Raw genomic sequence first — 144179 nt, 5'->3', positions numbered from 1 at the left:
GGCTTTGATTTTGATCACTTTGATAATCAACGTATTGTAAAACCGACTAGAAATAGAATTCGGTTTCAATGTGCGGTTTAGGTACTGAATTTTCACCGTTCGTCATGCATTCAAATTTTATTAGAATTACGAAAGATTAATCCGTCAATATTTGAATAGGTTTGATTGTTCTAAAAATAGTCCTTTGAACAAATTAGGAGAATTCTCGTGAATTAAGATTAAATCTGAGTCTTGAATCAACTACTTGTTACATAATTTGTCTGGTACCTACGTGAGTTCTTGATCGAGCTTTTTCCCTATCGAATTTAATCCAAAAATCTCTGCTGTGTTTTGAGTTGAATTTATTTTCAATTTGATTTTTTTTGTTTAAAATCTGAAATCACTCTTTTTGATTAGTCTAGATTAAGTAGAAATAATTATATTCTGGTAGTCATATTTATACAGTCCCTGTGGGTTCGACATCTGGACCTTTGTCCACTTTACTATTACTTGACCTGGTACGCTTGCCAGTAGATTTTTAATCACACCAATTTAAGAGGTCAGTATCCATATATTATGTGTTTGCATGTATTATGTGATTGCATGTTTTATATGATACATCATGTCATGATTGTATGTTTCATACATGAGTATATTGATCCTTTATCCTAGAGATATACTGTAGTAGGGCATTCACCCTACGAATTTGTGGATGGTTGGATACGTAAATTTTGTGTCAGATCACCGTTATGGTTAGACACTTGTTGTGACTCCCGGGGCTTAAGAGGGCGAGAAGTGATCACCGGTGCCAATAGGTTGCATGGACAATGAGCGGCTCCTGGCAAGCTTCTAGGCAGAGGGAGACATGAATGAACCGAGCCCATGCCGGAATGAGAGGGATTCTAAGACTGTGTAGGTATGGGACTGCATAGTTGAGGAGAGTCTAAAAGATTTGATAGGTACTAATCATATCAAGAAAGTGCATCTTTTTTTTTTTCAGGATCTCATCATATAAGAACTCCTAAGTCAAGCGTGCTTGACTTGGGGTAATTATAGGATGGGTGACACCCTGGGAAGTTTCTCAGGGTGCGTGTGAGTGAGAACATAAACATGCAGAAAATACCCGTCTTGATATAGTGGGGATGGTCGTCAAATCTGGGACGTTACACTTGTACTAGTATTAGGTCACCATTATCCACTAGGTATAGGAGCCACCTCTTGAGGCGACGGCGCAACGTGCTATATACCCTAAGCCTGGTATATGAGATTGTTTCTTGACCTGAGTGTCTTGATACCTAGTTCACTTGCATACATGCATATATAATATCGTATACTCATACTCTCGTACTAAGCGTTTTATGCTCACGTCCTCGTATTCTATGTTTGGACACCCTATACTATGGATGGTTTCAGGAGAACATAGGCTTCAGATGGCCAGCAGAGATGTGTAAGCTTTCAGTTGTTATGTATTTGAATTAATACATTTTATTAGGGATGGAAACGGACGAGTTTGGGGAGGGTTTTGCCGAACCCGAGACACGCCCCGCCAAGGAAATATTGGAACCGGACCCGCCACGCTCTTTTTGTAGACCCGCGTCGCCCCGCATAAAAAACCTGGGTTGGACCCACAACTTGCAAATATTTAGTTTTTTCAAAAAATTAATTAATTATTATTTTTGATATATATTTTATCTAAATACATAAATATTTATTATATGTAATATATAATATATGTATAAATACATATTTAATTATATATTATGTGTATATATATACAATATATATTTTATATAATATATAAAATAAGTATTATATATATAATTACCGTGTATGTATTTAAATATATTATATATGTATATAATATATTATATATGTATCTACACAGTATACAATATAATATAAATTACACAATATACATTATATTAGAAATTTTCAGCAGTTCAACCAATGATTCTCAACTCGTCCCCGACCACTAAAACCAGGTACCGTGTTTTAGTTATGCGGAAAAAAAACTAAAATCCGGTATCGTGTTTTAGTGGTCGGGGATGAGGTGGGGAAATATTGTTGGGCAGCTGAAAAGTTCTCTACATTATATTATATATATATATAAATAATATACATATTTAAATTTATATATATATATATATACTTATATATATATATATATGCGGGGCTGGTCTACCCAAACCCGGGACCCACCTCGGACCCATTTACCTAGAACTGCCCCGCCCCGTAACCCATTGTCATCTCTTCATTTGTTTTCGATATGGTTGTATAATAATTATGTTTCTTGAGGATTTTCATGGTTTTCGTTGTTATATTCTGATTATCTGATTAATTAAATTAAATGCATGGTTAAGGTTCTAATTAGTAGGTGATCACGGTGCGGGTGACCACACAAATTATAACGCAAAAGGTATTGACGAAGAAGAAAACATTTGTTGTCGTCCCCTTCTCACGCGAACAACTGATTTTTCATCAAAATAAGACGTGCCAAAGATCCCTCATCTTGAAACCGAAGGTTTGCCTTATTTGATATTTACTAGTAAGTTTAACGTGCGTTGCACGTGATATACGATATTTTAAGATAGAGTTTATAAGAAGTTAAAGAACATAAAATTATTTTTTTTCAAATATATATATATATATATATGTATATGTATATGTATATGGGAACCAAAAGATATTTTAACTTTGAAAATCTGAATATTAAAATCTAAGTACCAGGATCCCTGATTTATAGACCATTTTGATGTAATCTCTATCAAAAGCTGTTAAAAAAAAAAGATACAAGTATAAAAACACATAATATAAATGAGAATATCAACCATAGACACGAAAAGCAAAACAAAAACTTAATTTAACACAAAAAGAAAATTATTATATATAACACATAATATTGAAAATAAAAGATTAATCATAACAAATACGTCGATGTTTTACTGTCCAACAAATTCTCCATTCTTGAACTTCGAAATATGTTGATGTCATCCATTTTTATCATTTAAATTTAACATACACAATAAATCAAATGCAAAATGAAAACTAATTTAAAGAAATAAATTAAACTCAATGACAATATAAACAATACACAATTAAACTTTTTCTTTTTAAGATATATTTTAAAATTATTATATATAACACATAATATTGAGAATAAAATATTAGTAATAACAAATACGTCGACGTTTTCCTGTCGAACAAAATCTCCATTCTTGAACCTCGAAATATGTTGATGTCATCCATTTTCGCCATGTGAAGAAAACAAATTAAACACTTAAATAAAAATTTAACACACATGTTAAGGAAATAAATTAAACCCAAGGACAATATCGACTATACACAATTAAACTCTTCTTTTTTAAGATATATATTAGAAAATTATTAAATATAACACATTTATTGAGAATAAAAGATAATTTATAACAAATACGTCGACATTTTATTGTCCAAAAAATTCTCCATTCTTGAACCTCGAAATATTTTGATGTCATCCATTTTCGTCATTTGGAGAAAAAAAAATAAACACTTAAATAAAAATTTAACACACACAATAAATCAAATGCAAATCGAAGACTAATTTAAAGCAATAAAATAAACCAAGGAGAATATAGACAATAGTAACAATACACAATTAAACTATCTCATTTTAAGATATATTAGAAGTCTAATTTAAGGCAATAAATTAAACTTAATGAAAATATAAAAATACACAATTAAACTCTTAATTTGTAAGATATATTAGAAAATTATTATATATAACACATAATATTGAAAATATAAGATTAGTCATAACAAATACATCGATGTTTTACTATCCAACAAATTCTCCATTCTTGAACCTCAAAATATGTTGATGTCATACATTTTCATCATTTGGAGAAAACAAATTAAACACTTCAATAAAAATATAACACACACAATAAATCAAATGCAAATTGAAGACTAATTTAAAGAAATAAAATAAACCCAAGGACATTATATACAATACAAAATTAAACTCTTTCTTTTTAAGACATATTAGATTAGATAAAAAAAAATTTAACATACACAATAAATCAAAGGAGTGTTTTATTATACTCCAAAAAATGTCAATAACACTGGCATTCCTTACTTAACTTAATATTAGACAAAATTGATTTTATAATATCATTTCTTAAATAATAAAATATTGCCTTTAAGAAATTTCAGTTACAAAAATTTTGTTTTATATTTCAATTTTCAACAACTAAACTTTTCAAAAATTTTAATATTTTAAAATATTGTCACAATATTTTACTATATAATATATATATATATATATAATATTAGAATTTTAAAATATTTTATTACCAAAATTTAATAAAATTTTGGAATATAAAAGAAAAAATTTCTTAAAATTTAGTATTAAAAAAGATTTTTATAATTTTATATTTTATGATATATCTTCCTGTGATTAATAAAATAATTTTTAATGTAATAAATATTAAAATTATTTTTATCTTATTTATTTTTTTATTTTGAGAAATATTAACACACGGCAAACTAACTTTGATTTGATAACAATATTTTAAAATTAATTTTTTTGTAGCAACTACCTATGTTATAAGATATATTATAATTAATTTATAATTTTAATTTTATAAGTAATAAGAAGAAAAGAAATTAAGAAGAGAAAACTAAAATAATAGATACAAAGAAAAACATAACTATTTCAAAAAGGTGAAACATAAAAACTAAATGGAAAAAAAAAAGTAACGATTTTTTGTGTGTGCCTTTTAAATTTTATGAAAAATTGAAACATAAAAACTAAGTTGAAAATAAAAGTAACGATTTCTTGTGTGTGCCTTTTAAATTTTATGAACTAAGTTAACAATATTTTTGGACAATTAATTAATTTTTAAGATCATTTAAAATTGAAAAAATGAGTTTGCCAAAAATATTTTTGGACAATTAATTTTTAAGATCATTTAAAATTGAAACAATGAGTTTGTCAAAAATAAAAATAATCAATTAAAGGACATCATTGTCAATATAACACACAATAAATGAAAACTAATTTAAAGCAATAAATAAACATAATGACAATATAGACAATACACAATTAAACTCTTCCTTTTTAAGATAAGATAGATCATTTAAAATTGAAAAAATGAGTTTGCCAAAAATATTTTTGGACAATTAATTTTTAAGATCATTTAAAATTGAAACAATGAGTTTGCCAAAAATAAAAATAATCAATTAAAGGACATCATTGTCAATATAACACACAATAAATGAAAACTAATTTAAAGCAATAAATAAACATAAGGACAATATAGACAATACACAATTAAACTCCTCCTTTTTAAGATAAGATAGATAGATAAGATAAATAGATTAGATATGAATGAACTGCATGTGTTCACTTTGGTAATATTTTTCCTTATTCATTGAAACCATGTTCCTTTTTTATCACCCGATTTATTCTTATATCAATTTATATCCTATCGGGTGTGAGTGAGTCGAGTTGTTACATCTTTTTACCGATTTGTAAAGGACTAGGATTAACAAGTACTTCATTCTGCAGATCCTCATTTTCCTCGAATGCCACCACATATTTTTCATCAAGAACCACCCATGCTTCAATCCCATCACCAGATCTTGTATCCACTAAAGTCACAAAATTAGGCAACGTGGATTCCGAACGGCTAGAGGCGAATGGCGATAACCAAATAGGCTTCCCCCAACCAAAATCAACAACATACAAGTCGAACTTATGCCAACTGGTAAACATCAAGTCATTAGCTTTATCCGGAAGCCCTTTTCTTGTCTCTTTAAGATTCTCATAATATCCATTATTCTGCAGAACTTTAACGAACCCGCTGTCGATTTTCATGATGGACCTTTTCACTTCGCTAGCAAGATCTTCGAAAGTTGTATCGTTTGGGTTGATGCATTGTGCGACTGCTAGCCATAAGAAGTTGCCGAAACTCTCGTCTGGTACAGCTGGATCAGCAGCCCTTCTTCTCAAGTTAACAAAATGTGTTAGTGTAAAGGGTCTTTGGAGATTGGATTTATCAGTAAAAACATTCATGTAACATTGCCAAATGAAAGCTGATAGGACCTCAACGCTGGTGGGAAGAGCTGTAAGGGATGCTCTTTTTTTAAGTTTTGCTATAACCGATGCATCGAACAAATATCTCCTTGTCACAAACTTTCCTAAATAGAAATACTTGGAAAAATCATGAGAAAGCAGCTTTGATTGTCTATCCATTGCATGATGTATTGGTGGAAAAAGAGTGTGGCCTGTAAATTTCGGGCATATAATTTCTTCACCAGTAGAACGAGCAGCTGCGGCCCAACCTCGGAGAAAAGTAGAGAGAGTCACTCCATCAGAGACAATGTGTGCAACTACTATACTTATAGCCAATCCACCACATTCAAAACAGTTCACTTGGATGTGAGAAACATGATTCCCGGGCTTTGCCAGAACATGACTTTCAATGGGCAGAAACTTGATAGTCATAAGCAAATCTGGTTGGGTCAGAAAATCTTCAAGATTCCCTCTAACTTTGGCGATGAAAAATGGAACCCCTTCATCATTGCACTCCACAGAGAAATCACAGTTGATTATCCCGGTGAACGGGTGAAAACGAGTTAAGTTTAAAGAAAGCGATTCCTTTAGGACTTGGATTTTTTGGGAAGTATTCGACTCCGGCTCAGGAAGATAATACAGAACTGCATGAAAGAAAATTGGTTCCATGATCTGATCGAAGATCGAAAATTTGTAGAATTTGAGGTGATCAGGTATAGGTGAAGATGGCTTCACCTTTTCTTTTGAAATTATTTCTACTTCCATCGCTTTGGTTTTTTTATGACAAACAAATTAAAGCAGATGAAAATTTGTTATGAAGCTGAAGGTAATTGAATGAACAATTTACTTCCTAAATAAATATATATAGAGTTTTGATCACATGGACAAGCATCATGGTCAACTACGTGAGCAACAACTGACATTAATTTTATATAGAGTTATTTGCATCAAAAACCCCTGTGAAAAATTGAAAATGCACACTTCTCCCCTGTGAAATTTTAATAGGCATCTTCAACCCTAATCTTTTAAAAAATTAGCACACTCGCCCCATCAGAGGAGTGACTGTTATGCACGCGCCCCTCATGCGACTGGGCAAAGATTTTGATATTTTTTTTTTGCACCAAATACCCCTGTGAAATATTAAAAATGCATATTTGACCTATGTGAAAATAATTTTTAAATCTATTCAACCCATAATACACAATATTTATTAAAATCTAATTATATAATATTTAGCAAACACTTTTCGTTTATTAATATTATTTTTAATTTTAAATTTTTTATGATTATATAATTATTTTCAAAAATATATTAATTTTTTTGAGAGATTTAAAAAGTACCAAAATATTAAATCAAAATAATAATTTCATGCATATTACTTTTCAATTTAGGATTATAGATTTTTTAACCAAAATCTAAATTTTTTAAAATTCGTTGCAGAATTTTCATTAAATAATAATGCACAATATTTATTAAGATCTAATTATAAAATATTTTTCAAACATTTTTAATTTTATTTATTTTTATTTTAAATTTATAATTTATAATTAATTTATTTTTAAAAAAATTATTACTTTATCTCGTTATCATTATTTTTATCAAATCACTTCGTGTTTTCAACTTCTCCATTAAACATGATTCATAAATAAGGATTTAAATATCTAAAAATACAAAAATATTGAACCAAATGATAAGTTCATGAATGTTACTTTTTCAAATTAGAATTATATAAGCATGTTAATTTTTTATTATTTATTACAAATTGTGCAATACATATTCTCGAAAAATTTTAATTTTGTTTCAATAATATATAATCCTAAATTAAAAAGAAATATGTTTGAACTTATCGATTTAGTTCAATATTTTGGTACTTGAAATTATTTAAATACTTATTTATGAATGCATGTTTAATGGAAAAGTTAGAAATACGAAGTGAGTTTAATAAAATAATGATAACATTATAAAGTAATAATATTTTTTAGAAAATAATTAATTAATGATAATATATTTAAAATAAAAAATAAAAATTAATAAAACAAAAAATGTTTGCTAAATATTTATAATTGGATTTTATTAAAAATTGTGTATTATGGGTTGAATAGATTTAAAATTTATTTTCACAGGGGTCAAAAATGCATTTTTAATATTTCACAAGGATATTTGGTTGCAAAAAAAATATATCAAAATATTGGCCTAGTCGCAGGAGGGGCGCGTGCGCAACAATCAATCATCTAATGAGGCGAATATGCTAATTTTTTAAAAGGTTAGGGTTCAAGATGCCTATTAAAATTTCACAGGAGAGAAGTGTGCATTTTCAATATTTCACAGGGGTGTTTGGTGCAAATAACTCATTTTATATATATGTATGTATTATATATATATATATATATATATATATATACATATATAGAAGTGATATTTACACTCCAATTTTAGTTAAATAAATTACTTAAAACATTAAATACGTAAAAATATTATAAAACATTAAATACGTAAAAATTTAGAAAACAATATTACAAATATAATTCATTACCTTAATTTATCGTTACTTTTTTTTCGGTTTCTTTTTACCGATTTGTTATTTTTTTTTAACTTTAATATTTTTTTTAGTTTAAATTTTTTTCAACCAAGTGATATTTCATTCTCATATTTTAATATCTTATTCCATGATGATATTTTATAATATATATAAAAAATTAAATTTTAAAGTAAAAGATATTTACATTTTAAAACATAAATAAAAAATTATAAAAATGGTTAATATAATTTTCAGCATATTTTTTTAAAATAAAAAATGGCTATGTCAAATGAATAATGTTCACAATATATTTTATTTAAATTATACAATTTACCTTTAGAAATTTTGTAAAAAACAATAAAAATAATATAAAATTAAAATTTTAATTTTAATTTTTATTTAAATTTGTATTTTATTCAAAAATTTTACAACCTATTAGTTTAAAGTATTTCTGAAAATAATTATTAATAATTTGTAAAACCTGTTAGAGATTTGGGACAAAATATGAAAAATATTATGTAATATTAAAATTGTTTAATTTAAATTTATGTTTTCATGTATACATGATAGAAAATTATGGTAAATGATTGAAAATTTTAAATTGTTAAACGTGAAACATATATTGTATTTACCTTTCCGAAATTAATCAGTTGCATCATTAATATATGGGAAGTGTCATTTACACTCCAATTTTTGTTAAGCACACTCCATTCATTATTTTTGTACTACAAGTTGACTGTATTACCCTTTAATAATTTTAATAAATTCCTCAATATACTCTTATAAATTCCTAAAATAACTTTTCAAAACTTTTAACAACTCAAAATATTATAGTTATATTTGTCAATACTTTTAAATATAGAATACATACAAATTTTAAAAAATTATTGATCAAAATAACGTTCAGCATTATGTTGTATTTCAAATTTTTGAAAAATAAAAAGATAATGTTTCATTCTTATTTTTTAAAAATATTATAATTTTTATTTTAACTTTAAAAATAAAACTTTAGTTGAATCACAATATCTAATGAAAGATATATGGCTACCAATAAAAATGTTCATTTGAAGTTAATATATTTGTATAAAAAACATTCTTGTAACAAAAAAAACGAGTATAAATTGATATGAAATGAGTTATGTCATTGTAGTGTTGCTTTTAATCACTAAAACTAAAATATGTATTACATGTTTCAAATAAATATTCTAAAATAATAAAATATCTTCTTATTTTTTTATCTTAATGTAAATATATGTAAATTTAAATATTATATCAAACACTTTAACTTAGGTAAATCAAATTTTTTTTAACCCGTTAGGTTCATGTATTTTATAAAAAAATATCTAATAACATTTTGTATATGATTCAAAATACTGAGATATAATATAAATAATAGTAACTTTTTAAGACTAAGAAAAGATTTTTTTGTTGTTTTATAATTTTTTTGCGTGTGAAAAAGAACCGATACAGTTTTTTGAGATATTAAAATTTTTGTTGTAACAAATATAAGGATTGGATTTGGTTTTTTAAGGTAAATAGAAATTTTATTGTATAGGAAAGTAATTAATTAGAGGGTAATATTGTCTATAAAATAATTATATTGATAAGTTGGAGTATTATTAACAATTTTTGAAGTGTAAATAACACACCCCTTAAACATATATACTTGAAATAGAATAATGAAGAAAAGGATATCATTATCAATTTATGTCAAAAAACATAAAATTGAAGTGCATTTAAAAAAATATGGAGTGTAAATATCAATGTCATTTATATATATATATATATACATATATATATATATATTTAATATATATATATATAAATATATATATATGTATATATATACACATATATATATATATATTATCTATTGTATATCTATATCTATATCTATAAATATTATTATTATTTCTTTATTTTTTATATTTACAATTTCTGTTTTACTAAAATGAAATTTGAGGTCATATATCAAATAATTTTTCAAAAATTTATATCTCGTGGAAAATTTCCATAATATTTATCCATTAAACGAGTCAATCTGATTCATATCTATAGTAGAAACTAATACTTTTAGCATAAAGTTAATATTTTCTTCAGTTGGATCAGATAGTAGATCCGTCTATCAGATATAGGGGTACGGTGTCAATTCAGGTGATTTGGGTCGGGTTTGGCGAAAATATTATTTTAAAATTTCTCAACCCAAACTCGACTAACCCGACCAATTGAATAAAAATTAAAAACACACAATAATAATAGTAATATTTAATTTAAATATATAGTTACAAAATCTAAACTTAAATATAATTTAAATTGAAAGTATATTTGTAGAAAATTTAAAGTATACGTACAATAAAAAGTAAAAAAAATATATTTTAAAAATAAAAAAAGTAAAAATATATTTTAAAAAATCAAAATTGTACAAAATAAGCATTAAAAAATATCTATTATATCATCATACAATAATTTTTTTCTTCAAATACACAATATATAAAAATAAAGAAAAATATTTCTTAATTTTATATTTTAAAAAAATAAAAAAAACATTTATAGTCATTTCGGGTCAACCCGGGTTGAATCGAACCCGATTAATTTTTTGAGTTAGCTTTCCGGTCAAACCGATTCGACCCGAACCAAAAAACACACAACCCTAACCCATTAATTTTTGCGTTGGCTCATGTCGGGTTGGCGGATTTGTTCTGTATAATTTTGGTTTTTTCAAAATAATTTTTAATTTTTTGTGTTAAGTATAATTTAAATTTTCTACAACTAGACTTTCAAATTTAAATTATAAATAAGCTTAGATTTTTGTTATTATATATTTAAATTAAATATTACAATTATTATTTTATGTTTTAAATATTTATTTAATTATTTTTTAAAAAATAAAAAATAAAATCTGCTTTGTTTAGTCGGGTTCGGTTAATTGATTCGGTTCGGGTTGAGAAATGTTTGAATAAAATTTTCTCTAACCCGATTCGAATTCACACGACTCATCCGAATTAGCACTCCTAAAAAATATTACTTTTTATGTTAGAAATATTAGTTTTCATGGTAGATATGAATTGAATTGACTCGTTTTATGGATAAGATAATGAAACTTTTCACAACAAATCCATTCTTTGAAAAAATTATTTGTCTTTCGAATTAGTGAAACTTAACTGATTGATATGTTTGATGCGTGAGCTCAAATATCATTTTAATAAAATAGGAAATAATTATAAAATAAAAAATCAACAAAAAAATTTAGAAAAAAAAACAGAAAAATGCTGCAGCATGTGCTGTTTGTGCTGGAGTTTTGCAGTACTTTTACAAAACTCAATCACTCAAAATATTATAATTTTTTTTATTTTTCAAATTAGTTTCGGAAAAAATCCAAATTTCTTACTCATGTTTTCAATGATTAATTACTCACGTGCAACGCACGTGCATTTTTCTAGTACGTAAATATGTGTGTGTGTGTGTGTGTGTGTGTATTACTATATTATTATAGTAGAAAATATTTAATCAACTAAATTTCAATTAATTGGTAAAACTTGAGATTCAATTACGATCATATCCTAATTTAATTCCCATAAAAACCAAAATTATTAGAAAAATTAGTCATTTTATATGGTCTCCTATTTTTTTAGTCATTAGATTTTATCTTATTTACGAAAATGACATTTCACTATCTTTGTTTGTATTTTAAATTTTCAGATTAGATAGTTATCATTTTTAAACTTTTCAATATCTAATTCATCATGTAACTTCTAAAAATAACATGATGTAGGACCAAACGCTTGTCGCTTTACAAAAAACTATACTTGGTGGTATCGGTGCAACTCAAATATTTTTAAACTGCACAGTAGCCCAAGCGTCATGTTTCGATCGCTCTAACTAGCAGGGATAATTATTGCATCCCAACAATCTCCCTCCCAGTAACTGCACTCTTTGCAATCAATAAAAATCGAATCCATGACCTTGGCTCTGATACCAATTATAAAACCGAACGTTTGCCGCTTTAACAAAAATTATAGCTGGTGGTAATAGTACAACTCAAATCTTTTTAAACCGCACAGTATTTCAAGCGCCATGGTTCGATCGTTCTACCCAGCAGGGACAATTATTGCACCCCAACACATGAAAATCAATTAACATAAAAATTTTTATGTATATGTATGCATCGCGTGGAAGAGACGTTAGTATTATATGAGTTTTGATACCACGTAACCTAGTGCAGAATTTTCGTGATCATTTTAGTGTTTCATTTTTTATTTGGAAATCACTAAAACTCACTGATGGGTTTTAACGGTAGCTCACGAAAATTTTGCATACTAGAGTGTGTGGTATATATATATATATATATATATATATATATATATATATATATATATATATATATATATATATATTGAAACGACCCTAACTCTATAATTAATAAATAAATATGCGGAATTTTTTTTTATACTTACTAAATAAAATATGTACATATATGCCCATGCATATATGCACAGAATAAAAAGATTTAACAATAAATAAATAAATAAATAACTCAAATAAAAATGCATTCTTTAATAAAATAAATATCTGAGTCAAATATTGAATTAAAATACTGCATAAATAAAATGATTAAAGTTTGCATGCACTGAAAATATTTAAATAAAATATTCCAAACCACAACCACTGAAAATAATTAAAATGTATAACATGCTGAAGTATTCAAAACATGCAATGTGACTCAGACATCTATCACGGTCACGGGGATCACTGCCAGTCTGCTCATACGTCCTCGCCTCCGGTGGGTACTACATCCTCTACGTACTCACCTGCACCATACCAGTGTAGTGAGCCTAGAAGCCCAACATGCTAACATAACAAGGATTTAAAATAATTTAAATCACTTTAATACTAATACATAACATATACATGAATGAGCATGCTTAAAATAACAACATGACATAACATAACTTAAATTAACTTAAATATCATAATCATACATAATACATAAACATTGTTGAGCAAATTATTTTCTAACATCGCATGGTTGTATTCATAGTGTAACCTTAAATCATACATCAAATACTGATCAGCGTGAAAACCAACGTACGTGGCGGTGACGAATCACCTCTTAAATTGGCAGTAAACTGCCCTTCAATAGTTCACATATGGGGACGAATCCCCCTCAAATTGTCACACTACTTCAACTTCCAACATAAAATATTTTCTTTTGCTCAACCTTAAACATTAAATCATGCATAAAATTATTTCATGAATGCATGTACTTAAATAAAATGTGTGTCCTTCATATATATTTAATTTAATTTCATACTATCATATAAATATAAAAATAACTTCCATGCATAAAAATAATTAAATATATATTCAGGACACATGCAATTTCTCATGGGTTGTACTGGACTGCTGGTCCTAACACTCAAGCCCATTTACTTAAATCTGGCCCATTAACACTGAGACTGGCCCAATAACATACTTAAGCCCAATAAAAATTATTCTAAGCCCAATTAAATAATTAAAGCCCATTAAAACATTCAAGGCCCAATAATAACTTAATCTGGCCCAATGGGCCCAAAAGCCCAAAGACTGGCACGCTAATTTTCATGGGCCCTAAAGCCCATAAAAATTAGTGGACTAACTTAATTAAATTAATTAAGCCCAAAAAATAACTTAAGTGAAGCCCATTAATTAAATTAATCTAATTAGCCCAATTAAACTCTTAAATTCATTAATTAACTTAAAATAAAATACTCGAGCCCAACTAACTTAACCCGGACCTGGACCCAACTAACTTAACCCACTTACTACCAGACCCGACTCGGGCCCAAGACCCGACCCGGAACCACCCTGAAACCCTAAACCCGAACCCCCCCTCTTCCCTGCAGCCCGCGGCCGTGAGCAGCAGCCCTCCTAGGGCTGCTGCCGCCATGCTCCGGCCGCCCCTGGCCGGAGCCCCGCCGCCCAGACGTAGCCCACGTCTGGGCGGTTCGAACCATCCCATGGCCCCAGCCCCATGCAGCCTAGACCTCATCACCGAGCCCCCCCTTCTCAAAACCCTAATCTGCACACCAAGGGAGCCCGATCGAACCAGCTCCAATTCTAGGCACTTTTGGCTTGAAACATCCGAGCCAATCGAGCCTAGACTCACCTTATACCTTCTAGGGACCTTGACCAGCAGCCTAGATGCAACCATGGCTAAGAAACATGAGCATGACAATCAAAATCACACTACAAGTCACAAACTTCATGAAAGCCGAAATTTTTTTCTGAAAATTCTTGAAATTTTTTGATGTATACACAATACACACACTATAATATCTGATAGGCACGAAAATAGGGAAAGAATCATGCCTTGCATCGTAGTTTGAAGAGAAAGGAGTGCGTAGAACGATTTCGGGACGACGGGGCGATGACAACCGACTTGGAAGCTTCAAAATCGAGCTATGGAGGCTGAAGAACTCGAAGAACACGATGGAGATGGGGGTGAGAAACTGATGGAGGCGGCTGAGTGATCGGTTGAAGGGTTTGGGTAGGATAGGTTTAGGTTTAAGTTTTTAATTAAAATAGGTTTTAGGATAATTAAAATATATTAATAACGGTTTTTAAATTTAAAATATATAACTTAAAAACTCTAACTAACAATTAAAATCTGATAATAAATTTAAAAATCCCGAAATACATAATTAAGGAAATTTTAAAAATAATTAAAAGTCACTATTTTGGCTTATTTTGAATAAAAACGGACTCCTAAAATTATATAAAATTAAATACTAAAAATATTGAGGAAATAAAACTCAAAATAATATTTTTGGGCTCTAAAAAGACTCATAAAATAATTTGGATAGAAAGTTGTCATCTCGTCCGTCCACGGTCCCGTCAACGCGATAAAATAATTCAAATATCAATAATTCATGAAAAATCACTAATTATGGGTTAAATACTTAAAATAACTTAAATCATGCATAAATAATTTCACATAGTTATTTAACCCATAATCTAAAATTCTAAATAAATAAAATCCCTAATTATGCATGCGAATTTACGTATTTAAAGTACCGGGTGTTACAATTCTCCCCCCCTTAAATTGAATTTCGTCCTCGAAATTAAAGTACTTACCCGAACAACTCCGGGTAGCGAGTCCTCATATCTGCCTCGGTCTTCCAAGTAGCTTCCTCCTCCGAGTGATTCAGCCACTGGACTCTGACCATCAGTATGACACGCGTCCTAAGCCTCCGCTCTTCCCTAGCCAAGATCCGTATAGGCCTCTCCTCAAATGCTAACTCCGGTGTCAACTGAAGAGGCTCAAAATCCAACACATGCGACGGTTTGGAGACATACCTCCGAAGCATGGATACATGGAAAACGTTGTGCACTGCCGCTAGCCCTGGTGGTAGAGCTAAACGGTAGGCCAACGTGCCAACTCTCTCCAAGATCTCGAATGGCCCTATATACCTCGGATTAAGCTTGCCTCTCCGGCCAAATCGCACTACTCCCTTCATAGGTGACACCTTCAGGAATACGTGATCACCTACAGCGAACTCCAAATCTCGTCGTCTGGTATCTGCATAACTCTTCTGACGACTCTGAGCAGTTCTCATCCGATCTCGAATCTGAGTCACAATGTCAGCTGTCTGCTGCACAATCTCAGGACCAAGTAAAATCCTCTCACCAACCTCATCCCAATGCATAGGAGATCTGTATCTCCTCCCATACAATGCTGCATAAGGAGCCATACCTATAGACGACTGAAAACTGTTGTTATAGGTAAACTCCACTAATGGCAGTCTAGTCTCCCACGAGCCCTGAAAATCGATGACACAAGATCTCAGAAGATCCTCGAGAACCTGAATCACTCTCTCAGACTGACCATCTGTCTGGGGATGGAATGCTGTGCTGAACAAAAGTCTAGTCCCCATAGCTGTGTGCAGACTCTTCCAAAACGCGGATGTGAATCTCGGATCTCTGTCTGACACAATTGACACTGGTATGCCATGCAACCTAACAATATCCTTGATGTAAAGCTCTGCATACTGTGTCAATGAGTAAGTAGTCCTCACCGGCAAGAAATGAGCTGACTTGGTGAGTCTATCCACAATCACCCAAATCGCTGTGCAACCTCTGGCACTCCTCGGTAAGCCAACCACAAAGTCCATCGTAATATTCTCCCATTTCCATTCCGGAATAAGAAGAGGTCTAAGAAGTCCTGCTGGACGCTGATGCTCTGCCTTGACTTGCTGACAAGTCAAGCACTCTGACACCACTCTCCCGATGTCTCTCTTCATCCCGGGCCACCAATACACTAGCTGCAAATCTCTGTACATCTTCGTACTTCCGGGGTGAATGGAGTACGGAGATGTGTGAGCCTCTGCTAAAATCTCAGCTCTCAACTGATCGACGTTCGGTACCCACATCCTACCACGGTACTGAACAATACCATCCACCACTGTATACAAGAGGTTACCCCTAGCCTCATCTCTCTGTCTCCATCGCTGCAACTCCTCATCAGTAGACTATCCATCCCTGATCCGATCTCGCAGAACTGGCTGCACCGTCAACACTGACAAGCTCGGTGCATGACCACTCGGATAACACTCCAAGTCAAATCTCTGAATCTCGCTCTGTAGTGGTAACTGTACGGTCAAACATGATACCACTGACGACTTCCGACTCAAAGCATCTGCTACTACATTAGCTTTACCCGGATGGTAGCTAATGTCACAGTCATAATCCTTCACCAACTCCAACCATCTCCGTTGCCTCATGTTCAACTCCTTATGGGTGAAGAAGTACTTGAGGCTCTTGTGATCAGTGAAAATCTTGCACTTCTCGCCATACAGATAGTGCCTCTAGATTTTCAAAGCGAAAACCACTGCTGCTAACTCCAAGTCATGCGTCGGGTAATTCTGCTCATGAACCTTCAGCTGCCTCGACGCATACGCAATAACCTTGCCACACTGCATAAGTACTGTGCCTAAACCCAGCTTAGATGCGTCGATGTACACCACTAACTCCTCGTGAGGTACTGTCACTGCTAACACCGGTGCAGTAGTGAGTGCTTCCTTCAGCTGATCGAAGCTACTCTGACAGTCTGAACTCCAGATAAACTTCGCATTCTTCTTGGTTAAGGAAGTCAAGGGTACTGCAATAGAGGAAAAACCCTTGATGAACTTCCTATAATATCCTGCCAAACCCAAGAAACTGCGAATCTCCGAAGCATTCTTCGGAATACCCCAATTCTGCACTGCCTCAACCTTCGACTTGTCAACTGCAATCCCATCTCTCGAAATAATGTGGCCAAGAAATGCCACCTGCTCGATCCAAAACTCGCACTTGCTGAACTTGGCATACAATCGATGCTCCCTCAAGGTCTGCAAGGCTGTCTGTAGATGCTGTCTATGCTCCTCAATGCTTCTAGAGTAGATCAAGATATCATCAATGAAGACTATGATGAACTGATCTAGATACGGCTGAAAAACTCGGTTCATGAGATCCATGAAAACCGCTGGAGCATTGGTCATCCCAAATGGCATCACTAGGAACTCGTAATGCCCATACCGTGTCCGGAAAGCAGTCTTGGACACATCTGCATCTCTAACACGCAGCTGATGATAACCAGATCGCAGGTCGATCTTGGAGAACACTGAAGCTCCCTGCAACTGAACAAATAAATCCTCTATCCTCGGTAGTGGATACTTGTTCTTCACTGTGACCCTGTTGAGCTCTCGGTAATCGATGCACAATCTCATACTGCCATCCTTCTTCTTCACAAATAACACCGGAGCTCCCCATGGAGAAAAGCTAGGACGAACAAAGCCTTTCTCTAATAACTCCTGAATCTGCTCCTTCAACTCTTTCATCTCGGTAGGAGCAAGTCTGTACGGTGCCTTATAGATAGGCACGGTGTCTGGCACTAAGTCGATGCTGAACTCCACATCTCTCACTGGTGGAATTCCTGCAACATCCTCCGGAAAGACATCCGGAAAGTCACGAACCACCTCTATCTCTGATAATGATCTGCTAGATGGTTCTGAGGTCGTGACAATACTCGCTAGAAACCCCTGGCAACCCCGTCTCAACAACTTCCTCGCCTGAATAAGAGATATCACCCGAGGAAAATCACTGCTCTGAGATGCATGGAAAGTAAACGGGTCGCCTCCTGACGGTTTCACTGACACTGACCTCCGACGAAAATCAATCGAAGCTCCATTGACTGTCAACCAGTCCATACCCAAAATCAAATCAAAACCACTCAATGGAAAAACCACCACATCTGCTCGAATGGCGTGTCCCTGAAGCTCCAACTCCAGTTCTCGAATAACCTTCGAGGTAGAAATAATCTGCCCTGACGGCATAGTAACATCATACCCACTGTCAATAATCTCAGGTGTGATGCCTATCCGCCTGATAAACTCCAGGGAGATAAACGAATGCGTAGCCCCTGAATCTAGCAACGCAAACGTGGAGTTGCCTCAAACTAGAATTCTCCCTGCACGCAGAAAATTCCCAACAATTTCATACCACTACTAAACTTTTCCCCAACAAGTGACTACTAACCCTTAATTCTAATCACAAGTAAACATGCTTCTTATTCTAACATGCAGATAGATAACCCAAAGAACAACAATTCCATAAAGAAAACGAAATTCTTAACTAAAGGAAAAATTATAAAATACTAGGGATAAGATATATCGGTGATCAAGGAGGTGTCTGGGTCTGCCTCCTCTGCCTGCATGACGAACACTCTACCAGCAGTGTTCTTTTTCCTTGGGCAGTTATCTATCTGATGCCCTGGCTCTCTGCAGTGGTAACAAACTCCTGCTCCCAACAGAAAAGGTCCCGAATGCATCTTCTGACACTTCGGGCAAGTAGGAAAACCTATAGCATTAGGGGCCCCGCCCCTCTGCTGCTGCGGCCTCTGCTGCTGCAGCCTTTGCTGCGGATTCGGGCCCTTAGCCGGCCCAGTAAACTGCTTCTTTGCAGGAGGCTGCAAAGATGGTCGCTGATACCCCGACTGAAACTGTCTCTTTCCCTGCTGCTCTCGCTGCATCTCTCTCCTACCCTCCTCTGACCTCAGTTCTCTACTAACTGCCGCCTCATATGTAGCAACGTCCATCATACGTACGTCGTGCTTAATATCCGCTCTCAGTCCCTCCACAAACTGCCTCATCTTCTCCGGTGGACTGTCTGCAATCAGAGGCACAAAATGACAGCCCCTCTCGAACTGGCTCACGTACTCCACCACTGACCTGTCCCCCTGCCGGAGACTCATAAACTCCCGGATCATGCGACTCCTCACATCCTCCGTGAAATACTTGGCGTAGAAGACACGCCTGAACTCCACCCAAGACAGTGTAGGGAGTTGTACTCCCCTGGCAGCACCCTCCCACCAAAGAGCTGCGTCTCCCCTCAACATATACGTCGCACAGTTCACCCTGTCCGCATCTGTGATCCCCATATAAGCAAAGATGGACTCCAAAGAACGAATCCACCCCTCAGCCACCAATGGATCGGTGGTACCAAGGAACTCCTTCGGCCCCTTCTTCTGGAACCGCTCAGCTACGTCCTCCTCATGGGACATTCTGGGACGTGAAGCCTGCTGCTCTAACAGAGCAGTAACTCCGCCATCAAGGTAGCATTGGCCTGCTCCAATGTTGCAAGTGGGTTCTGCGGAGGTGGAGGTGGAGGTGGAGGTGTAGGTGGAGATCCCCCACGTCTGTTCATCGGTCTGGGAGGCATTCTGCACCACCACATATTTCTTTACGTAAATCGCCATGCATAACTAAGTGGTTTAAAAGTAATGCTAACTTAAATCCTTAAAAAAAATAAATCATACTATAAACACTTAAAACTTACAGACCGGTAGCGTGGATTTCTGAGCTCGCATAGCAGTAATGACCCCTCCAAGGACCGTGCTCTGATACCAACTGAAACGACCCTAACTCTATAATTAATAAATAAATATGCGGATTTTTTTTTTTATACTTACTAAATAAAATATGTAGATATATGCCCATACATATATGCACAGAATAAAAAGATTTAACAATAAATAAATAAATAAATAACTCAAATAAAAATGCATTCTTTAATAAAATAAATATCTGAGTCAAATATTGAATTAAAATACTGCATAAATAAAATGATTAAAGTTTGCATGCACTGAAAATATTTAAATAAAATATTCCAAACCACAACCACTGAAAATAATTAAAATGTATAACATGCTGAAGTATTCAAAACATGCAATGTGATCAGACATTTATCACGGTCACGGGGATCACTGCCAGTCTGCTCATACGTCCTCGCCTCCGGTGGGTACTACATCCTCTACGTACTCACCTGCACCATACCAGTGTAGTGAGTCTAGAAGCCCAACATGCTAACATAACAAGGATTTAAAATAATTTAAATCACTTTAATACTAATACATAACATATACATGAATGAGCATGCTTAAAATAACAACATGACATAACATAACTTAAATTAATTTAAATATCATAATCATACATAATACATAAACATTGTTGAGCAAATTATTTTCTAACATCGCATGGTTGTATCCATAGTGTAACCTTAAATCATACATCAAATACTGATCAGCGTGGAAACCAACGTACGTGGCGGTGACGAATCACCTCTTAAATTGGCAATAAACTGCCCTTCAATAGTTCACATATGGGGACGAATCCCCCTCAAATTGTCACACTACTTCAACTTCCAACATAAAATATTTTCTTTTGCTCAACCTTAAACATTAAATCATGCATAAAATTATTTCATGAATGCATGTACTTAAATAAAATGTGTGTCCTTCATATATATTTAATTTAATTTCATACTATCATATAAATATAAAAATAAATTTCATGCATAAAAATAATTAAATATATATTCAGGACACATGCAATTTCTCATGGGTTGTACTGGACTGCTGGTCCTAACACTCAAGCCCATTTACTTAAATCTGGCCCATTAACACTGAGACTGGCCCAATAACATACTTAAGCCCAATAAAAATTATTCTAAGCCCAATTAAATAATTAAAGCCCATTAAAACATTCAAGGCCCAATAATAACTTAATCTGGCCCAATGGGCCCAAAAGCCCAAAGACTGGCCCGCTAATTTTCATGGGCCCTAAAGCCCATAAAAATTAGTGGACTAACTTAATTAAATTAATTAAGCCCAAATAATAACTTAAGTGAAGCCCATTAATTAAATTAATCTAATTAGCCCAATTAAACTCTTAAATTCATTAATTAACTTAAAAATAAAATACCCGAGCCCAACTAACTTAACCCAGACCCAGACCCAACTAACTTAACCCACTTACTACCAGACCCGACTCGAACCCAAGACCCGACCCGGAACCACCCTGAAACCCTAAACCCGAACCCCCCCTCTTCCCTGCAGCCCGCGGCCGTGAGCAGCAGCCCTTCTAGGGCTGCTGCCGCCCTGCTCCGGCCGCCCCTGGCTGGAGCCCCGCCGCCCAGACGTAGCCCACGTTTGGGCGGTTCGAACCATCCCATGGTCCCAGCCCCATGCAGCCTAGAACTCATCATCGAGCCCCCCCTTCTCAAAACCCTAATCTGCACACCAAGGGAGCCCGATCGAACCAGCTCCAATTCTAGGCACTTTTGGCTTGAACCATCCAAGCCAATCGAGCCTAGACTCACCTTATACCTTCTAGGGACCTTGACCAGCATCCTAGACGCAACCATGGCTAAGAAACATGAGCATGACAATCAAAATCACACTACAAGTCACAAACTTCATGAAAGCCAAAATTTTTTTCTGAAAATTCTTGAAAGTTTTTGATGCATACACAATACACACACTATAATATCTGATAGGCACGAAAATAGGGAAAGAATCATGCCTTGCACCGTAGTTTGAAGAGAAAGGAGTGCGTAGAACGATTCCGGGACGACGGGGCCATGACAACCGACTTGGAAGCTTCAAAATCGAGCTATGGAGGCTGAAGAACTCGAAGAACACGATGGAGATGGGGGTGAGAAACTGATGGAGGCGGCTGAGTGATCGGTTGAAGGGTTTGGGTAGGATAGGTTTAGGTTTATGTTTTTAATTAAAATAGGTTTTAGGATAATTAAAATATATTAATAAGGGTTTTTAAATTTAAAATATATAACTTAAAAACTCTAACTAACAATTAAAATCTGATAATAAATTTAAAAATCCCGAAATACATAATTAAGGGAATTTTAAAAATAATTAAAAGTCACTATTTTGGCTTATTTTGAATAAAAATGGACTCCTAAAATTATATAAAATTAAATACTAAAAATATTGAGGAAATAAAACTCAAAATAATATTTTTGGGCTCTAAAAAGACTCATAAAATAATTTGGATAGAAAGTTGTCATCTCGTCCGTCCACGGTCCCGTCAACGCGATAAAATAATTCAAATATCAATAATTCATGAAAAATCACTAATTATGGGTTAAATACTTAAAATAACTTAAATCATGCATAAATAATTTCACATAGTTATTTAACCCATAATCTAAAATTCTAAATAAATAAAATCCCTAATTATGCATGCGAATTTACGTATTAAAAGTACCGGGTGTTGCATATATATATATATATATATATATATATATATATATATATATATACAATTTCGCTATCCTGCCCACTCACCGTGCCTACCTAATGTGCCCACCATGAGGTGGCACTCAACTATTGGATGTGATGAATTGTGCGTCCAATAGTTGAGTGCCACCTCATGGTGGGCACATTAGGTGGACACGGTGGGTGGGCAGAATAGCAAAACTCTATATATATATATATATATATATGTGTGTGTGTGTGTGTGTGTGTGTGTGTGCGCGCGTGTGTTTGTGTAAGTTGGACACTCACCGTGTGGTTAGGTTGCGGTCCTATTCAATGCCGAACAAAGTTAATTATATAATAATAAAACACTAGACATGGCAAATCTCAAACCTACTAATGCATCTTACATACTAATGCATCTACGAATTATACTAATTTACTAATGCATCTACTAATTATACTAATGCATCTACTAATTATACTATTTTACTAATGCATCTACTAATTATACTAATGCATCTACTAATTATACTAATTTACTAATGCATCTACTTATTAGTAGATGCATTAGTATGTAAGATGCATTAGTAGGTTTGAGATTTGCCATGTCTAGTGTTTTATTATTACTAGTGACTGGCGTGTGCAATATAATATATATCAGTGACCGTGACACATGATCTTTACATGCTTGATAATTTGATACATAAATTAGAGAAAAGTTGTAAAAAAATTTTGTAAATAATTTAATATGAATTGATAAATGATGAAATTTAAAAAAAGAGATAAAGATAAAAGGAGATAAGGTTGTTAGAGAAAAACGAGGATAATTTAGTAATTTAAAATCTAACATAAAAGATGTGTGTTAAATTTAGGGGTAAAATGGAAAGAATTTTTGGTGTGTCAAAATCGGTTAGTCTAAGAGGTTGAACTATTATAATATAGTATAGATATATAACTTTGTTCGGCATTGAATTTCTGAAGAAAATTAACAAAGGGATTGAAACAAAGAAATGTGATATGATTTTGCCCCACGGCTATTTTTTAAATGGATTATTACCTCCGTCTTAATTATATAAGTTTATTTATTTTAATACATAAATTAAGAAAAAATAGTGAAAAATAAAATTTACATACATCATTCTATTTAATCCTTAATTAATTCTTTAACATGATGATTGCAGGTTTTTCAAAACTTAATTAATAAAAATAAAATCAAGATTGGTTTGTAAATTATATTTCAACACCTTATCACTTCCAATTTATGATCAACCAACTACATACTCAAGTAAATATATTAGAAACATGGCAAAAAATTTCGTCATCATCAAAATCAAGATTGGTTTGTAAAAACAGACACAACAATAATTGGAAAAAATAACTTGGCCTTTTCTTGACCATGGTTTACCACGGTCAAGTGATTTGGTCAGTTTTGATATCAACTTCTTGGGTATAATCTTATTAATGGATGTGGTATTAATATTGAGATATCATTTAGGGTATCTTTTTCTACAAATTTGTATATGCTAGCATAAATTAAAAAAAAAAACTTATATGAGACCGTCTCACGAGTGAAGTTTGTGATACAGATCTCCTACATGATCGACCCATGAAATATTTTTTTTTACATTTATTATATTAAATTTTAATCAAATTATAGACCAGATCGATTTTTTGTAGCACAAATAAGTTATATGATAATGTTGTTGGAGTTCAGAGCAAAGGTATTAACTCTTGGAGACAGTAAAGCATGCTTACTTTCGATATACTCGTATTTAATTAAATAGTGAGTCATTAAATTTTATGTTAATTTTTTATTTTTTGTTTTATATGATAATTATTTGTTAAATTCTTTTATAAAAGCCTGGTGTTTATAGGATTTGGGAGTTCAACAAAGTTGGTGAAATTTTACACAAGTCGTTTTTTTAGTAAAGAGGAAACATTAAGAGCTTTTGAAGCATCTATAGAGAAGCAATGCCCAACTTCTCATTTCAAGGCTACTGGTGAAAAAAGTTCGTGTGTAACTTCCAGAGCAATTCTTTTTTATTTGCATCATTTGTTTGTTCTTTTGTTCTTAAATGTCTACTGGATTGCCGTAAACCACTCCCGGCCTCATATGGGTGGGGGAGAGGCGTATGTTCAAAGCACACGATAAACAAAATTAGAAATCCCCACCCCACCACCCTAAGTTGTACTAAAAAAAGATATTAAATGGATACAAAGTGTAGTAACCCGAATCTCATTTTACGAGCTTAAATTGTTAAACTTGATTAAGAGATTTTAATATGATTAATCAGACCAAAAAATCAAATACAGGATGTCCAAAAATGGTCCAAGAGTCAGAGTTAACTCGGATAATTTGGAAGGTCCGAACATGAACCATAGAAAGATTAGAAGGTTCGAAGTATTCGGACCAAGAGTTGCAGTTCGGAAGCTGAGGGTAAGATCGGAACCACCGAACCAGCAATCAGAACATCCAAAGAGTTAGGCCATGCGTACTAGTAACGTGTCGCCAGCGTTTTGACACGCAATTGCATTCATGAGATCGGAACTTCCAAAGTGTAGTAGCCCGTATCCAAATGGTAGTGTAAGGGAATGAGGGTTGCACATAAGCAATTTGAGGTGTTGTCCAAAGGTGTTGACAACACCTACAATAACATCTTGAATAATTTTCAGCGAAATATAATTTGAACGTGAATAAAATAAACAAGCAACCAAATAAACAGACTCAAATGAATAAAGAAAGAGTATAAAATACTCTTGCAGCGCCTCAGGGCAAAACTTCACCAGAAACGAATCAAAGAGTTTACAAAACCCTAAAACTAGTGATCATTGTAAAAATCAATTTCTCAAAACAAGTGAGAAATTAAAGACTAAAAGTTCTCCTAAAAATTCTATATGAAATAGAATAAAGAAAACGAAGTAAGGAGAAAAACTCTTGATGTCAAAACTTGTAGAGACGAAACACTCTTTGATCTTCGATCTTCGAGTGCTCTTCAATTCTACAAGGTAACAAGTAAGAACACGACCTCAACTAAGCTTAAGAGAAATCTTCAGCTTTCTCACAATATACGAACGTGAAGCTCTCAGAAAATAGCACGGTCTCTCTCTATTTCGGTCGGTATCTTTTCTTTGTGCACGCCTATCTCAATATATAGGCAAGAATCCTTCTCAAGATTTGATCATATAAAATCTACACAATAAGAAAACGATACCCATTAGATATGATATGATAAACTTAATAATATCACAAATCAAGTTATTCAAGGAAATAAATAACTTATATAAAATTACTTCATGTCCAAGAAATGCAAAAGATATTAAATCAAATCTTTTTAGAATTAAGAGATTTTAAGGAATAAAATATTTCTTTCAATCTCCCCCTTTTTGCCTTTCTGGACAAAACACAGTTAATTAAAAAAATTCAACTTAACTCCCCCTAATCAAAACTCCCCCTAAGTGTAAGAAGAGGTGTTGCAAGACAGTGTAGAGAGGTGTACTCCCCTGGAAGCACCCTCCCACCAAAGAGCTGCGTCTACCCTCAACATATACGTCGCACAGTTCACCCTGTCCGCATCTGTGATCCCCATATAAGCAAATATGGACTCCAAAGAACGAATCCACCCCTCAGCCACCAATGGATCGGTGGTACCAAGGAACTCCTTCGGCCCCTTCTTCTGGAACCGCTCAGCTACGTCCTCCTCATGGGACATTCTGGGATGTGAAGCCTGCTGCTCTAACAGAGCAGTAACTCCTGCCATCAAGGTAGCATTGGCCTGCTCCAATGTTGCAAGTGGGTTCTGCGGAGGTGGAGGTGGAGGTGGAGATCCCCCACGTCTGTTCATCGGTCTGGGAGGCATTCTGCACCACCACATACTTCTTTACGTAAATCGCCATGCATAACTAAGTGGTTTAAAAGTAATGCTAACTTAAATCCTTAAAAAAAATAAATCATACTATAAACACTTAAAACTTACAGACCGGTAGCGTGGATTTCTGAGCTCGCATAGCAGTAATGACCCCTCCAAGGACCGTGCTCTGATACCAACTGAAACGACACTAACTTTATAATTAATAAATAAATATGCGGAAATTTTTTTTTTTATACTTACTAAATAAAATATGTACATATATGCCCATACATATATGCACAGAATAAAAAGATTTAACAATAAATAAATAAATAAATAACTCAAATAAAAATGCATTCTTTAATAAAATAAATATCTGAGTCAAATATTGAATTAAAATACTGCATAAATAAAATGATTAAAGTTTGCATGCACTGAAAATATTTAAATAAAATATTCCAAACCACAACCACTGAAAATAATTAAAATGTATAGCATGCTGAAGTATTCAAAACATGCAATGTGACTCAGACATCTATCACGGTCACGGGGATCACTGCCAGTCTGCTCATACGTCCTCGCCTCCGGTGGGTACTACATCCTCTACGTACTCACCTGCACCATACCAGTGTAGTGAGTCTAGAAGCCCAACATGCTAACATAACAAGGATTTAAAATAATTTAAATCACTTTAATACTAATACATAACATATACATGAATGAGCATGCTTAAAATAACAACATGACATAACATAACTTAAATTAACTAAAATATCATAATCATACATAATACATAAACATTGTTGAGCAAATTATTTTCTAACATCGCATGGTTGTATCCATAGTGTAACCTTAAATCATACTTTAAATACTGATCAGCGTGGAAACCAACGTACGTGGCGGTGACGAATCACCTCTTAAATTGGCAGTAAACTGCCCTTCAATAGTTCACATATGGGGACGAATCCCCCTCAAATTGTCACACTACTTCAACTTCCAACATAAAATATTTTCTTTTGCTCAACCTTAAACATTAAATCATGCATAAAATTATTTCATGAATGCATGTACTTAAATAAAATGTGTGTCCTTCATATATATTTAATTTAATTTCATACTATCATATAAATATAAAAATAACTTCCATGCATAAAAATAATTAAATATATATTCAGGACACATGCAATTTCTCATGGGTTGTACTGGACTGCTGGTCCTAACACTCAAGCCCATTTACTTAAATCTGGCCCATTAACACTGAGACTGGCCCAATAACATACTTAAGCCCAATAAAAATTATTCTAAGACCAATTAAATAATTAAAGCCCATTAAAACATTCAAGGCCCAATAATAACTTAATCTGGCCCAATGGGCCCAAATGCCCAAAGACTGGCCCGCTAATTTTCATGGGCCCTAAAGCCCATAAAAATTAGTGGACTAACTTAATTAAATTAATTAAGCCCAAATAATAACTTAAGTGAAGCCCATTAATTAAATTAATCTAATTAGCCCAATTAAACTCTTAAATTCATTAATTAACTTAAAAATAAAATACCCGAGCCCAACTAACTTAACCCAGACCCGGACCCAACTAACTTAACCCACTTACTACCAGACCCGACTCGGACCCAAGACCCGACCCGGAACCACCCTGAAACCCTAAACCCGAACCCCCCCTCTTCCCTGCAGCCCGCGGTCGTGAGCAGCAGCCCTTCTAGGGCTGCTACCGCCCTGTTCCGGCCGCCCCTGGCTGGAGCCCAGCCGCCCTAACGTAGCCCACGTCTGGGCGGTTCGAACCATCCCATGGTCCCAGCCCCATGCAGCCTAGACCTCATCACCGAGCCCCCCCTTCTCAAAACCCTAATCTGCACACCAAGGGAGCCCGATCGAACTAGCTCCAATTCTAGGCACTTTTGGCTTGAACCATCCGAGCCAATCGAGCCTAGACTCACCTTATACCTTCTAGGGACCTTGACCAGCAGCCTAGACGCAACCATGGCTAAGAAACATGAGCATGACAATCAAAATCACACTACAAGTCACAAACTTCATGAAAGCCGAAATTTTTTTCTGAAAATTCTTGAAAGTTTTTTATGCATACACAATACACACACTATAATATCTGATAGGCACGAAAATAGGGAAAGAATCATGCCTTGCACCGTAGTTTGAAGAGAAAGGAGTGCGTAGAACGATTCCGGGACGACGGGACGATGACAACCGACTTGGAAGCTTCAAAATCGAGCTATGGAGGCTGAAGAACTCGAAGAACACGATGGATATGGGGGTGAGAAACTGATGGAGGCGGCTGAGTGATCGGTTGAAGGGTTTGGGTAGGATAGGTTTAGGTTTAAGTTTTTTATTAAAATAGGTTTTAGGATAATTAAAATATATTAATAAGGGTTTTTAAATTTAAAATATATAACTTAAAAACTCTAACTAACAATTAAAATCTGATAATAAATTTAAAAATCCCGAAATACATAATTAAGGGAATTTTAAAAATAATTAAAAGTCACTATTTTGGCTTATTTTGAATAAAAATGGACTCCTAAAATTATATAAAATTAAATACTAAAAATATTGAGGAAATAAAACTCAAAATAATATTTTTGGGCTCTAAAAAAACTCATAAAATAATTTGGATAGAAAGTTGTCATCTCGTCCGTCCACGGTCCCGTCAACGCGATAAAATAATTCAAATATCAATAATTCATGAAAAATCACTAATTATGGGTTAAATACTTAAAATAACTTAAATCATGCATAAATATTTTCACATAGTTATTTAACCCATAATCTAAAATTCTAAATAAATAAAATCCCTAATTATGCATGCGAATTTACGTATTAAAAGTACCGGGTGTTACATATATATATATATATATATATATATATATACAATTTCACTATCCTGCCCACTCATCGTGCCCACCTAATGTGCCCACCATGAGGTGACACTCAACTATTGGATGTGATGAATTGTGCGTCCAATAGTTGAGTGCCACCTCATGGTGGGCACGGTGGGTGGGCAGGATAGCAAAACTCTATATATATATATATATATATGTGTGTGTGTGTGTGTGTGTGTGCGCGTGTGTGTGTGTGTAAGTTGGATACTCACCGTGTGGTTAGGTTGCGGTCCTATTCAATGCCGAACAAAGTTAATTATATAATAATAAAACACTAGACATGGCAAATCTCAAACCTACTAATGCATCTTACATACTAATGCATCTACGAATTATACTAATTTACTAATGCATCTACTAATTATACTAATGCATCTACTAATTATACTATTTTACTAATGCATCTACTAATTATACTAATGCATCTACTAATTATACTAATTTACTAATGCATCTACTTATTAGTAGATGCATTAGTATGTAAGATGCATTAGTAGGTTTGAGATTTTCCATGTCTAGTGTTTTATTATTACTAGTGACTGGCGTGTGCAATAAATATATATCAGTGACCGTGACACATGATCTTTACATGCTTGATAATTTGATACATAAATTAGAGAAAATTTGTAAAAAAATTTTGTAAATAATTTAATATGAATTGATAAATGATGAAATTTAAAAAAAGAGATAAAGATAAAAGGAGATAAGGTTGTTAGAGAAAAATGAGGATAATTTAGTAATTTAAAATCTAACATAAAAGATATGTGTGTTAAATTTAGGGGTAAAATGGAAAGAACTTTTGGTGTGATTTCACACACCAAAATCGGTTAGTCTAAGAGGTTGAACTATTATAATATAGTATAGATATATAACTTTGTTCGGCATTGAATTTCTGAAGAAAATTAACAAAGGGATTGAAACAAAGAAATGTGATATGATTTTGCCCCACGGCTATTTTTTAAATGGATTATTACCTCCGTCTTAATTATATAAGTTTATTTATTTTAATACATAAATTAAGAAAAAATAGTGAAAAATAAAATTTACATACATCATTCTATTTAATCCTTTATTAATTCTTTAACATGATGATTGCAGGTTTTTCAAAACTTAATTAATAAAAATAAAATCAAGATTGGTCTGTAAATTATATTTCAACACATTATCACTTCCAATTTATGATCAACCAACTACATACTCAAGTAAATATATTAGAAACATAGCAAAAAATTTCGTCATCATCAAAATCAAGATTGGTTTGTAAAAACAGACACAACAATAATTGGAAAAAATAACTTGGCCTTTTCTTGACCATGGTTTACCACGGTCAAGTGATTTGGTCAGTTTTGATATCAACTTCTTGGGTATAATCTTATTAATGGATGTGGTATTAATATTGAGATATCATTTAGGGTATCTTTTTCTACAAATTTGTATATGCTAGCATAAATTAAAAAAAAAAAAACTTATATGAGACCGTCTCACGAGTGAAGTTTGTGATACAGATCTCCTACATGATCGACCCATGAAATATTTTTTTTACATTTATTATATTAAATTTTAATCAAATTATAGACCAGATCGATTTTTTGTAGCACAAATAAGTTATATGATAATGTTGTTGGAGTTCAGAGCAAAGGTATTAACTCTTGGAGACAGTAAAGCATGCTTACTTTCGATATACTCGTATTTAATTAAATAGTGAGTCATTAAATTTTATGTTAATTTTTTATTTTTTGTTTTATATGATAATTATTTGTTAAATTCTTTTATAAAAGCCTGGTGTTTATAGGATTTGGGAGTTCAACAAAGTTGGTGAAATTTTACACAAGTCGTTTTTTTAGTAAAGAGGAAACATTAAGAGCTTTTGAAGCATATATAGAGAAGCAATGCCCAACTTCTCATTTCAAGGCTACTGGTGAAAAAAGTTCGTGTGTAACTTCCAGCGCAATTCTTTTTTATTTGCATCATTTGTTTGTTCTTTTGTTCTTAAATGTCTACTGGATTGCCGTAAACCACTCCCGGCCTCATATGGGTTGGGGAGAGGCGTATGTTCAAAGCACACGATAAACAAAATTAGAAATCCCCACCCCACCACCCTAAGTTGTACTAAAAAAAGATATTAAATGGATACAAAGTGTAGTAACCCGAATCTCATTTTACGAGCTTAAATTATTAAACTTGATTAAGAGATTTTAATATGATTAATCAGACCAAAAAATCAAATACAGGATGTCCAAAAATGGTCCAAGAGTCAGAGTTAACTCGGATAATTTGGAAGGTCCGAACATGAACCATAGAAAGATTAGAAGGTTCGAAGTATTCGGACCAAGAGTTGCAGTTCGGAAGCTGAGGGTAAGATCGGAACCACCGAACCAGCAATCAGAACATCCAAAGAGTTAGGCCATGCGTACTAGTAACGTGTCGCCAGCGTTTTGACACGCAATTGCATTCATGAGATCGGAACTTCCAAAGTGTAGTAGCCCATATCCAAATGGTAGTGTAAGGGAATGAGGGTTGCACATAAGCAATTTGAGGTGTTCTCCAAAGGTGTTGACAACACCTACAATAACATCTTGAATAATTTTCAGCGAAATATAATTTGAACGTGAGTAAAATAAACAAGCAACCAAATAAACAGACTCAAATGAATAAAGAAAGAGTATAAAATACTCTTGCAGCGCCTCAGGGCAAAACTTCACCAGAAACGAATCAAAGAGTTTACAAAACCCTAAAACTAGTGATCATTGTAAAAATCAATTTCTCAAAACAAGTGAGAAATTAAAGACTAAAAGTTCTCCTAAAAATTCTATATGAAATAGAATAAAGAAAACGAAGTAAGGAGAAAAACTCTTGATGTCAAAACTTGTAGAGACGAAACACTCTTTGATCTTCGATCTTCGAGTGCTCTTCAATTCTACAAGGTAACAAGTAAGAACACGACCTCAACTAAGCTTAAGAGAAATCTTCAGCTTTCTCACAATATACGAACGTGAAGCTCTCAGAAAATAGCACGGTCTCTCTCTATTTCGGTCGATATCTTTTCTTTGTGCACGCCTATCTCAATATATAGGCAAGAATCCTTCTCTTCATGGTTTTCTTGTATGCATAGGATTCTCAAGATTTGATCATATCAAATCTACACAATAAGAAAACGATACCCATTAGATATGATATGATAAACTTAATAATATCACAAATCAAGTTATTCAAGGAAATAAATAACTTATATAAAATTACTTCATGTCCAAGAAATGCAAAAGATATTAAATCAAATCTTTTTAGAATTAAGAGATTTTAAGGAATAAAATATTTCTTTCAATCTCACCCTTTTTGCCTTCCTGGACAAAACACAGTTAATTAAAAAAATTCAACTTAACTCCCCCTTAATCAAAACTCCCCCTAAGTGTAAGAAGAGGTGTTGCAAGACAGTGTAGGGAGGTGTACTCCCCTGGCAGCACCCTCCCACCAAAGAGCTGCGTCTCCCCTCAACATATACGTCGCACAGTTCACCCTGTCCGCATCTGTGATCCCCATATAAGCAAAGATGGACTCCAAAGAACGAATACACCCCTCAGCCACCAATGGATCGGTGGTACCAAGGAACTCCTTCGGCCCCTTCTTCTGGAACCGCTCAGCTACGTCCTCCTCATGGGACATTCTGGGACGTGAATCCTGCTGCTCTAACAGAGCAGTAAGTCCTGCCATCAAGGTAGCATTGGCCTGCTCCAATGCTGCATGTGGGTTCTGCGGAGGTGGAGGTGGAGGTGGAGATCCCCCACGTCTGTTCATCGGTCTGGGAGGCATTCTGCACCACCAAATATTTCTTTACGTAAATCGCCATGCATAACTAAGTGGTTTAAAAGTAATGCTAACTTAAATCCTTAAAAAAAATAAATCATACTATAAACACTTAAAACTTACAGACCGGTAGCGTGGATTTCTGAGCTCGCATAGCAGTAATGACCCCTCCAAGGACCGTGCTCTGATACCAACTGAAACGACCCTAACTCTATAATTAATCAATAAATATGCGGAAATTTTTTTTTTATACTTACTAAATAAAATATGTACATATATGCCCATACATATATGCACAGAATAAAAAGATTTAACAATAAATAAATAAATAAATAACTCAAATAAAAATGCATTCTTTAAAAAAATAAATATCTGAGTCAAATATTGAATTAAAATACTGCATAAATAAAATGATTAAAGTTTGCATGCACTGAAAATATTTAAATAAAATATTCCAAACCACAACCACTGAAAATAATTAAAATGTATAACATGCTGAAGTATTCAAAACATGCAATGTGACTCAGACATCTATCACGGTCACGGGGATCACTGTCAGTCTGCTCATACGTCCTCGCCTCCGGTGGGTACTACATCCTCTACGTACTCACCTGCACCATACCAGTGTAGTGAGTCTAGAAGCCCAACATGCTAACATAACAAGGATTTAAAATAATTTAAATCACTTTAATACTAATACATAGCATATACATGAATGAGCGTGCTTAAAATAACATGACATAACATAACTTAAATTAACTTAAATATCATAATCATACATAATACATAAACATTGTTGAGCAAATTATTTTCTAACATCGCATGGTTGTATCCATAGTGTAACCTTAAATCATACATCAAATACTGATCAGCGTGGAAACCAACGTACGTGGCGGTGACGAATCACCTCTTAATTTGGCAGTAAACTGCCCTTCAATAGTTCACATATGGGGACGAATTCCCCTCAAATTGTCACACTACTTCAACTTCCAACATAAAATATTTTTTTTTGCTCAACCTTAAACATTAAATCATGCATAAAATTATTTCATGAATGCATGTACTTAAATAAAATGTGTGTCCTTCATATATATTTAATTTAATTTCATACTATCATATAAATATAAAAATAACTTCCATGCATAAAAATAATTAAATATATATTCAGGACACATGCAATTTCTCATGGGTTGTACTGGACTGCTGGTCCTAACACTCAAGCCCATTTACTTAAATCTGGCCCATTAACACTGAGACTGGCCCAATAACATACTTAAGCCCAATAAAAATTATTCTAAGCCCAATTAAATAATTAAAGCCCATTAAAACATTCAAGGCCCAATAATAACTTAATCTGGCCCAATGGGCCCAAATGCCCAAAGACTGGCCCTCTAATTTTCATGGACCCTAAAGCCCATAAAAATTAGTGGACTAACTTAATTAAATTAATTAAGCCCAAATAATAACTTAAGTGAAGCCCATTAATTAAATTAATCTAATTAGCCCAATTAAACTCTTAAATTCATTAATTAACTTAAAAATAAAATACCCGAGCCCAACTAACTTAACCCGGACCCGGACCCAACTAACTTAACCCACTTACTACCAGACCCGACTCGGACCCAAGACCCGACCCGGAACCACCCTGAAACCCTAAACCCGAACCCCCCCTCTTCCCTGCAGCCCGCGGCCGTGAGCAGCAGCCCTTCTAGGGCTGCTGCCGCCCTGCTCCGACCGACCCTGGCTAGAGCCCCGCCGCCCAGACGTAGCCCACGTCTGGGCGGTTCGAACCATCCCATGGTCCCAGCCCCATGCAGCCTAGACCTCATCACTAAGCCCCCCCTTCTCAAAACCCTAATTTGCACACCAAGGGAGCCCGATCGAACCAGCTCCAATTCTAGGCACTTTTGGCTTGAACCATCCGAGCCAATCGAGCCTAGACTCACCTTATACCTTCTAGGGACCTTGACCAGCAGCCTAGATGCAACCATGGCTAAGAAACATGAGCATGACAATCAAAATCACACTACAGGTCACAAACTTTTTGAAAGCCGAATTTTTTTTATGAAAATTCTTGAAAGTTTTTGATGCATACACAATACACACATTATAATATCTGATAGGCATGAAAATAGGGAAAGAATCATGCCTTGCACCGTAGTTTGAAGAGAAAGGAGTGCGTAGAACGATTCCAGGACGACGGGGCGATGACAACCGACTTGGAAGCTTCAAAATCGAGCTATGGAGGCTGAAGAACTCGAAGAACACGATGGAGATGGGGGTGAGAAACTGATGGAGGCGGCTGAGTGATCGGTTGAAGGGTTTGGGTAGGATAGGTTTAGGTTTAAGTTTTTAATTAAAATAGGTTTTAGGATAATTAAAATATATTAATAAGGGTTTTTAAATTTAAAATATATAACTTAAAAACTCTAACTAACAATTAAAATCTGATAATAAATTTAAAAATCCCGAAATACATAATTAAGGGAATTTTAAAAATATTTAAAAGTCACTATTTTGGCTTATTTTGAATAAAAATGGACTTCTAAAATTATATAAAATTAAATACTAAAAATATTGAGGAAATAAAACTCAAAATAATATTTTTGGGCTCTAAAAAGACTCATAAAATAATTTGGATAGAAAGTTGTCATCTCGTCCGTCCACAGTCCCGTCAACGCGATAAAATAATTCAAATATCAATAATTCATGAAAAATCACTAATTATGGGTTAAATACTTAAAATAACTTAAATCATGCATAAATAATTTCACATAGTTATTTAACCCATAATCTAAAATTCTAAATAAATAAAATCCCTAATTATGCATGCGAATTTACGTATTAAAAGTACCGGGTGTTATATATATATATATATATATATATATATATATATATATATACAATTTCGCTATCCTGCCCACTCACCGTGCCCTCCTAATGTGCCCACCATGAGGTGGCACTCAACTATTGGATGTGATGAATTGTGCGTCCAATAGTTGAGTGTCACCTCATGGTGGGCACATTAGGTGGGCACGGTGGGTGGGCAGGATAGCAAAACTCTATATATATATATATATATATATGTGTGTGTGTGTGTGTGTGTGTGTAAGTTGGACACTCACCGTGTGGTTAGGTTGCGGTCCTATTCAATGCCGAACAAAGTTAATTATATAATAATAAAACACTAGACATGGCAAATCTCAAACCTACTAATGCATCTTACATACTAATGCATCTACTAATAAGTAGATGCATTAGTAAATTAGTATAATTAGTAGATGCATTAGTATAATTAGTAGATGCATTAGTAAAATAGTATAATTAGTAGATGTATTAGTATAATTAGTAGATGCATTAGTAAATTAAATTAGTATAATTAGTAGATGCATTAGTATAATTAGTAGATGCATTAGTAAAATAGTATAATTAGTAGATGTATTAGTATAATTAGTAGATGCATTAGTAAATTAGTATAATTCGTAGATGCATTAGTATGTAAGATGCATTAGTAGGTTTGAGATTTGCCATGTCTAGTGTTTTATTATTACTAGTGACTGGCGTGTGCAATATAATATATATCAGTGACCGTGACACATGATCTTTACATGCTTGATAATTTGATACATAAATTAGAGAAAAGTTGTAAAAAAATTTTGTAAATAATTTAATATGAATTGATAAATGATGAAATTTAAAAAAAGAGATAAAGATAAAAGGAGATAAGGTTGTTAGAGAAAAACGAGGATAATTTAGTAATTTAAAATCTAACATAAAAGATGTGTGTTAAATTTAGGGGTAAAATGGAAAGAATTTTTGGTGTGTCAAAATCGGTTAGTCTAAGAGGTTGAACTATTATAATATAGTATAGATATATAACTTTGTTCGGCATTGAATTTCTGAAGAAAATTAACAAAGGGATTGAAACAAAGAAATGTGATATGATTTTGCCCCACGGCTATTTTTTAAATGGATTATTACCTCCGTCTTAATTATATAAGTTTATTTATTTTAATACATAAATTAAGAAAAAATAGTGAAAAATAAAATTTACATACATCATTCTATTTAATCCTTAATTAATTCTTTAACATGATGATTGCAGGTTTTTCAAAACTTAATTAATAAAAATAAAATCAAGATTGGTTTGTAAATTATATTTCAACACCTTATCACTTCCAATTTATGATCAACCAACTACATACTCAAGTAAATATATTAGAAACATGGCAAAAAATTTCGTCATCATCAAAATCAAGATTGGTTTGTAAAAACAGACACAACAATAATTGGAAAAAATAACTTGGCCTTTTCTTGACCATGGTTTACCACGGTCAAGTGATTTGGTCAGTTTTGATATCAACTTCTTGGGTATAATCTTATTAATGGATGTGGTATTAATATTGAGATATCATTTAGGGTATCTTTTTCTACAAATTTGTATATGCTAGCATAAATTAAAAAAAAAAACTTATATGAGACCGTCTCACGAGTGAAGTTTGTGATACAGATCTCCTACATGATCGACCCATGAAATATTTTTTTTACATTTATTATATTAAATTTTAATCAAATTATAGACCAGATCGATTTTTTGTAGCACAAATAAGTTATATGATAATGTTGTTGGAGTTCAGAGCAAAGGTATTAACTCTTGGAGACAGTAAAGCATGCTTACTTTCGATATACTCGTATTTAATTAAATAGTGAGTCATTAAATTTTATGTTAATTTTTTATTTTTTGTTTTATATGATAATTATTTGTTAAATTCTTTTATAAAAGCCTGGTGTTTATAGGATTTGGGAGTTCAACAAAGTTGGTGAAATTTTACACAAGTCGTTTTTTTAGTAAAGAGGAAACATTAAGAGCTTTTGAAGCATCTATAGAGAAGCAATGCCCAACTTCTCATTTCAAGGCTACTGGTGAAAAAAGTTCGTGTGTAACTTCCAGAGCAATTCTTTTTTATTTGCATCATTTGTTTGTTCTTTTGTTCTTAAATGTCTACTGGATTGCCGTAAACCACTCCCGGCCTCATATGGGTGGGGGAGAGGCGTATGTTCAAAGCACACGATAAACAAAATTAGAAATCCCCACCCCACCACCCTAAGTTGTACTAAAAAAAGATATTAAATGGATACAAAGTGTAGTAACCCGAATCTCATTTTACGAGCTTAAATTGTTAAACTTGATTAAGAGATTTTAATATGATTAATCAGACCAAAAAATCAAATACAGGATGTCCAAAAATGGTCCAAGAGTCAGAGTTAACTCGGATAATTTGGAAGGTCCGAACATGAACCATAGAAAGATTAGAAGGTTCGAAGTATTCGGACCAAGAGTTGCAGTTCGGAAGCTGAGGGTAAGATCGGAACCACCGAACCAGCAATCAGAACATCCAAAGAGTTAGGCCATGCGTACTAGTAACGTGTCGCCAGCGTTTTGACACGCAATTGCATTCATGAGATCGGAACTTCCAAAGTGTAGTAGCCCGTATCCAAATGGTAGTGTAAGGGAATGAGGGTTGCACATAAGCAATTTGAGGTGTTGTCCAAAGGTGTTGACAACACCTACAATAACATCTTGAATAATTTTCAGCGAAATATAATTTGAACGTGAATAAAATAAACAAGCAACCAAATAAACAGACTCAAATGAATAAAGAAAGAGTATAAAATACTCTTGCAGCGCCTCAGGGCAAAACTTCACCAGAAACGAATCAAAGAGTTTACAAAACCCTAAAACTAGTGATCATTGTAAAAATCAATTTCTCAAAACAAGTGAGAAATTAAAGACTAAAAGTTCTCCTAAAAATTCTATATGAAATAGAATAAAGAAAACGAAGTAAGGAGAAAAACTCTTGATGTCAAAACTTGTAGAGACGAAACACTCTTTGATCTTCGATCTTCGAGTGCTCTTCAATTCTACAAGGTAACAAGTAAGAACACGACCTCAACTAAGCTTAAGAGAAATCTTCAGCTTTCTCACAATATACGAACGTGAAGCTCTCAGAAAATAGCACGGTCTCTCTCTATTTCGGTCGGTATCTTTTCTTTGTGCACGCCTATCTCAATATATAGGCAAGAATCCTTCTCTTCTTGGTTTTCTTGTATGCATAGGATTCTCAAGATTTGATCATATCAAATCTACACAATAAGAAAACGATACCCATTAGATATGATATGATAAACTTAATAATATCACAAATCCAGTTATTCAAGGAAATAAATAACTTATATAAAATTACTTCATGTCCAAGAAATGCAAAAGATATTAAATCAAATCTTTTTAGAATTAAGAGATTTTAAGGAATAAAATATTTCTTTCAATCTCCCCCTTTTTGCCTTTCTGGACAAAACACAGTTAATTAAAAAAATTTAACTTAACTCCCCCTTAATCAAAACTCCCCCTAAGTATTCAACTTAACTCCCCCTTAATCAAAACTCCCACTAGTCGGCCATAGTTGAAACTGACTCCTGTTCCAATGGCATACAGGACTGGAGCTTGGTGCTTTGTAACAACAGTGGAGTTCCCGGAAGGAGTCCAAGTCTTCACCGCATTCTTTTGCAGAACAGAGTATAAAGATGTGATCTTGGCAGCCTGCAGTTTTTTAGGGTGAGCTGGAAACTCTGAAACCTGACCACGTGTAATGAAAGATGTCATCTCATTCATGGAAGGCAGTGCAACATCATCACTGGCAGGAGTATGGAGAAATCTATTGATCACACCAGGACTGAAGGAGAAAATTTGTCCACGCACATACACTTTCCCATACTTCAAGTACCTTGGATCCTTCACAGCTTCAGTGAGGTTGCAGTAGAAATCTCTAACAATTTCCCTACAATACGGACCGACAGTAGTGACAGTGGCCAGTAGGTTCCTTACCTCAAAAAAATTGATCATATTTTGAGCTTCATAGCTTTCCAAATCAATGTTATGTTCCTCAAGGAATTCTCTATCAGCATATTTATCCCAGCAATCAGCAACATCTTTTGAATAAAAAGCAGAGGAGTAGACGGTATCAGGATGCAAATTTCTTTTCATTTGCGTGTTTCTAATGTGGCTATTCCCAGTTCTTGAATATGGCTTCAACAAAAGATCTGTTGCGGAAAAAAACATTGCACCGATGTCTTGTTTGGAGAGGATGTTTGTGTTTTGTTGTTGGGACCAATGGCTGGAGGATTTTGATGAGTATATTGAGAGTTTTAATATGTTGGGAGATGTCCCTTAGATCGTATGAGAATCAAGGTCTAAGAATATTTGTTTTCTTGATTTTTAGGGCACCGGGATTGACATTATTTCCGATAATAGGTGCTTATGTTTCTAAGTATTTTACTGAAATGAGTGGGATTTGTGTTCTATGTACGTTAGCTGGATTTACCTATTTCATTTAGCTAACGCACACGTGTGAGAGAGATTTAAGATCTATTGATATGTTCAAGAGTATTCACATACCGATGTTGCCACAGCTCGTGCTAAATTTTCTAGAGGTTGCATTGGCATCATGTGGATACTATCTCCGAAAATTTGCATTGCTAAGGGTTGAAGAAATGGTTAAATGAGTGAAAGAGGGATAGCCTAAACAACAACAAGTTGAAGGGAGACAACCTGAACAACAGCTGGTTGTACAATTGGGGAATATACTTGTTGATGATCGGAAACACCTAGAAGAACTTGCCCGACTGACAACAGAGTTTTTGAAAATCGCGGAGACTAATGGTGTATTGTTTGTAGTTCGGAAGGTTGAAGACATTCCGGCTACTTCTGAACAACTTTCTTGAATCATAGTTCCTAAAAAGCAAGTACAACCTGTGTCATGGTAATCATATCCTGTAACAAATATACCAAATAAGTTTTCAATTTTTTGCGCCAAAAGTTAATTATTTAGGAACGATATACGTTGATCATTTGGGTATGGTTCAAATCTTGATTTGAGTTCATTGGTTTGACACTTCAAGAGGCTATACAACAGTTTTTTTTTTCGCGTTGAACATGTTTCAATTTGAGTTCATTGGTAAGAAACTTCAGGAGGCTACACAACAGTTTCTTTTTTCGCGTGGATTAGATCGAAGTGATGGTCAGATGAGTCTTCGGATGAGTTCATGAAGATAGATTGCTCGAGTATTGTGACTTGGTTAGAAGTCAGATGAAGTTTTCGTAAAGCTGGAAGCTTGAAGGCAGATCGATGCAGATCGAAGTACAAGAGCAGATCAGACTGATAAATGAAGTCTTATCGGGTTGTGCCATGTTGACTTTATAATTGGGCCGTAAGTTAATGTTGACCTAAAGCCCAAGATGAAAGTCGATTTAATTCTCTATATAAGCAGATGAAAGATGGCCGCAACGAAATAACAGAAAATAAAATTCTTCAGAATATATTGAGAGAGAAGAAGGAGAGATTTTGGAGTAGAAAACTAAGCGTAGATTGTGACGGGAAGATTCAAGTATCAATAGCTTCAATCGTGTCTGTATCTAGCTTGAGAGTTTGTCTTAGTCCATCTCTGTAATAAGCTCTGTTGATTGAGCTTGGTTGTTTCTGTTGGTGATTAATAAAAGTGACTGAAATGACCCTGACTCAACTTTTAAAATTAACTAAATAAAATACGGATTTCCAAAAAATATTTCGGCATGACCTCTCTGTTTATATTACAACCCACCTGTCACAGACATCATTCAAAAATAAAAGACCAAAAATGCTAAATAATTCAGACCGAGAAACGAACGAAGACCTGAGAAGAAGATACGACAATTCATATCTTCATATTCTGTCCATTTCCTACAGCCATTTGATGCAAAAAAGACGTCAGATCAATCAGTTGTTGTTCAAGGGAAGAGACATTTACCTCATTGTTTATTCTTGGTGCCAGATCGCTTCTGCTGGTACCAAATTGCTGAGAATTGGCTGCCATATTTTAAATTAAGTTCCTTGCCTCCTGCGGTGTTTTGTCTACAAAAACTCATCCACTGGCCGCATCCACCATGCTCCTATCATGAGGTAAAAAACCTTCATAACAATATTGAATCAAGAGATTTTTACTTATCTGATGTTGCGAACAGCTAACACAAAGCTTATTGAACCGCTCCCAATATTCTTGAAGTGACTCTCCCATATGCTGTTTGATGCAAACACGCGATTTCACAGGGGTGATATATGCAATTTCCCCAAAAACAAATATTTTGGGAATTTTACAATTACATTATTTTATCAAATCCAAACCCCTAAAATGCAATCTCCGTATCATATTTATTTTAGGATTTTTAAGAAACTATTAAATTCAAACCTCCTTTTGTCATTATCTTCAATTTAAATCCATAAAAATGCAAAAGAAATGAGATGAGTGAGAGGAGAGATATGAAATTACCTAGTTCAGAAAAGAAGAAAATCTTCACGTCTCGCTCTTCTCTTTGGCCGTTCAAGCGTGTGCAGAAAAGTCTGAAGAAGAAACTGAAATCTTTACTGAGCGTAGGAAAGAAGAAAGAAAAGATAAAGTCTAGAAAAAGATAAAATCTATCTACAAGATAATCTAGAGAGTTTTTATGGAATAAAAATATCCACAGTATTTCTTTATCAATAATAATCAGGATGAGAGTGAAGACGAAGTTTCACCACCTACAAGAACACTTTAATCTCCTGAACCGGAACTAGTGGACCCAGTAGTTGAGGATTGTAACATTGCTCAACCAGTTGATGATCATCAAACCCACACAGTTGAGAATATTGAAGAGCAGCATCATGAGACTCAAGAACATTACCCTCACTTTGAAGAAACAGAAATTAATCAAGACAACACGATTAATCAAGATTCAGAAGCACAAGTGATCAGTGGACATCATCCTAATACTAGACTTAAATGGTCCAAAAAGCATCCATTCAGATTGGTGATAGGTAATCCTACGGCACCACTAAGGACTCGAGGGCAAATGATTAAAGAACTTCTTCATGCAGCCTTTATATCCCAAGAAGAGCCAAAGAAAATTGAAGATGCGTTGGCTGACAGTTGTTGGATAGAGGCCATGCAAGAAGTGTTAAATCAGTTTACTAGAAACGCAGTCTGGGATCTTGTTCCTAGACCAACACATCAATCAGTTATTGGCACTCGATGGGTCTTTAGAAACAAGCTTAATGAAGAAGTAACTATGGTTAGAAATAAGGCAAGACTAGTAGCTCAAGGATACAGGCAAGAAGAAGGAATTGACTATGACAAAACTTATGCACCAGTAGCTAGACTGGAAGCCATAAGAATATTCCTTACGTATGCATCATTCAAAAACTTCAAAATTTATCAAATGGATGTTAAAATTTCCTTCTTGAATGGAAAACTTCAAGAAGAAGTGTTTGTTGAACAACCACCAGGGTTCACAAATCATCAATTCCCAGATCATGTGTATCATTTAAACAAAGCTCTTTATGGACTAAAAAAGGCTCCTCGAGCTTGGTATGACACCTTAACTAAATTTCTTCTTGAACACGAATTTGCAATATGCACAGTTGATAAGACTTTATTCAAATTCACTAAAGGTGACCATACCTTATTAGTTCAAATATATGTTGATGACATTATCTTTGGGTCAACTAACCCCAAACTGTGCACTAGATTTTCAAAGTTAATGCAGGAAAAATTCGAGATGAGCATGATGAGCGAACTGAATTTCTTTCTTGGATTACAAGTTCGTCAAATGGAAAATGGGACATTTATAAGTCAAACCAAGTATACCAAAGAACTGATCAAAAAGATTGGTATTGAAAACTGCACAGTTGCCACAACTCCCATGGGTGCATCAATTAAGCTTGACAAAGATGAAGAGGGAATATCAGTTGATGCAACAATGTATCGAGGTCTAATAGGGTCATTACTTTATTTAACAGCCAGTAGACCTGACATTGTTTTTGCAGTTTGCTTATGTGCCAGATTTCAGTCAAATCCCAAGCAGTCTCACTTCATAGCTGGTAAAAGGATACTAAGGTATCTTAAAGGGACTCAAGATGTTGGTCTATGGTATGCTAAGCATAACTCCTTCAATCTAGTTGGCTACTCGGATGCTGATTATGCTGGATGTAAACTGGACAGAAAAAGTACAAGTGGATCATGTCAATTCCTTGGGGATAGACTGATATCATGGTGTAGTAAGAAGCAAACATCTATTGCAACCTCTACAACTGAAGCTGAATACTTAGCTGCAGGAAGTTGTTGTGCTCAACTGCTTTGGATTCAACAATAGTTGATGGATTATGGAATTGAAGAACAGGAGTCACCAATTTTTTGTGATAACACCAGCACAATTGCAATTACTTACAACCCCATTCTTCATTCAAGGACAAAACATATCAAAGTTAGACATCATTACATTCGAGATCACGCACTTAAGAAGAATATCTGACTGGAGCACATTTCAATAGAGCAACAAACTGCAGAAATCTTCACCAAACCACTCCCAGAGTCTATGTTTTCTTACTTTCGAAATATTTTAGGACTTATTGAATTAAATTAGAATTAGTTTATCCATTGCAAAAAGTCCAAACAGTTTAGCATGACCTAAACTGAATTCTTCGCAAAAACATTAAACTGACTCTCTATTGATATTTTATTATAATTGTTTAAAGATACGATAAGTCTCCTCCCTTCTACTTAAGAAGATATAAGCATACATTAAGGGGGAATGATAAATAATTCTTTTGTAAGTTATACTTTGGTTTTGTAACAAACATAAAAAATATAAACATAAAACACATTAAAATAAAATAGCATATTTCATTAATAAACCCCATTTACAAGATCTATTTCGATTTCCATAGCCATTTTCCAAAGACGAAGATGCTCCTCCAGTGGGCCATCTTCCACTTCTTCCAGGACATGAAAAAGGGTCACTACCCTTAACTCCTTCTTCAAGAGCAGGAGTTGTATGCCCTCATGACCAAGGACATACGCACGGTCGTTTATTCGAAGCACTTGTTTATATTTCTCCAAACGACGCACCTCCTTAGGATCAAGTGCCTCTGGACCCCTAAAGTGCATCTGGATCAGCTTGACTCGTAAACAAGCAATCTTCCCCTCGATGAAATCTTCATGAGCAGCTCTCCAACTCTCCATTTCTTTTACTTAACTTAGTGTTTACTTGCACCTCTTGAGTATTTTTTTATATATAGACTAACAGCCCAGATATCGAAGAGTTTCTAGCTTTTATTACATTTAAAATATGAAGAATATCAAAAGTCTCTTACGTATAACTTTCACAAAATAAGGCACTGTTTATGACAAAAAATCTTTGAAATTTGATTGCATGTAATCATTATCTGATAACATGGATTTTTGTGCTTACTATCTTAGTTTACTTTTGTTTACTTAGTAGTTGCATCGACACAGTTTAGGTAAAATAATTTATGCACAAAACTCAGTTTAAATAAAAACTTCGTTCATTAATACTTGAAATTGATAGGATACAATCATACACCTTTTATTTCCCTCATCTTAAGGAATATCTCATAACTCCAGTCAGTCACCCATGCTCGAAGAGGAGCAACTGAAGGGTCCATTAGCTCATCAGTTGCAATACGAACCAATGTGATGTATTCCTTACTAAGCATCATATAGAGAACATTTTTCTCCTTAAAAATGTCTCTGGGCTCAAATGTATCCAGTGCTATCATGTAGTACATCGCCCTCTGAGCTATCTCCTGTGCATCCTCATACTTCCTCGGAGGAAACTGAGAATGATGATACATGTGAAGCTCCTCTATCTTCAACCAAACCTTCATCACCTTTTCAAATACTCTCTCGTCGATCTTTTTCTTTTCAATCTCAAAGTAACTCTCTCGACATGCCTCACAAGCCACATAAGACCTCTGACCAAAACCAAACAAGGGCACAATGTTACTCATATCCCTTAGCTCAACTTAATCGGATAAACTGTTATACTTCATTTTTTTCTGCAAACACGTAGTACTTATAAAAATAAATTTGTGTACTATTTCCCGCCTTACTGTACGATGTAATTTGAATTTTAAATTACTTTGTGAGCCACGTCATACTTGTGTCGTATTGACCAAGTCATCAAAAAATACTACAATTCAGTATGTCATAAACCCTAAATCGATCTTTAACTTCTCTTATGATTGCCTCATCGATTCACAGGAACCATTTCGAATGGCCACTTCATCTGCAGTTTACGTTCTCAATGCTCTCGCGGTTGATTTTGAGTCTCTATATGGAATGGATAAACCAGGGATATCCAAAGTTTGCACTGCTCTGGAACAATCTGGACTTCGGCCTTTTCTGGATATCAAAAGTTTGAACTTATATCAAACGGACTTGCTGTCATTATATCACAATTGCACACTTCAGGATAATGGCATACTATTACTATCTCTTGGCGGACACTCCATTCAAATCAGTGAAGAATTTTTCGCCAACACCTTCAGTTTACCTACCTCAGGTAATACTGACTTCAATATTATATCAAATACTGATATAAATGAGATGCAAAGCACATTTTCTGGTTCAAGTCAACCAATTTCTCTGTTTGGATTCAAAGGAGACTTAAAGCATGAATATCAAATGTTGGCTGATATTGTAGCCAAAAGTATTTTGGCAAAAGGAGGGTCCTTCGCCAAACTAACCGTTGGAAAGTTCAAAGTAATGACTGCCATCATGAAAGGTGTGAAGATCAACTAGAGTAATATCCTCTTTAACATATTTGTTCAAATGATGACACCTACCAAGCAATCCTCGGGATATATATTACAAGCTAGTCAACTTCTTGAAACTCTTGGAATTACTCTTCAAGCACCTTCTCAATTGCATAAGCTTAGAGTTCTAAATGTTGAGTATCTAGCAAATTTTTAGTCCAGAGAATCAACTGACTTGACTACTGCGAAGACACAGAAGACACCTACAAAGAAGTCAACGAAAAAGAAAAGAAATATTGTTATTCATGACAATGATGAAACTGATAGTGAAGAAGTAGTTAAGCTGCCTCAAACCAAGCGTACAAGAACTCTTCAAACCAAAGCTTTCACATCCCCATCTAAACTGATCATTTATGTGGTTCCTAAACCAGCTAAAATGACCTCAACTGAAGATGCACATCTAGTTGATAACACAGATGAGGAGTTAAAAACAAAAACTGATCCGAAGGGAAAGCAACCTATGATGGTTGAACCACTACAGAGTCTTCAACCATCTTTAGAAACTCCAACACATGAAGACTTAGGAAAGGAATTTAAGACTCAGAAAGCCTCTCTGCAAGATATCTCACAAATTGTAGTCCTGCCTCCAGCAATCCCAATTGGTGGTTTATCTTCAAAACAAATTGTTGAATATACGCACTCAGGATTGGAATTAGTAGCAGGAAGCTCTCAAATAGCATCCTCCTTAGATCCTGACAGACCATCCAATGCCATTCAACTACAAATTGATTTTACCATGGATGAGGTACTTGAATATGCTGAGAAGCGTACTGCTGAAATCTTTGATACTTGGCACCAATACAGGACATCTACTCTAGCCAGGCATCTCACCAAAAAGAATGAGCTGTCAAAATTTGTCAAACTTGAAGAAATTGTACTGCGAGTTGTCAAGACTGCTAACATTCAAGATGCATTGATAAGAAGAAAGTACTTCTATGATCTCTTAAGGATAAAGAAACTGGGGGAAATTGTTGATGATTTTCAAAGCAATTACGATCCACGTGCCAGAACACCTTATGAAGACATAGACATATTTACTCAATTGCAAACTGATCTCATCAATATTCAAACAGAAGTAAAATTCTGGAAGACTGATCAAACTTTGGAAATTCCAGATGCCTTTGTTTGGAAGAGACACAAATCACACTCGTCATCCAAATCCAAACACAAGAAAAGCAAGAAAAGTCATACTTCCACGGAATCCTCCACCCAGTCAATTGATAAGGTATTTGAAGAACTTCAAAGAGAAACTTCAGTTGATCCCAAACCAACCGATACAGTCATTGAGCAGCAATTACACATTTCAGCAACTGAAAATACTTTACCCAAGCTTCAACTCATGAACATTGATGAAGTCATCTCTCATATTGATGCTGAGAATCATTCAACTCCTGTATTCACAGCACAATCTATGGAGGAAGTTGTGCCTCCGTTGTCTCACCAAGAAGAACCGGAAGAACCTCACTCAGTCACCATGGACATTCAATCCTCTCCACATCTTGATCAAGCAGATGAAACATTCACACTATCTCAGAAGGAAATCTCAGAACCATTCTTGTCTCAAGAAGTTGAGATACCCTTCTCAATTCCCACCGAACAAATTCTAACAGAATCCAAGGAAGTCTCTCAAACATTGGAAATCCCATCCCAACTTGATGACACACCTGCTCCAACCAAGACTGTTGTTGCAGAAGCATCTCCAAAAGTCCCCTCAACTGATGATTCTTTAGTCCCACCAATTCTTCTTGAATATAAAGAGCTGCAAGAACAAATGAATGAATCATCCCCACATGAACAAATCATCAATGATTCATCTCCTCCTTCCAAAGTTATTGAAACTGAGACTCTACCTCACACTCTGGCAATGATTGTTCATACCGCTCCTGAATCATCAAGTCATCAGGACAAAGGGAAAGAAAAAGTTGACATGATCACAGTTACATCTTCATCACCTCCTAAAGGACAGAAGCAAGATTTTACCAAAGAATATTTCTCATTTACTGACAAATGACTCTCATCTCCAACTTCCACGACTGAAGATGATTGGTATCATATACTTACTCAGATTGAAAATTCAGTCTATGCCATGTCCAAGACTGTCACTAGTCTCAAAGAAAATCAACAAACAACAAACATCAACATCTCTTTTCTGAGACAATCAATGAATGCTCAGCTCAGTAAACTTCAAGAAAAGTTTGCACTACTGGATAAAATCCTTGTGGATTCAAATCAACTGACTAGCTCTCTATCTCAACTGCAAAACTCTCATCAATCTTTGGAGACAAAAGTTGACAGCTTAAATGGATTTGTTCAGACCTTTCACAATTCAGTTCAATCCAATTTTCAAGGAATTTCTCGACAAATCAACACTCTAACAACTTTATCTCAGACTATTCGGCGAAATCAACATGAAGCTCAAGCTCTACAGCGCAGTACCTCAGCAACTCATCAAAAAACTCGTAGTTCGTCATTTCATAGATCCTCTTCTGATTGAATATAGGTTATCTGTTGTCACAGCAAGATTATTATATTATCTACTATTGTATCCCTCCTCCCTGCTTTATGCTGATCACTTTATCAAAAAGAGGGAAGTTCGTGATTGAAACTAAATTTGCATAACAATGAATATCAGCTTATCATGATGACAATACATATCAGTTTATCATATTGCCATGTTTTGATAAACACCAAAAAGGGGGAAATTGTTGGGAAATTTAGTTTTGGTATTTACAAAAGAAAGCCAAACTACTTGAGCAAATATAAAAAAGGACTAAAGTGATATTCAGGAAATGATGACGTCTCTATGACCAACAGATATAGTTTACGTTGCCAAACGCAGTTTATCTCGCTAAACTAATTCCATCAGTTTACCCTTGCCAAACTAATTGCTTCAAGGGTATAAAGCAGTTTATCTCGCTAAACTGATTCCATCAGTTTACCCTTGCCCAACTGATTGCTTCAAGGATACAAAGCAGTTTATCTCACTAAACTGATTCCATCAGTTTCACAACAGTTTACTACCGTATTATTTCCGGATAAGATCATCCGTACTCCCTGACATCTCTGCAGAAGGTAGTGTCGCGACCCAAAGGGAATGTTGGCTCCTGAATTCATTGATGATAGTGACAATTCCAACGGGAATAATTCAAAATCTTATCAAAAGGACAATTTGAATTTATGACCGTTGGTAATCCAAAGAGGATAAATAGAGATCTTGATCTACCACACAAACCACGGATGTTCCAAAAACTCTGCCATTTTTGCAAGAACACAAAAAGCTTATTATGCTCAAAGAATTGATCAAGGAGCTCGAATCACAAACACTCAAAGAAGCATACAGATCATTGAAGGATCAATCGTTGTGCTAAAAGTTTTCGAGTTGTATACTTTTCTTTGTACTATCAGTCTAGGACTGAAATTAAAGTGTTATACTAGGAGTTCTTGTTTAGGCAGTGTCTAAGTCCTAAACTAGATTGGGTTTGTGCAAATCACTTGTATAAATCAAAGTCTTCTAGTGATATCCTTTCGAGGTGGAAGAAGGAGTGACGTAGGAGTGTTTGAAATCTTCGAACATCCATAAACAACTTCGTGTGTCAGTTCAGTTTACTCACCATATTACCACACACCTTAAACTGACATTTACTCAGTGCTTTCAAATCTGCAGTTTGACATATTTTCGCACATATTTAGTTTGTCAAACTGCATTCGACACTAAGATAATCCTCGAACTCGTTCATTAAAAAGATCAAGTTCAATATATTCTCGTAAACTCCTTGAAAGTATATTCACTCCCCCCCCCCCTTCTAACTTTCAACCGATCCTGACACTTATTGTTCATACAACAAGGCGTAAATCGATCCATTTTCCCAGAATCATGGGTGCTGAAAATTGCAAGAAAGCCTGAGATATTCTAAAAATGGAATTTCAAGGGTCCGAGAAAGTAATCTTCATCAAGCTTCAATCTTTATGGAGAGATTTTGATAATTTAGCCATGAAAGATAATGAGGATATCCGCACATTTATTTCACGTGTATTTGAAATAATCAATCAAATAAAAAGTTATGGAAATACCATTGAAGACAAGAAAATTGTTGAAAAAGTCATGCGGAGCTTGCCACAAAAATTTGAACATGTTGTGGCTGCAATTGAAGAATCAAAAGATTTTTCAAAACTCACGATGGTGGAGTTGATGGGTTCTTTAGAAGCCCATGAAAAAAGGATGAGTAAATTCGTTGGATCTTCCATTGAGCAAGCCTTTGAGTTCAAGTTGAAAATAGCGGAGAAGAAAAAATATGAAGGTGGAGAAACAAGAACATCCCAACAATTTCAACAAAAAAGATGATACAAAAATTACCAATAGCGTGGACGAGGAAGAGGAAAATCACTCTTCAACAACAGTCAAAGAGGCAGTGGTAATATCAATTCTAACTCTTCGTGTTTTATTTGCAAGAAACCGGGTCATGAATCAAATAATTGTTGGGATATATGCAAAACTTGTAAAATTCCAAACCACTCTTATAAATATTGTTGGCACATACAAAAAAATGAAGGAAACGAAGCCAACTTCACGGAGGAGAACGAATAAAAAAAATATGTTTTATTCATGTATGAACATGACCAATAACTCCTTGACTATGTGGTACTTGGATAGTGGTTGCAGTAATCACGCATAACAGGGCACAAGGATTACTTCATCAAATTTGATGAAAGTTTCTCATCAAAAGTCAATATGGGAGACGAAAAATTATAACCTGTTGAAGGAAAAGGAACTGTAGCTGTGAGAACAAAGGGATGTAACACAAAATTTATTGAAAATGTCCTATATGTCCCTGATCTTACTTCAAATTTACTGAGTGTTGGAAAATTAATTCAAAATGATTACTCAGTTAATTTTGAAAAATGTGAATGTAAAATAAGGGACAAAGATAAGAAACTGATCTCAAAAATTAAAATGACTCCGAGCAAAGTATTTCCGTTGACAATGCTACTGGACAATAATATCTCATTATATGTTGAAAAATCTGAAGAATCACTTTTGTGGCATTTGAGATATGGACATTTGAACTACCATGGACTGAGACTGCTGATTCAAAAAAAAACATGGTAATTGGACTCCCTGATATTGAACTTTTGGACCAAACATGTGAATGATGTATATATGGTAAAATGCACCGATTACCTTTTCCTAAGATTGCTTGAAGAGCAAGACAACCACTTGAACTGATACATGCGGACATTTGTGGACCAACAAGGACATCATCATTTCAAAAAAAAAATATTTTCTTCTTTTTGTTGATGATTTTAGCATGATGATGTGGGTGTATTTCTTGGAGCAAAAAACAGAAGCTTTTGCAGTATTTGTCCGGTTCAAGAAGATGTTTGAAAGAGAGAGCAATCTTCAGCTCAAAACACTCAGAACTGACTGTGGTGGGGAATTCTTGTCTAAAGAATTCTCAAATTATTACAGTCAAGAAGGGATTCTGAGGCAGTTGACAGCTCGCTACACACCTCAACAAAATGGTGTAGCTGAAAGAAAAAATCCAACACTTATCAAAATGGCCAGAAGCATGTTGAAAGCAAAAGGTCTTCCCAATACCTTTTGGGCTAAAGCTGTCAATACTGCAGTGTACATTCTTAACAAATCACCTACAAAGGCTAATCCAAATAAAACTCCTTATGAAGCTTGGCACAAGCGCAAATCATAAATAAGACATTTTTGAGTTTTTGGATGTCTGGCTTATTCTCTCATTCCTTCACAACATCGAGAGAAATTTGACGAAAAAGGTGAAAAATATATTTTTATTGGCTACAATGATGAATCAGAAGCCTATCGTTTGTTTAATCCAAAAACAAATGAGTTAATAATTTCAAGAGATGTACACTTTGATGAAATGAAAGCATGGGACTGGAAAAATAAAATTTCCATTAAATCAAAACAAACAGAAGATTCTGGTGCAAGTTCTACGGTCGATCCAGTACGCGGTCAAAATATATTTGACTTTGATTCTGATTCAGAATCTCTTGTCAGAAAGGTACGTGCACTAAGAGAAATTTATGATTTATCAAATGTTTCATTTTTCTCTTGTTAACCACAGAATTTTGAAGAGGCTGTGAAAAAAAAAGTCTGGCAAAAAGTCATGGATGATGAAATGACCACTATTCTGAAAAACAAAACCTGGAGCTTGGTTGATCTCCCAAAAAATAAAGATGTGGTTGGATTAAAGTGGATCTACAAAAACAAATTCAATGAAGATGGATCAATCCAAAAACATAAAGCTCGACTTGTTGCAAAAGGCTACTCACAACAATCTAGGATTGACTTTAATGAAATATTTTCACCTGTTGCGAGAATGGAAGCAATTTTCATTGTACTTGCTATTGTTGCACAAAATAAACTACCAGTCTATCAATTTGATGTCAAATCAGCTTTTCTAAATGGAAAATTGCAAGAAGAAGTTAACGTAGAACAACCACATGGCTACGTAATGAAAGACAAAGAAAACATGATTCATCGCCTTCACAAAGAACTTTTTATGTCTTGAAACAAGCACCTCGGGTATGGAATAGTAAAATCGACAGTTACTTCATCAACAATGGATTCCATAGAAGCCCAAGTGAGCCGTCACTTTATGTCATAAAAGGAGGTACAAATGAATTTTTGATCGTGTGCCTTTATTTTGATGATTTGATATATACTGGCACTAACCATGTGATGCTAGAGGACTTTAAAAAGATCATGATGAAAGAATACGAGATGACAGATCTGGGCCTTATGAAATATTTTCTTGGCATTCAAGTGCAACATAAGAAAGGAGAAATATTTATTTCTCAAGAAAAATATACATAAGATTTGCTGAAAAAATTCAATATGTCTATGTGTAATCCTGTCACAACTCCAATGGTCTTAAATAAAAAATTGCAGCAAAATGATGGAGCAAAAAAGGCCAATAACGCAATAATTAATCGAAGTTTAGTGGGTTCATTAATGTACCTCACTAACACCAGACCAGATATTGTTCATTCAGTGAACATGATATCCAGATTCATGAGCGACCCAAGTCAAATTCATTTTTCCGCTGCCAAAAGAATACTGTGATATTTGCAAAGAACAAAAAATCATGGTATAAATATACCAGAGAAGATGACAATAGCCTAATTGGCTACACTGACAGTGACTGGGTTGGATCAATTGATGACAGGAAAAACACATCTAGATATGTATTTTGTATTGGTACAAAACCAATTTCTTGGTCTTCTAAAAAACAGAAGACAGTTGCACTTTCATCTGCTGAAGCTGAATATATTTCTACTAATGATGCTGCTTGCGAAGCAATATAGCTACGAAGAATTCTCAAAAATTTACAACAAGTGTCAAAAAGACCTACGAGAATATTCTGTGACAACATGTTTGCTATTTCTATGACAAAAAATCCTGTTTTTCATACCAGATCAAAGAACATAGAACTTCGTCACCATTTCATCAGAAATCTCGTCAATGACGGAGAAATTCAGCTGAATTTTGTTAGCACTGGAGAACAAATAGCAGATCCATTCACAAAGTCAGTATCTTCTGAAAAATTGGAACATTTCAAGAATCGCTTATGCATTACAAATTAAGGAAGAGTGTAAAATATTAATTTGTAATTTACGTATTGTCTTTGCATTCAATGTATTGGTTGTAGACATAATTTGTAGGCTCAACTTATCAAAGACACATGCATGTGCCTAGCTAGTGTTTGTCTTCTTTCATTTATTACTTTGCATGCATGCGTGTTGAATTTGTAGTGTTCATGTTTGAATTGTAATCGTCAGTTGCCTATATAAAGCAATACTCAATATGAAGAATATAATCGTGTAGAATACAAGCTCATTTCTCCATTCTTTCTTTGTTTACTTCTTTCGTATATTTCTGTTCTTGCTCATTAGTTATATTAAAGCTTTCGACAGCCGATCACAATTGCTCATTGAAATCCTTGCATATCATTAAATATACTGGTACCCATCAACAGTCACCTTGTTTGGATTCTTTCCAACAACTTGTTCACGTTTTTAATCAAGAAACAAGTGGGCTACTATATTTCTCTACAAACGATTATGTATAAGCCTCTTTCGTTCCATTATATATTTTAAAGGTCTCGATCGAACATGTTTCTTTGAATTTTGTTATGCTTTAAAGATTTCATTATCACGCAGAATTATAATGATCAAATTGGACGTGAGATCAGAATTCTGAAGTAAGTTATGAAATGATATGGCCCCCACATGTGTGGATGAGAGCGTTATATGGTCTCACTCCGTTAGAGATCAAGTAAAAATTTGGAACTTATATCAATAAATCATATAAAAATGTGATGAATTTTAGTGCTATGAGAATGTCATATATTTTTTATGATATTCCTTCCTATGATATGTCCTTTTGAAAATCTTCAATAAATATGTATGATTTTGTTGTGTTGGATTGACCCTCATTTTGAGTGTTTCTCCAAACACTCGGTCTCTTCTCTCTGTCAAGATAATAATGAGGAACATGTAGAAGAATAGGAGCAGGACATGTTTTGGAGTTGGTGAAGACACATTTATGTTTTAATTCTATTATACTATGTTTCTAATTCGCTTCCACATTTATGTTTTCCATTACAAGAAAAAAATTAATAGACTGGATTTTTTTTGGATTTATAGCAAAAGGCATCTTTGCTTGTTTTGTAATTAATAATTGTTAAACAACGACGATGACAGTCTCAGTCAAGATACGTGACACACGATTATACATTTACTTTTGAAACTACAAAACTATGTGAAATGCACTTTTAAAAAAGTCCTTTCAAATATATCATACGATAGTTTTGTAATTTTAAATGTAATGTGTAATCTATGTATAATATTTCTTAATATTGCATAACTCTATAAAAATAAATAACCATAATTCCCTTTTGACCGAAGGGCATTTATTATAATTGGTAGGGTTAGACTTCACGTCTATATATTAGAACTTCTAATGCAACAACCAGCATTGGAAAACTAAGGACTCTAACGAAGCTTTGAGTTAACTTTGGACAAGCTAGCTGTTTCTGCAAGCCATATATATGATGGCCGCAAATACTTCGGCAGGTGATAAAAACATCGGCCTTAAATATGAGGAACCTCAGCCGCAACATCGGCAGAGGATCAAAAATAAGCCCAAACACGACGTAGTTGGAACGCATTCCGAAAAATATGACGAAGTTTCACAGGTGAAGAAGAGCTTGAGTGAAAATAGCAGCTTGTTGTATGGTCTCTATCTGTTTTCACGTCCACATACCATACTCGGAACGGTGAGTACGTAACGTTTTTTTTTAACTGCAATCGATGGTGTTATATTAAAAAATTTATAGACGAGCGGGATGAAACTTATAATATTTAATTTCTAGAGAAATTATGGATCAAATTTGATAGTTGTTTTGATTTATTGACAATTTGACAAAAAAAAAATGGCAGATTTTGGGCATAACATCCGTTTCCACTCTGGCCTTGAATTCGTGGACTCAAGTGTCTCCTGTTTTTCTTTTGGAAGTGTTGAAGGTTATAAATCTTTCTTGTATCTATTCCATTTCATCTTTTACACGTGCTTGTGTGAAAATAGTACTCTTGTACGTTGTTTTCCTTTCGTCGGAGTGCTGATGTGATACCTGCACATACATCAGCAATACCGGATGCCATATTAGCAATTTCTAAGTGTCATTTCAGTATTTCAAAAAAAAAAAAAAAAATTAGACTAAGAACAAACTTTTACTACTTACAAGACGAAAAATAAAAACTTTCCCAAGTTACATAAGATTCTTGCAATTTTTCATTTCTTTCTCTAAAATAATTAAATTTAAAAACAACTTATTTAAATAAGATAAGATCTTTATCGGTGATACGGGTTAATCCGACTCATATATACTATAAAAAAATAATGTTTTTTCAAGAATAAACCAAATAGGATATCAATTTCACAAAATTGACCCGTGAAACTGTATCACAAGTAGATTTTGTACGTGTTTATATAATTTGTATTTATAAATGCCAAATAGCAACTACTGCATACATATCTTGCGAGGTTAAAGCTTTTTGTGGATCCATTTGCAGGCAATTGTTCCGACCTTTTTGATGAATATTTATGTGGTCGGACTTAATCAAATATATGATGTTGAAATTGACAAGGTAATAATTAAAGTACTTCTCATTTTCTTATTCATAAGATATTTAGCTAGAATATTGATATATTCTAAGGTACCTTCATTTATACATGGCCTAAAGATTTTGAAATCTATTTAGTTTTATTTGATCACGATGCTTTCGATAAATGGGGACTTCAGATCCTTCATTTATTTCTCAATTTATAATAGTTCACCTATTTATGATTTCTTGAAATTTTAGCTTAAATTTTTTTTATCTTTAAATCTTTTCATAACACAAACAACTATCAGAAAAATATATAAATGTAATGAGTTCGAGAAAGAAATATTATAATGTAAAAGAATTATAGGAATTTGAGGGATAACAGAATAAATGTTAATAATTTTTTTGGTAATAAATTGGCATGATATCAATTAAATTAAATTATAGTAGCATCTTCATAGATCTGGGCCGGGTGACTTGTCTTTTTAAATCTGTATACCATCGCTAACGCCACCAATTCAATTAATATATATATATATATATATATATATATATATATTAATTGTACATGGATGTACGTGCACACGAGGAACGCTAGCTAGGATATCATAAGATTAAGATCACATACACAATATGCCATTAGTACGGATTTTTTGAAAAATATACATATTATTAGTTTGATAAATTTTGATAACTATTTCAATTGTAATTTGATGTGGGGACATGATATAATATAATATAAGAGAAAAAATTGTAAAATACGGGAAATCTAATAGATAATACCAAGGATCACTATATTGGTTGGTTTGGCATCCACAAGCTTACTTATAAAAGGACCCAAATTTAATGTAAAAAGCTTTCATATAACAAACATTTATTTTTAACATATATACATGAACTTGTGGTTATATAGACTCTTTAGTGGGGACTGGGAACTTGTTTCGTATATCTCTCTCTATATATAAAGAATCTCCCCCTTAGACACCATCTTTTAAATTTCCGAAATTGCCCTTATGTAACATAAATATTACAATTTTAGTTTTATTTGTTTTTTTTTTTTTGAAATTTTGAAATTTTAAATTTTCATATTTTTCTCAACTAAACATTGTAGATAAGATAAATTGATAAAAAAAAATTTAAATTTATTTTTATATTATTTTATAAATGTTAAAAAATAAATTTAAATATTATTGAAAAAAATAATATTTATATATAACATACAATATTAAATATATCATATGATTTTATACACACGCAACGCGTGTGCGATTATGCTAGTATATTATTATGTTTTATCATATGAAATGAAGCATAGGCATATTTAACAATCAACTCCAAATTTTATTATTTTGTCATGCTTTATGTGATATTTATCACTTCTTCACACTAGTACGTATGTGTTTTCAGGTAAACAAACCCTATCTTCCTTTAGCTTCTGGAGTAATGTCTATGGAGTTGGGGGTTGGGGTCGTGGTTACATCTCTTATAATGGTAACTAAATTCTCCATTAATATATATTTCAATCTGGTCTAATAATTATTATATTTTTATAAAATTGAAATTTAAAGTAAAATTTTTGGTGTAATAAGTTTAAAACAAATTAATACATGATAATTAACAGTGAGATTATAATATATATGATCAGAGTCTTGCCTTGGGAATGCTATCTGGATCACCAGCCCTAATGGTTGCTCTCCTTTGTTTGTTTTTAGTAGGAAGTGTATACTCCATCGAGGTGAGATAAAAGAGTTTCGAATCGATCCCGTTCATCATATCAGATTAATTATTAATTATCTGTTTTCATGTTGTATTTGATGATTTTGAAACTAGTTTTGTATCCAATGAAATGAACTACTGTTTCTTGTAGTTACCTCTTATGAGGTGGAAACGAAATCCATTTCTTGCAGCAACAGCCATTGTACTAGCTCGGGCTCTAGTCATTCAATTCGCTTACTTTATTCATATACAGGTATTTTACAAACTATACCATTACTCGCAAATTGCAAGATCAAATTTTTTACGTTATTATTTACTTATTGTCGATATAATATCGATTGATATAGCTAGTGGTAAAACTGATATTTTTATTTTTATGTTTAATTTTTGGAGACAGATTATGAGTTGGAAGTGAATTCCATTTTATTTGATGGTGTGCTAAATCCATATATATACATCATGTCATGTTGATTTTTTATTTTTAAAATTTTAATTAGAATCTATAATTTAGGCTCTTAACCCATAAGATTGAAAGAGATTACCAAAATCATCTTGTAAGTTTTTCTCTTTTTATTTTGGTCATCCAATTATATAGTCAAAATTTCGAATAACGTAGTGCAATCAAATAGTTCTTTTTTTCATTATATATTTTCATGGGACTGACAATAGCTAGAAAATATATAATCCAATTGCATCAACACTAAATCCTGTCTAGAAAATTGATAACCATCTCCTGTAAAATTTAAATCTCTATATCAATCTTTAAGTAATATTCATTTTTATTATTTTGATCCATTGAGATTTTTTTATCAGGCAGAGATGGATCGAGTGAGATCCAATGAAAGCGATATATAATCACATCTCCTTTTGTACGAAATATACGAGAGTGTGCGTGATGTCTTTATTTAAATCTTCAAATTTTTCTTCATATATGTGCAGAAATACTTTCTTGGTGAACCATTAGTGTTTTCAAGGGCAGTTATATTTGCAGCTTGCTTCATGTTCCTATTTACCTGCGTTATTTCGTTGTTCAAGGTAAGTAACTCTTAGTTATATTACTAGTAACCTTTTCGCGCATGCACGTGATTAAATAATTTGTTGTACATCTAAAAACAAATTAATATTTTTGTATTTTTATTAAATTTTAAATTAAAAAATAATAATTTTTAAAGATTGTATTTATAAATTAAATAATAAATTTATTAAAATATAAAGAAGGGGCATTTTTTTCTACTGATCATATAATAACCAAAGTCGTTATTATAACTTATAAGAGGTTCATGCCTTATTAGATAACATATATATCGTACGCGTATACATACACAATGTATTGGAAGAAACAAAACTTGTATATATCTAAAAATTAGTATTTAATTTTTTAAAAACATGTTTCCTATGTCATAAAAATATATGAAATTAATTAATAGAAAGTCCTTAATGAAATGTACACTAGTATAAAGTATATATAAAAAATTTTTTGGACAGTGACAAGAGTGAGGCTCCAAAATCTTAATGGTCTTGGGTCAAATTTAATCTGTTGCGTGTCATGTTTAGTTAATTACGTTAAGTTTAAATAAATCTCTCAACGTCGTTGTATTAAAAAAAAAAAAAAAGAGCAAAAAATAATAAAATAAAAAACAATTTTATGGATAATATAATTAACAAAAGGGAGCTATTGCTTAATTCATTAATCTGAGTTAACCGTACGTACATGAAAAGAAAAAGTATGGAACGAGAACACATGATTATTTTTAAAAAGATATATATATAAATTACATGATAGAAAAAGCATATATTAATCCCATAAAATTTTACAGGACATACCCGATGTTGAAGGAGACAAAATGCATGGTTTTAAATCATTCAGCGTCATACTTGGACACGAACGTGTAAGTTATTCTTGATTTATTTTTGAAAAAATTGCAATATTTGTTTTGTACATTTGTTTTTTGTAATTTTAGTTCAAAGACATGATTTGACGTTGGACATGCATATATATTAGCGTCAAATGATTGAATTAATTACTAAATAAAGGTCTAATAATATTTATATAATATATATAATTAAGAGATAATTAAAAACCAAATTTGAATTTATAAAACAGATGAACAAAAATGCAATTTTCTCATTTCTTTTTAATTTTTCATGTCAATTTTGAAGGTATTTTGGATGTGTATTAACATACTTATGGCGGCTTATGGTGGTGCCATGGCCTTTGGAGTTTCTTCCTCTTCATTATCGAACAAAATTGTCACTGTGAGTACTTACCGCTTTGTCTAACTTACAAACCTTATTTGCTAGATACGCAATATAGATTTTAAAAAAATCAATTTTATTTTTTATTAAACTGCATGTAAAATAAAATGCAACAATTATGAGGAAAAATTACATAAATAAATAAATAAACATTCTCTATCAAAAATATTATTTTTATGTCAAAAATATTATATTCATTATAAGTATTAAACAGATTAATCTGTCTCAAAGAAATAAATCCGTGAAACTATCTTAAAGGAAGTTTATTCTTTCAAAAAATTTCCAATTCAGGATCAAACAAAAGTATTCTCTTTATTCTTAAAAAAAATGCATTCTCTCTAAAGTAATATTTCTTAAAACATACTATGACTTTCTTTTTTTCCTTTAAAATAGGAATTTTTTTTTTTCTTTTAAGTCTATGATTAAAAAAATTTTCCGTACCCTTCAGTACTCCTTCTAACATTTAATAATAATTATATATTGTAGGTTTTGGGCCATTTTTCACTTGCATCTCTTCTCATGTATCGAGCCCTCCGGAGTAATATCTCCACTCCAGGATCTGTCTACGGTTTTTACATGTTCATATGGAAGGCAAGTGATTCAGTTCCAATATTCATTTTTGGATTTAACAATTACACACTCTCACGAAGAGGAGCACATGCTAGATGTGTAAAAATTAACTTTAAATCTCGGGCATAGAGAGACTATATATAGGCGGTGATTATTTTAAGAGAAATCTTCTTTTGGATTTATATGTTTAAATTTTTATTATAGGGAGTGTTATTCAGACTCCAAAATGTGTTGATAACACTCCACCTTAACTAATTAATGTAATTTTAGATAAATATACCCTTATAATATCATTCCTTATATAATAGATTTTGATTTACCTTAAAAAAAACTCAAATATAATAAGTTTGCTGTTAAGTTTAACTACTAAAATTTTAATAGTTAATGATTAAAATTAGCAAGTATGAGCATTTGAATTACTTAAAATACAAATAAACAATTAATTATAAATCATGAGATTGAAAGAAATAAAAATTACAAATTTTTTGAAAATTTTCTTAAATAATAAATATTTTATTTTGATATTAAAATTTAATATTATTTATATTTTATCTCAAATTTTAGTATGATATACAAATATTAATAATTTTTTGTCAAAAAAATATTAATTATTGGAAGTGAAATTGATTTAATAAAAATATTTATTAAATTTTGGTAAAATAAAAAATATCTTAAATTTAAGGCTAAAATTAAGATTTCTATGTTATTTTATACTTTTATTTTGTTTATATATCTTTCGATGATTAACAACATAATTTTTATGATACAAATATATTATTTGAACTCAATTTATACTATGTAGATAAACACCAAATATTAAATTGTTTTTTATTAATTATAAATTTAATGAATACATTATTTTATCCATTTTATAAGATATTATAATTAATTAAAAATTATAAAATTTAAGTAATTACAATAAAAATTTAAGGAGATAAGGAAAATAAAAAAATTAAAATCATAATAATGAAATATTATTGTTTATAAAAATCGTAAACAATAGGATCAAAATAATAACAGTTAGTTTTTAATCTTGATTTTTTTTATATATTTAATGACATTAACAAATTAAACTATATTTTTTTGAGTAATTAAATAACTTATTTTAGGGATTGAAATTATAAATGACTTTACTAAAAATAACACCAAACAAAGGGTAAAATTGTCAATTTTTAGTGTAAAATAAAAATTGGAGTGTGTTTAACAAAATGTGGAATATAAATAGCACTCTTCTTGTATTATTTTAGTCATTTATGTTGTCATGTTTCAGTCTTGTCCTATATCTTCAAAATTTTAAAAATTTAAATATTTTTATAATCGAGAATATGATGTGATACTACACGTGTTATAGCCTCAAAAAACATTATTATTCAATAACTGGAAAATTTTTGTTTCATGATCTATATCATAAAATGATAGAAAAGCAGAAATCCATGAATTAATCTGGTCCCAATTGTCCCTAAACATTTTTTGGTTTTTCAATTACCAAACTAACTAAACATTGCTATTGTTGTGACAGCTTTTCTATGCAGAGTATTTCTTGATTCCTTTTATGCGCTGAGACAAAAAGAAAAGAAGTTTGCGAGTTTGAAGGAGAGCTTGCTGATTGGTGAATGTCAACTTTTCTTATATTTTGTTATCATGATCAGCATCTTATAACTTAATTATGAGTTGTAAGACAAGTACTTTTTATGAATAATACAAACATAATAATATCATCATGGTTTACATCATGAGTTGGTATGAGTTTTCGAGTTGTAATGTTTCAAAAGTTGGCCAACAACGATTATGCTTGTGTTTGATCTGGCTTGGGAACAACTACATTAGGAATAAATATTGTTTTTGTGTCTCATAGATAAATATAAATCAAGACAATTAATCCAAAAGATATTAAAATAAAATTAGGCGGTACACAGATTCAATTTCTCAAAAGTATTATTGTATCAATGTCAATATGATAAAATAGATATCACAATAAACCAAGAGTTTATTAACATTCTAATTACTGATATTGTAAACCTAAAGTTTATTAATATTATAAATCAAAGTTTTTTGATGTCATAAACTTAAATTTTATATTGCAAACTAAAAGTTTACGTACCGGTAAAACTTATTTATACAAACATTTTCATGGTTTGACATATTTGATTGGTTTTTACATCTTAATTACATAATAATATAATAAATTATTGATAGTATACAAGGATATTATCCAATTAACCAATTTTTGGATTGATAAATAAGATGATTCTTGAAACACAGAACCAACCAGAGGATTCTAACATTAGTTCAAAAATTCTTATGTGTTAAAAGTATAACTATCAATAGTTCAAATTGAAACTGAATCCCTATATTTTCTGGGATGAAAAGTAATTATAAACGTGAGCCAACGACTTGAAAACTAATGTTTGCGAATTTACTTACTAAATTTTTTTTTTCAGAACATACAATAGTAAAAATGGTTTGGTTGATTAATTATTAAATGTCTCCAATAATTAACTATCAGACCATTGATTATAAGATGTCATATTCTTTAGATGTGATATGTTGCCTGCTGAAAATATTTTAAATATTATGCCAACTGATTGTTATTAATTTTGGCTTAAAGCCAAAGTTTACGAATTAAGATTTATTGACTATGTTAAATGCACTACAATAAATCTCTTGAAGAGATTAAAGATATATTGGAAAAACTTAATCTTATGATTCAGTATTTTGAATCAATAACAATGAGATTTTTATGATGTAATTTCTCAATTGTTATAAATTGAGCAATTTTTCCAACAATGAGGGGAGGAACATAGAAGCTAAATATATATAAATGAGAATGCATTATCTTTAAAATATAAAATAAACTCGAATTTGAAATTTTAGTTTTCAAATATTTACATTAATTTTTGTTTCTCGCTCACAATTTGTTTTAAATCTAAACGAATAACCCCTACTCAAAAAAATGAGAAAATAACTAAGATTTCAAAATTAAGGAGGCCGATCGTCTTGAAGAGTTCATGACATAAATAATAATAAAACCAGAAGAAGTTAAGGTATCTAAAATATATGAATTTTATTTTTTTAGTTATGAGTTTGATATTTCCCAGAAGAAATATATATTTAATTAGTCATAGTGCACATCAGAGTACTAAAATACATTTATATGGATATATTACATCCATTCATGGTTGTTTGGTCATTTAAATGATCAAAAGATTTTTAGTCCTGAAGTACTCTTTATAAGCATCAATTAAGATAACGTGGCGAATCTTTGGGCATTGCTGATATCAAACTTTGAGAAAGTAGCATGCAATATCGGGCAACGACTTAAAGATTTCAAGTGATGTTTGCAACAGGGAGAGTAATTCTTATGACTTGTTTATGATTTTTTTCAAGTGTTTTTTCATAACAAGGTTTTGATGAGACAGTCAACAAAAAACAAAAGATGTCGTACTCTTTTTCTTTCACTGAGTTTTTATCACGGATAAGTTTTTCTTAGTAAGGTCTTAACAAGACACATCCGTTTTCAAGAGAAATCTAAAAAGAAATATCAATTGATGTACTATTTTCACTCAGGTTTTTGTTCCACTAGGTTTTACTGACAAGGTTTTAACGAGACAACACTTGATTCTCTATGAATTTCCCGAGCAACCTTCTTGTCGAACAGAAATAATCATCTAAGAGAGAGTGTTATGATGATTTTGAATATAAATGATTATCAACATAGATTTTTGGTTAAGATAGATATCTCAATCTTATCCATCTACATATTTATATCTTTTGATTGTACCCTATAAATACGAGTACTCACTTATGAATGAAATAGTTTTGAGTCATTCTCGAAACTCACTTTTCTCTCTTTTCTCCTCTCCTTATTATAAATTTGTAACAACCACTTTTTTGTGGTCTCCACATTTGACATCAAAATCACATTAACAAAAAACCTCATTCAAATCTCTACTAAAAAAACATCAACTTTATTTATGGACACCACACATACTCAATTCAAATATCTCAACTAATACTTAATAAATCTCTCAATCAACCTGTAAAGCACCGAAATTATTTAATTTTAATCCGAGTATATTTAATTTGAGAATTTTAGAGTTTTGATTTCAATTCTAATATTATTAAATTATTTTGGATTGAAATTGCATTATTTTGAGTTCCGGGGACTGAATTGCAAATAGTGGAAACTTGAGGGGCCAAATTGCAAATATGGCATAAATGGGTTGGACACTTGCTGTTTAATTGTATTCCAACGTGTATATCACTATATTCATCAGATTTCTTCATTCTCAGCTCAAGAAAACCGAACACTTCATCCTTTTCATTGGAATTTTCTCTTTCAAACTCCGATATCTTTTGATCCGACCAACCGATTTTAATTCTGAGAATAGCGTTGTGATCCTCTTGCTACGAGCTTTGATTTGATGTAAGTATTTATATGATTCAGTAGGTTTTTAAATCTTGATGTTGAAGGAAATCATATTTAAGCATGAATATGTGTTCTTGAAGTTATATCTTGTTCGATATCGAAGTCGGATCGAAGAAACAGATGCCGATTGAATTTGTTATGATTTATTGTATGAAATTCGAAACATATGTCTTCTGATATTGCTGGTTTATGCGGATATATGCTGATATGAGATTGATATTCAAGTTCGATATTGTTTTGGTTACCGATTTTCAGTCGATACGCCGCCCGTTCAAGATTTGAGCTGTTTTGTATTCCATTGATTGAACTATGGATTGAAATAAGTTATTTCTGATATATATTGCTTATGAATACATCAATTTCAGTTTTGACAAGAGATTGAGCGACTCGAGAACTTCGAATTCGAACCGAGGAAGAATTGCTGGAGGTTTGAAGTTGATTTGCTATTGAAGATTGAATGATGAATTGAATAGCTTGTGATATATGCGTCTTGATTGTAGTTTCTGATTTAAAGTATTCAAGAATCGAGAAGAAACGAGAAGGTATAAAACGATATCAGTCGAAGAGGGATTTTGAAACTCGAGGTTGTTGTATCTCGAGTTTTCTCGAAGCAAATTACATACTTATCGTTATGTTTTGTTTATGTTCTTGATTTAGAATTTGAGTTTATGATCCATCTCAGGTAGTGGATCTTTGATTATATTGATGTTAATGGCGTCGTGTTGATTACGAAGCAAAGAGAATGGATATCCATGTTAAGATCGTATACGAATCTTGACACCGGGATTCAGATATGAATCTTGAGGCCTTGAGCGGCTTAAAACCTCGATGTCAGACGTCGGTTATGAAGTTTTACTGCTTTACTTAGATCTTGAGTTGATTTATGATTGTTAAAGCATGTATATATCTTTTATACTGGAAAAGATTTCTCACCGTAGTTTATCCGGCTATTGCTTTGTTTTGTATGTGTGCATGATAATAGGAGGGGCAGGAGCTAGTCAGAAACGACCTTGATAGCTCGTGAGAGAATCTAGCACATGTGGACTCGAGTCTTAGCTGAAGTGTTTGTGAAATAGCTGTTAAATATGTTAGGAAGAAGTGTTGGTTGTTATGTTGAGAAACATATGGAACTTGTATGTATCTTAGCTAGTTTGTATACTTTAAACTACTAGATTCGATGTAAGTAAGCTAGAAAATCGTGCTTGAACTTGTTCTTATGTATATACATGTTTGGTATTGAGTTAACATGTTTTGTGATTGATGAAGTAAGAGAAATCCAACCTTGTAAAGATTTTGACAGCAACAACAATCTGCGGATTTTTTAGCAGAGCATGCTCGCTCGATCGGTTGAACTTGACCGATCGAGCGAGTCTTGTTATTTTCAAAACCGAGAGTTTGCTTGATTTGCTTGCTCGATCGGTTGATGTTGACCGATCGAGCGAGGTGCAATGATTTTAAAAAAAAATTTGGTCTTCATGCTGAACTTGGTTTAATTAGTATCTAATTTTACAATGCCCTATGATTTGAATTAGCAACCCGAGACCCCACACAACCCACACTATCAATTTACACCTTTCATATATCTTGTTAGGATCGAACACATGTTTTGTAGTGACCCTGCATGGAATCACCTACTAACTGGCAACTAATAGCATGCATTAAACTTAATACAGAAAATACTTAACAGAGTAAAAACGTGCGGAAACATAATCCATAAATTACATATCAGCTTAGTAACATAATCCAGGCTTAAATCTGTAGTGATACAACCAAATCGAAATACTTAAACAGAGCTAAAACAAATCCTGCTGTATAATAAAATCTTCAAGTCTCCTGCTCTCTAGTCCTGCCTTGAACTACCAGCTCCGTCCATCCTGCGACCTGCCCCATGGAATAGGGTGTCCAAGATAACAACTAGGACGTGAGCGCTAACGTCCAGTACATAGACATGAGTACACGTAAATATATGATGCATGCAACATGATGACTGGTAACAGATCATCCGAAAATCATGCTCAGTACCGGCGCCACATGAGTGCTGCCGCCGCACGGATCAACCTCTGGGTGCAACCACACTCGTCTAGTACACCAGAGTAGACAGACATAAATGCCCCCGTCGTCGCGGTACTCTCAGTGATAGACTATCGAGTATAGAGCTGAGCGGCTCTATAGTCAGGTATAACAAGGTATAGGCTCAACGTGTATATGCACATGACATATGAATATAGAAAACGGTAAATCATACATCATGCCATATAATAATGCCAAATAAATGCAATATATAAACATGTATACTCGCTGGCAATCTCAGTCAATGTGTACGTACCTCTAGGCTAGTTCAAGTATAATAGGATCCTAGGTTCCAAGTCTATATTCAAAAGTTCACCGTATCACTACATAAATTCTATAGCCTTAACTAAGCTAATAAGTACTCCAAAACTTAAATAGATTCCCGAACCATACCTTCGTCCGTAGTTACACTACAACAAATATATTAATTAACAACACTAAAAAGACAACGGTTTTATATCTAAACTGTTGTCTTTTAGTTTTTAACAACGGTTTTTACAAAAACCGTTGTTGTTGTCCATATTTTAATTAAAAACGACAATGGTTTTCGCAGATCTGTTGTCTTATATATGTCAAAGACAACGGTTTTTAAAAACCGTTGTCTATTAGCTGGTTTTTTATGGCATACGACAACGGTTTTAATTAACCGTTGTCTATGTGCGTGTTTTTGGAGGTTTAAGACAACACATTTTGTAATCCATTGTCGTTATTATTTTTTTATTTATTTTTATTTTTTTAAAAAATATATACATAATACATAATAACCTATATACTACACGCTTTGAGGCTTAAGTGAAGAGACGAGAGAAACTCAATCCCTAGCCGAACCCATCGCCCCCTTCAACCCAGTTTACCTCCGACGCCGATCGATCACCGGAAAATGGTCGTCCGACCTCGTTGCAGCTAGCCCAAGCCTTAGCAACGCCGATCGTGACTTCAATCGCGAGTTTACAGCTTGGATCGGAACTGCACTGTCGCGACTATCCCTGTTTAAGTTTTGTTGCTTTCTTCTCTTGCTTCATTCTCTTGCTTCGTTCTCTTGCTTCGTGGTATTTTAGTAGATGTTGAGATCTAGATTTATTGTTGTTTGGGCTTTCGGTGAATGTCGAGAAAAGAGGTTAAAAATCGGAGACTCTGTTTTCTGTTCTTCTGTTTTTTTTTTTTGGGTTCCTTCTTACATATTCTTTCGGTGAAGCTAGAAAGGTGCTGGGATTTTTTACATGGGTTTTCTTGCTTATCTACGCATATTATAAATAGTATATAAAATATTATTTATATGTGGTACTCTGGAGAACCTTTCAATTCTTATTTTACTTTCATTTACATTAAATACAACGTCTATATTTTGCTTGACTAATGTGACTCTTGGGCTTTTATAAGATCTATTTCTTATCTCGGTTGTTCTCATCACAGTGTGACATTGCAAGAATCATGAATGTAACTTTAGTGATTATGGACATGGTATTTTCTGTGATTGAGGCACTTCTCAATTGTTTCCTAGAGAAGGATGTACTAGAATTGATGATTGCAGCAAATGTTTTTCTTTCAAATTGGGCATTTCTCAATTGTTTCCAGTTTCCTAGAGAAGGATGTAGTAGTATTGATGATTGAAATTATTGTTTTTCTTTCAAATTATTTGTTCAACCATGCATAAAAGATTTAAAATGGTTGCTTTAATGATCTTATTTAAACAAGAACTTCTCCTCCGCAACTCTCAAGTGGGAATTCTGAAACGTGTCCTTGACGAGGTTAAAAAGTGATGCACGAGTTCAAAGCCATGCTTTACAAGTCCATGGAAGAAATCGACCTCACAAATGTAAGAAGTGATGTCTTCGCTAGAAGATACAGTTTGGATTCGAAATCAACCAAAACTGTCTTCCTTATTCTCCCCTAAAAGGTTTGTCAATTAAATAATTTATAATTATGAGAAAGTTTATACTGGGTTTTCTGGTGATCTTTGAAATATATCTGTCCAGTTTAATTTAATTTTTGTTGGGTTTGGAGATTGATTTTGCACTAATGAGAAAAGGCGATGTTTGTGTAGTTTTGGTTGTTTGAGACGAAATCATTTGTTTGAAAGTTTAGACTCTTTGAATTAGCCGGCTTGAGTTGTTCAAATTCGAAAACGACATTATTATCCCATTGAATAAAAAGTTGGTGGATGTGGCACTGAGGAAAGAAGAAATTTTGGGTGAAAAGAGTTGAATTCTGCATAGTAAAGATCAGAATTTTGGCAATGAAGATTCCTTCTGGTGGATTTGTAGCAAATTATGCTGAAGGTGTGTTCTTCGTATGCATTGGCTCAATACATCTCTTTCTTTTTTCTTTTCTTTTTCTTCTTTTTTGTTTGACTCTAACATTTTCCCGTTTTGTGCTTACCCTCACTTTTATGCTGAAAAGCTGAAGATTTTAATTTCTTGTAGTTTGCAAATTCTTTAATCGCATGAAAGGAAAGTTTAAGAACTTTTTGGTTTATAAACTAGCAAATCATGCATTAAGATTGAATTTTAACTTTATCAGACTTTTCCATAATTACTTTTGGATCAATAGTCTTAGTTTCTCTATGTTTGGTAGAAAAAGTTTCGTGTGCTTCGCCTTGGAACTGATGGAGATTTAAAGACTGAAATTGTATGATTTTTGTTGTCGCATAACTTTGGAGTTATCTTCTTGGCTGATTTTCAGTCACATAAAAATAAAGAACTTGGATTACCCTAGAAGTATGGATTAAGTTATTTTCTGCTACTTTAATGATCGCTGCGATCAGAAAGATAAAATTGGGAACAATGATAAAAAGATGAGACTTTTCTGTATTTCTTTCTATAATTTTTTCTGGTGAAAGCGAATTAGGTCCATTCAGTATAATTTCTTGTTAATATTTTATTATACGAATTGGCTCCCAACTGGGATTTGGAATTTTGGGGTTAAGAACATTTTCATGTGTGGTGCTGCATATCATCCTTGGACTGAAGGGCAACTTGAACAGGCTAGCCAGACATCAGAGACGATGAACCTTTTTATTGCTAGTGCATTCTGGTGGTTTACTGTTTTATGTTTACTCCATTTAGGCTGTAACTTTGAGAGATGACTGTAGCTAAATTGGTTTTCTTTTCCCCCCCTTGAAAACAAAATGGTACCAGATGACTAGTTTTTCTACTTGAAAAATGCACTTGATCCCTTTACGAATTGAAGCTCACAAAGTTTAATAAAAAACTTTTACATTCTAGGTTTGGTCCAAGGTAAAAAAAAACCAAATAAATAAACACACAGAAAATATTTTGACCAAAGTCTTTGACATGTATCTGTTTTATGTTTCATTGCATCTTTTTTAATCAAAACAGGGGATAAAAAGATGATCAATTCAGAGTTGTGGCATGCATGTGCCGGTCCATTGGTTGCTTTGCCTCCTGTTGGAAGCCTCGTGATCTATTTTCCTCAAGGTCATAGCGAAAAAGTATGTTTCATATCTCCACTTATTGAAATTCAATGACATTTTATGCAATTTAGTTTCCCATGGAAGTAATTCTTTGCCGCAACAGGTGGCATCATCGATGCAGAAAGAGACAGATGGCATCCCAAGTTATCCTAATCTTCCTCCCAAATTGATTTGCATGCTTCACAATGTCACCTTACATGTATGATTTTATTTTTTATACATCTTTCACACTAAATTCTTACAATTGTTGCTTTATCCCTTAATAGATAAGCTTTGTTTCTGTGTGCATGCTTCATATGGGAAATGATAGCACCTTATTTGTTTATCTAATGATATATATGTGTCAACAGGCTGATGCTGAAACTGATGAGGTCTATGCGCAGATGACTCTTCAAACTGTGAATAAGGTCTGTTGCCTATTTTATCATGTTTATTTTCAATAATATTTTGTGGGGCATCGTTACATTATATAGTATGTTCCTGGCGCACGAGCCTTTGTTTTTGTTTTACAAAATTGATCGACCTAACTTGCTGAATGGTTTTACCGTACAATTTTAAGAACTCGTTCAAGTTTCACCCTCATTGCTATATGATGAAATTATCAGTCTGAGAAAAGTTTGAACTTGTTTATCTTACAGTATGACCAGGAAGCATTACTTGTATCTGATATCGGGCTTAAGCACAATAATCAATTATGACCAGGAAGCATTACTTGTACAGATGGATTCTCACTGTTATTGATCCTTACATGGAGATGATTTATTTGTTGGGTTCACTGAGTCATCGTAATCGTTATGAGGACTGGAAATATATTGATTACTAGGTACGTATATTTTATCGATTATATCATATTCTGGACAACAAATCATGAAAGATTTGGATTTATGGGAATGCAGTTGTACTTTACTGTCTCAATTTATCTATTTTCAATTAGAGGCTATTGATTTCGTGAGTGGAGTATTGGTTTCGATCGATGTTTGAAGTTTCCAAGGAGATCTGCTGTTAGTTTTTTTTTATGATTTTGGTTGTTTGCTTTTGTCTGCGATGAGAATTAATTTTTCCCCGTGGTCTGTTAGTTTTAATCTAGGGAATTTTATCAGCTGAAATCAAGATTATTGTTATTTTTTCCTGGAGATATCTTCTGCTGCTCCTCTTTTTTCTTTTCATGGGTTTCTTTGTTTTTAAAATTAGCACATCAATTACTCTTGGAATTTTACCATAACAGACATGAAAAAATAAATGTACTAGAAATAGGAAGTCCACTGAAATGAAAACAAGAGTCATGCATGGACTGTGGTACGAGGTCCTCTTCAGTAGTATTCACAAAATGGCATACAATGCTTGGAAACTAGAATGCATGGACTGGTGTGTGGTTGATTTTTGTAATTGGCTTGTAATACTATTTGGTATTTGTTGTTACTTGTAGTTTTGGCTGTTGGGTGACTGGAAGTCATGTCGGGCATGAGCATGAAGCTGTGGAATGAAGCTATTTTTCGAAAGTGAGGAGAAGAGCTTTGTTTCAAGATCGACCTCTAACTATTGAGGAAAAGCTGTTTTTGGAAATCGTGATCGAAAATATGTACTAGTAAATTCGGTCAGATAAGTACATCTATTTTTGTACAGCTTCCATGACATGTTGGGTTCAAAATTACTAGCGTTGCAAATTCTTCGAAAATATTTAGATCCATGTAACAGTTTTTGAGACTTGAAGATATATAATATTTCCACGGATTTAATGCATGTAGTAAATATTTTATTTTGTATGGTTATATACCACTAATTAATTAGACAACGGTTTTGAATTCATAGTGTAAAATTAAATAATGACTTAAAATGTTGAGGACAACGAATAATAACAGTTGTGAAAATTAACTTAAGACAACAGTTTAAAATTGTTGTAAAAAACAACATACGACAACGGTTTTAAAACGTGGTTGAATAATAAGCAAACACCTACATAAGACATCGGTTTTAAAATGTGGTTGAATAATGTCTACGATAACGGTTTATAACTGTCGTTAAAGGAAACTTAAGACAACAGTTATAAACCGTGGTGAAATACTGTGTACGACAACATATATTTACTGTTGCATATCCGTTGTCGTATGTTGGAATCCACAACGGATATAAACCGTTGTTGTATGTTATACTTTCGACAACACCTTAAAGTACAACGATTTTTTGACCCCTACGACAACCGATTATATCCGTTGTCGTTTTCCGTTTTTCTTGTAGTGTTAGCCCTTTGGAGTCGCTAGTCCCGGATGACTATAACCACACCTTGGTTATTCCAGAACCTCTATTATAACCGATAGGGCCCTCAAGTGTATATCTCACACTATAAAACTGAAGAAGGAAACTCGGGAATTCGTATTTAAAAATGAAATCGAACAAGCCCTATTTATAGGCGAAATTTTCGGCCAGGATCGAAACTTCCGATTTCGGGATCGGAGCTTCCGATCCAGCTCATTGCGTGCATGCAAGACACGCCAGGATCGGAACTTCCGATCGGGCAATCGTAGCTTCCAATCTGCTCTACGTTCAACACTTGTCAAAACTCGCGGCTGAGTCATCGAACATTGCTGGCAGCTGGAGATCGGAACGTCCGTTCCAAGATCGGAGCTTCCGATCTCGGTGCTTCCGCTGAGATTCCGATGTGGCTAGGATCGGAACTTCCGATCTAGGTTCGGAGCTTCCGATCAGGCCCAAAGTCAAAAGCCCATATTCCCTTCCGAAGTCCAATAACATTCCGAAATTATTAACCCTTAATCATGTTTAACATATTATTATCTTAAAATGGAACCTGGGTTACTAAATGTTTAGAGGGGTGAATAAACACTTTTAAAAATATTTTTGATCTTGTGACAATTAAACTGAGTTATGAGCTCGATTATCTATTTTTGCTTAACAGAGTTGTTTGTGCAATAAATGAACTGGTTTGTGCTCTGAAATTCTTGAGCTCCAAATATTTATAGATATGAATCCCATGTCCATAAAAATATCCAGTGCAAATTTATCCCAAAATAACTGACATGAAGTAGAGTGTGCTACGTGATCACTTTGTATTCTTTCCAAAAAGAGTACAATTGAGTGGGGCTATTTGGACTATAGCAAAATACGAAAACCAGTGACACTATTCATGTTTTGTCTTTATCTTCAACTAATCTGATCAATTTCAGATAGAATATTCAACTGTTCCAATTGTCTTGTTTTAGCTTTGAATGAGTTGATTTGGTCTAAATAGATCTTAGAATAATTGCCTTGGTTAGATTAGTTCAATAGCCGTAGATCAATTTCATTTTTATGCATTAGTTTTCTTAGCGAATCACTTTCTATACTATTTTTCAGCTTAGTTCTTGTCATATCAGTTTGTTTTGTTCTTAGTATATAAGTTCGGTGTGTCTTCTTCCACAGTGGTGGACCTACATGGTCCCGAAAGGTGCGATCGTCTCATATGAAATTTTAAATTTTTTTAGTATTATATATTTAATATCTCTTTTTAATATGTTTTTAAAAAATGACGCCATGGTATGTAGCACACTGGGCCATCGCATCAGGAGGTGCTCCCATACCATAAGAAATAGGTGGAATATCCGGACCCAAATACATGGGATCCATCCACAAAACTTTGGGGCTGAGCAACTCCTTTACTGATAATATCAAGTTATAGTCTCAATGTGATAATGCAAGCACCATAATAGTCGTGAAATAATAAATGCACATAATTCATATCATATAAACCATGCAAACTTGTAGTAGCCCGGTTCCATTTTACAAGATTAAGTGATTTAAACATGTTAGAAAATGACATATAATTTTAAAAGTGTTAAAAAATATTTAAGGATTCATTATTTGGTGAAAATAATTGAAAAAATCAGATCCAGAACATCCAAAAATGGTAGAAAAGTTCCCGGGGGTATCAAACAGTCCAGAAATAGCCAAACGATAACGTTGCATCCGAACCAGAACGTTACGTCTGATCCAGAATGGACGCAACGATCTGAGAGCTGTACATGTGTCCTTGATGAGGTCAAAAAGATGATGTCAGCAGTTAGAACGGATGCAACGTTCCAGGTCAAGGGACAGATGTGCAGTTTGCATATAATTGTATCGACGCGTGGCAGGACAGGCGGAGAACGGACGCAAAATTCTCCGCCTATAAATAGGGGTTCCGAGGGCCATATTTTCACACCATAATCAAGTCTTCTCTATCGGTTTCTGCCTAGTTTTAGGTGGTTTGGAGGTAATTCTAGCCTTCCTAGGCTTGGTCCGGAGGTTAGCAAGGTGCTTCGGGGTTCCAGCGGAGAGGTTCCCAAGTTCTGGAGAAGTCGTCATCAGCGTGCTGATGACAGACGCATGTATAGCTTTGACTCCTTATAGTAAATAGGGAGTATGCTATAGTCTAGTTAAGGCTTTTAGAATAATATTATAATGCATTAGTACTTTGCATTGTAGTGCGGATTATAGGGTTGGACATAGTGTTGGTCTAGCTTTCCTAGTGTATAAGGTACGAAAGTATCATTCGAGATATCCAGATTGAGTATGCATGTATTATGTGATTGCATGTTTTATATTCCTTTTTATACAGCATGTCACGACTGTATGTTGCATACATGAGCATATTGAGCCTTACCTTAGAGGTATCCTATAGTAGGGTGCTCACCCTACGAGTTTGTGGATGGTTGGATACATAAGTCTTGTGTCAGGTCACCTTGATGGTTGGACACATGTACTAGTATCAGGTCACCATTATCCACTGGGTATATGAGCCACCTCTTGAGGCGACGGCGCAACGTGTTATTTACCCTGGGCCCTGGTCTATGAGCTTGTTTCTTGACATGAGTGTCTTGGTACCCAGTTCTCTTGAATACATGCACATATAATACCGTATACTCATACTCTCGTACTGAGCTTTTCATGCTCACGTCCCTTACTTTGTTGTATTTGGACACCCTATTCCATGGGGCAGGTCTGCGGGTTGATTAGGCGGGTGGTTCCAGGAGAGCTTAGGCAATGGAGGACCGGTAGGGTTATTGTCTAAGATTATGTTTCTGTTGTATTTGGGTTAATACACTGGATTTTTCGATATGGTTGTAAATAATATTTTATTTGTTGTTTAAGATTTCCGTTGTTATTTCTGATGATTTATTTGATTAAGTTAAATGCATGTTTAAGCTTCTGATTAGTAGATGATCACGGTGCGGGTCACTACAAAACTAGAATATGAATATTCAACCAGGGTATCTTGGATAGTACGTCTGTAACACAAAATAAGCAACCTAGCGATACTGGCTCTCTAGTCCAATCCTATAAGCAGACAATCGCCATATCACTAAACATCTACTAAAAGCCTTAACTAGACTAATAACGCTACTCATTGAAGCTAATCAGAGTCTAGCAATATACCTACATCCGTAGTTAGACCTTTGTTGATGATTGTTTTAAACTCAAGTCACAACACCGCTACAATCTACGTAGCACTTTATCACCGCCTAGCCTCGAATACGATGCCCAAAAACACTCAAAACTAGCTAAGAATGAGAGAGAAGCTTGAGAATTATGTGAAAACGTGAGGCTTATACCTCGATCAGAACGTTCGATCTCTTGTTCGAAGCTTCCGAACGCACTTCGGAACTTTCAATTGTCTTTTTGAACTCACTTTGCCAAAAGTGTGTCTCTGATTGGACAACACACTGCTACCAACATAGTTCGGATCTACCGAACTCTAGTTCGAAGATTCCAAACTCTCTCAAGTCTAATCACCAAATCAAAACCCATATCCTGTCTGTTGACACAAGATCAAAGCTTCTGATCTGTAGTTAGGTGCTTCCAAATTTATAGGTACTTCTGATCAACAACACTGGCTTCCAAACTAGTTCGGTGCTTCCGAACCCCTCTTTGGAGCTTCCGAACTGTCACAACACTTGAAACCCTTGGAACCATTTTTGGTCGTTCTGAATCCGATTTCTAACTCTTTAAATTCAACTGAGAATACCTTAACCATGATTAGGCAGTAGATTAACTTAATTAGGAGTCGGGCTACTACATTCTCCTCAACTTAAGAGATTTCATCCTCGAAATCCAAAATAGGATAATCAGAACAAAACATCACTGGAAAAACAACTTTATTATAATAATGTAGTTTCAAATACAACTACTTCTCAAGAAAACAAGATACAATAAAAACAACTCCGGATGATCAAAACGCATATGACTTTCTAATTCCCAAGTCACTTTCTTGGTGCCTCGATGCTGCCACTGAACCATAACTAGAGGAATGCGCTTATTTTGAAATACATGTCCTTCCTATCAAAAATCCTATGTGGTCTCTCCACGTACGATAAATCGTGTGCTAACTGAACCTCTTTCGGATGCAAAATATGCGTTCATCTGCAATATACTGATGGAGTAACGATACGTGGAACACATTGTGAATATTATAGAGATATGGTGATAAATCCAAACGGTATTCAACATGTAGCGGCCCAACCCGGATCCACTACTAATCAGAGTTTAACGCTTAAATAAGCATGCAATAAATAATTAGAGATAAATTGCAGAAACTTAAATAAATACTAGACCAGAAGAATATAACCAAAAAAATAAAATCCAATAATAATATAACCCAATTGAAATACTTCAATAACCTAGAGACTACTCTTGCAGCTCTTGCTTGGTCACCACCTAATCCCAAATCCTGGTAAAACACCTGTAATTGCCCCGTAAAATGGGGTGTCCAGAAAACACAGAAAAACACTGGACGTGAGCGCTAAAGCTCAATACGCTAGTACGGGTAAACATACAAATATGATGCATGCAAATTACAATGTCTGGGTATCCATATCTAGGATATAAAATCCAAACTGCTCAGACTGGCGCTTAGGACATGAGCAGTACCAATCGGGAAATCAAACCATTGAGTACATCCACTCACTCCTGACTGGACGCGGATCTAAAATTTCCCCTGATCACTAGAGTCGGCATAACCCGTCGGTCGGCTGGACCCTCAGTGTCACAACGTCCCATAAAAAAGGCAGAGCGACCCTATACGGCTCATCTCAAGAAAACACAGGATCAATATGATATGCACATGCCGCATAATATATTACAACAGTAACATGCATCATATAATATGGAATCACATAAGCATGCAAACCCGCTGGCTATCTTGGTCAGTACTTACGTACCTTACTAAGACAATCCTAGAAGCATCCATCTAGGTTCCAAGCATACCATCCAGTACTACAATGCAAAATACCCATGCATCATTTGTTATGATCTAAAAGCCTTAACTAAGCTATTACATACTCCATAATATTTTTAGGGATCCAAGGTTATACCTGCGTCTGTCGTCAGCCCGCTGATGGCAACCGCTTTTAAACTTTGGCACTGCTCCGCTACGACTCCGGGACGCCTCCTTATCGCCCAACCCTCGGGTACTATGGCCAGAAAGCCCCTAAAAACCATTAGAAATGAATAAAGAAGGAATTGAAATGAGCAATAAATGAGGCTCATCGACCCCATATTTATAAACCTCGATCGGAAGCTCCGTTCTCCTGTTCGGAAGCTCCGATGTACCTGATCGAAAGCTCAGATCTCTGATCGGTGTCTCCTATCTTTGCATGCGCGCCACATGTAATGGCTCTCCGACAAGTGTCCCTGGCTGCTGCTCGGAAGCTCCGATCCCTCTTCGGAAGCTTCCATCACCTACCCTGACGTGATCTTGCTAACATCATCTTCAGACAGCTGGCTTGCGCAGTTCGGAAGCTCCAAATGCTGATCGGACGTTCCGATCTCCCTGGTTCCAAACACAAACTTACCGTCCGATCCCAAAAATAACTCGGGATCCTCCAAGCTATTTTCGAGTGTTCTGAACCCATTTTTGAACTCCTTAAACCCATCTGGAAATCCCTTTAAATATGTTTTGCGTCTCTTAAACATGATCACTTGATTAATTACCACTTAATCTTTAATTCTGGATATGCGTCACTACACCACATCTCCAACCTTCTCTAGTATCTCGAATAGACAAATGAATCTAGGTGCTAACTTGCCCTTCAGACCGAATCTTACCTTTCAAAAAGGTGATAATAGTATGAAAACATGATCTCCCGCCTCAAAATGCAATGGTTTGTGCTTGGTATTGGAATAACTGGCCTGTCTATCTTGTGCGGTCTTGATCCTTTTCTTGATCAACTCAACTTTATCCATGATTTACTGGATCAATTCCGATCCTTCAACCTGTCTTTCTCATATCTCATCCGAAAATAAGGGTGTCTGACAAGGACGACCATAAAGAGCCTCGAGTGGTTCCATGCCAATACTATGATGATAGCTATGGTTGTAGGTGAACTCAATCATCGGCAAGTGATTTGCCCGGATAACCAAAAATCCATCACTGAAGTCCTTAGCATATCCTATAATGTTCGAATAGTCCTCTCGGACTGATCGTTAGTCTCTGGGTGATATGCACTACTCAAAATTAAAGTAGTGCCCAAGTCTTGTTGAAAGCTACACCAAAACCGTGAGGTGATTGATAAGTGCATTTTGTGTGAATTATTTTATGTTATTTTTATGTATATTTTGAATGCATTCGTATTGTATCATTGTGTTTTTATATGTTTTTAGGTGATTTATTGCACATGTGTGCATTTCACTCTTCGGGTTGATTTTTGTAGGAATTTGTGAAGAAGTCATGATTTTGGGGCAAGAGAAGAGCCGCAATAATGAATTACGAAGCAGTAATAGTCAAAAAAATTAAAAATCCAATCTTTAACATTCAAAATGAATTTCAAGATATCTGTCCAAATTTCGGCTCGATCCGACGGCTAAAACTTGAGATATGATTTTTTTCAAAAAACACTGCGCGCTGGTAGGGATGTATGCATGGAGCCATGCACAGAGGAGGCACGAGGTCCAGACATGTCGCGAAAAAAAAATATTTGGGGCCGAAAATTGCTCGCTGGAGCGCATTTTTAGGCACTCGAGCGTGCCTGGAACATTGTTAAAAAAATAAAACGGAAGATGTCTCGCTCGAGCGCATGTTTATGCGCTCGAGCGAGACGGCGTGTAGACTCCTTATTTCTAGAAACTCTTATTCGCAAAGGATGCAATCTTTTGAAGATTTGGGGTGTATAAATGGGCTTTTTATCATCAGATGAAGGGTTCCATACGTGTTCTATCATAGGAGAGGCGGTGTCTAGGGCTCGGAATTGAAGGCTACATTATAGTTTATTCTCCTTTCTTCTTCTTTATTTTATTTTTGAATTATAATTTCGTTATTTGAGTAGTTTTTATTCAACCAAGACCACGAGATTTGGTCAAAAAATTTTATGTTGAACATGTGGATTTTGATTTGGGATTTTTATATTTTTATTAAAGTTATTGATTGTTGGATTTATATATTGTTCTTGTGAATAATCTGATCAATTATTTTCTTGTTTGTTAATTGATTCTGAGTCGACAGATTAGAAATTGATTTTGATCGCTCCAATAATTGACATATGGTTAAACCGACTGGAAATGGTATTCGATTTCAGTATGCGACTTTAGGTGAAAACTGGATTCTCATAATTCTCAATGCATTTGAATTTGATTAGAATTATGAAATTTAATCCATCATTATTTTAATAGGTTTAACTGTTCTAGAAATAGACTGTTAAATAAATTAGGAGAATTTGCCATGATTTAAGATTAAATCTTGATCCTAGATTTGCCACATGTTTGCATAATTTGTTTGGTACCTTCGTGTGTCTTGGTTGTCTCTATTTAATTGAATTTATTCTTCTTCTATTTTAATTCTTATTTTATTTTAGTAATTAAATTTTTATTTAATTCATCGCACTCTCTTTATTATTTTTGTCTAGACTATGTTAAATAATCAAATCTTTAGAATCGACTACAGTCTCTGTGGGATCGATACTTGAACTTGTTGTCCACTTACTATTACTTGGCCTAGTATACTTGCTAGTTGACACTGAATTAAGCGGTCAAGTTTTTGGTGCCGTTTTTGGGGACTTTTTAGTTAATATTAGGATAGATTATTTGCTTGAGACTAGACTTTTTTTTCTTGCATTTGCTTATTTTTTTGAATTTGAATTTGAATTTTTCTTACTTGTGTGGTGCTTGGAGATGGATCATCGATAGATGTTCACAAGGTTTGGCCAGCAATACTCGGATCCATTCTATGCTGCTTGGGGGAGATTCAATGATTTGGCGAAAAGATTTTGATATAATGAGTTTTCAAATTACACTATAGTTCAGATTTTTTATGGTGGATTGGATGAGACAAGAAGACGTTGGGTGGATTATGGAGCTTTGACCACTGACAGTCACTTGTTCAAAAGAGACTATAACAATGCTATGCACTTATTAAATGATATAGAAGATTTTGACTACCATTGGTATTGTGATCCTTCACTGCAGGGTTGGAGTCACCAATATCCTCCAGAATTCAAATCCACAAATTTTGCGAACCAACCACCTAAGCATCAAAAAGAGTGTATAGGGCATTTTGACGATCATGTGGCTCAGTTGGAGAACTTTGTGAAAAAACAGGCATAAACAAATCAGTTCTTGGAAAGCCGCATCAACTCTTTGAGTCTTTTGGATGAGCAGATTGAGTGTTTTATAGAACCATTTTCTGAGATATGTCAAGAGAATGAAGTAATTGCGCTAGATCACGAGGAAATAATTTTTGAAGAATTTTTAATTGAAAAGGCGCCAAAAGTGAACTTGTAGGAGGAAGAAATATACAAGGCGACAGATTTGACCTCGTCAATGGTCTTTAAATGTACACCATTTGAAGATTCTTTCTTGTCATTGACGCCAACTCCACAATATTTCATCCTCTATGAGCTTCAGCATAGATTCGGAGTCTCCTTCCAAAAGAAAAAGTTCATACCGAGTATTGTTGGACCGACGAGCTTACAAAGTCAATATCACGCCAAGCTTGAGAGCGTAGAAAATCAAAACCCATACGTAGAGTCGTATGATTCTTACTGATAAGTGCAATTTTTGCACATATATTTTATATGAATTAGCTTGGCTTTTGTTGTTTTTTGAGCGATATTATGCATGTCTCTTGTTGTTTGTGTTGTTTGCAGGAATTTGAGTGTTATTCATTTTAGTTGGTCAAAAGAAGTGAAAAAGAGGTGAAAAAGAGTTGAAGAAAAAATAAATAAAAGTGCCCAGACTAGTGCCCCAGTGCTACAAGCCAAGCGCTTCAGCGCTACACGGAGTCTTCTGAAAGGTGAAAAGTCGAGGAAATAGCGCCCCCAGCGCTACATATGCAGCGCTCCAGCGCTGTTGGAAGAAAATGACGGGCGCTCCAGCGCCAAAGTATAGCGCTCCAGTGCTGCGCAGTGTCCATAATTTTGGAAAGTCTTGATCGAGTTTAAAAAGGAATTTATGGCTTATTCTGAAGATATACGAGGGTTTAGAGAGTTTTTCAGAGCATAAGACGGCGATTGAGAGTTTTGGATTGCACAAGAGCTCGAGATTCCGGTACGAAGACTGAAGACGGCGGCATCCGGCGACGGAGAAGCTTCATTCTAATTCGTTCTAGTTTTTCTTTGAACTCTATTTTTCTTAGTTTATGGATTGTTGGAAAAACATGAGTTATTTGATTTTGAATTGCATTATGAACTAATTTCTTAGTCTAGAGGTAGACGGATCTTGACTGGAAACCATGATTGACATATTTTGATTTATACATTTAAATTTCTTCGCACAGTTTATTTGTGTTTTCCTGATCTTAATGCTTTCAATTTACTGGCCATAGATTGAATGATATTTTATTTAGAATCTATCACTCGAGAGAGGAGATTTTGAATACGACATAGGAAAATACATCTATGGTGTTTATACTGTTCGAGAGGCATATAACTCCATAGAAGTCATTAGAAGAATTCTTGTTCTTTTTACTGGATTTAATAATTGAACTTTGATAGAGATATTGAGTTTGTTATTGAATACGAATTTATGCTTGACACTCGAGAGAGGTAGTAGAAAATAATAGGAATTCTTGGCTAATAAACTAGAAGATTTTATAATTGAACAATCATTAGAAATAAATTGTGGTGTACAGTCAAGAGAAGTCGAACCTCTAGCAGTCGTCGCTTATTGAATTTTACTCTCGTGAACTCGTGGTTATTTAATTTTTTTTCTTGCAAATTTTAGTTTTATAAAAATCAAACCACTTTCGTAGCTCTACATAGAATTAGGATTTTATTAGTTGCAAATATTTGATATAATATCATTTATTCATTCTCCGTGGGATCGACTTGGACTTAATTCCTATATTATAACTTGACATCGTGCTCTTGCGAGCGAAAAACCTGCAACAAGTTTTTGGCGCCTTTGCCGGGGAATGAATTTTATTTGATTTATACTAAATTGTGCTAATTAGTCTTAATTTTGATTTAGAGAATTTTATTTTATTTTGTTGGTTCTAATTTTAAATCTTTCTTGTCTATGCAGTTTATGCGAAAGAGCCAAAGTTACGACTCACTATTATTTGATCCAGAAATCGAAAAAACTGCTAAAGCATTGCGAAAGGCTAGAAGAGAAGAGTTGCAACTAATGGCTGAAGAAAGAGAAAGAGAAAGAGCTGTCAATAATGCTCCGGTGCCGATCAGAGATCACTTTCGACCGGTGATCAATGCTCATTATTCTGGGATAGCTAGGCAGAATATCACAGCAAATAATTTTGAGTTGAAGCCAGCTCTGATTAATATGGTGCAGCAGAATCAGTTCAGGGGTGCAGCTACAGAAGATCCAAATTTTCACCTGCGTACTTTTCTGGAGATAGCTGACACGGTGAAGATTCATGGTGTTACTGAGGACACCATCAAACTACGATTGTTCCCATTCTCTCTTAGGGACAATGCTCGTAGTTGGTTGCAGTCTTTACCTCTTGGGAGTATCACCACATGGGAAGACATGGCATCTAAATTTCTGGCCAAGTACTTTCTTCCTGCTAAGTCGGCTCAGTTGAAAATAGAGATCACTACATTCAAACAACATGATTTTGAGCAATTGTATGAAGCCTGGGAGCGATACAAGGAATTGCTTAGGAAGTGTCCGAACCATAATTTTCCGGATTGGGAACAGATCGAATTATTCTACAATGGTTTGAATGGGCCAACTCGTATTTCTGTGGATGCTGCAGCTGGAGGTTCAATTTTTTCTAAATTTCCTGAGCAAGCTTATGAGATGCTCGAGCAAATGACTGTTAACAGTTATCAGTGGCCGAGTGAGAGATCTGCAATAAGAAAGCCTGCTGGAATTCATGAGGTTGATGCATTCACTGCTTTGACTGCTCAGATGGCTACTATTTCTACACAGTTGGCTGCACTGACCAAAGGAAATCAAAGTTCTACTGAGACAGCTTCACTGGCGACTGCCGTAAATTCTGCTGATGGATTTGAGAGTGTGGAGCAAGCTCAATATGTGAACACACTAGTAGAATTTATGCCTTTTACTTCGCATATTAACTGAAGTCGTAGATAGATAAGTACCGAAGTAGATGCACGTGAAGTAATAGGTACCATTTTACTTCGCTTAATAACCGAAGTATTAGGCATGAAATTACCGAAGTAATAGGGTGTCATTTTACTTCGCTTAATATTGGACCGGTTCTGAAGTAAAAGCATGCCTTTTACTTCAGCATTTACATTATGTGACGAAGTAATATAACATCTATAACTTCGCCATTTACGTTGACTGACGAATTAAATGCGCGTATTTTACTTCGGCAGTTTTCTTAAGTGACGAAGTAATAGAACATATATGACTTCCGTTGATTCATTAAACGACGAAGTAATAGAACATATATGACTTCGGTATTTACATTGAGTGATGAAGTAAATGCTCTATTTAACTTCAAATGTTATGTAACTTGGCGAAGTAAAAACATGCCCTTACTGCAGCAGTTTCATTAATTGACGAAGTAATAAAGTACATATGGCTTCGGCTTTTACATTGATTGATGAAGTAAAAATATATGTATCACTAAATCAACATTAAACAATTTTAATTAGATACAATAACACCATTAATATATATATATATATATATATATCTGAAACGTAAAATACACTAATTAGATTGATAAACTATCCATCCAAAAGTACATCCATCAATAAAAAATTATGCATCCACGAGTATTTCTACAAAAGATTGATAAATTATCCATCCAAAAGTATATCCATCAATAAAAGTATTATGCATCCCAACGTGCATATGACCAACTTTAATTTTATTAATATATATATATATATATATATATCAGCAAGTTACATAACAGACATACATTAGATAATATTGTTGGGAGCTACATGCATGACAGATCTAACTTCCAAGTCCATGATCTGCTCCATACACTGAAAGTCTAGTCGTTCCTGCGTCGCCGGAGCATTATACTGCAAAAAGGAGTAACATTCTCACGATAGTCTCATGATCACATGAAACCAAAAAACCTATACCAGGAACTTACACTCTTCTCAAATAAAGGAAGAACTGTGTGATCCACCAAAAACTTTATCAGGTGACCCACCACAGCTTCCAAGCCTTTTAGGACTTTGACAGCTTCTCCTTGTAAATCAACAACCCTTTTATCGGAACTAGCATATACCGATAATTCATCTGCAAATAACAAGCAATATAGAGTACCACCTCGTTCATCATAAAGGAAAATCAGGGCAAGTTTAGTCGAGAAGCCCAAGATAGGACTGTAGTAGTGCTGCTTGCTCAACGAAAAATTAGGGCACACACTTTTTCAGGAAACCAAACACCAATTCGTGAAAAATTACATAATCAAGAAGGAATAATATCATAAACTGACAATTTTCCCTCTCTTATGCCTTTTATGCTGTTTTAATCAAAAAATCAGAATGATCATATCCCAATAATTTGACGAAGCATTGCATGGCTAAAATAACCATGTAATCTATAAATTACCCCTTAATATATCCATAAGGCCAATATGCTAGTTCACATAATCACAACAGATATTGTAGTCCAGCCACAACGAGACTCTCATCTGTGGCGCATGATATATTTAACATAATTTGACAAAAGAAACCAAAGAAAAAAAAGTAATTAGAGGTGAGGATATGTTTTCATATGTTGGTTACATTTTTTATGGATTATTTCTGTCAAAAAGGATACTATCACAGGTTGAGAGAAACTAGAGGAAGAATTCAAGGAACTTGACACACATATTTAACCCCTTTAAATATATGACAAGAAACATTACAGTTCGACTACATGAACTTAGATTGGCTGGAGAGCAGCAGAAACAAACTAAAATACAAACTAAATATTTTACTTGCATTAAAACTAGACAAAATCTTACCATGGTAGTGTCATTGACATGATGGATATTGGGAAGGCCCCTTGAACCTCTTAAAAGTATTCTTTCATCCGCATCCAGTTTCATCATATCCTAACAGGAATAGGCACAAGAATCTCACTGGTTAATATTGGATCAGCTAACCTGATACTGTAAGATTCTAAAAACTCCGTCCCATTCAACCATTGAACACTAAGAGTATGAACATAAGGAGGTGTTGATATCCCATATGAAATTTTATCAAATGGAATGAGAAAAAAAAATCTAAAAAATAACAATTTGATGTCATCGTTCATTGCATTAATAAAATATAGTATGTATAAATCAAAGAAGCTGAGAATTAATGAATATGGAATAATGATAAATATATATATCATAGGTAGAAAAAGAAAAAAAAACTAAATAAAACTCTCTTTTAACTCATTGTTTCTCATAATTAAAATAAATTAACAGAATCATGATTCGTTCATATTCGCCATAAAGAACAGATTTGAATGTACCAAAACAAGAGTCAGTTAAAAATCACATCCCCATACCTGGTTGTTGTGTCCACATTTCTTCTTCATGTAGTTGATGGCACGAGGGTGCAAACGGGCATAACATCTTCAAGAACATCACAAAATAAAATATAACTAAAGCTTCAAGTGATTTGGAAGTGCGAATTTTTTTAGAGAAAAAATAGGAAAACAAAAATCTGATTAATAAGGGCACCACCCAATCTATGAACTAGCATATACTTGATCTTTCCACCCGTCCAACTAATAAAGTACAAAATCATTAATTAGGATACCGAAATACAACACATCACTTACATTTTATAATGTGAATCGCACAGGGCAGATTACTGCAGATCAATGAGACGAATTGATCCCTTAGAACTACTATATGCTAACATGTTGCAATGACAAGGATGAAATTCAGGTGAAGTTATAACCTCTGCAAAAACAAAAAAAAAAACAGATATATGGCTTGGTTGCCTTCAACATCTAAACATCCACAGTGTGAACTTCTACATTTTTAAAATGAAATTTAAATTTAAAAAAAAAAAAAATAAACAATCCAACCTACTGATATAGATGACAACGAAAATTGAATACCTACTAACAAATTTGATCTTCAACTATGTAGTCAATTAATATTGTATGGAAATAAAAAAGTTATCTATTATGAAATTCAAACAGAAGTCAAACACCATTTAATAGGAAAAATCAAAAAGATATTAAAATTCTACAAAAATAAATTTGATATCAAACCTGTATTTTTTTCATATTTATGTTACAATATTATTTAGAATAAAATGATTGCCATGAACTTAAAGAATAACAAATAGTGATATCACACCAATAAACCTCGTGAGGTTAAGGGAGGAACTAAGAAGAAACTAAGCTAAGTGAAGATCCATGGAATACTTTATAACTATCAACTCTAACACTAAACAACAATGCAAGCCGTCTCAAAGTCAGCTATGGGAGTTAACTCTATCAACAGCAGACGATAGTTCTTTTATAAATACATTACAGAAAAGAAATTTTGGCACTAGAAACTCTTACACATAATCGGTTTTTGTCAGATCAAAGCTATCAGGAATTGGTCCACTTAATTTGTTGAAACTCAGGTCTCTGCGTAAGAAGGGTAAAATGTGAATTTCAAGATGACATGCTACAAGTTACAACTACAACGAATTTAAGAAGAGAAATCAAGCAAACAGAAACATCAAAAAGAAAGAAAGGATTCTACTGACAGAACTTTCAGTGTTTTCAATTCCCCTAGATAATTCAGCAATTCCCCCACAATGTTGCAACTCCTCAAAATCCTGCATTCTAAGAATCAATGAGTTGCACACAAGAAATTATTATTTTGGCTGGAGAGAAAATTATAAGAATCACACTAACAGCGTGTCGAGCCCTATTGAGTTATTAGTTAGAAGTGGAAAAATCGACTCATCCCCATTCAAATCGCTAATTCTCCTGCATATTCAGGACACAAAGAATCAAAGTTACTGCAATTTCACCATACTACATGCACAGGAACAATCACATGATCATATGTTATACTCACAAGTCAAGTAACTTGGTAAGCGAAAAAGTACTTGAAAGTCTCGGTCCAAATAGCTAGACCACTAGCCTGTATCTCTCTGGCATTTTCAAATTTAAAGCTAAGTATTAATTTACACACAGGAAGAACACATAATATATCTACTTCATCCATTTGAAAAGATAATTAATTTTATAGATGCTAAATGCTATCTGCTCAGACTTTTATATAGGCCCAAATGGCCAAACAGCTAGATATATATCTTATACATACACACATATTTTTCCATGTTTTGGTCTTTTGGAGCCTCCAAAATTGACAATGGACGCATTTATTCCAAAAATATAAAAAGAAAAAAGAAAAGAGCTTTATGCTATGCAAGATACAAATATCTTTTTTTGTCTTAAACATGATTTCTTTTTTTTTTCTTCGGTCTTTAATATACAATCTATTTTCTAAATTTACGTAAGATTTTATCTATTTTTTTGTTTACCATCTACCACATTTCGACTGCTTCCAACAAATTTTTTTACCTCATCAAAACATTTATTAAATAAAAATAAAACTAGAAATTCTTTCTAAATTTTACTTTTTCTATATTTTTCTTAATCAATAAATGTAAAATCACGCACAACTCTAAAAATATTAGACCAAAAATTATCAAATTCATCTATATAGAACATGAAAATGTATATGAGATCTAGACAAACAAAAATATGAATGATCGGGCAGATCTTTTAATTAAAAAGAGATGGAGATTTTATGATGCAAAGCTAAAAACATGATAGTTTGTAATATATACCTGAAAAAGGGTAACCGATTGGGGACTAAATCTGCTGCGGAGGTAGCCTGTTAAAGCCGGCGCCGGAAGGCTCTGTGCTGGGCTTGGTGGGTAGTTAGGATACGAAGGAGGATACAGATTCACGTAAAAAAAGGAAAACATCTTCCAAAACCCCCAAAAACCCAAATTGATACCAAAACAGAAGGATTCAGACCTTGGGCTTTCGAATTACGGCGTTGGCGAGCGGTTCACGACGGTGGTGGAAGGCTGGAGATGCAAATCAGCGGCCTCTTGGTTGAAGGAGAAAGGGGATCGCGAGCAGATATGCGATGGATTTATTTTATTTTTTTTACTCAGTGTTAAAAGTGAAAGAAAAGTTTGGTACGTATAAAATCCCGGTTCAAGAAAGGGATCCTCATCTGATTCTTCTTTTTTACTTCGGCCCTTATAATAAAATTTTTTATTTTTTTACTTTTTACTTCGGCAAAAATAAAATACCGAAGTAAAATGCTACAAAAATTATTAGTGAAGCCCGGGTTTTTTAAGTACCGAAGTAAAATGTGCACTTTTACTTCGTCCGTGTTATTACCGAAGTTGATTGTTATATTTTACTTCGTAATTACTAATTGCCGAAGTAAAAAGTGCCGAAGTAAAAGATAGAAATTCTACTAGTGACAACAGGAATTACAACAACTATCGAGGTAATCCTGTACCCATTCAGTATCATCCTAGTTTGCGTAATCATGAGAACTTTTCCTATGCAAACAATAAGAATGTGTTGAATCCTCCACCGGGGTTCAATACTCAGAATGGTGAAGGTAAGGCATCGTTGGAAGATTTGGTGAGTAATTTCATTGCAGAATCATCCACAAGATTTAAGAGGAATGAGAATAGGCTTGATAGTATGGAGACACACTTGACCAATGTGAGCACTTCTATGAAAAATCTTGAAACACAAATTGGTCAACTGGCGAATGCATTGAATAATCAGCAGAGAGGTGTGTTTCCTAGCAATACTGAGATTAATCCAAGGGAGCAGTGCAAGGCTGTCATGCTTAGAAGGGGTAAAGAACTCGGGACTGATAACCCAAGGGCAGTGGTTGATGAGGAAGCTGAAGAGATTGTGGTAGAGTCTGAAAAATCTGATAGCCAAAATTCCAACAAGTCTGCAGTTGTGCCTGAGAAATCTCCTGTGCCAAAAGCTGTTTTGCCATATCCTCAGCGGTTCAAGAAGAAAGCGTTGGATGACAAGTTTTCTAAGTTTCTTGACATCTTCAAGAAAATTCATATTAATATTCCATTCGCTGATGCATTGGAGCAGATGCCGCACTATGCTAAATTCATGAAGGATGTGATGGCGAGGAAGAGAAAGCTTAAAAAGTTTGAAATAGTGAAGTTAACAGAGAAGTGCAGCGCCATCCTACAAAAGAAACTGCCACAAAAATTGAAAGATCCAGGGAGTTTTACTATTCCTCGTATTATTGGTGGTGCGACTGTTAATAGGGCATTATGTGATTTAGGTGCAAGTATTAATTTAATGCCTTTGTCTATTTTCAGGTCGTTGGAGCTTGGCGAGGTGAAACCAACCACGATTACTCTGCAGTTGGCTGATCGTTCTCTTACTTATCCTAGAGGAGTTGTGGAAGATGTACTGGTAAAAGTAGATAAGTTTATTTTTCCTGCTGACTTTGTAGTGCTTGACATGGAAGAAGATCAAGATGTCCCTCTAATTTTGGGGAGACCATTCTTGGCAACTGGCAGAGCGTTAATTGATGTGCAGGAGGGTGAACTAACTCTACGAGTTGGTGGTGATGCTGTCACCTTCAATATCTATAAAACCATGAAATACCAAGATGAGGTATATTCTTGTAATCGCATTGAGTCATCTGATTCTCATGAATATAATTTTTGTGCAGGAATGGAGTTGGAGGACGCATTGGCTAGGTGCTTGATTAATTCCATAAATCAAGTGGATGGTGATGATTGGGAACTTAGAGAGAAAATTCTTGCTCTTGAAAGTTTGCCAAAGGAAAAAGAAGGCAAAGACAAAATTGAAACAGAGCCTGAGGAAGCCAGCAAAGAGGTACCAGTTTCTTCTACTCTTGAATTGAAAGAACTGCCTGGTCATTTATGTTATGCATTTTTGGGAGAAAATTCGACTAACCCGGTAATTATTTCATCCTCTCTTACTCATGATGAAAATGATAAATTATTAAGAGTTTTGAGAAAATTTAGATCTGCTTTGGGTTGGTCAATTTCTGATATCAAGGGAATTAGTACCAATATTTGCATGCATAAGATTTTAATGGAGGAGTCATATAGTCCCGATGTTGATCATCAAAGGAGATTAAATCCTGCGATGAAAGAAGTGGTAAAAGCTGAGGTTTTGAAATTATTGAATGCTGGTATTATTTATGCCATATCTGACAGTTCTTGGGTGTCGCCAGTACAGGTAGTGCCGAAAAAGGGAGGTATGACTGTAGTTAAAAATGAGAAAAATGAGTTGATCTCGACTCGTACTGTTACTGGTTGGAGAGTTTGTATTGATTATAGAAGGTTGAATAAGGCTACTAGAAAAGATCATTTTCCTCTTCCTTTTATTGATCAAATGCTTGACAGGTTGGCAGGTTACAAGCATTATTGTTTTTTAGATGGCTATTCTGGCTACAATAAAATTGCTATAGTGCCAGAGGATCAAGAGAAAACAACTTTCACATGTCCCTATGGTACTTATGCTTTTAGAAAAATGCCATTTGGTTTGTGTAATGCACCGGCTACTTTTCAGCGATGCATGATGGCCATTTTTTCTGACATGGTGGAAGAAGTTATGGAAATTTTTATGGATGATTTTTCTGTGTTTGGGTCTTCGTTTGATCATTGTTTGCACAATCTGACCCTTGTTTTGCAGCGTTGTCAAGAGAAAAATCTAGTGCTTAACTGGGAAAAATGCCACTTCATGGTGCAAGAAGGAATCGTACTATGGCATAAAGTGTCATCTAATGGGCTTGAGGTGGATCGAGCAAAAGTGGTTGCGATTGAAAAGCTTCCACCGCCAAATAATGTGAAAGCCATTAGAAGTTTCTTGGGACACGCCGGGTTTTATCGTCGCTTTATTAGAGATTTTTCTAAAATTACTAAGCTTTGTGTAATTTATTAGAAAAAGATACATCTTTTATTTTTGATGATGCGTGTTTGCAGGCATTCACAAAGATCAAGGAGGCATTAATTTCTGCGCCTATTATGATTGTGCCTGACTGGAAGGAGCCGTTTGAAGTAATGTGTGATGCCAGCGATTATGCTGTAGGAGCAGTTTTGGGGCAAAGAAAGGACAAGATGTTTCGGGCAATTTACTATGCCAGCCGCACTCTTGACGGAGCACAACAAAATTACACTACTACTGAAAAAGAGATGTTGGCTGTGGTGTTCTCCTTCGAAAAATTCAGGTCATATCTCATTGGCTCTAGAGTAATTGTTTACACTGACCATGCAGCTATTCGATATCTCTTTGCCAAGAAGGATGCCAAGCCGAGATTGATTCGGTGGATACTCTTACTACAAGAGTTTGATTTCGAAATTAGAGACAAGAAAGGGAGTGAAAATTTATTAGCGGATCATCTGTCTCGCTTGGAGTTGGAAGGAAAAGTTGAACATGAACGCATCAAGGAGCAATTTCCTGATGAGCATCTTTTTGAGGTAAATTACAAACTTCCTTGGTTTGCTGACTTTGCTAATTTTCTTTCTTGTGGTGTTTTGCCTCCAGATCTTAATCATCACCAAAGGAAGAAATTTTTCCATGATGTCAAATTTTATTTGTGGGATGATCCGTTTGTCTATAAGAAGTGTTCAGACCAAGTGATAAGGAGATGTGTAAATGAAGCTGAATCCAAAGAAATTCTGGAACAATGTCATTCTGCACCGTATGGTGGTCACTTTGGAGCCACACGGACAGCCGCCAAGGTACTTCAGTCTGGTTTTTATTGGCAAACTTTATTTAAAGACAGTTATACCTTGGTAAAATCATGTGATAGATGTCAAAGGATGGGAAATATATCTAGGCGTCATGAATTACCCCTTACAAATATTTTAGAAGTTGAATTATTTTACGTGTGGGGTATTGATTTTATGGGACCGTTTCCCCCCTCCTTTGGTCAATCTTATATTTTATTGGCTGTTGATTATGTCTTGAAATGGGTGGAAGCAATCGCCACCTCCATTAATGATGATCGCGTAGTGGTGCAGTTTGTGCAGAAAAATATTTTCACGAGGTTTGGAACGCCAAGGGCTATAATCAGTGATGAAGGTACGCATTTTTGCAATAAAATCTTTAATTCATTACTGACAAAATATGGTGTTAGGCATAAAGTTACATGTGCATACCATCCTCAAACAAATGGGCAAGCTGAAATATCCAACCGGGAAATTAAGAAAATTCTGGAAAAGACTGTCAACACGAACCGGAAGGATTGGGCAATTAAATTAGATGATGCACTATGGGCATAACGGACCGCGTTCAAAACTCCTATTGGCATGTCTCCATACAGGTTGGTCTTTGGTAAAGCATGCCATCTGCCAGTGGAGTTAGAGCATCGAGCGTATTGGGCAGTGAAAAAGTTGAATTTTGATATGAAAGCTGCTGGAGAAGAGCGATTGTTGCAGTTGCATGAGATTGAGGAGTTTCGTAATCATTCTTACGAAAATGCCAAGTTCTACAAAGAACAAACCAAAAGGTGGCATGACAAAATATTACTGAAGAAAGAGTTCGAGCCTGGACAACATGTATTATTATTTAACTCTCGTCTCTGCTTATTTCCAGGTAAGTTGAAATCAAGATGGTCTGGTCCGTTCACCGTGGTGAAAGTGCATTCCTATGGAGCCATTGAACTGAGCTGTCAAGATGGTCAGACATTCCAAGTCAATGGGCAGAGGTTGAAACATTATTTTGGCAATGAAGTGCGGAACATGGAGAAAGTTGCTTTGATATACCCTGCATAAACACTCCAGAAAAGTCGGGCTGACGACGTTAAACCAAGCGCTCTTTGGGAGGCAACCCTAATTTTTAAATTTTGTTTTATTTTATTTTATTTTATTTTTTTTAGTTACTTTTATTGAATTTCAGTCATTTTACTAATTTTGGTCCTAATTCGGAGTTTTATTGCAGGTTATTTTCTTCACAAAAATCACATTTTGGAGTATGAAATTCGAGAATATAGCGCTCCAGCGCTCTCCATATAGCGCTCCAGCGCTGTTCTTACGTTGGATTTTTTTAGAAAAGTCGAGGATTTAGCGCTCCAGCGCTATCTTCCAGGCGCTCCAGCGCTAGTATGTGAATTCCAAAGTCGAAGATATAGCGCTCCAACGCTCTCCATATAGCGCTCCAGCGCTTTTCTGTATCATCAATGTCGAAGGTTTAGCGCCCCAGTGCTTCAATTATAGCGCTCCAGCGCTCTCTCAGAAAATAATTGGGCGCTCCAGCGCCACTAATATAGCGCTCCAGCGCTATCACGAAAATTCTGAAAAATAAAAGGTGATCTCAGATTTCATTCATCAAATCTTCATACTTCCCAGCCTTGTTCGCTGCATCCACGCGACCCGCCCCTGCAAATCAAAAAAATTCCCACCTGAAAATCTCGGTTACACCATCAATCATACATATTCATCCTTTCATAGCACTTGTTTGAATTTTAGTCATCCGGGTTCCAATATTTTCGCAGCTAGGGTTCTTCAAGTTTGGGGGGTTTCAATCAATCCTCTATCGCATCGTTGGTTCGATTTCACGGAAGGATCACGAGTTTATCTTCTATAATTTCCGAAATCATTGCTATCCAACCGAGGTATTGTGAATTTTTTTTTTTACACTGGGGATTAGAGATTGATTGATCGATTATTGAATTGGATTGAAGTCATATCTTCTTGTTAATTCATTGGTGCTTATCAAACATTTTTGTGGATGGTGTTGGAGATTTGTGAATCATACGGTTAATTGTGCCTATCTTGGGTTGTTAGAACTTCGAAGTATTATTGTTGGTTGTGCGGAGTAGTGAATTGTGTTGATTGGGTGAGGCTTGAACGCCATTGTTGGAAGTGGTTCATTGTTGTTCATTATTGTTTGGTTGAATTGTGATTAGAATATTGTAATGGCATCGAGAAAGAAACAAAAGCAGGGTGCATCTTCGTCCGGTACCTTCGATGCTCATCGTTTTTGGGATGAAGAGGCCGCCAAGAATTATCCTCTCATGATGAGCAAGAGAATGGTTAGAGAACGAGGTTTTGATCCTAATTCCCCTCTACCATTGTGGGATGTGCGACATGCAGCTCATGAGCAAAGATGGACGGGTTTTGTCCAACCTCCAGGTGATGCCGTGGTTTCATTAGTCCGAGAATTTTATGCCAATCTCAAATGCAAGCATGAGCAGTATCATGTTCTAGTGCGGGGAAAGAGGGTGGCTTTTGATGGACATTCTATTAACACCCTCTTCCATATGTCATCTCTTGATATGGATGACTATTCAGAGTTCCAGGCCGGTGAGGTAGACTATGATGAGATTCTAGCGACCCTGTGTGAGGAAGGGGCGCAGTGGAAGATGAAAGATGACAAGGTGGTGCATTTTCCATCTGGGAAAATGAATCAAGATGCGAGGTCTTGGTTTTTCTTGGTGGCTACTCGTGTTTTGCCCACAGGTCACACTTCTGAGGTGACGAAGAAACGGGCTGTCCTGACTTACTGTATCGTCACTGGGAAGACGATAAACTTGGGAAATATCATTCAGGAATCCATTCTTGCTGCAGTTAGGGGGGCTACTACTGGAGGATTGCCGCACCCATCATTGATCACTACGCTTTGTGCACATGCTGGAGTTACATGGGGTACAGATGAAGAGCTTTTTAAGGTCCAAGGACCTATTACTGGGACTACACGAGAGCATATACCACCCCCTCCGTGACCAGCAGCACCTCGGGATCGCCCTGCGAGTGGCAGCCAGCCACCACCACTACCTCTTACTGGAGCGTATGAGCATTTTGATGAGCGATTGAAGCGAGTGGAGCAGCGGCTAGACCTTCATTGTCTTCGGACTGATATTTTCAGGGATTATATGGTGGATTTCACGACGACTCTAGCCCAGCGCTTTCCTGGCTCCAGTGAGGATCCGCAGTTTCCCCCACCTCCTACTTGGATCCCTCGGGATGACGACATGGATGATGACCACTGATGGTCATTGTCGTAGGTATGTGTTTGTTCCTTGTTTTTATTGATATTGCACATTGAGGACAATGCACATATCTAAGTTTGGGGGGATGTTGTTTTTTGTTTTAGCAGTTTTGTTAAGATCTTTGTTAAATGGATGGTTGTTGAAGCTGAAGTGAAGTTGAGTTGCGAGTTTGATGGGGTATTGCATGCTAAATTAGTCACTAGTTCCTGCATTTGTGTTTTTTTTTTAGTTTTCTTGTTCGTTTTATGTTTTTGCTGGTGTTGGTTTTTTTTTTCTGTCATTTTTATCGTTTGTTTGTTCGTTTTGGTGTTTGTCTTTGTCGTTTGTGTGGTTGTTTATTTGAGAAAACAAAACAAAAATGTGAAAAATTAGAAAAAATAAAAGAAAAATGGCCTATGATGATGAAGTGAAAAAAAAAAATTAAAAATAAAAGGAGTTTATAATCTAGTGTTGGCAACATTGTATCTTGAGTTCTCAACTTTTATGCACTATAGCCTTGACTTTCGAGACTCCTGATAAGTAGAGAAAATTGTGTGGATTTTGTGAGAAGATTAGCTGATTTGATTCTTAACTTTGGCGATACATACTCGAAACTGAGGTAGATTTTTACAAACAAAGAAATGATTTAGGCAACTTTGTTTTTGAGCCTGCAAGCCTTTGATTTGTTAGTCTTTCATTTGTAGCCTTGCGAAAAAAAAAAAGAAAAATCCAAAACTGAAAGAAGGCCGAAAAGAAAAAAGAAAAGAAAAAAATCCAATTGGATGAAAAAGAAAAGATGAAAAAAGATGGAGAAAGTAAGGTGAGGGGAGGCATTGAAACTGGATTGAAATTCGAGTCCAAAGAAAATGCAAAAAGGTGTAGAATGTATGGAGTAGAGGAGTCAGACAAATGTCTGACAATGCCCTGCAACTGATAAACCTAGCCTAATCAATACCGCAGAAAATTATAAATATCCAATTCCCTTTACTTGAATCCTATATTCTTACATTGACTATGGATACTTCTCTGCTATAAAAAGTTCTTGCCTAAAAGAACTACCTGATAAGTCCTGTTGATCTTTGGGAGTAACGGTTGAACTTGGTGGAGAGTGTGTTGAAACTAGAGAGCGGGGTTAATGACTCTTTGAGGCTTACTGATTGCATGATTTGACCGAAAGTTAGGTGGGTAGACAAGATTGGCTAATCACACACACACGAGAACTCTTGAGAAAATTAGCTACATGGATTAATTGCTGAACATCTGAGGCCAGTTGGGTTAATAAGTTTTACTGCTTTCTTGTGTGTTTTTAATTCCTTGTGTGTCTTAGTGTTTTGTTTGTTTTGCTCGGGACTAGCAAAAGTTCAAGTTTGGGGGGATTTGATAAGTGCAATTTTTGCACATAAATTTTATATGAATTAGCTTGGCTTTTGTTGTGTTTTGAGCGATATTATGCATGTCTCTTGTTGTTTGTGTTGTTTGCAGGAATTTGAGTGTTATTCATTTTAGTTGGTCAAAAGAAGTGAAAAAGAGGTGAAAAAGAGATGAAGAAAAAATAAATAAAAGTGCCCAGACTAGCGCCCCAGCGCTACAGGCCAAGCGCTCCAGCACCACACGGAGTCTTTCGAAAGGTGAAAAGTCGAGAAAATAGCGCCCCAGCGCTACATATGCAGCGCTCCAGCGCTGTTGGAAGAAAATGACGGGCGCTCCAGCGCCGAAGTATAGCGCTCCAGCGCTGCGCAGTGTCCATAATTTTGGAAAGTCTTGATCGAGTTTAAAAAGGAATTTATGGCTTATTCTGAAGATATACGAGGGTTTAGAGAGTTTTTCAGAGCATAAGACGGCGATTGAGAGTTTTGGATTGCACAAGAGCTCGAGATTCCGGTACGAAGACTGAAGACGGCGGCATCCGGTGACGGAGAAGCTTCATTCTAATTCGTTCTAGTTTTTCTTTGAACTCAATTTTACTTAGTTTATGGATTGTTGGAAAAACATGAGTTATTTGATTTTGAATTGCGTTATGAACTAATTTCTTAGTCTAGAGGTAGACGGATCTTGACTGGAAACCATGATTGACATATTTTGATTTATATATTTAAATTTCTTCGCACAGTTTATTTGTGTTTTCCTGATCTTAATGCTTTCAATTTACTGGCCATAGATTGAATGATATTTTATTTAGAATCTATCACTCGAGAGAGGAGATTTTGAATACAACATAGGAAAATACATCTATGGTGTTTATACTGTTCGAGAGGCATATAACTCCATAGAAGTCATTAGAAGAATTCTTGTGCTTTTTACCGGATTTAATAATTGAACTTTGATAGAGATATTGAGTTTGTTATTGTATACGAATTTCTACTTGACACTCGAGAGAGGTAGTAGAAAATAATAGGAATTCTTGGCTAATAAACTACAAGATTTTATAATTGAACAATCATTAGAAATAAATTGTGGTGTACAGTCAAGTGAAGTCGAACCTCTAGCAGTCGTCGCTTATTGAATTTTACTCTCGTGAACTTGTGGTTATTTAATTTTTTTTCTTGCAAATTTTAGTTTTATAAAAATCAAACCACTTTCGTAGCTCTACATAGAATTAGGATTTTATTAGTTGCAAATATTTGATATAATATCATTTATTCATTCTCCGTGGGATCGACTTGGACTTAATTCCTATATTATAACTTGACATCGTGCGCTTGCGAGCGAAAAACATGCAACACTTACTATAGGTGGCAGCCGCTCTTTGATGGTTGCTACTATATAGTCGGGCTATAGACTATAAATTTAGTGTTGACTGGGAGGCAACCCAGTGTTCTCTTTTTATTATTTTTTTATTGTTATTTTTTTTATTATCTTTTGATAATCCAGCGCCTTACCCGTCGCTTTCCATGTTCAATAGTTTGCCTCGATAAGAGAAGTTGCTTTGGAATTTTGCAAATGGAGGAAGAGGACGAATCATAGACTAGGGGAGTGTTATTTTTATTTTGTTTCTTGTGTTTTGTTCGTCTTGCATGTGTTTGTTTGTTTCTGCATTTTGTTCATTTTTTCTAAAGCATTGAGGGAAGTGCTTTGGATAAGTAATGGGGGTAGGGCAATGCTTTGGATAAATATGGGGGGTAGTCTAGTTTTTATGTTTTTATTAGAGTTTTTTTTGTATTGCATCTTTCATGTTTTAGTTTTTTTGCATATAGTTCGTTTCAGTAGTTGTCTGCATGTGTATTGAGTAAGATGATAAATGGTAGCCAATGATGATATAAAGTTAGAAAAATGAAATTTTTTGTGAAAATGTTGCTCTTGATTTGACATGAGAAACCGTAGGTTGAACCGTGAATATTTTTAAGCACTCATGTTAAACCAGTGAATTGTAGCGATACCATTGATGATGTTTGTGGTTGTTTGACCATTGCACGACAATAGGTGCTAAGTGTTCTTAGTTGTGTTTTTTAATTCTAAAGATCCTTTGACAAGTGTACTTATGATCTTGGGCGCACCAAATAATTTTTAAGAATGAAATTGATGCAAATTTATAAAAAAAATAAAAATTTAAATCTTTGAAAAAATAATAACAACTCCATCTGGGTTTCTGAAACTAAGTCTGCGGATTCAATGAGGTTAATACTCCATCCGGGCTATAGAAGAGGGGATTGAAATTCAAATCATATCATAGTTATAGCTAAGTTTGAGGGTAATTATTGAAGCTTTAAAATTGTCGGGTGCAAAATCCAACGGTGCGCAATAATTTATCTCATGGAAGGTGTGTTTTGTTAGAGGTAATTGAGAGGAATGGGTGCATGCGAGTGACCTTTGTACTGATGTGTTAATAGGTCGCTAAGAAGTCTTAAAATGGTTCTTTAAAAGTTTGCATGAAACTGGAATGACAGTTCGCACATACACGTTCACACTAAATCGATGGTGTATTGTGGAGAGTCGATGGTGTTTTAATTTGGCATGTGACTTCTCTGAGGAAAATTCCCATGAAATGTTCCTACTTTGTTGTTTTTTGAATTGTTTGTCTTGCTCGAGGGCGAGCAAGATTTAAGTATAGGGGTGTTGATAAGTGAATTTTGTGTTCATTATTTTAAGTTATTTTTATGTCTATTTTGCATGCATTCGTATTGTCTCATTGTGTTTTTATGTGTTTTATGTGATTTATTGCATATGTGCGCATTTCACTCTCCGGGTTGATTTTTGTAAGAATTTGTGAAAAAATCATGATTTTGGGGCAAGAGAAGAGCCGCAAGAATGAATTACGGAGCAGTATTGGTAAAAAAAATTATTTTTGATGTTAATTTGATAAAACTCCAATCTAAACCATTCAAAATTAATTTCATGATGTTTTAAAGCTGATGTCCAAATTTCGGCTCGATCCGACGGCTAGAACTTGAGATATGATTTTGTCAAGAAAACTGCGCGCTGGTAGGGATGTATGCAAGGAGCCATGCACGAAGGAGGCACGGGGTCCAGACATGTCGCAAAAAAAATATTTGGGGTAGAAAGTTGCTCGCTCGAGCGCATTTTTAGGCACTCGAGCGAGCCTGGAACATTGTGAAAAAAATAAACAGAAGATGTCTCGCTTGAGCGCATGTTTATGCGCTCGAGCGAGACACCGTGCAGACTCCTTATTTCTGGAAACTCTTATTCGCAAAGGATGCAATCTTTTGAAGATTTGGGGCATATAAATAGGCTTTTTATCATCAGATGAAGGGTTCCAAACTTGTTCTATCATAGGATAGGCGGTGGCTAGGGCTCGGGATTGAAGGATACATTCTAGTTTCTTCTCCTTTCTTCTTCTTTATTTTATTTTTGAATTATATTTTTGTTATTTTAGTAGTTTTTATTCAGTCAAGACCATGAGAGATTAGGCCAAACAATTTTATGTTGAACATGTGGATTTTGATTTGTGATTTTTAGATTTTTATAAAGTTATTGATTGTTGGATTTATATTTTGTTATTGTGAATAATCTGATAAATTATTTACTTGATTTTTAATTGATTTTGAGTCGACAGATTAGGAATTGATTTCGATCGCTCCAATAATTGACATATGGTTAAACCGACTAGAAATAGTATTCGGTTTCAGTATGTGATTTTAGGTGAAAACTGGATTCTCATAATTCCCAATGCATTTGAATTTGATTAAAATTATGAAAATTAATCCTTTATTATTTGAATAGATTTAATTGTTCTATAAATATACTTTTAAATAAATTAGAAGAATTCGCCGTGATTTAAGATTAAATCTGGATCCTAGATTTGCCACTTGTTTGCATAATTTGTTTGGTACCTTCGTGTTTCTTGGTTGTCTATATTTAATTGAATTTATTCTTCTTCTATTTTTATTTTAATTTTAATTTCAGTAATTAAGTTTTTATTTAATTCATCGCACTCTCTTTATTATTTTTGTCTAGATTAATTTAAATAGTCAAATCTTGAGAATTGACTACAGTCTCTGTGGGATCGATAATTGGACTCGTTGTCCACTTACCATTACTTGGCCTAGTATACTTGCTAATTGACACCGAATTAAGCGGTCAGTGATTCTCAGATCTCTATCACTGACTATGCTCAAAGGAACTCCATGCAATCACATGATCTCCAGGATTTATAACCTCGCCATGCAATCAAAAGTGAACTTGTGGTTATACGGAGGAAAGTGTATAGATTTAGACAATCTGTCAACAATAACACAAATAGCATCACACTGCCTGGAGGACATCGGTAAGTGGGTGAGAAAATCCATCGTCACATACTCTCACTTCTAGATGGTAATGCAAGAACAGGCGCGGTAGTCAGTGGACTCCTCAACTCATCTAAGCTATGCTTACACTCGTTCGACCAAAAAAGAAGGAACATCCTTCCGTGTCAACTGTGTCAGCGGCCTAGAAATTTGTGTGAAATTTTTTATGAATCGTCGGTAATATCCTGCTAAACCAAAAAATATACGAATGTCTGAAGCTGTCGTAGGAAGCAACAAGTTCAATATAGCTTCAGTCTTACTCAGGTCCACTGATACACTGGTATGAATCTAGAAGTCTATCGAAGATTCATATTGTTTCAAGATTTTTCTCATAATTTTTCATCGAGATTAGAAGGAATTGGGATCCATTACAATCAAGTTGGGGAACAAGGGAGCCAAGTTGGAATGCATGGAGCTCAAGATGGAGGACTGAAATTTATTGGAGACTCTAAGGAGATCAAAATCCGATGTACACTGTTCATAATGTAATTTAGGATGTTATAAAGCTACATTTAAAATTTCAGCCCGATCCGACGGCTAAAACTCGAAATATGAATTTTTCAAGAATTATGCACAATTTGGAACAGCTTTAGTGCCTAAGCACCAGAGCCAAGCGCCTAGGTGGTCGTACGTGATTTACACAAACTCGACTTGTAGTGTGTGTTTTCGGTTTTTTGAGTATTTTTTATATTTTGTGCTATTTTTGAATATTTCAAGTCTATTAGAAAACTTTTAGATGATATCTTTTGATATCTTTTATATTATTTTGCGTTATCTTTTATTATTTTGTAGTTGTATTTTAATTCAACATATACACTCATTATTGAATAATAGAATGAAAATTATGGAAATTGATTTTTATCAATTATAATTCTTTCTAGAATTATGACAAAGCTTTGCTTTGTGTATCAAATCAAACTTATCGAAGTTCATAATTTTGTGGCATTTGTTGATTGATTATCTTTGTGGATTGTTAGAGACATGTACCTCTGAAGGTTACGTTGTGATTAATTGTTTGTTAATTGATTTTTCACTTGGGTTGTCAAAGACAGGTTCCTTTGAAGGTCTAATTGAATTATTGATTGTTTTTCTTATCGTGATTATCTGTTGCTAATTTCAAGTAAATAAGAGGTGGGTATCCAAAAACTTACTTGTTCAAAAGATCGGAACAAAATTATTGAATCTTTTTGCTATTGAATTGAGGGTACGATTCGTTTATAATCGTGTTTTCTTTTCATGCATCCAAGATTCTTATCATACACCCTCTTGATAAATGACATGTCCAAGAAATACTATTCGGTCAATCCAAAACTCGCACTTACTAAACTTGGCATATAACTGCTTCTCACGGAGAATCTGCAGTACAAGCCTCAAGTGTTGCACATGCTCATCAATACTACGCGAGTAAACCAAAATGTCATCAATAAAACTACGACAAATTTGTCCAGATAATTTTGTAAAACTCTGTTCATCAAGCCCACGAACACTGCAGGTGCGTTCCTCATTCCAAAAGACATCATGAAAAACTCGTAGTGACCATACCTGGTATGAAACACTGTCTTCAAAACATCTGCATCTTGAACACACAATTGATGATACCTGACCTTAAGTCAATCTTGGAATACATAGAGGTACCCTGAATTTAGTCAAACAAATCATCAATGCACGACAAAGGATGCTTGTTCTTACCCTTCTATTGGTTCAACTGTCTGTAGTCAATACAGGTATGCATGGAACCACCATTCTTCTTGACAAAAAGTACCGGCGCTCCCCATGGTGAAACGCTTGGTTGGATATATCCCTTATCCAACAAATCATGCAACTGCTGCTGCAACTCCCACATCTCAGCTGGTGCTAGACGATAAGGTGCACGAGAAATAAGTGTCGTCCTGGGCACCAGCTCGATCCCGAACTCGACTTCTCAAACTGGAGGAAACCCCGGAATCTCATCCAGAAAAACATCTGGGTACTCCCAAACTATTAGAAACTCCTAAATAAACATTATACTTGTGGACTTATCAATCGCAGAGATAACGTAGCCTTACCCACCCGCCTCCAAAGCCTGACAAGCTTTTAGAGCTGATACCAGAAGCATAAAGGGTCGCGCTCCCTCACCATAAAAAAACCAACTATCGCCCTAAATTGGACAAAACTAAACAACCTTTTGATAAAAATCCACAGTATCTCGATAAGAGGTCAAAACATCGATACACAAAATACAGTCAAAATCCTCCAACTCTAAAGAACAACCCAAGACTAAATGATTGTCCAAAGCCGAATGACCAGTCGGGGTAGATACAGAAATTACTACGTCCAGGGATATGTACGGAAATATATGGCGCTTAACAAAACATGTTGAAACGAATGAATGAAGATGCACCAGTATCTATGAGAACGAAAGCAGGAATTCCACACAAAATAAATGTAACTGCGATAACCTCCTCATTCTCTTTCTATACCTGATCTTGGCTAAGCGTAAATACTTGTTCGGGAATACACTATACATGGCCTCTGGTTGGTGCTCCCAACCGACTGTACTGATGGCCTCTGCAAAATCAATGCTTGAGAACCCAAGACGTATGCTGATACTCCACTAATATGCGGGCAATCCCTCTTCATGTTACCCATCTGGCCACAAAGGAAACAAGCACCACCTGCTCCACAACATTTTTTCCCCCGCACTTCTCACACTGACCTCTTTTTTTGCCAAAGTGGAACACACCTCCATGAGAACCTGAACCTGAAGATGAAGACGTACCATGCTTCTTGAAAAACTGGGCTTTACGACCCAAAGATTTACCTGGTCGGAAGGAGGAGAAGTTCCTGTTAAGCTTGATGTTTTTCTCCGCTTGATGATAGCGGTTAACCAAAACTTCATAAAATGTTGGATCCTATCAGATGGCCACTAGGTCATGAATATCTGGATTAAGACCCTGCAGAAAATGGTCATACATGGCCTCAGAGCTATTAGAAACGTACGGGCAATACGGTAACAACTCAAATAACTACTGTTGATACTCGTCTATAGTCATGTTGTCTTGCTTCAAGTTCATCAGCTCGTTCGTCTTTGCCTAATGGAGAATTGGAGTGAAATACATCTTCTTGAACACCTCACGGAACTCAGCCCAAGTAGATGCGCCTCACTCAAATAACAAGGGCGCATATGTGGATTTCCACCACTTGTGGGCCTTTTCAGGAGGAAGACGGCCTGCATTTTCTTCTCATCGGTGCAGTGATACACCTGGAAGCAATTTTCCATTCTCTATAACCAGTTCTCTGCGACCTCTGGAGAATCACCGCCCCCCAATGGCTTAGGAGCCATCTGTACAAACCTGCGCAAGTCAGAGCGGTGTCCGTCATCTTGGTGGTGATGGTGTCTCCGAGGATGATCCCTCTCCTCGTCGTCTCTCAAACGTCTACCAACACTTCAATGGCTCTCGTCTCCATGCCCTGCCATCTATAAAAGTAACAGAATTTCAACCTCAAAACTATTTACATAGATCCCAAATCTCAATGCATGCTCTGATACAAACAAATGTAGAGACCTATCCCGGAATCACTAACTAATTAAAGCTTAAGCATGCAAAATAAATTAAAACACAACAATCAATTAGACCAGCGAAAACTTAAATAATTCAACTAAAACAACTGGAAAGTATACAACCGGACCCAAACCAAATATAGATAAATGTTTACAACCCACCAAAGTAATACTAAATTCCACAAATGGAAACCTAGCACATTACAATACACCCCGTTGCAGTTCAACGACCGCTACCTCCCGATCCGTCCAACCTAAATTTTGTCCCATAGAATGGGGTGTCCAGAACCAAAATCGAGGACATGAGCTAAAAATTCTTAGTACGAAAGTATGAGTATACACATGCCATGAATTCTGAATTCAAATAAACAGGTACCAAAAACCTATCACAGTAGAAACTCTTGCTCAACAAATGATGCCATGATATATAGCACACTGGTCCATCGTATCAGGAGGTACTCCCATACCATAAGAAATAAATGGAATATCCGGATCCAAAGCCATGGAATTCATCCACAAAACTTCGAGGCTGAGAAACCCCTCTACTGGTAATATAAAGGTATAGGCTCAACGTGATAATCCATGAATCATAATAGTCGTGACATAATAAATGAACATAAGTCATGCCATATAAACCATGCAAACATAAAACATGCAACTAGCTCTCTAGTCCAAGCCTATAAGCAGACAATCATCGTATCACTAAACATCTACTAAAAGTCCTAACTAGACTAATAGCTACTCACTGAAGCTAATCAGAGTCTAGTAATGTACCTGCGTCCATAGTCAGCCCTTTGATGACGATTGTCCTAAACTCAAGGCAAAATACCGCTACGATCCTAATAGCTCTTTGTCACTGTCTAGCCCTCAAATACGACGCCTGAAAACCCTCAAGACTAACTAGGAATGATATAGAAGCTTGAGAAATGTGCGAAGAAAGTGAGGCTCTTGGTCCCTATATATAGACCTAGATCAGAACGTCTGATCCCTCGTTTGGAGCTTTCGAACGAACTTCGGAACTTTCGACCATCCTTCCAAACAAACGCGAGTCTTTGATTTGACAACACACTGCTGCCGATACAGTTTGGATATACCGAACTCTATTTTGGAGCTTTCGAACTCTCTCAAGTCTAATCACCAAATCAAAATCCATACGTTGTTTGATTGACACGAGATCGGATCTTCTGATATGAAGTTCTGTGCTTCCGAACTTCTCGGTACTTTCGATCAACAACACTGGCTTCCAAACTGTCCCAACACTTGAAACCCTTAGAACCATTTTGGTCATCCAGAATCCGATTTATAACTCCTTAAACCCAACTGATAACCCCTTAACCATTAGATTAGCTTAATTAGGAGTCAGGCTATTACATCAATTGATTGCATAAGATTTCTTATGCGTCAAGGATTACCATTTAGTGGTCATGATGAATCAACAGACTTACTCAATCATGGTAATTTTCTTGAACTCTTAATATTTCTTGCTGACCATAATGAGGTGAGGATATCAATAGAGTCACAGTGGACAATGCTCCTAAAAATCTCAAACCTACATCGTTTAAGATTCAACACGATATTATCTGATCCATTACTTATTTAACCACTAATTCTATCCTTGGAGATCTTGGTGATGAATTTTTTACAATATTGGTTGATGAGGCTCGTGATGTATCTGTTAAAGAGCAAATGGAAGTTTCCTTATGATTTTTAGATGAAAGGGGATATATTGTTGAATGCTTTTTAGGCATTGTACATGTAAGAGACACTACTGCCTTATCACTGAGGAATTTTATTGATTCTTTGTTGTTCCAACATAGGGGTGTCAAAATTGAACCCACCCGCCAAACCGACACGATTCGACACAAAAAATATCGGGTTAGGGTTGGGGGTTTTTGGGTTCGGGTCGAATTGGATTGACCCGAAAACTAACCCAAAAAATTAATCGGGTTTGGGTTGGGTTCGGGTCAACTCAGGTTAATCCGAGGTGACTCAAAAGTTATTATTATTATTATTATTATTATTATTATTATTATTATTATTATTATTATTATTATTATTATTATTATATTAAATTAAGAAAAATTTGCTATACTTTTTGTAAATTTATATAATAGATATTCGTCATTTAATTTTTATTTTGTAAAATTTTGATGCTTTAAAATAATTTTTTATTTTTGGTAGTAAGTATAATTTAATTTTTTTATAACTAGAATTTCAAATTTAAATTATATAAGCTTATATTTTGTTATTATGTGTTTAAATTAAATATTATTATTATTATTATTATTATTATTATTATTATTATTATTATTATTATTGTGTTTTGAATTTTTATTTAATTATTTTATAAAAAAAATTTAAAAATAAAAAATAAATTGGGTTGGTTCGGGTTGATCAGGTTAGTCGGGTTCCGGTTGATCGGGTTTGGGCTGAGTCTGGTTTGGGTTGAGAAAATTTTAAAAAATATTTTCCTCAACATGACCCGAACCCTCCCGATCCACCCGTATTGACATCCCTATTCCAACATGGGTTATCTATATCTAATTTGCGGGGGCAAGGATACGATGGAGCTAGAAATATGAGAGGAGAATTTAATGGATTAAAAATCTTAGTTATGATGGATAACAAGTCTACTTATTCCGTTCATTGTTTTGCTCATCAACTTACACTTGTAACTGTTGCAGAAATCACATGAGAGAATTTCTAATTTTTTTGATGTGGTTACACAATTGAGAAGTATTGTTGGAGCATCATGCAAGCGAAGATACATACTTCGTGAGAAACAATTTGAAAATGTTGTTGAAGGAATTTTCAATGATGATATCTTCACTAGACGAGGTATGAATCAAGAGAAGACATCGAAAAGAGCTAGGAGTACACGTTGGGGTTCACATTATAATATATTGTTGACTTTGATATGCTTATACCCATCAGTTATTGATATCATTTTATTTGTTGAAAAGGAGGGAAAAGATACAAGCAAAGGGCACAAGAAATTAATTTGTTGGATTTGATGGGAAAATATGAATTCATATTTTAGATGAACTTAATGAAGAATATCGTGGCAGCCACAAATTATTTGTCACAAGCTTTGCAAAGAAAAGACCAAGAAATCGTAAATGCAATTATTCTTGTAAGATCAAGAAAACATCACCTGCAAACTATGAGAGATGATGGTTTGGATTCATTATTGAATGAAGTTTCTTTATTCTGTGTTAAAAATACGAGGTAGTCACCCTGCACATGGAAGACTTATTCATCTTTCATGGGAGATCACGACGAAATACTGAAGTATGGACAAATCTTCACTATTTTTGTGTTGAAACGTTTTACTAAGTGATAGATTTACAACTTCAAGAGTTGAACAATCACTTTAACGAGGTGAACACATAGTTGTTGTTATGTATAACATGTCTTGATCCATCAAATTCATTATCTACTTATGATAAGAGAAATATGCTTCAATTTTCTTGTTTTTATCCATCCAATTTCTCACCAATTGAGTTAATGCATCTTGAGCACCAACTTCAGAACTTTATTTTTGACGTGCAAAGTAGCAATCGGTTCTCTGAGGCTGGAGGTATTAGCGCGCTTGCTAAAATAATGGTTAAATTGAAGAAATGTGAATTATATCCTTTGGTATATTTACTTTCAAAGTTAAAATTATTATTATCCGTTGCAACTGCAACTGTAGAGAGAGTGTTTTCAGCAATGAAAGTCAACAAAACATCACTTTGTAATTGGCTTGTAGATGATATGTTAAACGATTGTTTGGTACCATATTTTGAGAGAGACGTGTTTGATACAATTGATTGATAATGAAGCTATTATTCAGCATTTTCAAATATAAAATCTCGGGGAGTGTTATTGTAAAAACATGTGAAGTTAATATATTATTTTTATTATATATTTTGCGTTGTATTAATTTTTAAATTTATTGAATTCGCCCCCCGTTTGAAAATCCTAGGTACGCCACTGTACATCCATTTCACTTTTATCATCACCAAAATTTATTATTTTTACTTAGCAGTTTCCCTGTTTTTGGTGATGTCAAAATATAGAGATGTTATCAGTCTGATTTAAACTTTGACAAAAGGAAATCTGATATATGAAGACAAAGATTGGTTGACAAATTCGATTCCTCTATCACTCCGATTTTGTCAATTTTGTTTGATTTTTCATTAAAAGTCTTTTGAAAATATTGATCAGTTGAAAAGAAATTTGATCTTTTGATTTTAAAATCATGACCCAGGTGAACCTAGAGTAGTCATCAACAAGGGTATATCTCAGCTCATGACTGGGTTAGGACCAAACAAGTCCATATGCAGTAGCTCTAAGCTTTCGGAGGATGAGTTACATCCTTTGTTTTTAAAAAAATGATCAAACTTGATTCCCAAACTGAAAAGAAGAGCAAACTCTATCTTTTGAATTGTCAATATTGAGCAAACCAATTACAAGTTCATGCTTTTTCAGATTGGAAATGGCTTTGAAGTTTAGGTTGTTCAGTCGTTTATGCCACAACAAGTTCTTGGTTTGGTTTGATGCTAAGAAGAAAACATGTTCAGTTGGTTGATCACTCCAGCTGAACTTGTAAGTATTTCCACACACATTTCATGTCAAATAACATCACTAGAAAGAGATTTGACAATACAACTATATTTCTTGAAATCAATTGAATAACCTTGATAACTCAGTTGACTGATACTTATTAGATTATAATTTAATTTCTCAACCAGCAAAACATCTTCCACGAAAATGTTACCGTAGATAATTGATAACTCTATTTTGTATGCATATTTTTGTGTCGTTTTATTGTTATTTTGCATGCATCCATGTCTTATTAATTATGTTTTTCATTAGTCTTGGTCATCTATCATGTATTGTGTCTACATAACATTCTCCCGGGTTTTGTGTAGGAAATGGCGAAATGAAGAATAATTTTGGACCAAAAATTTTGTCGCAGGAGCGGGGTATTATTACCGCTCGAGTGAGAGAGAAATCCAGTGTCGGGCAAAAAAATGCTCGCTCAAGCGGGGTTTTATTACTGCTCGAGCGGAGAGTAAATACGAAGATGGACAGAAATATTCTCGTTCGAGCGGGAATTTTCTACCGCTCGAGCGAGACGGGCATGCAGACTCCATATTTTTGGAAACTCTTGTTCGTGAAGGATGCAATCTTTTGAAGATTTTGGGCATATAAATAAGTCTTATTTCATCAGAATAAGGGTTGGAGACACGTATTCTAGCATCAAAGAGGCAACTACATCGTTCAAGCTCGTTCTAATCTTCTTCTTTTCTTTTTATTTTTGATTTTTTGATTCATGTTTTGGGTTGAAAAACTTGATTGTGAATTATGTTGAAGTTTTAGTAGAAAGTGTTCTTCCAATCAAGGCCACGTGATTGAGCTGAATAAATTATGTAGAAAACTTGAATGTTTGTTTGGTGTTTTTCATATTTGGTTTTATGTTATTGATTTTTGGATCTAAATTTATCTTATGAATAATCTGGCCAATTGTTTACTTGCATGTTAATCGATTTCAAGTCGAAAGGTGAGGAATTGAATTTGATCACTCCATCAATCAACACAAGGTTAAATCGACTAGAAATAGTATTCGATTTCATTGTGCGGCTCTAGATAAAAACTGAATTCTCATAATTCCTTAATGCATTTGAATTTGATTAGAATTATGAAAACTAATCCGTCAAATATTTGAATAGGTTTAATTGTTTTATAAATAGACTATTAAATAAATTAGGATAATTCTCCGTAATTTAAGATTTAATCTGAGTCCTAAATCATCTACTTGTTGCAAGATTTGTTTGGTACCTACGTGTGCTCTTGATCGGATTATTATCTTCATTAAATTAAACTTTAAACTCTTGTTGCGTTTTATTTTAATTAATTTTATTTAAAATTTTATGATTTTGTTAAAATCCTAAAATCACTTTTATTGGTTAGTCTAGATTAAGTTAAGATAACTATATTTTTGTAATTTCTAATAACAGTCTCTGAGGGTTCGACACTTGGACTTAAATCCACTTACTATTACTTGACCTACTGCACTTGCTAGTAGATACCGAATTTAGCAGTAAATTTTTTGGCGCCGTTGTCGGGGACTGTTTGTGATATCAAAATTGTTATTTTTACTTGAGATTAGACTTTATTTTGCAGTATTAGTTCTATTAAATTCTGAAATTTTTTTCTTGTGTTTTTCAGGTACTTTCTGTTGTGCATGCATAGCATTGGATCGTTTAAGGATCTCGTACTGCTTGATTTAGAGATCGAACGCACGCTCAGCAGAATTCGAAAAGCTAGGAGAGTTATAAATCTTGAGCTTGAGTCAGAATCTGAATCAGAGGAAGATATGTCGGATAACAGAACTGTTCTTGATCTTATTCGTCCACCAGTCAAAGGCTATGGATCTTGCATAATTTGCCCTACTATTGAGGTAAACAACTTTGAGTTAAAGCCTTCCATCATACAGATGATTCAACTGCAAGCAACATTTGGGGGCATATCTGTGGAAGACCCATGTGCACATTTGGAGTGTTTTCTGTCTATTTGCGACACCTTCAAGTTCAATGGGGTAACATCTTATGTAGTGCGACTGCGGTTATTCCCATTCTCTCTACAAGGCGAGGCACTTGAATGTTTGGATGACCTACCTGTGGGTTCTATCACTACTTGGACCGGCCTTGTTCAAACTTTTTTGAACAATTATTTTCCTCCTTGAAAGATGGCGAAATTATTTTCTGATATTAATTCTTTCAAGAAAAAGGAGGGAGAGTCCTTACATGTAGCATGGACTAGATTCAAGAAGATGTTGAGGATGTGTCCACAACATAATCTCACTCAGAGCCAGCAAACCCAAACATTCTATAATGGAGTCGATCAGTTGGTTCAATCCATGTTGGACGCTGCTACTAATGGAAGCCTATTCAGGAAGACGTCAGCAGACGCTTGGGAGATTATTGGTAACATGGCTGAAAGTAATGTAGGATGGCCGGATGTGAAAAAGGAGAAAAAATTTGGAGTTCTCGAGGTCGAGGCATTAACTTTACTGAATGCGAAAATCGATGCTCTCACACATCAAATGGCGCTTATGCAGAGTGTCTCAGCAAATCAAGTCCAAGTGCAGCAGTTCGAAGAGCAGCAAGTATTTGAAATTGATGCAGCAAACTTTATGGGAAATCAAGGGAAATAGCCATACAATCTTTATAGCAATACCTACAATCCTGGCTGAAAGAATCACCCGAATTTCTCATGGAAACCTGCAGATCCCACCACCAACACTTCCAAGTCTGTGGAGAAGAAGCCGAGCTTTGAAGAAATCATGATGAAGTACGTTGCGGGTACTGAGACTCGCTTTTAGAATCAAGAGGCAATGCTGCAGAAGTTGGAGACTCAGATGAGCCAGATAGCCACACAACTGTCAACTAGGCCAATAGGGTCGTTTCCTAGAAATACTGAGAAGAATCCAAGTGTGGGGCCTCGGGTTGCTAATCTCAAATCTTTAGGGCATTTAATGAATAAGCATCATTAAAATAATAAGGAAAGAAAGGATCTAAAAAATTTTTTTTTTTTTTTCAAAAAGGGGTGCGCCCCCGCCGCCAAAACCTACCGCGGGGGCGCCCCTGTTTTTTTCCAAAACAGGAGGCTAATCTCCAGGCTGCGCGCGGGTCATCAAAAATTACCGCGGGGGCGCCTCCTGGAGCAGAAACTTGCCCTGTTCTTTGTCCGCAAATTTGATCCCTTCAACTCCTTCCAATTCATCAAACTCAAGTCTAAAACATGATATAAAAATCCAAATCATGCAAATTAATATAAACAAGGTCTCAAGCATCTATACATGTATTTATTACATCGCACAAGTCGCTAATGAAATGATAAAAGACATATCTCAAGTTTCATACATGTATTCCAAAACCCACAAGTTCTAAGGTTCCATGCTTCTAACATTCAAAACATCATCTACAACCCGAGCCCTCACGTGCTAGACTCTCTCCCAGCTGTCAATGACGTCGATGATCAGCTCCTGCCCTCTCTGTTGTCATGCACACATACAAAACAAGACAACAGCCGGATAAACTCCGGTGAGATATAATTCTCAGTATAACCAACATATCGAAAGCGTTAAATAAATCATATTAACTCTATTTCAAACCCGACTCAACAAATAGAGTACTCAAACGCTTTAAATACGAATTGATTCACATAAATTCGAAGCCATCAAGATTCATAACTGATCTTGACATGGATATCCATCTAACGAATTCGTAAACGACTCGCAAATAAGGTTAACCGCAACCTTGGCTTAGAATCAATTCGATATAACATCATATCAACTCAAATTTAAAGATCCACTACCTAAGATGGATCAACAACACCATAATCAAATCAAAACATAAACAAGTATGTGATTTTTGCGGGCCAACTCAAAGATAATCGTTTTTGAGTTTCAAAGTCCCTACTTCGCGATGTCGTCATTATACCTTCTTTGATGTTGATTCTGAACTCTTAAATCTGAAAGATAACAATCAAAATACTCATATCAAACTTCATTTCAACCTATCATTTCAGAAACGAGTCAAAACCATCAAGATTTCATCAATCAAAACCAATTCAAACCTCAATCAACTTTCTTCGGTTCAAAGTCGGCGTCTTGTGTTGTTGGCCTTCCAAACTTGACTGAAACTGAACAATAAAAATATTATAACATTCATAACATCTCAATAACAACTTCAACTCAGAATTCGGCTATCAAAACAGTTCCAAAACTCGATTAAACGACGTAGCGATTCAAAATCGGTAACCGACGTAATCCCGACTTCGAAACTTGTAACTCCAATTCATATATCAGCATGTATCATATAAAACTCAGTCATAAAACATCTTATCAGCAGCTATAGTCATCGATATACATGCTACAATTCATAATCAATCCTTTCATTCATCCAAATTTGATCCAGTTTCGAAAATAGAAGCGATACAATAGCAAGAACACAATCAACAATTAAAAATCTGATATCTGCTCCATAATGATTTCGAAATCCATAAAACACAACATAAAACTTACACAAGATTGAAGCCCTCGTTGTAAGGATTCCAGAACACTTTTCGGAATCGAAATCGGACAACCGAAACAAAAGTTATGGCAAATCGAAAATCAAACTTTCTAAGGAAAAGAGGAAGAAGACGGACTCTGTTCTTATTTTATGAATTTTTCCTACTTCATACACGTGCACAAGCTGATAATCAATTCAATATCTGATAACTTTCAATAGAAATTGCAACTTAGTCCCTAGATTCTTCAATAATTGCAATTTGGTCCTCGGCCCCTATTTTAATTCAATTTCAATCCTAAATAATTTAAGAATATTAGAATTTAAATCAAAACTCCAAATATTTCCAAATTAAATATACTCGGATTAAAATTTAAATAAATTCGGATTAATCTCTAATTAATCCCGGGCCTTACATTTCTCCCCCACTAAGACATGAGTTCGTCCTCGAATTCATAAACAGTATAGATATGCAGTCCGTATGCTCATAATAATAAATAATAACTGAAAACTGAATAAGAACTCATATCAGTGGAATAGATAAGGAAATCGTTGCTTCATATCTTCTTCGACTTCCCAAGTCGCTTCTTCAACTCCGTGTCTACTCCATTGAATCTTCACCAATGGAATGGTCTTCGTTCGGAGTTGCTTCGTCTTTTTATCAAGAATCTGAATAGGTTGCTCGAAATAACTAAGAGTGTCATCCAATTCAGCTTCATCGGAGTAAATCACATGAGATGCATCAGATATGTACTTCCTCAACATCGATACATGAAAGACATCATGTATTCCAGATACATAGGAAGAGCGAGTCGATAAGCTAGATTGCCTATCTTCTCGAGAATCTCATACGGCCCAATATACCTCGGAGATAATTTCCCTCGTTTACCAAATCGAACGGTGCCTCTGAACGGTGAAATCTTTAGAAACACTCTATCTCCCTGATCAAAAGATAATGGCCGTCGTCGTACATTCGCATATCTAGTCTGTCTGTGCTGTGTTGTTCTCATTATCTGTTGTATTAGTTTCACCTTTTAAGTCATCTGTTGGATCATATCTGGCCCTAACTCAGGTACCTCAGAAACATCATCCCAATACAAAGGTGATCGACACTTCTTTCCATATAACGCTTCGAATGGTGCCATCTCTATACTCGTCTGATAACTGTTGTTATAAGAAAATTCCACGAGTGGTATAGAATTTTGCCATGTAACACCAAAATCAAGTACTACAGCTCTAAGCAAATCCTCAAGCGTCTGAATTTTTCGTTCAGATTGACCGTCGGTTTGAGGATGGTAAGCAGTACTCAAATGTAAACGCGTACCTAGAGCTTCCTGTAGGCTATGCCAAAAGTGCGAAGTAAACCTCGGATCTCGGTCAGATACAATCGACTTTGGCACACCATGAAGTCTTACCACTTCTCAAATATAAAGATCCGCCATTTGATCATGACGATAAGTCATTCGATAAGGAATAAAGCACGCAGATTTCGTCAACCTGTCCATGATCACCCAAACAGCATCGCATCCTCGAGATGATCGCGGCAACTTCGTTACAAAGTCCATGGAAATGTGATCCCATTTCCATTCAAGAATTGATAAACTCTGTAATAAGCCACCCGGTTTCTTTCTTTCAGCTTTCACCTGTTGGCAATTTAAACATTTAGATACAAATTCAGTCACATCAAACTTCATTTGCTTCCACCAGTACTGACTCTTCAAGTCGTTGTACATCTTTCTGCCTCCAGGGTGAACACTAAAGCGACTACAATGGGCTTCTTTCAGAATATTTTGTCTCAAGTCTGCAATATTGGGAACAACTATTCGGTTATTCACATACAAGATATCATCGTCACTAAGCTTGTACTCAGACCGATGTCCTGATCTGATCATTTCAATCGATTTCTGTACATTCTGATCAACTTTCTGTGCTTCTTTGATATGAATCAACAACTCTGGCTCAGCACTGATTGCATACACTCTCATCGGCCTTCTATCTGTCTCAAATACATACCTGAAAACACAACAATTCTCAATCAAACTAGATACACCTATAGTAGATAAAGATAGAGCACATACTTTTCTACTCAGGGCATCTGCTGCTGCGTTAGATTTTCCTGGATAGTATTTGATTTCACAATCAAAATCCTTCAATAAATCAAGCCATCGTCGTTGTCTCATGTTCAATTCAGATTGTGAGAATAGATACTTCAGACTTTTATGATCAGAAAAGATTTCAAACTTCTCGCCGTATAAATAATGTCTCCAGATCTTCAATGCAAAAACGATAGCAGCCAATTCAAGATCATGAATCGGATACCTAACCTCATGTGGTTTCAGTTGTCGAGAAGCATAAGCAACAACATGTCCTTTCTGCATTAAAATACATCCCAAAACCTGGTGAGAAGCATCACAATAAACAACAAAATCACCAGAACCTTTAGGGATTGTCAACACTGGCGCAGTAGTCAATCTCTTCTTCAATTTAACAAAACTCCTTTCACATGCCTCAGACCAAACAAATGGTGCATTCTTCTGTGTAAGCTGTGTAATAGGCTTCGCTAGAGATGAAAAATCTCAAATGAATCGACGATAATAACCAGCTAAGCCCATAAAACTTCGAATTTCTGGCACAGACGTCGGTCTTTGCCAACTGATCACAGCTTCTACTTTGCTTGGATCCACTGATATACCATCTCCTGAAATTATTTATGGCCAAGAAACACGACTCGCTGCAACCAAAACTCACATTTGGATAACTTGGCATATAATTTTTCTTCCCGTAACGTTCTCAATACAATTCGGAGATGATCAGCATGTTCACACATATTCTTAGAATAAATCAAGATATCATCGATAAATATGATCACGAAATCATCTAGATATCTTTGAAATACCCTATTCATCAATCCCATAAAAACTGCTGGTGCATTCGTTAGACCAAAAGGCATGACTATGAATTCATAATGACCATACCTGGTTCTAAATGCAGTCTTAGGAATATCTTTGTCTCTAACCCTCAGTTGATGATATTCGGATCGCAAATCAATCTTCGAATATACTGACGATCCCTGCAATTGATCCAATAAATCATCGATATGAGGTAAAGGATAGCGATTCTTTACCGTTTCTTTGTTCAATTGCCGGTAGTCAATACATAGTCTCATCGATCCGTCCTTCTTTCTAGCAAATAATACCGGAGCACCCCAAGGAGAGACGCTCGGTCTGATATAACCCTTGGCCAATAAATCTTCGAGTTGGTCTTTCAGTTCTTTCAATTCAATCGGTGCCATACGGTAAGGTGCTTTTGATATCGGCTGTGTACCTGGCATCAATTCAATACCGAAGTCTATCTCTCGATATGGAGGCAATCCCGGAATCTCGTCAGGAAAAACATCAGGAAATTCACTAACGACTGTCAAGTCAGCCAATTCAGGGCTAGTCTTCAATACATCAACAGCATAGATCAGAAATCCCTCTGCTCCTTTCTGTAACAACTCAGTCATAGCAAGAACATATATCAATGGAATTTTAGATCTTGATCCCTTACCATAAAATTTCCATTCGTCAGCCATATCAGGTCTGAACTTCACAATCTTCTGAAAACAGTCTACTGTAGCTCTGTACTTGGTTAGCATATCAATACCGATTATGCAATCAAAATCAGATAAACCGAGTACAATACAATCAAGCTCAATCTCATTCCCCTCACACTGTAATATACAATTTCGTACAGACTTCACTGATACAATACCTCGACCCAGAGGTGATGTAATAGATACAACAGTAGCTAAGGGCTCAACAGGTAATGAATGCAATGCAACAAACTGCTCAGATATAAAAGTATGCGACGCACCAGTATCAAATAAGACATAAGCAGGATAACCATAAAGAGAACAGTTACCTGCAATCACATCATCTGGTGCCGCTTGTGCTTGCTCCTCAGTCAATGCAAACACCCTTGCTTGTTGCCTTGGAGGTTGATTCACCATCTGACCTCCTCCTCTACTCCGTGCGGCAGGCTGTGGTTGAAAAGAGTGAACTGAAGATGTAGATTGACCCACCGGTCTCGATGCTCCTGCACCCTGTGCACCTTCATATCCTCGTTGTGGACACACTCTTGCAAAGTGTCCCATCTTGTTGCAAATGTTGCAGCTTCCAAACACACCTCGGCATTGTTCATCAGTATGGCGACCTCCACATTTGGTGCAATATACATCAGACTTCTGTCCAGCTCTAGACTGTCGGGATCCACTAGAACTAGAAGAGCTACCACCACCTGATCTCTTGAACTGTTTGCTCTTACCCTTGAAGAAATTTTTCTTTCCACTGCTGCTACCTCCAGCTTCAAATCGAGGTGGCTGTGGAATCTGTGGTTGTTCTTGTGGTTGTCTCACTGGCTGTGGCACAAACTGTGCTCCTCGTTGTTTTAGTATCCCTGCTTCTGGACCCTTTGCTCGATTCAGAGCATCAGCAAAGGTATTCGGTCTTCCCGAATTCACCAGTGTAAACACATCAGGATTCAAGCCATTGATAAATTGATCGGCTTGAGCTTCGTCACTAACAGCGATATGTGGTGCAAACTTCAACAAGCTAGTGAATTTGGCAACATATTCTTCAATATTCAATTGTCCCTGTTGCAAACTTGCAAACTCTGCTCCTTTGTCCTTGCGATAAGACACATGAAAGAAACACTGATAGAAAGCAGTTCAAAATACAAACCAGGTAATAACAGTACCTTGGTTTTCCAGTGCTCTCTTCATCGCTATCCACCAACTCTTGGCAAGGCCATGCAGTTGATGAATTATCAATCTCAGACGACGATCATCTGTATAATCAATGGACTTAAATAACTGCTCAATATCTTCCAGCCAGTTCTCACACTCTATAGCATTCTCTGTTCCTTGCAACTTCGGTGGTTTGAATGACTGGAATCATTTCAAAAGTTTCTCCATTGGATTAGCATCACTGAACTCATTAGTAGACGTACTACCCTGTCCATGTTCAGACACTGTCACTGGGACCTGTGCAGCATTTGTCTGTTCAGGCTGATTCGTAGCCAATGTCTGCCTAACTCTCGGTGCTGGTCGGGGAGGCATATCTGATAATCAAACAGATTAGTGTACAGTTCAATTTCAAATACATCAAGTCTGTTGCAATCCACATTGCCTTCGTAGATCGAGTTTCAATTCATCCTCATAAGACATGCTAGTACTTCAATCAAATAAGTATATAGCATGTAATTCACAACATTGTACAGCATACTCTTCGCAAATTAGCACAGCATCATGTGACAATTGAATATCGGTAATCAATAAATCATATACCATACAATTATGAAAGCAATAAATAAATCAGAATAGAAGACTCGATCTACCCCGCTCATCTAGTCATAGTCCAAGAAACTTAACGCTCTGATACCACCTGTTGTGGGGCCTCGGGTTGCTAATCTCAAATCTTTAGGGCATTTAATGAATAAGCATCATTAAACTAATAAGGAAAGAAAGGATCTAAAAATTTTTTTTTTTTTTTTCAAAAAGGGGTGCGCCCCCGCCGCCAAAAACAACCGCGGGGGCGCCCCTGTTTTTTGCCAAAACAGGAAGCTAATCTCCAGGCTACGTGCGAGCCGTAAAAAATTACCGCGGGGGCGCCTCCTGGAGCAGAAACTTGCCCTGTTCTTTGTCCGCAAATTTGATCCCTTCAACTCCTTCCAATTCATCAAACTCAAGTCTAAAACATAATATAAAAGATCCAAATCATGCATATTAATATAAACAAGGTCTCAAGAATCTATACATGTATTTATTACATCGCACAAGTCGCTAAAGAAATGATAAAAGACATAATCTATCTCAAGTTTCATACATGTATTCCAAAACCCACAAGTTCTAAGGTTCCATGCTTCTAACATTCAAAACATCATCTACAACCCGAGCCCTCACGTGCTAGACTCTCTCCCAGCTGTCAATGACGTCGATGATCAGCTCCTGCCCTCTCTGTTGTCATGCACACATACAAAACAAGACAACAGCCGGATAAACTCCGGTGAGATATAATTCTCAGTATAACCAACATATCGAAAGCGTTAAATAAATCATATTAACTCTATTTCAAACTCGACTCAACAAATAGAGTACTCAAACTTTTTAAATACGAATTGATTCACATAACTTCGAAGCCATCAAGATTCATAACTGATCTTGACATGGATATCCATCTAACGAATTCGTAAACGACTTGCAAATAAGGTTAACCGCAACCTTGGCTTAGAATCAATTCGATATAACATCATATCAACTCAAATTTAAAGATCCACTACCTGAGATGGATCAACAACACCACAATCAAATCAAAACATAAACAAGTATGTGATTTTTGCGGGCCAACTCAAAGATAATCGTTTTTGAGTTTCAAAGTCCCTACTTCGCGATGTCGTCATTATACCTTCTTTGATGTTGATTATGAACTCTTAAATCTGAAAGATAACAATCAAAATACTCATATCAAACTTCATTTCAACCTATCATTTCAGAAACGAGTCAAAACCATCAAGATTTCATCAATCAAAACCAATTCAAACCTCAATCAACTTTCTTCGGTTCAAAGTGCGTCTCGTGTTGTTGGCCTTCCAAACTTGACTGAAACTGAACAATAAAAATACTATAACATTCATAACATCTCAATAACAACTTCAACTCAGAATTCGGCTATCAAAACAGTTCCAAAACTCGATTAAACGACGTAGCGATTCAAAATCAGTAACCGACGTAATCCCGACTTCGAAACTTGTAACTCCAATTCATATATCAGCATGTATCATATAAAACTCAATCATAAAACATCTTATCAGCATCTATAGTCATCGATATACATGCTACAATTCATAATCAATCCTTTCAATCATCCAACTTTGATCCAGTTTCGAAAATAGAAGCGATACAATAGTAAGAACACAATCAACAACTAAAAATCTGATATCTGCTCCATAATGATTTTGAAATCCATAAAACACAGCATAAAACTTACACGAGATTGAAGCCCTCGTCGTAAGGATTCCAGAACACTTTTCGGAATCGAAATCGGACAACCGAAACTAAATGGGTTGAGGCGCTAGCTTGTAGAACTAATGACTCTATGATGGTGGTAAATTTTTGAAAAAAAATTCTCTTTGCTAGATATGGTACACCTAGAGCCATTATTAGTGATGGAGGAACCCACTTCTGTAATCAATAGTTTGACTCATTACTGAGTAAATACGGGATCACTCAGAAGGTGGCAACACCTTATCATTCCCAAAATAGTGGCCAAGTTGAAATTTCAAATAAGGAATTGAAAAGAATATTGGAAATAACTGTAAATCCAATAGGAAAGAGTGGTCCTATAAATTAGATGTTGCGATTTGGGCTTATCCCACTGCATTTAAGACACCTGTAGGCGCTTCTCCCTTTAGGTTGTTATATGTCAAAGCGTTTCATCTTCCTGTTGAACTTGAGCATAAAGCGTTATGGGCTACTAAATTTTTAAATTTTGATGCTAACACTACAGGTGCGGAGTGGATACTGCAATTGAATGATCTTGAAGATTTGAGATTGGATGCATATGAGAATGCTAGGATTTACAATGAAAAAACCAAAAGATGGCATGATCAGAACATCGTCTCACGCGAGTTCGAGGTAGGCCAACAGGTATTATTATTTAACTCACGTTTGAAGCTCATGTCAGGTAAGCTACGCTCAAGATGGTCAGGCCCGTTCACTATTACGCAAGTGCTACTATATGGTACGGTGGAAATTTCTAGTCCTGCAACCGGAGCATTCAAGGTTAATGGTCAGAGGGTAAAAATTTATCGGGGTGGCAATGTGGATAAAACCCAGGCCACGATCGATTAGCAGGACCCGAATAATTGAAAGAGAAGTATAGTCGGGCTATAGACTATAAATTTAGCGCTGATTGGAAGGCAACCCAGTGTTCTTTCCCTTATTTTATTAGTTTTTAACATACATTATTTTCTTGTTTGTATTTTGTTTTATTTTCGAAAATTTTGAAAAATTAAAAAAGAAGCAATCTTGATCTCGCTCGAGCGGCAAGAAATTACCGCTCGAGCAAGAGGAACTCTGGAGGTGAAAAACTAGTAACCTCGCTCGAGCGGAAATTTCCTACCGCTCAAGCGAAATATTTTCTGGAATGCGGGTAAATTTTTATTTCGCTCGAGCGGTGTTTTTTTACCGCTCGAGCGAAAAATTATCTGGAAGCAAAAAAATTTTTACCTCGCTCGAGCGGAAATTTTCTACAGCTCGAGCGAGAAACTTTCGGGGCCACGATTTATATTAGATCTGTCTTTCCCCCCTTTCTCACTTCCCTCTCCATCTCTCGTATACCCTAGCCCCAATTCTTCACTATCTTCACATCTTCTTCTTTCGAATTGCAGGGCATCACCGCTACATCATCATAATCTCCTCACCAATCGCCGCCATCATCTTCCTCACCTCTGTAGAAGCACGCCATTCACCTACATCACTACACATCCCTGTTGCTGCTCTACACAGTCGCTGGCCACCTATCCTGCAGCTGTTCTTGGCCACCCTTGCTATTATCTTCACCACCGACCGGCCCCTGTACCGGCACTTCATCTCGCCAATGCTCAGCCCAGCACAATCACCTTCATCTCGCCGCCTCTGCCGCCAATTTTTGGCTTACCTCGTTCAACCGTGCACTCTCCAACTGATAAGTGCATTTTATTCACTTAATTTGCATATGATTTTACTTAGATTTTGTGACGTATCGAATGGATGTTATGCATATTTTTTGTTGTTTTTGTGAGATGCAAGAATTGGAAGCAAATTAACAAGAAGAAGCGGAAAAAGGAATTACAGAGCTGCAAAGTTTACAAAATTACTGGAGCTGCTAAAGAAATCTAAATCCGATCTCCACCGTTCGAATTGCAGTTTAGGATGTTTTAAAGCTTCTATCAAAATTTTAGCTCACTCCAACAGCTAGAACTCAAGATATGATTTTTTTTCAAGAATGCTGCGCGAGCTGGATGCGCTGTATCGCTCCCGCGTCGGAACCGGTGCACCCGCACCCTGTAGCTCTTATTTTTTAGAAAATTATTGGCAATCAGTGCACCTGCGCCTGAGGATAGCTCACCAGTGCCCTGGAACCAAAAAACGCGATGCACCCGTGCCTGATAGTAGCGCACCCGCGCCGGACGTGTCGTATTTTCTGAAACTTTTAGTCTCGAACTTTAAAAGGACACTTTGGCATATATGAGAGTATTATCGAGGGTTTGCAAGAGTTTTTAAAGGCTAAAGATGGTTAGAGACCAAGGAGAAAGAAGAAGAAGCATTCTTGGCACGAAGACAGACGAAGCGACTTTCGGAGACGGAGAAACATCATCTACCTTCGTTTTTATTTCATTCTTTCTCTTGATTTTTGAATGACGTTCAAGAACATGCTTTGTTTGATTTTTATTTTCATTATGAACTAATTTCTTTGTCTAGAGGGACAAGGTAGCTTGATTTAAAATCATGTTTTTGATATTTTAATTGATATATTAGATTTTTCATTTGATTTATTTGTGTTTTTCTGAATTGATTGCGTTCAATTAACTGATCACTAGTTGAATTGTCATATTTATTTGAAATCTAACACTCGAGAGAGGCGATTTTGAATAGGATCATAGGAAAATATATATTTGTTGTTTATTTTGTTCGAGAGGCATATAACTCCATAGAAGTCGTTAGAAGAATCATTGTGCCTTTTACCGAATTTAATAGTTAAACATAGATAGAGATATTGAGTTTGCTATTGAATACGAATTTCTTCTTGACAATCAAGAGAGGTAGTAAAAAATAATAGGGATTCCTATCTAATAAAATAGAAGAATTTATAATTAAACAATCATTAGAAATAAATTGGGGTGGACAGTCAAGTGAAGTCGAACCTCTAGCATTCATCGCTTATTGAACTTTCATCTCGTGAACTCATGGTTATTTAAATATTATTTCTTGCAAAATTTTAGTTTTATTAAATTAAAATCATTTTCGTAGCTCTACATAGGATTAAGATATAATATTATTTTTTCATTCTCTGTGGGATCGACTTGGACTCATTTTTCTATATTAAAACTTGACATCGTACGCTTGCGAGCAAAAAATACGCAACACCAACTTAGATCCATCTATCGTCAATCACAATGCCTCCAAAATGAGTTCATCTCACCAGAGAATCCTCAAGCCAACAAGCCACGGCACCCGCTTTGTCGAGGGGTCTTGCCGGAATTTGTTAACCAAGCGGCAAAAAAAAAGTATGATCAGGCTAAACTCCATCGATCTCCTATACCTAAGCGTGATGTTGAACTTACTTTCCGAGATAGTGGAGTAGCAATTTCTATAGGGCATAGGAATTGGATTACTTTTTGCACACAGCCTAAGGCCGCAATTGTTCCTCTTGTGCGAGAATTTTATGCTAATGCTGTGGAGCGTGAGGATGGGAAAGCCTATGTTAGGGGTAAATTGGTGTGTTTGATGAGAATGTGATTAATGTGTTGCTTGAGACCCCAGGCATCGATGATAGTCTATATCAGAGTTTTAAGGCTGATCCGGACCTTCATGAATTCATTGCTCAATTATGTTATGAATGGGCACCATGGCATGATCCGTTTACCTACCAACATTTCCCGAAGCGCTACCTTCTCTTGGACCCTGCTACTAGGTATGCTTTCATTGCAAAACATTTGATGCCCATTTCCCATACGAGCAACGTCACCATTGATTGAGACTTGATTTTAAACGCGTTGGATTTGGATTGGCCGATTAATGTGGGCCGGGTGATTCACAGCGAGATCCGAAGATCTATCTACACTCTGTCGTTGGGCTTATTATTTCCTACCATTATCTCTGAGCTGTGTATCCAAGACGGTGTCCAAGTTCGAGGAGATGAGGAGTCGATGAAACCCATGAGGCCCGAGGATAGGGCCATCGTCAACAACAAGAAAGCTAAGAGGGCCAAATATTTTCCTCCCGGGGTGGAGCATCTTCTAGCACTGCTCCTACACGACCATCTCAGCCTGCTCTTCGCCCCACCGCGGATTTTATCAAGAAGCTCACTGCGTTTGCTCATAACCGGAATGAGTATATGACCTCTACCACTGCCCATCTTCAGACCATGGATGCAATGATTCGAGGGATGACCACTCAGCTTGGTCTCGATGCCTCATCATTTCCCGCCACTCCACAGTACCCCCCACCGTTCCAGTTCCAGTATGCAGCCCCAGTGCCACCGCCCGAGTTTGAAGAGGATGAAGACGCCGACGCATAAAACAGGGGAGTCTTTGTTTTGCATTTGCATTTTCTTTTCGTTATTTGTATATGTTTCTATGTTTATGTTTTTTGTGTTTTTGAAGCATTGTGGGCAATTCTTTGGATAAGTATAGGGGGTATTCTAGTTATGCATTGTTTGTCACTTTTGTGTTGCATTCATATTGTTTAGTTAAACGCATATAATTCGTGTCATATGTCATTGTGTGTTGTTCGTCTAGTGTCTGTTTTGTCTCGCATGAGTAGGATGATGAATGGTAGCCAATGATGATGAAGTTGATGTGAAAAAATACTTTTTGTGAATTTTTTTTGCTCTTGATTGGACATGAGAAACCGTAGGTTGAGTAGTGAATATTTTTAAGCACACACATGTTAAGCCAGTGAAATGTAGCGATATAATTGAGGATGTTTGTGTCTGCTTGACCATTACATGACAATAGGTGTTTGTTGATCTTGATAGTGTCTTTTGAGTTCCAATGATTTTATGACATTGCACGTACGATCTTGGGCGCACCTAATAACATTTTTATGAAATTTTTTGTGAAAATGAATTTAGCTCCATCCGGGTTATGAGCAAGAGATTGAAATCCTAATCATCTTGTTTTTGACTAAGTATGCGGATTAAATGGGGTTACGAAATTTAAAAATATAAAATTTTGAATTTAAATTACAATTCCATCCGGACTTGGAAAGGGATTGAAATTCTAATCACTGATCCATGGCTAAGTCAGGCTATAGATGAGGGGATTGAAATTCGAATCCTATCTTAGTTATGGCTAAGTTTGCGGGTAATTATTGGGGCTTAAGAAAACCGGGTGTAAATGCCGGAGGTGCGTAATCTATCTCAAGGGAGTTGAATTTTTTAACACAAGAGGAGTAGCAGTGTCTCCTCAGGAACAGGGACAGATGCCGATGCACCTTTCACTTCGGTAGCAGCAACAGGTGGAGTTTTTGATTCTGTGGATTCACTATCAGACGATGAACTCCCCTTTGATTTCTCAGGTTCAAATGGAACGGGGATGTTTGGAACAGAGGGTTCCATGGCACTAGCTTTTCCTTTTTTGTGATGTATCAGCTTGTAATCTTCATCATCACTGTCATCATCCGAAGAGTACTCTGTATCCATCATAGAAGGTCTTGATGGTTGACCCTTCCCACGGAATCTCTTCGATGCAGTGTAATCAAGATTGTATCCGGCTTGTCTCTTGGATCGGCGAGTCAAGGGTTTCATAGGAAACACCTTGTTTAGCACGGACATGTCAGGAAAATTCTCCACATCTATCTCATTGTCTGGCTCTCCTGGAGCGATGGAGGCCAGGGGCACTGGTTCCTCAGCAACTTGAATCAGGGCTTGTTCAATCACGGGGTGTGGTGACTGAGGTGTTGTAACACCTTCAGCAGCATCTTCTGTATAGCTTATCTCCGATCGATATCGTGTGCATCAAAACCCTTTCCTGCCATTTGTATATGAGAGAGTGAATACACGAAAAGAAATTTAGGGCAATTGATAAACAGGAAGCACTGAGAATAAAGAGGTGCGAGACGAATCAAGGAAATAATATATTTCCATAAACAGATAAGAACTCAAATATATAACACAGAAAACCTTTTCCTATTCTAACTTGGATTTTTAGTAGGTCCCAATGGTAAAAAAATCCCCAACGGTAACTATCCAAAAACGGTAACAAATCCGATTTAAATTATGCAATAAATCTCTTTGATTCCCACCGGTAATCTAGGCCCAAATATTTCACCAAATATTTCCAATTTTAATTTCTCATCAGATTGTAACACCACTGAAAGAAAATCCAATCCCATTCAAATTCAAAAATTCATTGGATATGGCAAAAATCAAAATTTTCGTTTGATCAGAATTTATAACCTTTCGGCCCAAGATATTCACAAATTAAAAAAAATATGCATGTCTTAATTATGTCTAAAACAAAGTGTGACAGAAATTAACATGCAATCACATGAAAAAAAATATGTTGACAAATGAGGTGTTTTCCACGATGTTGGCAACATCTTCCAGTAACACTTCGGGATTCAAAAAAATTTTGATATCCAATTCATTATTTTTGCAGAAGTAGTAGTCTGCACACTAAAGGAACGATCTTCAAATGGACCCCTTTAGGTAGCTTTTTCCATTTGCTTCCGATTATCAATCAAATTTTATGATTGACTCAATTCAAGCTTAATCATTCTTGTTCTTTTGTTATTCTGATTTTGCAAAGTCACTTTTCATTTGGAAGAAGATCATGGAATACACGAACGTCCCTCCACTACTTCGTGACTTAGTCAGAACTCTTCTTCGATTAATCCAAATTAAACTGTAAAATATTTTGAAAAGAATCCTGAGTGAAAACTAGTCAATAGTTATAAAGTATCCAACACATCACAAAACATAATTAATGCATGAATGCAATATGCCTAAGATCCTAAAAATGCACATGCATGAAAAGGTGTCGTCACTGGGTGTTGGCAACACTCCTGACAACATCTATGTTATGTTTATAATGCACACATACTGAGAGACTTCCTTAGACTGGAAAATCTCTCGAAATCCAAAGCTTTTGTGAATATATCAGCTAATTGGTTATTAGTTCCAACAAACTCAGTTGAGATCATCCTTTTCTGGACCAAATCTCGAATGAAGTGATGTCTAATGTCAATGTGTTTGGTTCGAGAGTGTTGTACTGGATTTTTGGATATATCAATGGCACTAATTATCACAGTACACAATAGGAGTATCACTCTTAACACCATAATCATTCAGCATTTGATTCATCCAAAGAAGTTGTGAGCAACAACTACAAACAGCAACATACTCAGACTCTGTAGTAGAAAGTGAGACACACTTTTGTTTCTTACTATACCAAGACACTAGGTTATTCCCCAAGTAGAAACATCCTCCCGAAGTGCTTTTTCTCTCATCTAAATCCCCGCCCAATCACTAAATCCTACCAAATTTGAATTGGTTTCTTTAGTGTACCACAAACCCAAATTCAAAGTTCCTGCCACATATTTCAGTATACGTTTCACAACCTTTAAGTGAGTAATTTTTGGGTTAGACTGGTATCTAGTACACATACAAACACTATACATGATATCAGTTCTAGTAGCACTTAAATACAAAAGATTACCAATCATGCTTCTGTAGAGAGTGTTGTCAACACCTTCGGCAACATCCTCCCTAGACAGTTTTTCATTAGATCCCATAGGTGTGCGCATGTGTTTAGTGTTGTCATTCAGAAACTTTTTCACCAAATTTTTAGCATACTTTATTTGACACAGAAATATACCATCATGCATTTGTTTTACTTGCAAACCCAAGAAATAAGTTAACTCACCAACCATGCTCATTTCAAATGTAGAAGACATGCACTTCACAAAATCATCAACAAGTTTGTCATTTGAAGTGCAAAAGATTATATCATCTACATAAATTTGGCAAATTAAGATATTACCTTGAGACTTTTGTACAAATAAAGTCTTATCAACTTCACCTCTTTTGAAGCCAATATTGAGCAAGTGCTCGGTTAACCTTTCATACCATGCATGTGGACCTTGCTTCAATCCATACAACGTCTTTTTCAACTTATACACATAATCAAGATGATTTGGATTCTCAAACCCTTTAGGTTGTTTCACATAAACATCTTCATTTAGGATCCCATTTAAAAAGGCACTTTTTACCCATGTTACATGAAATAGCAAGCAAAATTCAGACTGACTCAATGCGGGCTACATGAGCAAATGTTTCATAAAAATCCACCCCTTCAACCTGTGTATACCCTTGAGCTACCAACCTAACTTTATTTCTAATGATTTTTCCCGACTCATCAGTTTTATTTTTGTAAATCCATATAGTTCCTATAACATTACCATGAGCAGGACATAGTACCAAGTACCACACATCATTCCTAACAAATTGTTCTAACTCTTCATGCATAGCATTGACCCAAAATTCATCCTTTAAAGCTTCTTCAACCTTTTTGGGTTCAATGTTTGACACAAAACAAGAAAACCTTTCCTGATAGTACGTAGAACTCATGCACAACAAACCTGCCATCTTTCGATAATCCACTTTCTATTTCCTTCGAGTTTGCAAGTCTCCATGCACATCTCCAATGACCTGTGAGGTTGGGTGATTTTTTTGAATCCTGCTAGGAACATTCTTTCCAGCTTCGTTTACCTCACTGCCCTAATCAACATTCTCATCAGTAGATTTTTCCACTTTTGTTTCTGGAATTTCTGCAGGAGGTGTTGTCGGAGGTGTTGGCAACACTCCTTGGACAACATCTGAATTTCCAGAATTATCCAGCAGATCATCAACTTCATCCTCAGCTGTTTTCTTCTTTAGATCAGCAAAATCATTAAATACAACATTAATAGACTCAAAAATAGTCCTTGTTCTCAAGTTATACATTCTATAGGCTCAGTTATTTGATGAATATCCCAAGAACATACACTTATCACTTTTTGCATCAAACTTACCAAGATAATCCCTATCATTCAAAACGTGACATACACATCCAAAAACATAAAAATATTTAAGGTTTGGCCTCTTTCCCATGAGAATTTCATAGGATGTCATAGTAGTATCACTTCTCAAATAAACTATATTTGAAATATGACATGCAGTATTCAAGGCTTCTGCCCAAAAATGTTTTGAAATATTTTTCGAACTCAACATCACTCTTGCCATTTCTTGCAAAGTCCTATTTTTTCTTTCAGCAATTCCATTCTGTTGTGGAGTTTTAGGAGCAGAAAATTCATGAGAAATACCTTTCTTATCACACAAACTAGCAAAAGAAGAGTTTTCAAACTCCTTACCATTGATCAGTGCGAATTCTGATTACCTTCAGATTGTATAGGTTAGAAATCTTAGTGAGCAGTTTCTTGAAGGCATCAAATGTGTCTGATTTTTCTCTCAAAAATTTTACCCAAGTATATATCAAGAAAAATCATCCACACAAACAAAAGAATATTTCTTACCACCAAAGCTTTCAACATCCATTGGACCCATCAAGTCCATATGAATAAGCTCGAGGCAGTGTGTTGTCACAGATGTTGGCAACACCTCATGTGACACCCTAGTCTGTTTCCTTTTCTGACATGCTTCACACACAAATGGAACACCAGTTTTTAAGTTAGGCATACCTCTGACAGCATCTAACTTACTTAGGTTCTTTAATGTCTTAAAATTTGCATGACCCAATTTTTGATGCCATAGATCAAACTCATTCACTTTTGTGTGCCTACAAGCCATCTCTTCTCCAAGTTGATAGCAGTTGTCGGATGACCTTGTACCTGTCATGACACACAAATTTGAATCATCAAAAACTTTGCATAATTTCTTATCAAATTGCACATGCAAATTATCATCACAAAGTTAGCTTATGATTATTAGATTTGCATTATGTCCTTCAACATGAAGCACATTGCGAAGCTTAGGCAAACCAGCAACATTCAGAGTTCCCTTTCCAACAACCTCCTCCATATGTTACTTTTCCACTTTTCTGTTCAACGTAGTCAGTGAAGAACTTCTTGGAACCTGTCATATGACGTGAGATGCCGCTATCAAAGTACCACACACTTGAAACATTAGTTCTCAAAGCAGTATAAATCATATGACAGTGATTATCAACTTTTGGTACCCAAACTTTTCTTACAGAAGATCTGTTTCTGTAGATGTTGTGGTAGGGTGTTGGCAACACCTTAGGAAACACCTTTGATGCAGATCTCTGTCTGTAGTCTTCCTGCAGCTTAAAACAGTATGGTTTGATATGACCAGGTCTATGACAGTAGTGAAAAATATACTTACGTTTCCTTCTAGAAAATGAAGGAGCAGTAGGATGTGGCTTTAGTTTTGGAGGATAAATTTGTAAAGCCTTTTTTATTGAACTTTCAGTACTGCTACTTTCTTTGACAAACACAGGGTCTTTCAAACTTTCACCAACTTCAAATTTGCTGTTTTCAAAACCTAAACCAGCCGTACCATCTCTTCCCATCATGAGTAGAGAATCAAGCTTGGAAGTGCTTGAATTAAACTTAGCCAACGTAGATTTTGCCTTTCCAAGTTCTTCCTTCACCTGACTTAACTCCATGTCTTTCTTACTCAGCATAACTTCAAGCCTTGACACATCTGCCTTCAGATTGGAATTTTATTTTGAAAGAATGGTGTTTAACTTATTCCTTTCAATCCAATTAGTATGTAATTCTTCAAAAATCATCCGAGCTTCTTCCATGGATATAATATCATCACCTGAATCATTATCACACACATTATCAGTAATGGAAGAATTTAAACAAACTGACCTTTGGGAGGTGTTACGGCCAGGTGCAGCAACACCTAAAGGATTGACTTGAAACATCTTTTTGCTTTCCAGTAGGGCAGATAAGGTAGTGTGGCTCTCTTCATCTTCTTGTTCTTCTTCATCAGACTCTTCATCACTTAAAGAAGTATTCATTCCTTTTCTAAGCGTGTTAGCACACTCATTTGCATAATGCCCAAATCCTTGACAAGCATGACATTGTACAGTGTCTAACTTCTTTGGTACTGACTTCTTCTTCCCTTCCAACATCAGTCGAGGCTTAGGAGTATCAGTAAGCTTCCTTGGTGATTGTTCTGGTTCAGTAATTCTCAGAGGCTTGTTAGAGAACATTGGAGCCTTGAGCTTTTGATCCGTCTTTCTAGTCTCTTTCATATTTTTCAGATAGTCATTGATTTTTTTTCATGAGAGAGATTGAATCATCCTCTAGATCAGACTTATGAACTTCTTGATGAAATTAAACATACTCTTCTTATGAGGGATTTGTAGCTTGAAGTGCTATTGGTTTCCCTTTATCCTTCTCTTGTGCTGTAAGATTCATCTCAAAAACTTGAAGGATACTAATCAGTTCAGTCATCTTCATCTTTGAGGTGTCTTTAACTTCCTCAAGCGCCCAAATATTCCCATTGAATCTCTTTGGAAAATATTGAAGAACCTTGTTCACCATATTTTCACTAGGAATAGGTCCTCCAAGAGCATGCGCCTATGTAGCTATCTCCCTAAGTCTTTTATCATAATCAGCAATAGTCTCATTCTCATCCATCCTGATTTTTTCGAATTTTGTGTTCAACAATCTCAGTCTTGTTCTTCTCACACTATCAGTTCCTTCACAGTGTTCTTGAAGAGCTTCCCAAGCATCCTTAGCAACAGTGTAGTCAGCTATGAGTCCAAACATTCTCATATCCACCGATGAAAAAATTGCATTGAGTGCTTTAGCATTGTAGCTTGAAATTTTTGTTTCCTCGGCGGTCCAAGTTTCTTCTTGCTTGATAATATATTCTCATTCAGGATCTACATCTTTGGAGGAGTCCAACCAGTCAGAATGCTTTGCCAAGCACGAACATCCATCGCTTTGATAGTAAATCGCATCCTAGTCTTCCATAGTGCGCAATTCGTGCCATCAAGGACCGGAGGTTTCAAAAACGAGTTTGCAACAAACGATGAGTCCATCTTATTACCTGTAATAAAATTAACAAACCAAGATCAGTTCTTAGTGTATCAAGAAGATGGCTCTGATGCCACTTGTAAGGGAATGGGGGTTGCACATAAACAATTTGCAGCGGAATATAATTTGAACGTGAATAAAATAAACAAGAAACTAAATAAACAGACTCAAATGAATTAAGCAAGAGTATAAAATACCCTTGCAGCGCCTCAGGGCAAAACTTCACTAGAAACGTATCAAAGAGTTTACAAAACCCTAAAACTAGTGATCATTGTAAAAATAAATTTCTCAAAACAAGTGAGAAATTAAAGAGTAAAAGTTTTCCTAAAAATTCTATATGAAATAGAATAAAGAAACGAAGTAAGGAGAAAAACTCTTGATGCCAAAACTTGTAGAGAAGAAACACTCTTTGATCTTCGATCTTCGAGTGCTCTTCAATTCTTCAAGGCAACAAGTAAGAACACGACCTCAACTAAGCTTCAGAGAAATCTTCAGCTTTCTCACAATATACGAACGTGAAGCTCTCAAAAAATCGCACGGTCTCTCTCTCTATTTCGGTTGGTATCTTTTCTTTCTGCACGCCTATCTCAATATATAGGCAAGAATCCTTCTCTTCTTGGTTTTCTTGTATGCATAGGATTCTCTAGATTTGATCATATCAATTCTACACAATATGAAAAATGATACCCATTAGATATGATATGATAAACTTAATAATATCACAAATCAAGTTATTCAAAATATAAATAACTTATATAAAATTCTTCATGTCCAAGAAAGGCAAAAGATATTAAATAAATTATTTTTATAATTAAGAGATTTTAAGGAATAAAATATTCCTTTCAATTAGTTAATCAAGTGCCTAATTAAAATTGTATGGCTAAAACATGATTAAGAGATCCTCAAATTAGTTTAAAGAGTTGAAAAATGGATCCAGAGCACTCAAAAATGGTTTAGAAGAGTACAAGCTCTCGGATGGATCGGAAGGTCCGAACTCTAGGATCGGACCATCCGAAGAGGTGGAGTTAGGAGGCCCTGATCCAGTTCGGAAGGGCAAGGTTCGGCCGATCCGAATATGGATCGGATGATCCGATTTCCATTGGATAAGATAAGATAAGGGTTGAGTTTTGATTGGCTAGCTCTGGGAGTTCGGACGACCCGAAATAGGATATCGGACGATCAGAACTAAGCCAAGCCAGGTGTCCAAGTTTGTGATGTCACAGATGACATAATATTAGGATAGGACGATCTGAAGTGCATCTTCGGACGATCCAAAGTGCATCTTAGGACAATCCAAAGTGGTGGTAGGGACAAGTGTCACGCATGCAGAGATCGAACGATCCGAAGGTCGGATCGGAGTGTCGAGGCCTATTTTGGAGTGCACCGAGTTCCTCTCCTCTCTCAAATTCTATTAGTCTTTGAAGCTTATAGGGATTTATAGGCATCCTACTAGAAATCTGGACGTGGAGGGATGCTACGGAGATAGTAGAGGAGCAACGCCCAAGTTTTTGGACTATCGCCATCAGTGGGTTGACGACGGACGCAAGTATAACTTTGGATCCTTAAAAATATTAGGGAGTATGTAATAGCTTGTTAAGGATTTTAGATCATAATAGATGATTCATGAGTATTTTGTATTGTAGTACTGGATGGTAAGCTGGAAAACCTAGATGGATGCTTCTAGGACTACCTTAGTAAGGTACGTAAGTACTGACTGAGATTTCCAGCGGTTATACATGCTTATATGTTGCATTTATGTGTCATGACTGCATGTTATTCTTATGCTACATGCGCATACATCTTGATTTAGCCGATATTGTTGTTTTACCCAGTATAGGGGTTGCTCAACGCCATTGTATATGTGGATGAGAACCATAGTTTTGGACCTAGATATGTCCACAATTTATGGTATGAGAGTCACCTCCTGATGCGAGGACCCACCGTGCTACATACCATGAAATTGAGACTGAGAAGGATATTATTCCCAGTATGATAGCCAGATATTCATTTGCATGCATCATGTTCGTATTTTTATCCGAACTCGCGTATTGAGCTTTAGCGCTCACGTCCAGTATTTCTGTGATTTCTGGACACCCCATTTTGACGGGGCAGTTGCATGTGTTCCACCAGAATTTGGGATTTGAGGTGGTGACAAAGCAAAGCTACGACAGCAGTAGCTAGGTTTTATTGATTTATTTCAATTGGGTTGTATAATTAGGTTTGATTTTATCGGTTTTATTTTACCGGTTCAGTATTTATTTAGTTTCCGCAGCTTATCTTTGATTATCGTTTATTGCATGTTTAATTAAGATTTAATCTTTGATTAGTCGTGGATCCGGGTTAAGGGTCAATATATTTATTGGTATCAAAGCATGCAATAGAATTTTTGGGACATAGTGCTAAGAATATTTGGTGATCCTTGTAGGGATAATGAGACATCAGATGTGATGATGACGTGGCAATTAGTTTTCCCGAATACTATCATTATCGACAAGATTTTTGAAGACTCAACTTATTGGATTCTGGAAAAATTGGGCATGAGAGAAAGATCGTGTCCAAGACACTAGAATTTTGACTCATGTAGATCCTAGCTTTGGATCGAGTACCAAAGGTCAGAGGCAGTGGCAGAGGATTGGTTGGGACATGTATTTGGGTTTAAATACTGTATTAAGTTTTGATTTTAGTTGTAGACAATTGAATCATTGTATTATTGATTCCAGGCTGTTGGAAATTTCTTAGTAGTTGTAACTAAGAGTTTTTAATAAGAATTGTATTAAACCTGGTTCAGTGATTTAATGATTGCAGATATTTTATATACTAGACATTGTTACATTGCATATCTTTTCCGCATATTGTTATGGATTTAGTTGTTTATTCTATTACATGAGATTGTAATAGGGATTGTTCAGAACTTGGAATAATAGTTTCAATTATTGGATGTTTGAGAATTTTATTCCAGCAGTTAGTTGATCAGTATTAGACTATTGTGAATCATAGGCTTTTGAGAAATCGAATTGTAAAGTACTTGCCATATGAGTAGTTCTAGGCGCTATCCTAGAATGGTTGGGTAAATATGTGACTTTGGGATTGATGCCAAGGATGATGTATTTCATCAAGGACATAATCTATACTAAGTTACTGTGTGATTCTGATCTAAGTAGTTTCCTAGATCGATTGATTTAGGCCTTGAATGATTGTTGTCTGGGATGGTTGGGTAAATATGTGACTTTGGGATTGATGCCAAGGATGATGTATTTCATCAAGGACATAATCTATACTAAGTTACTGTGTGATTATGATCTGAGTAGTTTCCTAGATCAATTGATTTAGGCCTTGAATGATTTTTGCCTGGGATAATGGAATTTGTGACGTCCTGTAGTTTAAAATTTTACTAAGATAGTTGTGGAAAATGTGTGAGAAAATTTTTCAAAACATTAAACAATGCAGGGAGTGCATCACGCTAGTTCGATCAACAACTCATTATTTGAAACATGGATGCAACCCTACATTCAAGACCATCTAAAATACAGCACGTCAAAACCTATTACTAACATTTAAATAAGATATGGAAAAGTGAGTTACTATAAAAAAAACTATGTACATAAAATACATTTGAAAATAATCGAGGAGTCCTCACAACAATATAAAACTGAAATGAACATTTAAAAGACTGAACATTTTAAATCCTCAAAACTCATCATTTAAAATACTGACAATGAAAATAATAAAATCCGGATCTTTGAAGACTTAACATAAAATAATTTAACAACATAATAATAATAAACATATGAAATTCTTCTTGCTGTAAAATGTCAGAGCTGTGGAACTGCAGTGTCATGCAATGTCATCGCCTCTTGGACTCTCCAGCCAATCTACCAAAGCCTTTAAATCAAAACTGCTAATCCAACTGCACCATTCAAGTATAGTGAGTTTAAAGACTCAACAAGATTAAAAACATGCATATCAATAAAGTAATAACTTCAAAATACTTTATACTTAAAATGACTTGAACATCCATAACATGATACCTTAAACTTGAAAACTTAAACGTAAACATCGTGATACCTTAAGTAGGAGTTTTATCTTCAAAAATCCATAAACAAATTCATGTCTATTTATTTATCACATTTCCTTTACTATTGCCGTTGTTTTTAGAATGAATTGTTGAAGCATTTTATTTGTTCTTAAAATACCAAAATATTGCATACAATGTGTTTGATAAAATGCTTCAACCAAACATTTTTACACATTCAATATGCATATGATTAATCGGTTTCTACGAAAGATAATTTTGAGTGTCTTCCACTTGGTTTGAAAACTAAACTTGATTTAATTCATTGGTGTTTGATATTTCAATAACCGAGCTATTGTAACTCAAAGAATCTCCCCAAATAGATCCTATCACCTTCACACGATTCCTGGATGAGCTTATGATATCTCAACAGCCTTTCTTCCGGGGTACTTAAAGATCCACTCACTTGATGCGCCACTAATTGTTAGTCTGAATATAAGACGATATGGTCTGCTCCTACTTCCCGTGCTGCGCTCAAAGCCATTACCACAACTTCATACTCTGCTTCATTGTTAGAGGCTTGGAAGCCAGTCTCACTGCCAACTTAATTTTTTCTCGGGTTGGAGGGATAACTAAAACCCCAACCCCACTTCCTTCCCGACGAAAGGCCACATCAATGAAAACCTTCCATAACTCCTCTTCTCCCATAGAGACCATCTCAGTTCTGAAATCAGACAAATCTTGGGCTTTGATAGCAGTCCGGTGCTGGTATTCAATATCATACTCTCCCAGCTTCACCGTCCACTTGAACAGCTACTCCTAGATATCAGGATGAATCATGATCCTTCCCAAGGTACTGTTTTTGAGCATAGTGATCAGATGTTAAAATAAATAAGGCCTCGATTTCCTTGCAGTGATCACCAATGCTAACGCCACCTTTTCCAACTCAGTCTACCGTAGCTCAGGCCCCTTAATATCATGTATCACATAATAAACCGATTTCTGATCCGTTATCTCCTCCTTAACTAGTACAGAGCTGACGGCATATTCGGTAGCCAAGAGATACACCTAACGCCTTTCGTCAGGCTCAAGTTTTACCAGGACAGATAAGTTGGCTAGATGATACTTCAGCTCCTAGAAGGCTTGTTCATTCTTTTCCTCACAGTCAAATTTATGCGCCTTCCTAAGCATCTAAAACAAAGCGTAGATACGATGCACAGATCGGGATATGAATCTGGACAGGGCAGCTATCCTCCCTGTCAACAGTTGAACCTCTTTCACCGAGCTGGAGGAGGTCATATCCCTGATAGCCCTTAATTTCTTCGAGTTTACTTTTATTATCCTTTCCATCATGATCGAGCAAATACTACCACAAAAAATCAACTTAAATATATATATCAATTAGGCTCGAATAAATTCGCAAGTGCACGAGTTAAGTAATAATATAGTGTACAGAGTACGAGTATCGTCCCACAGAGATTGATTTATGACAAAATTATCTCAATTATGATTCTTTATTTAATTATAACGATAGATGGATAATAAATTAATAAACTAAAATAAAAATAAGAATTAAAAGCAAAACAATAAGTTAAGCTCAGAAAATAAATAAACGATTGCTAGGATCTCGGTTCACCTACCCCTTTCTTCTCTAATGATTGAATTTTAATTCTAAAGTCATGATTTTGACGCAATTCCCTAATCTATCAATATACTCTCTTGAGTTATATTAATCTAATTAATGAATTGTAATAACCAAGTCTCCTTGCGTTATTTAATAATTGCAATTGCATTAACGATTTATGAAATCCTCTAGCTTTCGATCTAGTGGACTATGACTATCAACATGTATCCAACCTTATATCTCTATGCAAGTTGTAGATCCATGGATTATATTACCCTTTCATGTAATAAAATCTCATCTCGGTATCAATTATAAGACATAAAATCAATAAGATGTTGATCAAACTCCAAAATTGCAATAAACACAATAATATAATCAATAACGCTTAAAAACAAAATTCAATCTTTAAGAAGAAATCAAAACAAAGTTTTGGGGGTAGGATCCCAAAAATCCCAACAAATAAAATAAAAGGAAAAGAGAAAACTAGTGTTTGCGGTTCTTGAGTTCTTCAAGTTTTCTCTCTCTTTCCGTTCTTCTCCTTGATGGCAGCCCCATTCTTGCGTTTCTGATGTTTGGAACCCTTAAAACGTCAAAATTTTTCCTATTTATAGTGCCCAAGAGTTCTTTCCATGTAAAACACCCGCAAAATATAAATTTCCAACTTCGCGAGGGCGCTCGATCGGTAAAAAATGACGGCCCGAGCGCTGAAAATTATGCCTGCTTTCTTCCTGTTTTTACGATGTGGCGCTTGGTCTGCAATAAATTGTAGCTCGGGCGCACCTGTTTCTTTCCAACGCGCAACATTTTTCAAAAATTCATAACTTAAGTTCTAGCCGTCGGATTGAGATGAAATTTTGACAGCATCTTCAAAACATATTAACTTTAATTTGGACGGTGAAGATTTTATTTGGAGCTTCCTAAAATTAAATTTGAATTTTTGATCAAGGCTGCTTTGTAATTCATTCTTCAAAAACCCAGTTTCCTACAAAATTAACCCGGAGAGTGAAATGCAAATGCATGAGATTAATTACAAATAAAACATATAAAAACACACATGAAACCATATGAATGCATGCCAAATAGACATAAAATAATGCACACAAATTGTACTTATCACATCTCCACAAACCCAAGAAACTTGTCTGATCCCTATTTCTCAAGTATGGAACTAGACTTCTCTGATCTAGCCGTCCTTGAGTAGCTCTTGAACTTGGTCTGCTATCACCATTTCCTTTTCAAACCCAAACTGCCTCTCTTTTGCTTTATCGGTCGGGAATCCGGGATGATATTTAATTTTTTCTATGCTACGTGAGTCGGGATCCCTGTCAATTCAGCGAAAGACCACGCTAAGATATCCGTGTTCTTCTCCAAACAAGTTCTCAACCTGGCTTGCATAGTGAACTCCAAATCTCGAGCAATTTTAGTGGTTTTGCCTGATTTCTCGGGCAAGGCTTCCACCCCATCCTGCTCTTCTTTCAAATATTATGTGCCTCTTTCATGACATACACTTGTACCATCTTTGATTCTACATCATCTCCCTCCCTTCGAACTCGCTTATTATCTACCCAAACTGTCTCTACATAACATTTTCGGGAGGAAGGATGGTCCCTCCTAACCTCTCCTACCCTGTATCACACAGGGAATTTGATCTTTTGGTGGTAAGATGATGCCATAGCCATGAGGGAATTCATAGCTTGCTTGCCCATGATGACATTGTAAGAACAGGGGGCATTCACCACTGTGAATAATGTCATAATTGTCCTTCTCAAGTCACCTGATCCCAAATTCAAAGATACCAACATTTCTCCTCGGGGATGTACAGTGTGACCCGCAAAACCATAGAGTGCTGTCTTGACAAGGCTCAAGCTATACTCCTTCAAATCCATCTGGTTGAAAGCCTCCTAGAAGATAACGTTGACTGAGATTCCGGAATCTATTAATACCCCCTCACATCATAGTTAAGAACGATGTCCTGTATAACCAGAGCATCGTTATGAGTGGCACATACATCTTCCAGATCCCTTGGCCCGAAACTTATTATCAGGCTATCCACCCGACTACCCACTTCTACGCCTAGACTTTCCTTTCGACTCCAAGCCTTCCGAGATCGATTGGAGTATCCATCAGTTGACCTACCTGCGATCATGTTGATGAATCCCCACGTCAGTGCCTCCTCCTGTTTCTTTCCATCCCTCCTAGGGGTCTTCTCTTGATCTCCTCGGTTAGTTCTGTTAGATAAGGTTGATTTAGAGGATCTGAGTGCCCGAGCTCCCTGTATCCAAGGGGTTCCCCGGGCCTTTTTCCTGAGTGGCTTGGAATCCACTGGGCTCTTTCTCCTTTGGTCTTGATTTAGCTTCTTACGCTCACTGGTATCATGGGCGCATTCCTGATGATAAATGTAATATTTCCTTGGTTCTTTCTTTTGAGGCTCTTTGTAACATCCCGTTTTTATCTTAAATGAGTTTATTGAGTTAATCGGAGATTGCATAATTCACGAGCCGACTTTATTTTGATCAGGGTTTATTTTGCAAATTTTGGAAATTTCAGGGACTAAAACGCAAATATTGAAATTGTTATATTATCTACACTTGTAGACTTAGTCCACTCTCACCATCACCTTCCCCAACTCGTTATCCTCCATTAGAGCAGCCCCCCCCCCCCTCTCATTCCAAGCTTCCAGATTTCTGTCCGAGCTCGATCCGACCGTTGGAATTTATTTCTGAAGGCAGTTTAGCGATCACTGCAACGAGAGCTCCGTTATACCGTAAGTATTTCTCCGATCAGATATGTTTTGTTTTTTGGATGTTGTTAGAATCGATTGAGATTCGAGTATGTTGTTCTTGACAGAGTTCTGATAGTTTATTATCTGTCGGTTTTGAAATGGAGCGACGTTCGGAATTGTTATGATTTTTGGTAGCCATTTTTGAAAAAGAGGTTTTGAGATTTGTTGGAATTGCCTTGTTATTGTTGTATTAGCATTGATTCGAGTTGTTATCGATATTGAACTGCTGTCTGCGTTTCCGATTTGATCATTTATAGCCGTTATTCCATCGGTTTGAGTTTTGAGTATTTTGAACCGTGTATGAGTTGTAGAACTTTGGGCATTGGGTTTGTTCGTTGTTGTTGATCATCTTTTGTCTCCGTACAGATTCGTTTGGAGTTGTCAAGACAGAGAAGCAGCAGTCGATCGTCTAGAGTTTGACGAAGAATCGGTAAAGAGATTACCTTGAGCCGATATTGTTGTTAGGTTGTATAGTTTCTGATATAACTTTTTATTGTAGCTTATCCAGAGTTGGAACTACTTGCATTGAAAGGTAAAAGCAGTCATCGTTAGCGGGATAGCATACTCGGGACAGTTGGTTCTCGAGTTTCTCTTAAAATCACATATTGCATCGATACTTGTTCTAGCATGTGGGACTTGTATTTTGTTGATTATTTGATTGTATTTTATGGCTAAATGCCTTATTCTTTCATATGCATTCATATTGAGCCAGCACTATCGTTTCAACGAGCAGAACAACCCTTTTGTTAGACGTTTGGGAGCTATACTAGAGTGGCCTTGGACGTAGTTGTTGCGCCTTGTGATAGCATACTCATTATAGTTGCTCAAAGTCTAGAGGAGTGGGATACATGGCACCACCTTGATTGGGAGGGTCGGTGGGTTGTTTACGTGATCTCGTCCTCGGGATCCCAAATCAGAGCAGCAACCCCTTGTTTATCAGAGTTGATATACCTGTTTTAAAGACATGCATATCTTTTGTTTGGTGTTGATTCTGTTGTTTTGAAAGCATGTGGTTGACTTATTACATGTATTACTTGTTATGTTGTTTTTACTGGGAATATCTTTCTCACCGGAGTTATCCGGCTGTTGCTTTGTTTTTGTGTGTGTACTTGGCAACAGGTGGGGCAGGATCAAGTCAGAAGAGGCATGGTTAGCTTCAAGGGCAAAAAGTAGAAGTGAGACTTGGTTTAGAAGTCAAATCATCATGCCAATCTAGTTTATGTTTCATAGCATGTTTAGATTTGAACTCGTAGTTTCT

The 144179-nt window shown here is 35.3% G+C and overlaps 4 protein-coding genes, 1 long non-coding RNA gene and 1 other non-coding gene across 6 annotated transcripts; 2 read left to right on the top strand and 4 right to left on the bottom strand.

Moving 5' to 3' along the window:
• Nucleotides 1-5470: 5470 nt before the first annotated feature.
• Nucleotides 5471-6799, bottom strand: LOC140878938 (epi-neemfruitin B 7-O-acetyltransferse L7AT-like). Its single transcript, XM_073282562.1, has one exon. It carries the CDS (start codon nt 6797-6799, stop codon nt 5471-5473), a length of 1329 nt encoding a protein of 442 aa, XP_073138663.1.
• Nucleotides 6800-40104: 33305 nt separating this feature from the next.
• LOC140878937 (uncharacterized) lies at nt 40105-40806 on the bottom strand. The gene has a single exon (XM_073282561.1). The coding sequence runs from the start codon at nt 40804-40806 to the stop codon at nt 40105-40107; it is 702 nt and encodes a 233-aa protein (XP_073138662.1).
• Nucleotides 40807-56457: 15651 nt separating this feature from the next.
• LOC140878935 (homogentisate geranylgeranyltransferase, chloroplastic-like) lies at nt 56458-70163 on the top strand. Its single transcript, XM_073282560.1, has 9 exons — nt 56458-56682; nt 56846-56929; nt 57479-57553; nt 58919-59002; nt 59157-59246; nt 59379-59480; nt 61388-61483; nt 61970-62074; nt 69966-70163. Exons 1-9 carry the CDS (start codon nt 56458-56460, stop codon nt 70161-70163), a joined length of 1059 nt encoding a protein of 352 aa, XP_073138661.1.
• Nucleotides 70164-84976: 14813 nt separating this feature from the next.
• LOC140885733 (small nucleolar RNA R71) lies at nt 84977-85082 on the bottom strand. Its single transcript, XR_012151150.1, has one exon. It is a non-coding gene; the product is annotated as a small nucleolar RNA R71 (small nucleolar RNA).
• A 3805-nt stretch (nt 85083-88887) lies between these two features.
• LOC140879431 (uncharacterized) lies at nt 88888-89259 on the bottom strand. Its single transcript, XR_012149416.1, has 3 exons — nt 89233-89259; nt 89082-89153; nt 88888-88959 (listed from the first exon to the last, which is right to left on the bottom strand). It is a non-coding gene; the product is annotated as an uncharacterized lncRNA (long non-coding RNA).
• Nucleotides 89260-94682: 5423 nt separating this feature from the next.
• On the top strand, nt 94683-95147 carry LOC140878934 (uncharacterized). Its single transcript, XM_073282559.1, has one exon. It carries the CDS (start codon nt 94683-94685, stop codon nt 95145-95147), a length of 465 nt encoding a protein of 154 aa, XP_073138660.1.
• Nucleotides 95148-144179: the final 49032 nt, after the last annotated feature.

The sequence above is a fragment of the Henckelia pumila genome, chromosome 2 (assembly GCF_033568475.1).
Source record: "Henckelia pumila isolate YLH828 chromosome 2, ASM3356847v2, whole genome shotgun sequence".
NCBI lineage: Eukaryota > Viridiplantae > Streptophyta > Magnoliopsida > Lamiales > Gesneriaceae > Henckelia > Henckelia pumila.
Note: the sequence above shows the minus strand (reverse complement) of the source record. Positions and strands in the feature narration are given on the sequence as shown.

Coding starts and splice junctions, on each gene's coding strand:
- LOC140878938 (XM_073282562.1), bottom strand. CDS start 6,799: ATGGAAGTAGAAATAATTTCAAAAGAAAAGGTGAAGCCATCTTCACCT.
- LOC140878934 (XM_073282559.1), top strand. CDS start 94,683: ATGTCTCCATACAGGTTGGTCTTTGGTAAAGCATGCCATCTGCCAGTG.
- LOC140878935 (XM_073282560.1), top strand. CDS start 56,458: ATGGCCGCAAATACTTCGGCAGGTGATAAAAACATCGGCCTTAAATAT. Junction 56,683..56,845: donor CACATACCATACTCGGAACG/GTGAGTACGTAA, acceptor AAAAAATGGCAG/ATTTTGGGCATAACATCCGT. Junction 59,003..59,156: donor TGGTTACATCTCTTATAATG/GTAACTAAATTC, acceptor ATATATGATCAG/AGTCTTGCCTTGGGAATGCT.
- LOC140878937 (XM_073282561.1), bottom strand. CDS start 40,806: ATGTTTTTTTCCGCAACAGATCTTTTGTTGAAGCCATATTCAAGAACT.